At 46.9% G+C, this 144179-nt stretch overlaps 1 protein-coding gene across 1 annotated transcript; it reads right to left on the bottom strand.

The window, feature by feature from the left end:
• Positions 1-53139: 53139 nt before the first annotated feature.
• LOC141027210 (uncharacterized) lies at positions 53140-53727 on the bottom strand. The gene has a single exon (XM_073504191.1). The coding sequence runs from the start codon at positions 53725-53727 to the stop codon at positions 53140-53142; it is 588 nt and encodes a 195-aa protein (XP_073360292.1).
• Positions 53728-144179: the final 90452 nt, after the last annotated feature.

Consider the following 144179-nt stretch of genomic DNA (forward strand, 5'->3'; position numbering starts at 1 on the left):
CTCACTGAATCGTTTTATCAGCCGACTAGGAGACAAGGCTCTCCCTTTGTACCGACTCATGAAGAAGTCCACTCACTTCGAGTGGAATGACCAAGCCGACCAAGCCTTCCATGAGTTGAAGAAAATGCTGACCACTCCGCCTGTCCTGGCAGCGCCGACTGAAAAGGAGCCCATGCTCCTCTACATCGCCGCGACTAGCCGAGTCGTCAGCACTATTGTTGTGGTCCAGCGCCCCGAAGAAGGCCGAGCCGAGCTAGTCCAGAGGCCGGTGTACTACCTAAGCGAAGTGCTATCCAGCTCAAAGCAGAATTACCCGCACTACCAGAAGATGTGCTATGGGGTATACTTCGCTGCCAAGAAACTGAAGCCCTACTTCCAAGAGCACCCCATCACGGTCGTGTGCACCGCCCCGCTCGCCGAGATCATAGGCAGCCGGGATGCATCCGGCCGGGTGGCTAAATGGGCCATTGCACTGGCGCCCTACACAATCTTCTACCAACCCCGCACCGCCATCAAGTCCCAAGCGTTGGCCGACTTCCTTGTCGACTGGGCCGAGACCCAGTACCTACCGCCGGCTCCCGACTCTACCCATTGGCGGATGCACTTTGACGGGTCCAAGATGCGCACCAGCTTGGGAGCCGGCATCGTCCTCACCTCTCCCAAAGGCGACAAGCTCAAGTACACACTGCAGATCCACTTCGCCGCCTCCAACAACGTGGCCGAGTACGAGGCGCTCGTACACGGGCTCCGGCTAGCCAAAGAGCTCGGCATACGCCGGATCCTGTGTTACGGCGACTCAGACTTGGTGGTCCAGCAGTCGTCTGGCGACTGGGACGCCAAGGACGCGAACATGGCGAGCTATCGATTCCTCGTCCAGCAGATCAGCGGATACTCTGAAGGGTGCGAGTTCCTCCACGTGCCAAGGGTCGACAACGACCAAGCAGATGCCCTAGCACGAATCGGCTCCACCCGACAAGCCATACCGATTGGAATCTCCCTCCAGCGCCTCCTCAAGCCGTCCATCAAGTCGTCTCCAGAGTCGGACTCTATCTTCGTACCACCTGCGCCAGACACAGCCGGATCTGACTGGAGGAACCCCGCAGGCGGCACGGGGACTTCGACAACTGGCCCGGGGACTGCCGTAGTCGCACCCGGCCCGGGGACTTCAGAGCCCGGCCCGGGGACTGCAGCAGTCGGCCCGGGGACTGCAACGACACAAGAAGCGATGGCCGACTCCAATTCCGCGCCACCCAACCCACCCACCCGAGTCATGGTGGCTACACTAACAGAAGAAGAAGTCACAACTCCGTCATGGGCACAGCCCATCCTCAAGTTCCTAGTCAGCAGAGAGCTGCCGGCTGATGAGATCTCAGCAAGACTAGTGCAACGACGAGCCGCAGCATATGCAATAATCAACAGAGAGCTTGTGAAGCGCAGCGTCACTGGAGTCTTCCAGCGTTGTATTGAGCCAGAAAAAGGAGTGGCAATCCTCAAAGACATCCACCAAGGCGAATGCGGCCACCACGCAGCCTCAAGATCACTTGTGGCCAAGGCTTTCCGCCATGGTTTCTTCTGGCCGACTGCCTTGGAGGATGCTAAAGAAATAGTCAAGAGCTGCAGAGGATGCCAAGTTTTTAGTTCCTAGCAACATCTGCCGGCTTCTGCACTCAAGACCATTCCCCTCACCTGGCCCTTTGCCGTCTGGGGACTGGACATGGTGGGCCCTTTCAAGACAGCCCGCGGTGGCTTGACGCATCTACTTGTCGCTGTGGACAAGTTCACAAACTGGATCGAAGCAAAGCCGATCAAGAAGCTGAACGGGCCGACTGCCGTGACATTCATCACCGACATCACTACTCGGTACGGCGTGCCGCACAGCATCATCACCGGCAATGGCACGAACTTCGCCAAAGGAGCACTGGCACGTTTCTGCGCGACGCAGGGCATCCGACTGGACCTAGCGTCCGTTGCCCACCCGCAGTCAAACGGCCAGGTCGAGCGAGCAGATGGACTTATCCTCTCCGGCATCAAGCCCCGACTGGTTGTACCACTGGAGCGATCAGCCGGGTGCTGGCTCGATGAGCTGCCGGCTGTCCTCTGGAGTCTGCGCACTACACCCAACAAGTCAACTGGCTTCACTCCATTTTTCCTCGTGTACGGTGCCGAGGCTGTCATCCCAACAGACATCGAGTTCGACTCGCCTCGGATCACCATGTACACAGAGGAGGAGGCCAAGGAAGCAAGAGAAGACGGCGTTGACCTACGGGAAGAAGGCCGGCTGTTAGCACTCAGCTGGTCCGCCATCTACCAGCAAGGGTTGCGCCGCTACTACAACCGCAAGGTCAAGCCAAGATCCTTCCAAGAGGGCGACCTTGTGCTCCGGCTGATCCAGCGAACAGCCGGCCAGCACAAGCTCTCGGCCCCTTGGGAAGGCCCCTTCATCATCAGCAAGGCACTAGGCAACGACTCCTACTACCTGATCGACGCGCAAAAACCAAGAGCACGCAAGAGAGACGACTCCGGCAAGGAGTTGGGGCGACCATGGAACGCAAACCTCCTGAGACGATTTTACAGTTGAAAGCAGTATGTATCATGCTACCCTTTTGTATTAAGTACAAACCAACAGGCCCCCCGAACAGTACTCGGGGACTGCCTTTGTTTATCTATGAATTACGAGTGTCATATCCATGAATGTATTATTACATTTGATTTCTTGTCTGGCACCGGGTTCGACTAGTCGGCCCGGGGACTGGCCGCCTTAAGCTATATTAAAAAGTTCTACCTAAAGTCAGAAAAGTAGTGTGCCGGCTCCCGAAGTCATCTCTTGTTGAAAGTCGCAGCTCGAAGAACCGACTGTCCGACTAGCATGAGGCAAGGCAGAAAGGATGCCCACACAAAAACGGCTAAGGAACAACGAACTTATATAGCAAAAAGACGGCCTCCAAACACGCTCGCTGGCTGTCAGAACAGCCAGCTGGCCGGCTTCCTAAACACTTAGCTTTAGTCCAGCAAAGCTAGAGTACTTCCCCCCTCAATTGGCCAAGCACTCCTCCAGCTGCAGATTGCAGAGCAACTGTCCGACTGGGGAGGCGGAAACCAAGGGAGGGCGGCAAAGGAAACAGCAGAAGGATAAAAAGCAAAGTACGAGGAAAAGCCAAATGCATGCATAAGTTATATATACATATAAAGCCCCCAACAGGCTGGCAACAGACATAAGTTCGAATACACCCAGTGGGTGGAATTGTGCAGACTTAACCAAACATTGTTCCAAAAGTAACAAGACAGGAAAACAAAAGATGGCAGACTAGGGCGTGGCGCGGAAGCCGAGCTGGTCGATGGAGACGGCCCCGCCGGCTGAAGGAGTGGCCGCCTAGCGAGTCTCGGCTTGGTCACCACCAGTGGCAGGCGACGCACTCGCACGCGACGTAGTGCTGGAGGCGCGGTCAAGCTGAGGCTGGTCGGCTGCTCCACCAGCCGGCTCGGCGTCTTCACCCTCCTCCTCCTCCTCTTCGCCCTCGTCGCTGGAGTCGATCTCCTCCGCCGAGTCTTCACCGTCCGCCGGGTTCAGCCCGAACCACTCCTCCGGCTGGGCGACACCGTTGTCATCCACCTCGGGGGCGAAGACGCTGGTGTTGGTGTAGTCGGCGATCGCCGAAGCCCGCCGGATGATAGCCGGCCGCGCCGGCTCCAGCTCCGTGTCGGCTTGCTGCCGCCAGGTAGCCAGCTTATCCAGGCTTAGGCCGGGATACCAGGCCTTGACGAACTCCAGCGCCCGCCTAGCACCGGAGCGAGCCGCCGAGGCCTTCCAGGCTTCGAAGCGGCCGACTGCCACCTCCAGCCAGCGGCAGTCCGACTGGGGTGCGAGGAACCACTTGGCCGGGCCAGAGGGCGGCCAAGACTTGCGCCCCGGCACGCTGAAGCCGGAGGAGCAGTCAGTGAGCCGGCCGGATGCGGGCCTGGATCGCCAAGAGCTGCTCCTCCAGCGAACGGCCGGCGGTTGGCGAAATCTCGAAGCCAGCCTGCCTCCGCGCCTGGCGGCGGGCCTCGATGGTCTGGTTGGCGGCGGTAAAATAGCCAGGGAAATATTCTGGGCAAGAAGGAAGAAGAGAAGAAGAAAAGAGCACCAAGTCAGAAAACGAGCCAAAAGTGGCAGATGGCAAGAAAGGACGAAGAGGTAGGCGGCTTACCATCAACCAGATCTTCGATCTGACCATAGCCAGAGATCAGAGTTTGCCTGGCCTCAGCCCAGCCAGCCGCCTCCGTCTTGTACTCGGCCTGGAGGGCGGCTTCGCGGTCCTGCACCGCCTTCAGAGCCGCCTTGTGGCCTTCCTCCTGGTCGGCCAACTTCTTGGCCAGGCGGTCGCGTCCCTGCACCAAGGCGGCGAGCTCGGCATCCTTGGCACGAAGGGCAGTCTGAGACTCCCCCAGCTGTGCCCTCAGACTGGCGTTGGCCGCTGCAGAGACGGCAGAAAAAGAAAGAACAGTAAGAGGAAGTCGTTAAGGAAGATCCGACCCGACTGCTCAGCAGTCGGCCCGAATCTCGGGGACTACACCCAGTGGGTGCGCTGACGCGCCCCCACATGAGATAAAGAACAAAGCACGTACCTCGGCTCTCAGTAAGGTCGGTGGTCTTCTGGGTCAGCTCCCGAGCCTGGGAGTTGAAGGCGGCCGCACGAAGATTGTGGTAGTCCTGCAAGATAGACAGAAGATCGAAGTAAGAACAAGAATAGCAAAGACAAATCCACTAAGAAGTTCCAAGCCGCCTGCTCAGCAGCCGACTCGGAACTCGGGGACTACACCCAGTGGGTGCGCTGACGCGCCCCCACGGAAGAAATCAAGATCAAGAAGAAATCAAAATCAAGAAGAAGCAAGATGGGAAGACTAACCCGGATGGCGGCCCGCGTCGCAAGGAACTCGTCGGTGAACTGCCTCAGCGCCATAGCCTGGCCCTGGAGCCGGGTCCGGACGTCCTGCGCGGCCACGTTCATCACGGCCGTCCCTCCGCCTGGCGTCCACCCCGAGGTAGCGCTGGCCGCCTCCGCATCTTGGGCCGACGAGCTGGAGCCCACGGCCAGCTGCGGCTCCGACGCGGCCTTCTGTGGCTTCGACACAGCTTTCCCCGCACGACGACTCGGGGGCATCCGGACCGCCATCTCAGTCCTCGCGACCGGTTCGCCCCCCGCCGACTGCGCAGGCGGCGGATCAGGCCTGCCGCCTTGAGCCGCCCCAGTTGGCAGGGTCGGCACCGGCGCCCTCTCCAGGACGATGACGTCGTCGTCCCTCTCAAGCCCTGGCTGGTCGCCGCTGGCCCCTTCTGGCGAGGGCTCCATGTCCCCAGGCGCTACGACGCGCAGTGGGGTGACCATCAAGACCTCCCCCGCCGCCGCTGCAGCTGCAGCCTCCGCTTGGGCCCTGGCTGCGGCGTCGGCGAGCGCCTTCGCCGCCTCCTCCTCCCGCGCCGCCTGGGCGGCGGCCGCCCTCCGTGCCTCCGCCTCTCGCGCCTCCCGTTCCTCCCGCGCCTCCCGCGCGTTCCGTTCTGTCGCTTCTTGAAGGTCGGCACGGGGGTCCACGCGGCGAGTGGTGCTCCCAGACCCCCTCGGCGACTCGACGACGGAAGCGGCAGCCGCCCGCTCAAGCGACAACGGAGCTTTGGTCGTTTGGAGAAAAAGACAAGGGTTCAGGAACCACCAGAGAAAAGAAAGAAAAAGAGTATACAAAAGAATTCAAACTTACGCCGACACGGTCTGCGGTTGCTTCACCGTCTTGCGAAAGCGAGCCGCCTTCGCGGCCGCCTCCTCCCGCCTGGTCGCTGCCGCCCCGCCCCATGGCTTCTTCGTCCGACTGCCGAACAGACCCTGGGCGGTGCGACGCTTCTGCCCTCCGCCCCGAGCAGGCGGTGCAGCGGAGGAACCCGCGCCGCGTCCGGATGCCGGCCGGTGGCGCGGGGCGACTTCGGCCTCATCGTCGTCCGGCCAGTCGTCGAAGGTGACTCCGAGCCCGGAGCCGCCTGCTTCGCCGCCGGCTTGGCCTCCACCCGGCTCGATGTTGTCGTCCAGAGCGGCCGGCCCCAAGTCGGGGTCCTCCAGATCATGTTCCGTCCGGTCGGGGACGAATCGACGCTCCGCGTCTGACCCGCCGGCCGGCCGAAGAAGAGGGCTCTGTCGAAAAACAAGCCGACTAAGTTAGAGTCGGCCAAGAGGAACTCGGCAACAAAGGTAAGAGAAAAAGAAGAGATAAGGAGAACATACCGTGGGCGGTGGATTGGCTCGGCTGTATGGCTCCTTGCCGAACTGCCACTCTTCGGAGAGTTTGCAGTTCGCGAGGTAGTTCACCATATAGGCGACCTCCTCGCGCGGCATGTCCTTGGTGCACATCCGGCTTGGATCGAGCTGGCCGCTCATCTGACAGATCAGATGAGGACGGCTCTGGAGCAGAAGTACCCGGCGCGTGACGAAGGCGGCCAGCAGGTCGGGCCCCATCAAGCCCTCCGACTGGGTCAGCACTCGCACTCGGGCGACGGCTGCGGACCCGGCCGGCGTCAGAGTCACGGCCCGGAAGGACCACTAGGGCTGCCGGCCCGCCGGTGGGCCGGCTACGTAAGCCGGCAGGTTGATGTAGTCGCCCCGTGGGGCGATGTTCCGCACGTAGAAGTACGACTTTTGCCAATTCTTCACCGACTGGATCAGCGTGATGACGGGGAAGGGGTTGTCGGCGACCGACCTCCGCGACGCGATGAAGGCGCCAGTCTCAGCCGGCACGCCCTGCATGCGCGTGCCCAGCTTGGACTGGAAGAACTCCCCCCAGAGCTCGAGGGTAGGGAGGACGCCGAGTTAGCCTTCGCACAGGGTGACGAAGGTTGACAGCAGCACCACCGCGTTTGGGGTGAGGTGGTGCGGCTGGAGCTGGTAGAAATCGAGCCAGGAGCGGAAGAAGGCGCTCACTGGCAGGCCGATGCCGCGCAAGAAGTGCGAGCGGAAGACCACCCGCTCGCCCTCCCGCGGCTCCGGCGTAATTTCCCTCACCGGTGCGAGACGGACCTCCACCTTGTCCGCGCCGGGCAGCCGCCGCGTCTGGCGGAGGAACTCGATGTGATCTTCGTGGACATTGGAGCCGTCCCAATCCCCGCCATATTGCTCCGTGGCGGGAGGCATGGTGAAAACAAGTGCGGCGGCGGAGGAGCGAGTAGTGGAAGAGCGTGGCGGCGAGGCGCTGTCGCAAGAAACGGCAAGAAGAAGAAGACGGTGGAAGGAGGAGGAGCGTGCGAGAGCCTGCCGCTCTCCCTCTCTCCCTACTTATAGCCTCGCGAGGTGAGGCCGGGGAGGCCGGACGTGGGGGGAGACGTGGGATTAACTGCACCCACTCCCCCCACGCCTCGCGATTATTACGCCCTAAAGGCGAGCCGAAACTACCGCAAGGAGATGTGCGGACGGTTTTCGGATGCAGAGAATCCGCGCCTGGGCCCGGGCGTGGACGTGGCGGGCCCCCGCCCTGCGGCGACGTCCCGTCGTGCGCGTGGGCTGGCAGGCTTTTCGGCCAAGAGGGGCCACGTGGTTCGCAGACGGCAAGAGGCCGGCCCGCGGCCCGGTGCACGCACTGGCGAGCTCCCGCCCTCTGACTCCGGAGTTTTCGATCAAGGCGGCGCGCCTGACCATAGCCGGCTCCCAATTGCCGACTTGTCAAGATAGGAAGCTGACCGAGCTTCTCGACTCCTACTCAACCTCGAAGCCCAACCAGCTTCGGGGACTACTGTCGGAGTAAATGGCCATGGGTAGCCTAACCGACTGCCCCTGGTTCTTCTGAAAAAATTATCAGGCCTTTGGGCCTCCAAGCACTCCAAGCATTGGACCACCTCCCCTGGCCGGCTACCCCCGAAGCCGACTCGCGGGAGGCGGCCCAGCCTCAGCAACCTCCCCCCCCCCCCCAGGATATCCGCGGGGTGGCCGACTCCAGGAAGCCGGCCTCGAAGAGCGCCGACTCCAAGAAGCCGGCCAAGACCACAACCACCAAAGCTACACCCACATGACGGTGACAAGACGGGGTGTGGCCACAGTGCGGCCCACTACCCCCGAAGCCCGAGGCAGGCATGGCCACAGGAGGCCGTACGGGACGGCCGTCTCCCGTTCGGCTCAGCACTGTAGCCATGCTACCCTCAACATCATCCACGACAGACTCCCGTACGGCCCACGGGCGGCGGGTCCCCTCGGCCAGAGAGAAGCGCGGAGGCGGCCCGGCCTCCCCTAGTCGGCCAAGGGCATAGCCGGCCCCCAGAAGCCGGCTACCCCCTCCCTCGAAGCATGCGCCCCTTTAAGGAGACAAGACGAGGTAAGGCAACAGTGAGAGCCCCCAAGGCGGCCCACTGTAGCCACGCTTACCTCGACGGAGCCCCCGTCATCAGGGCGAGGCAACAGTAAGCAGCCGCCGAAAATACCCTAGGCGGTGGGGCCGGCCTGTCGGCCAAGAGGCCGGCAGCCGGCGGGACCCACCAGTCGGCGGGCCCCAACAGCCGGTGAGCATAGACACTGACGGTTGGGACCAGTGCCCAGCCGGATTACAATTGTACCCCTGGGGGGTAGGCCTATATAAACCCCCGAGGCACCCATGTAAAGGGTTAGCTTCTGAACACAGCACACACACCATAGAGATAGAGAGAAGCAAGAGCTAGCCTTGTTCTTCTTCTCCCTTGAACCCAACAGCTCTAGGAGCGATTGTAGCTACCTTTTCTTGATCTAGTGATCATGCGGAGACCCCGCAGAGCAGGACTAGGGGTGTTATCTCCTCGGAGAGCCCCGAACCTGGGTAAGATCCACCGGCGTGCATGTTTTCGCCTCATCCCGTTTCCAGGCATCGGCGATGTCTTATTGGCACCCACAATGATAAGCCATCCGTTGGCATATGTCGCACCAACCACCCGACAGATCATTTCCAACAAAACATTCTAGTAAAGTTTTTCTCACACAACAAATAACAAAGCTATGAAATGAACTTCAGCTCAACCACTCGTCGGTGCTGGAAACGCTTGCTTTGAACCAGAAGTGATTCTCTGGGAAGGGCCAGCTACTGTCAATCTCGAGACCAATGCAGGACTGATCATCCAGGCTGAAGCGGCCTATGTCAGGACCCATATTGGGACAGCAGGGAAGCATAGCAATGTCCGAGGTATAGATACAGTTGCTTCTCATAAATGGCAGTAACGTTGTGTCAACAACAGCTAGATCGCCTTCCACCATCATTGGATAGTTTTGTCCAAGGAAGAGCGAGTTTCCTCCAAGACTTTCAATACTGAACCAGCGAGAAGGTCTTGGCGCTAGTACACTAGTATCCGTCCTGAATACCCTACAACGGATGTTGGAATAGGTCCGGAGAGTGCGACCATGCGAGACAACACCTGCTTCCTTAGTAACATCAGCAGTGCCCTGTATACAGACAAGAAGAAGAGGTGATCCATCGGAATAAGTTGCCAGGCGCCACCGAGTATATTGGTCCAGCTCGTGATCATCAGCATCGTCATCTCCTCCTTGGTTATAAAAATTTAAAAGTATAGGTGGTGGAATGTTCATAGGACCTTGGAAACACAAGAAGGTTAATTAATTAGTAAAGGGAAACTAGCTAACCCGCATGCATGTGGATGAAACAATTATAATTACGGTGGAAGACAAACGTACCGAAAGCATGATGATTCCATGCAAAAACAGTGCCACGAGTGGTGGCAGCAAACACAAGACCCTCGTATTGAATTGCATCACAGTACTCATCCTTGTACAGAAATTGATTTTTGAGCAATATCCATCGAGGCGTGGAAGTAAGGAAGGCAACAAGCTTGTCAAAGATAGCAATAACTTCATAGTTCAAGTAATCCCAATAGTGGCTGGGAACTCGACAAATTGCTATCTTCTGTAGACGACAATCACCACGATCGTATTTGAACTCACGTAGAATACCGGTGTACTCAACCTCTAGGCAGTCGTCTGAGATTTTTGGAAGTGGAACCCGGTGACGAGTGTACACATTCACAAGTTCCCACTCGCAGTTGTACCCAATGTAAACAACTAAATCTCCATTTGCGCCTGCCCAAGCCTTGCCCTCGAGCGATGGCATCTTAACATCATACGTATCATTATCAAGCGGCATCAACTTGCATAAGGCGAGGCTTCCCTCGTCCCCGCGCCAGTCAGCAGGGTCATGGCAAAGAAGATAGGGGAGATCGAAAGGCTCTTGGACCCTTGGGTTCCTTGTAATGATGTTATTAGTTGAGTCGAGAATGGTCTTGAACAAACCTGCCATGCTAGCCAAGGTGATGACGTCGCACCGATCAATGAGTTCCTCCACCACGTCATCATTCAGACCGGGGCAAGAATAATGGGGTCGTTTCCTGCCTGTTCCCTCCATGGAGAAGATGATCAAACAATGGCAGAAGGAAGGGTGAGGGCGAATGGAGGAGGGAGGAAGAGCGTGCGATAGTAGTTCCAAATCGAGAGGGAAAGGCGAAGAGGCGGTGGACGGTTGCCACGGTACACGAAGAGGCGCCTGGGGGGCGAACGGTTGCCACAGAGGTCACACACTGACGACAAGGGCTGAGTGAACCGCATGCGTATATCGCACACACCTTGATCTGGTTGTCCGTTTCTTTTGTGTTGCCTAATCACAAACAGTTCATCCGAGTGAACCATATGTTGTATATCGCACACACCTTCATCTGGCTGACCGTTTCTTTTGTGTTGCCTAATCACAAACAGTTCATCCGAGTGAACCGTATGCTGTGTATCGCACACGCCTTCATCTAGCTGCCCGTTTCTTTTGTTCCTCCTCATCGCAAACAGTTAAGTGAACTGAACCGTATGCCCTTCATCGCACACGCAACTAATACCTGAACTGTGTTTGATGCATCTGTCATTGCAAATGTTTTATACATTTCTGACAATTTTCATACAGCATCATTTTCGATTATTGCATCGCACACAGTTTCTCGAAGGGTCCCTGATCGTAGTGTCGCGGTAGCAGCATCCTGCAGTAGTGAGTGATCCGGACATAGCACTCCATGCCAAAAAACAAAACCGCATCCTTGGCCCTCAAGGCACTATCCGAGGCCCTTGCGGCCGAAGAGCTAACCAGCCTGCGTTCCACAATGGACAAAGACGATGTGATCCTCGATAAGAGGCCCAAATCCACCTCTTTCAAACCAGTAGATGAAACAGTCAAATTTCAAGTGCACCCGACGGATCCTAACAAAACGGAATCCACTGGAGCACAGCCGGATCCGACGGTCGACACCGCCCTACGAGCGTTCTTGCGCGAAAATTGGGACATCTTTGCTTGGCACCCTTCGGACATGCCCGAGATCCCACGCAGACTGGCCGAACATAGCCTCAATATAATAAAGGGGTTCAAACAAGTCAAGCAAACGCTGCGGAGATTTTCCGAACCCAAACGACAAGCTATGGGGGAGGAGCTAGCCAAACTACTCGAGGCCGGGTTCATCAGAGAAATAAAGCACCCGGATTAGCTAGCCAACCTGGTCATGGTGCTGAAGAAGGACAAGTCCTGGCGCCTTTTTGTCGATTTCAAAGACCTCAATAAGGCTTGCCCTAAGGACCCCTTCCCACTACCCCGCATTGACCAAATTATTGACGCAACCGCAGGACACGACTCATTGTGTTTCCTCGACGCCTACTCCGGATACCATCAAATTAAGATGAAGGAGTCCGACCAGGCCGCAACGGCATTTATTACCCCGTATGGGCCTTTTTGCTTCAACACTATACCCTTTGGGCTAAAAAACGCTGGTGCCACTTACCAACACATGATTCAAACATGTTTGGAAAAACAAATCAGCAAGACAGTGGAGGCATACATGGACAATGTGCTCATTAAGACTAAACATGTCGAATCATTGGTGGACGATCTACGCCTCACATTTGACAACCTCCGGACATATGACATACGGCTTAATCCGGAAAAATGTGTTTTCGGCGTTCCAGCCAGGAAACTGCTTGGGTTCATTGCTTCCAATAGAGGAATCGAAGCGAACCCAGCCAAAATCCGAGCCCTGTCACAATTGGCAAAGCCAATAGACTTAAAGCAGGTCCAAAAACTAGCTGGGTGCGTGGCAGCCTTAAGCCGCTTCATCTCCAGATTGGGAGAAAAGGCATTACCACTCTATCGACTACTCCGACGCACCGATCACTTCGAATGGACGGATGCGGCTACAGCCGGATTCGAAGAAATAAAAACATTGTTAGCAGGTAACCCAATCCTAGCCGCCCCAGGGGTTGGCGGGCCTATGTTGCTCTACATATCCGCGACTCACCAAGTTGTGAGCGTTGTGCTCATCGTCGAGCGAGAGGAAGAGGGGCATAAATTCCCCATCGAGAAACCAGTATACTACGTATCGGCGGTCCTTACACCATGCAAATACCGATACCCTCACTATCAAAAGATAGCTTACGCGATCTTTATGGCATCCCGAAAGCTACGGCATTATTTTCAAGAGTGCTCGATCATGGTGGCATTCGAAGTGCCACTCAATGACATCATAAATAATCGGGATGCCACTGGTCGCATAGCAAAATGGGTCATCGAGCTCTTTCCATTTGAAATAACATACAAGCCGCGCCGAGCTATTAAATCTCAGGTGCTGGCCGACTTTGTCGCCGAGTGGACAAAAGCCGAGCTCCCTAAAGAGTATAGTACATACTCCAATTGGATCATGTACTTTGACGGCTCTAAAATGTTAGCTGGACTGGGGTCTGGTGTCATCTTGACATCCCCTACGGGGGATACAGTCCGCTACGTGTTGCAAATCATGTATACGGACTCCAACAATGCAGCCGAATATGAGGCACTTCTACATGGTCTCTGAATGGCTGTCTCCATGGGCATACAATGCCTAGAGGTGCGTGGGGATTCAAACCTCGCAATATCCCAAATAAATGGAGAATTCGATGCAAAAGACACAAAAATGGCGGCATACCGAAACGTTGTACTCAACATATCGGCTCGGTTCGAGGCGCTCGAGTTCCATCATGTTGCTCGAGACAGTAATCAGGCAGCGGACATCCTCGCTCGAATGGGTGCTAAACGCGATCTTGTCCCACCTAACACCTTCGTGGAAAGGCTCTTTAAGCCATCCGTGGTATGGCAAGATGAGAGCGGAAATACTAGTCCGGGACCCATCATACCTCAGAAGCCGAACACAATTCAGATATCATCGGGGGCTCAGGCACCGAAATAACACCCTCCGCCCATGTAATCATGGCCGTTATTGCTCCATGGACCGAACCCTTCCTAGCGTAGTTCGATGCTCTAAAGCCTATAAAATTCACGAAGGTGAACTATACAAGAAAAGTACCATTGGAGTCCTTCAAAGGTGCATCTCCGAAGAGGAGGGACGACAGCTCTTGGCTGAAATACATGCTGGTCTAGGTGGCCATCACGCTGCAGCTCGGGCCCTCATAAGCAAGGCCTTCCGCACAGGTTTCTTTTGGCCAACGACCCGAGCAAACGCACATGCCAGCTGTGTGGGATGTCAGCTTTTTGCCAATCAAAGTCATATGCCGCCCAGTGCCTTAAGAACAATCCCCATCACTTGGCCTTTTGCGGTCTGGGGGCTAGATATGGTCGGACCCCTTAAAGAGGGAAGCCACAAGAAGAAATATTTACTGGTTATGGTGGATAAATTCACTAACTGGATAGAGGCCAAACCAGTAAAAACGGCTGAAGCAGGGCCGGTGATTGACTTTATATCCAGCGTGGTACACCGTTATGGTGTCCCGCATAGCATCATCACTGATAACGACTCCAATTTCACAGCCGATGAGGTGAAGAATTGGTGCGCTAACATGGGCATTAAGCTTGATTATGCATCCGTATACCACGCTCAAACAAATGGTCAGGTCGAACGGGCTAATGGCCTGATAATGAGCGGCATCAAACCCAGACTGGTGCGATCCCTATGGGAGTCAGATAAGCACTGGGTTGAGGAACTCGATTCTGTGCTCTGGGGGCTGCGGACTACACCCAATCGTACGACCGGATACACACCTTTTTTCATGGTGTACGGCGCAGAGGCTGTCTTGCCATGTGACCTTATTCATGACTCACCTCGAGTGCGCATGTACGAAGAGAGAGAAGCGGAGCTCGATCGGCAGGACGACCTAGACGGCCTTGAGGAAGAGCGTGATATTGCAGGAGCCCATTCCTCATTTTATCAACAACAGGCTCATAGATACCAAAGCAGAGAAGTGCGGGCCAAGACTTATAACGTCCGCGAACTCGTTTTACGCCTCCCAGAGAAGAAAAAGGACAAGCTCAAACCAAAATGGGAGGGGCCCTTCATTATAGATGAAGTTCTCACAGGAGGAGCCTATCGCCTTCGTAATGCATCGGATAATCGCCTAGAGCCAAATCCATGGAACGCTGCTCGGCTTAGAAGATTCTACGCATAAGTTCGGCCATGTTTCTTTTTCGTTCCCTTTTTCTCCTCTTAATTTGTTTTTGTTTTTATACAATTCCTAGGATCTGTTCGGATAGACCGAACTCTTAAGGGCACACATCTTTAAATGTATGCACCCCACCATGACTGGGGGCTTCTTTAAACGAAGCTTATTATTATTCAGAGCCTGGAGCTCACATTCTCTATGTCGTTTGTTTATATACCCCCTTTTCCCATTATATGCACCTCTATGACTTAAGTTTTTGCCAAGCTGGGTTACCTTGCTCATGTGTTTATGCCCTACGTTCCCGATTATTCGGCTAGGGCATACAGGGAGCACCTCTGCGATTGTTACAACCGGGTAATCCGGACCTGTACCTCAGACGGGTGAAGCCGAAAGCAAGTGTTCTTAAGAGAATAATTGGTCGGCAATCAAACGACAAATTGTTACATTCTTGTAACTCTTCAAAAGAAAATGCGGAACAGTTTCCCCATAATTCGGATCAAAGCTTAGGCATGCAAAATTAAAAGCATGCCAACCCAAGGAGAGGAACCCTTAACGGAACTATTCTCCTTGGAAGATGTTTCTTACACATGTAATATAACATACCTCCCGAACTAAATTTTTTTCTGTTCGAGCACAATGACTGGGTTGCCTGGTTTCCGGACATAGTGAATATTGCTTACATTCCACAATAGTATCCGGAAACACTCCACCATCTTGGTTTGGAGGTTAAACCCGAAAGCCTACGATGACAATTTTTTCCACATGTTCGGCTGAAGATACAAGATGATCATAAAGTACATTGATACATTGAATCATTTGCCTACTCCTTATCTATTCCATCTATAAGACTGTCTAACCTACAGTCTTCTTGCGAGTATTTTGCAGCTATCATTACTTGGTCATACACCAAGTTCAACGGAATTTCTTTCCCTGGTCCCTCTGGTCCCACTCAGGCCATATGATTCGGATCTAACTTGGTAAAGCGTGTTTTGACCATCGCCCAGGCTTCTCGTGCGCCTTCACGGCAGGCGGACATCTTCCATAGCTCAAAGCAGCGTCGGGCACCTTTGAACAGGCTCACCAAACCCTCCATACTTTCTGGAGGGGTATCGGATGGCCATAAGGCCTTGGCCATATTCTTCATGGCTTTCCGGGCCCGCTCATGCACCACGGACAGCTCCTTAAGCACGTCTCCTCGAAATCCGGATACTTCTTTTTCCGGTCGACCAGTTAATAGACCTGCAGCAACAGAGTTACGACATTCCGAATTGTGGACTAATATGAGTCTCTCTGATGGTTTGAATGTCATACCGAACATGCCGCCCTTTAACTTTTCATTCTCTTTTCGAGCGGCCGATAACTGGGCCTTTAAGCTCTCTATCTCTTTGGATTGTTTGTCTTTCGCCTCCTCATGTTTCTTCTTCTCAGAAGTGATCATTGCGGACTTTTTCATTTATGCAAGCTCGGCGGTAACGGCATTAAGCTGCGACTGGTTTGTTTTCAGCTCTTGGGATACCGCAGCATTCTCCTCCTTGAGAACCTGCAGGTCATATCGATCCTTAAATCGGTTGGCCTCACCGCTTCAAGTCTTGGGGGCTACTGGCATATGTCTATTAAAATTGCACAAACTCTTACCTGTATATCCTTTGGGAATAAATGAGTAACTCCGGCAAGTCTGTCTCGAGCGGCTCGGATATATGCATCCACCGAGCTGAGTGCAGTAAATTCCTGGTCAGAGAAGGCTGGAGCACGCATGTCCTCTTTCAGTCGACGGTGATTCATTACACTCTCCACGTCGGAATTCATGACAGATACGTCATCCGAATCCTCATGAGTGTGTGGAACTATGTCGGTGTACAAAAAGAGGGGTGCGTTTTTGTACCCCTATACCTATGCACGGGCAGTTGGAGCCGCGCCTACGGTCACGCCAAGCAGAACAGGGGAGGTGAGCCAAGGTAAGACCAAAGCCCAAGATAATAAGAGCAACGCCAAGGCCAAGACCACAAAGAGCAGAGGGACGAAGCGGGTTCCCCCGGCAAGACCCTTGCCGGGGCAGCCTCAGCAGCCCCGGCAAGATCCTTGCCGGGACAGCTCGCCCCGCACCAACAGAGCGGGCCACCCTTGAGCCCACGGTCTCCAACATCACGTTGGGCCAGGGCTCGGGAGGCACCTCCGTGGTGGCATGCAGATCTTTGTGAAGACATATTCAAGATCAAATGAGGATTAGAAGACGATGATCCTCGGCAAGATCCTTGCCGAGGAAGGCCACCAGACCCCCGGCAAGGCCCTTGCCGGGGACGATAGCGCGCCATGGCAAGACCCTTGCCGGGCCATCCGGCAAGGCCCTCACCAAGGACGCCAGCAGGGCCACCGCCAGGCCCACGCCAACCAAGCTTCCACCGCCATTCACATGCAGCTACCAGCCCAACCAGCTGGGCGGGCACCTGCGTGGCAACATGCAGTTCCCAGGCCAACTCATCGAGCGCCTGTGTGGCGGCATGCAGATCTTCGTGAAGGCTCCGCCACTGCGCCACCTCAGCTGCCTGCCTGCCTACATGGCACCACGCGCCTCACTGGCCAGGGCGCGTGTCAAAGCGACGAGGAGCGGCGACGAACGGGACAGGCCTCGCCCCCGTCCCCAATAAAGCAAGGGGACACCTAAGCTACACATTAAATGCGTCTTGTCCTGTAATACGAGCGATAAGCTCAGGGCACTGTACGCCTTTCCACCTCCTGTGTGTCACTGTGGCAGCCCCTTCCGACTATAAAAGCGGGCCCATGGCATACTGGAGAAGGATTTTGGCTCTTTCGAACCACGCACTGACCACAGCTCAAGAACTCTCTGAAATACACCCACCAAAGCAGGACTAGGGTTTTACGCATCCTTGCGGCCCGAACCTGGGTAAACGATCCTTGTGCTATCTACTAGCCCTGCTCTTCTCGCAACCCCGCGCCCCGGCAACCGTAGTAGGGATTCTTGTGATCCCATAGGTGTCGTTCCACACCGACATCTTTGGTGCGCCAGGTAGGGGGCGCAATTGTGAGAATCTGGTCTAGTAGTTAGCCCAGCCGTTCTTCATCGCCCTTGGCTCCTGAGAGGAAGGCGGCTGGAGGAACGACGCCGGCTTGGCAATAGAAAAGCTAAGTCATTCAGAGCTTTGAGTTATTTCCTCCTACACATAAGGTTATCGTCCTCGGAGATCTCGCCTATGTATGAGAAACCTGCACGCAAAGGGGCCCTCCCGCAATTGGCAACGCCCTTGTTCTATTTCGAGTCCGCTCAACAGCTCAAAGCGGCCGTGTCGAGAGTGGCGGGGTAGCCTTCCGCACTTGGCAATGCTCCCGACTCTGACTTGAGTCAAGCTCGACAGTTCGGGCGGCGGCGCTAAGGGCGGCAAGGTGGTTCACCCGGCAGGCCAATGGGGATCCATCCCCAAGATGCCGCCTTGGGTTTACTCGCCGGGGAGCCTACCCAGTAACGTAGGGAGGACATACAAAGGAAAATCGAACAGGAAAATAACATGCATAATACTGAAAGTGCTGCAGAGTTATATTACATTGAATTGTTGCTGCGGTTCTAACTAGAGATAGCGATTGTCTTGGTTGTGAACCTATAGCGGCGATAAAGAACGGGATGCCTAATCCCGGCACTGGCCCTCCATCCTCTGAATTTCGCCGACTCGGCTGATGATGGTCTTGATGCGCTCCCTGAGCGGCGCGAGGTCGGCACCCTCCGGCAAGCTCTCCAGCGCGGCGCCGAAGTCGAGGTCGGGGTACCAGTGCGCCACCTTGGTGAGAACCTTGGTCATGGCACCCTGGCAAAGCCTCCGGGACTCGTCGGCCAGTGAGGCCGCCCGGTTGGCGTGGAGCCGCTCCAGTGCGCCCACGACCTTCTCAAAGAACATGGTCAGGCTGCAATTGGCGCTCACGCTCCGCTCCGGGACATACCTCACATCCGGCATCCCCATGATGGCCAGCTGCGCGGCGGCCTGGTTGGCGACGGTGGCGACGCGATCGAGCCAACGGTTCTTGCCCTCCACGTGATCCGCGAAGTTGAGTCCCTCGTTCTTCCGCAACTGCTTCTTGGCCTCCAGCTCCTTGGCCAGGGTCCCCTCTCGGGTTTTGGCCTCCGACAGCACCTTCTCGAGACCCTCCAGCTTCAGCTTGAGGTCTTTGATGGAGTTGTTGGCCTCGGAGAGCTCCCCAGCCTTGCTGACGACCGCACCCTGCGCCTCTGTCAGGGCACTGTTAAGCGTGTCCTTCTCCTGGGACAGCTTTAGGGCCTGCTCCTTCAGCCCATCGCGTTCCGCCTCCAACTCCTCCACCTTGCCGGCGTCAACCTAGGCCTGGGCATTGAGTGCCTCTTTGTGCCTCTGCTCCAGCTCACTGGTCCGCTACAAGACAAGCTTCTCCACCTCTGCATCCTTGCCGCGAAGCATGGCGGCAAGCTTCTCCTCGCGTGCAGCGAGGTCCTCCTCCTAGGAGTTCAGCGCGGCTTCGTGCTGGGTCCGGGCGGCTTCGGCGGCCGCGGCCAAGTTCCTCGCCGTCTCTTGAGCTTTCTCGACGTCGGCGAGCTTCATGGTGAGCTCCACGTCGTGCTTGGCCAGCTCGCCCTGGGCAGCCTTGAGCTCCTTGTGGGCCTCGCGGAACCAGTCCTGCGGCTCGGCAACGCGCTTCTGGAGGTCCGCCTCCACCTTCTCCACCATCGCCGTCCTAGACTTAGCCTTGTCCAGGCGGGCGCGGTGGAGCGCCTGGAGCTTCCGGAAGCTGGCGCCCATGGCGTGGAGGAGCCGCTCTTCCTGCGAACCGTCGCCGCCAACGATCGGCTCGTCGATGACTTCAAGCACGGCAGCGGCAAGCACTTCGTCATCGAACACCTCTCCCTCAACGGGTGTCCTGGTGCTCGACGCGCCTGGAAGGTGGACGAACAAGTCGTCGCTCACCCTCAGGTACTTGCCGGAGCCGGAAGCAGCAGAAGAGGAAGGCCGGTCATCAGCCACCTCCTCCTCCTCCTCCTCAGCAGCGGCCCCGCCGGCCTCTCCGGCAAGCCCCTTGCCGGTCTCCTTAGCGGCAGCCTTGCTGGCCTCTGCGGTAGGCCCCTCGGCGGCGTCCTCGGCAGCACCCTTGGCGGCCTCCTCGGCGGCGATCTTCTCAGCGTCCGCCTTGGCGGCCTTGGCGACGTCCTCGATGACGGCGTCCACGTCCTCTGGGTTCACCGAGGAGGAATCTGGACGCGGAAGAAGGGGGTGAGGGAAGGCCAAGACCAAGAGCCAGAAAGAAAAATAAGCAGGGACGAACGGCGAACGACTTACCTGTGCCAGTACCCGGCTGGGAAACGGAAGTCCCCTCCGCGCCAACATTTGGCGTCGAGGCAAGGCCGCCGGCGCCCAAGTTCTCCTCCTCTTCCTCCATGTGCGTGGGCCCGGTGCCTGGCTCCCTTGCCGGGGACGCCCCTCGGGGCGGCGTGGTCGATGGGGGCGGCGTGTTGGGAGTAGCCCTCTGTGGCTCCTCCTGCTGCTACTCTCCTCCTGCATACCTGGCAAGGTCAGCACCAAAGAGTCGTGCCCCTGACACATGTCGACGGGGGAAGAGTGATGAACTTACGCTGGGGGCTATGTCGGGGGGTGCTGTCCGGGCTGCTCAACACCACCAGTGGCGCCCTTGAAGTACCAACTAGGGGCTGGCCACCTGCCGGGACCTTGGCCCTCTTCACTCTCTGGGCCAGTGTCTCCACGTCCCTGCAAAGATGAAGACAAGTCAAGACGAGCAACACAGATTGAGGAGGCAGAGATAATGAAAAGGAACCAGATACTTACTCATTGTCCGCCTCCTCCTCTGCTGTTTTCCTCTTTCTCCTCGGGCTGAGGGATCCATAATCGAAAGTAACCTCCGTATCAACACCCGCCGGAGGAGGAGAAGGAGGTGGTGTCTGGACACGCGTGGACGAAGAAGGGGCGGCTGTCTTCTTCTTCACCGCGGCCTTCGCCGGCTTCTTTGCCGCCGCGGCCCTCGTGTGGCGCCCGGACCCTTCCAAAGTCAGCTGTGGCTGCGCAGCCCTACCGGGTCGGACCGGCTCACCGGAACTGGCCCGCCGCAGGACTCGCCCTCTCCCCATAGCCCGCGTCGGGCCTGCGGTCTCGGCCTCCTCATCTGACGACTCGCCGGTCACATCTTCAACCAGAGGAGCCTCAGTGCCGGCGCTGCTGGCTCCCTCGGCGGCCGCCGCCCACCGGGCGAGCTCCTCCTCCTCCGCGGCCGTCGCGGCCTTGTCCTCCACACCGCCGGCGCTGCCAGCCTCCTTGGCAAGCTATGCCTCCCTCGCCCTGGTGGCGATGTAGTCCAGCTCTGCCTGGGTGGTGTCCTGGACAAGCAGCCGCTCTGCGTCGGCGTTGACGTACCCCTCGTGCAGAGTGTCAAACAACTGCTGCACCTCGGCGTCCTCCGGCTCCTTCCAACTCGGGTTAGGGCCATGCGCGTTGCAGTCCGGCATCATGGCAATGATATCGGACCGGCACGAGTTATTGCACAACGGGACCACCCCCGTCGGCAGCTTGAACAGAGGCCCCTTGAGGACCTTGTCGGCCTTCGCGGCGGCCCTCGCGACCTTGCCGGTCCGCTCGACCTCGCCGTCGCGGCCCATGTCAAGCTGGAAGAGCCGCTGGCAGAAATGGGTGTGCCCCATCACTATGAAACTGTGGTCGAGGCCGAGACGAAGCCGCATGATGTCGGCGGGGTTCGTGAAGAGCTAGGCTGGCCTCCCCTTCTTATGCAGTAGAGCGATCCGGCGGCGGATGAAGTCCGCCCCGATCATCTCAAGGGTGAGGCCGGCCTCGGTGAGCTGGAGGATCCTGGTGGTGGCGACCGTGAGCTTCTCGTCGTTAGCATCGACGTCGCTCCAATCGCTTCTGCGGACCGGCGGCGCCCGGCGAACTTCGCAGAACGCCGGCGGGTCCTTCTCCTCGATCCAGCACCACCGGCCCTGCCATTCTTCCCACCTCTCCTTCATGGCGCCCTCGGGATACGCCCCCTTGGATCTTTAGACCCAGGCAATGCAACCGGAGATGGCGCCCCCTGGTTGAATCCGAGGGGAGAAGTAATAGCGGAAGAGCGCCGTGTTGGGGTGCACCCCGGCGAAGCCCTCGCAGAGATGCGCGAAAAGGGCCTTGCACGCCACCGCATTTGGAGTAAAATGTAGGAGGCGGAAGCCAAAGGTATGCATGACGTCGCTGAAGAAATCGTAGAAGGCAGGACAGAGCCCGCAGGAAAAATAATCGACGAAGAAGGGGTACCGATTTGGGGCAGCCTCGATGCAGTCGGCGCGGATGATGCGCGTGGCTGGATGCCCCGAATCCCCCCCCCCCCGTCTTCACTCCCCACAAGGGCCTGAAGGAGTCCCGAAGCTCAAACACGTCAACTGTCGAGGGGTAGAAGGCGGACTGCGTCCGCTGCACCGCCAGCGCACTCTCCGGCGGCTCCGCGACTCCGGCGTCCTTGGCCACTCCCTTGCCCTTGGTGGATTTTGGCGCCATGGCGGCTGGGGGAGGAGGGCAGGACAGAGTGCGGCGGAAGCGCAACGACGGCGAGCAGGAACGAAGCTTGGAGAAGAAGAGGAAGGCAGGCGGAGGTTTCCGAGATTGGGGTTGCGCGAAGGGTAAAAGGAACAGTGCGCCCGCTGTTATCCCTTTTTATGGGAAGCCGCGGGGCGCGCTACCCATTTACTGTGATGTGACGCATGCGTGTGGAAACCGCCCCACGCATGCCGTCCACGTCATGCACACCCCTCCATGCCGCGCTGCGCGCGCGGGTCGTGGGAAGCGCCACGCGCGAAAAGTTTTACTGCGGCAAAAACCGCCCCGCCTGCCCGCGCACCGTTTTGGGCCTGGCCCAACAACGTGTCGCGCTTATGTGTGGCCCAGGCCCGGGGGCTCCTGTCGGTGTACAAAAAGAGGGGTGCATTTTTGTACCCCTATACCTGTGCACGGGCAGTCGGAGCCGCGCCTACGGTCACGCCAAGCAGAACAGGGGAGGTGAGCCAAGGTAAGACCAAAGCCCAAGATAATAAGATCAACGCCAAGGCCAAGACCACAAAGAGCAAAGGGCCGAAGCAGGTTCCCCTGGCAAGACCCTTGCCGGGGCAGCCTCAGCAGCCCCGGCAAGATCCTTGCCAGGACAGCTCACCCCGCACCAACAGAGCGGGCCACCCTTGAGCCCACGGTCTCCAACACCACGTTGGGCCAGGGCTCGGGAGGCACCTCCGTGGTGGCATGCAGATCTTTGTGAAGACATATTCAAGATCAGATGAGGATTAGAAGACGACGATCCTCGGCGAGATCCTTGCCGAGGAAGGCCACCAGACCCCCGGCAAGGCCCTTGCCGGGGACGACAGCGCGCCACGGCAAGACCCTTGCCAGGCCACACGGCAAGACCCTTGCCGGGCCATCCGGCAAGGCCCTCACCAAGGACGCCAGCAGGGCCACCGCCAGGCCCACGGCAACCAAGCTTCCACCGCCGTTCACATGCAGCTGCCAGCCCAACCAGCTGGGCGGGCACCTGCGTGGCAACATGCAGCTCCCAGGCCAACTCATCGAGCGCCTGCGTGGCGGCATGCAGATTTTCGTGAAGGCTCCGCCACTGCGCCACCTCAGCTGCCTGCCTGCCTACATGGCACCACGCACCTCACTGGCCACGGCGCGTGTCAAAGCGAGGAGGAGCGGCGACGGACGGGACGGGCCCTGCCCCCGTCCCCAATAAAGCAAGGGGACACCTAAGCTACGCATTAAATGCGTCTTGTCCTGTAATACGAGCGATAAGCTCAGGGCACTGTACGTCTTTCCACCTCCTATGTGTCACTGTGGCAGCCCCTTCTGACTATAAAAGGAGGCCCATGGCATACTAGAGAAGGATTTCGGCTCTTTCAAACCACGCACTGACCACAGCTAGTTCGAGCGCTCAAGAACTCTCTGAAATACACCCACCAAAGCAGGACTAGGGTTTTACGCATCCTCGCGGCCCGAACCTGGGTAAACGATCCTTGTGCTGTCTACTAGCCCTGCTCTTCTCGCAACTCCTCGCCCCGGCAACCGTAGTAGGGATTCTTGTGATCCCATAGGTGCCATTCCACACCGAAAAACTGGCATTGCATCAGCCCTCATCCTAGTTGACGAGTCCGGCGCCGGATTGGCTGACATTCAGCTAGCAGGGCGTTTTCCCACTGTCTGTCGTGTGCTCCTCATGAATCAAAGATAGAAGGCAACTTTAACAATCTGAACTCATGCCCAGGCACATATCAAATGGATTTACCTCTTTGAAGACTGTGGGGGCTCTACGGCGCTCCCGGTCTCCTATCGTTTCGAACGATTACCCCGCATAGGGGCCGCGCTCAAGGGGATGCGGCGTGCTGAGCATCGATCCTATGAAGTACGGCTTAGTATAATGTATAAAGGCACAAGTAGGGACTTCTTTTTGAGAAAGCTCCTTGAATACTTACGATGGAGAAGGAATAGGGGCGGGGGTAGTCGGCTGTAATAGCCACTTCCGAGCCGTCAAGGCTCGCCTGATAAAATACCCCATCATCGAACTCTATGTATATATCCGGATCCTCACAGAAGCCAGGGTCTTCGTCGCGGTTGTGATCTTCTGGCTGTGGGGCATGACAGTGAACGTCCTCGATCATCTTCCTCCATGATTGTTTTATGACAACAAAGAACAACTTGATTAGCATGCCGTGACAATAGTAAAACAACACAGGTAGTCGAAATCTTACCCATTCAATGGGGTTGTACATGGAATAACCTTCCCGGCAGTTTAAGCGGAGGAAGTCTTCTTTTTCACCATTGTACAGATCCGCCAAGATCATGGCCAGTTTGGCCGGAGTATCCGGACCCTTGCGTCTGTAACGAGATGCGTTGTCTTCTCTGTTGTAGCACCATAAGGGAGTTACTCTGGACTGGAGAGGCTGGACACATCTCTTTATTGCAATGGCCATAAGTATCCGGACCCTTGCGTCTGTAACGAGATGCGTTGTCTTCTACATTGTAGCACCATAAGGGAGTTACTCTAGACTGGAGAGGCTGGACACATCTCTTTATTGCAATGGCCATAACTTTGACTATCGAGAGCTCGGTATGGGCCAATAATCTGACCTTGTTGACCAACCTTTTTATTTTCGCACTATCTTCCTCCTTGGGACTTGGGGGACACCAGTTGAGGCGTTTCTTTAGAGGAGCGCTAGAAAATTCAGGGAGGCCGCGTCGAACTGGATCCGGCAGTGGGACATCATCTATATAAAACCATTCTGAAGACCACTGAGGATATATCTCTTTGGGAGTTCCAACGGGATAGCCTGATCCGGCTATACGCCATACTTCGGCGCCGCCCACTTCAAATATAGAACCTCCTCGATGGCAGGGGATGAGCAAAAGAACTTTCTTCATAGCTCGAAATGGGCCTCGCAGCCCACGAACAGTTCGCAGAGGGCAACGAAACCTGAGATGTGTAGAATCGAACCTGGGGTGAGATTGTGCAGCTGGATGCCGTAAAATTCCAATAGATCCCTGAGAAAGGGATGAATCGAAATCCTAAGCCCCCACAAAAGGAATGGAACAAAGCACACCCTCTCCTCCTTATTGGGGTTGGGGAAATTTTCAACCAGCACATCGTTGCCAATTGAGGCCAATCCCGCTCGTACAGAAACTAGATCTGTGAGGGGGAGATATCCCTGCGTCTGGAGTCGACTCAACTGAAGATGAGGCACTGAGAAGCTCTGCCGATCACCCTCTTGAGGGCCATGGGGGCGCGAAGAAGAGCCTGGGGGCGCTGGCCATGTTTTGTAGCTTTTTCGTGTCTAATCTTGGCGTTTTTCTGCATGATGTGGATGGCACTTGGGGGATCTGACCTCTTTATATAGGCACTGTCCCTGTGTGGCTGGGCGTTTAATTTTTGATAAAAAAATATGGACCGTTTGCATTCGCCCGGCGCATGGAATCGAGGCGAAATGGAAGGAGTCATAAAAGCGGAATAAGGAAGCCAGGGCCGAACTATTGTTTCGCCCAATATGTAGTGAAGAACCAACCTTGCAAAAGCCGAAGACATAAGCCGAGTACTGCATCGTCATTTTGAAGGCCAGTTCCGGGGCTACTGAGGGAGTCCTGGATTAGGGGGTCCTCGGGTGTCCGGGCTATTTGATATGCGCTAGACTAATGGGCCATGAAGACACAAGGCAGAAGACCTTCCCCCGTGTCCGGGTAGAACTCTCCTATGCGTGGACGGCAAGATTAGTGTCCGGATATGTAATTTCCTTCCTCCACAAACCGACTCTGTACAACCCTAGACCCCTCCGGTGTGTATATAAACCGGAGGGTTTAGTCCATAGAGGCTATCATAATTCTCATAGGCTAGACATCTAGGGTTTAGCCATTATGATCTCGAGGTAGATCAACTCTTGTAACCCCTATACACATCAAGTGCAATCAAGCAGGACGTAGGGTTTTACAGCCATTAAGAGGGCCCGAACCTGGGTAAACACCGTGTCCCCCTTGTCCTTTGTTACCCTTGATCGTCAGACACACAGTTTGGGACGCCCTACCCGAGATCGGTTGGTTTTGACACCGACAACGGTGAAGGCAGCTGCGGACGCGGCCTTAGTGGCCGCTACTGAAGACATGGATGCGACACAGCCTAATCTGTTGGTCGTGGCCACCGAGAAAAACAACTTGTCGCCGTTGCTCGACTCCGTTATGCCATCCCAGTGGAAGGGCATCCCGGATTTGAGATTTTCGCAAGATGTCCCCGAAGCGAACATGATGGTCGACTCGCTAGAGGTCGAAATGCAACGGGTGTCCTCCGGCAATGCCATTTCTGGGCATGCCTACTTCATGTTTGACGGAATGCTCGACCAAGACTCGGTATAATTTTTGTCCCTTTAACATTTGTATTCATAGATTCCTTTGTTGCACATATCTTCTAATCGTATTATTAGGACGGTAGTTAATTGTGATGCCTATTATAGGAAGAAATATTGAATGACATGATAAATAATGGTCAAGAGTCTTTTGCAATTTACCATGGAGGGTACCAATTCCTCGGCGTTTGAAGTTGGTGATAATCCACAAGTGTAGGGGATCATTTGTAGCCTTTTTTGATAAATAAGAGTGTCGAACCCAACGAGGAGCTAAAGGTAGAACAAATATTCCCTCAAGTTCTATCGACCACCGATACAACTCTACGCACACTTGACGTTTGCTTTACCTAAAACAAGTATGAAACTATTTTGCAAGAATAAAACTAGGAGTACTTTGCGAGAATAAAACTATGAATAAATTTCAAGGTAATAAAAGTGGATAGCTTTTGTCAACAAGAAAGTCATTTGTCCCTAGGCAATCGATAACTAGACCGGTAATCATTCTTGCAATTTTATATGAGGGAGAGGCATGAGCTAACATACTTTCTCTACTTGGATCATATGCACTTATGATTGGAACTCTAGCAAGCATCCGCAACTACTAAAGATCATTAAGGTCGTGAAAACCAACCATAGCATTAAGTATAGAGTCCTCTTTACTCCCATACGCCATAACCCACTTACTCGGGTATGTGCTTCTGTCACTCACACCAACCACCATAAGTAAATCATGAACATATTGCAACATCCTACAGCGGGGACCCCTCCATTTGCGCGAGACGAAGGGCACCGTAGGAAAACACCATAAATAAAATATACAATCATACCAACCAAGATCACGATTAACCCACAGGACAAAACGGATCTACTCAAACATCATAGGATAACCATAGATCATTGGGAAATAATATATGGAGTTGAGCACCAAGTTTAACTAGAGGTTACAGCAGGGAGAAGAGGTGTTACACCGCTGCATAGAGGGGGAGAAAGTTGGTGTTGACGGTAGCAAGATTGTTGATGTAGATCGCCGCCATAATCCTTGCCCCGGCGGTGTTCCGGCGCCACCGGGAGAGAGGGGGAGAGATCCTACTACTTCTTCTTCTTCTTCTTCCTTGGCCTCCCCCCTAGATGGGCGGAGAGTCCCTCCTAAGGTCCATGGCCTCCATGGCGGCGCTGGGGCGGCAGCCCCCTCTGAGATTGGATCTATTCCTCTGTTCTCTTCAGTTTCGTGTTCCTATTTTCTGGCCCTTCACCGTTTCTTAAATTCTCGGAGATCCGTAACTCCGATTGCGCTGAAATTTTTAAATGATTTTTTCCATAAATGTCTTTCTTGCGCCCGAAGAAGGGCCCCAACCGACTTACGAGGAGGGCATAAGACACCTGGGCGCGCTAGGGGGTGCCCGGTGAGCCCTGGTGGGTTGTGGTCACTGCGGGCCCCCATTTACATTGATTCCAGTCCCCCATATATTCCAAAATAATCCTCCGTAATTTTTTATCGTATTTGGACTTCGTTTGATATGGATTTTATGCGAAACAAAAAACATGCAATAAACAGGAACTGGCACTGGGCACTGGATCAATATGTTAGTCCAAATAAATCATATAAAATGTTGCCAAAAGTGTATAAAAGTTGTCTAATATTGGCATGAAACAATCAAAAATTATAGATACGATGGAGACGTATCAGCATCCCCAAGCTTAATTCATGCTCGTCCTCGAGTAGGTAAATGATAAAAAAGATAATTTTTGATGTGGAATGCTACCTAGCATAAACTTGATCGTATATCTAATCATGGCATGAATATTAAGACACAAATGATTCAAAGCAATAGTCTATAATTTGACATAAAGACATCAATACTCAGGCATCCCAACAAACAATCGTGTCTTTCAAAATATCAATGCTAAAGAAAGCTATCACTACAAAGTCATATAGTCCTTTCATGCTCTGTCTTCTTAACACAAAGTATTTATCATGCACAACCCCGATGACAAGCCGAGCAATTGGTTCATACTTTTTAAAGCGCTTAAGCTTTTTCAACTCCCATGCAATACATGTGCGCAAGCCATGGATATAGCACTACGGTGGAATAGAGTATGATGATAGGGATAAATACAGAGAAGACAAAAAGGTAAGAAAGTCTCACATCGATGCGGCTAACCAATAGGCTATGGAGATGCCCATCAATTGATATCAACGTGAGGAGTAGGGATTGCCATGCAACGGATGCACTAAGAGCTATAAGTGTATGAAAGGTCAATATGAAAACTAAGTGGGTGTGCATCTAATCCTATAACGAAAAATTCCCACTATTATATGAAAGTGCAACATAGAAGACTCTCCATATGAAAAACATGGTGCTACTTTGAAGCACAAGTGTGGAACTAGCATGCCCCTTCTCTCTTTTTCTTTTCTTTTTTTTCCTTTTTCTTTTTTCGTTTTCTTCTTTTTTTCTTTTTTGTCTCTCATTGTCTAGAGTCTCATCCCGACTTGTGGGGGAATCATAGTCTCCATCATCCTTTCCTCACTGGGGAAATGCTCTAAAAATCAATAATGATGATCATCACACTTCTATTTACTTACAACTCAATATTACAACTCGATACCTATAACAAAAATATGACTCTATATGAATGCATCTGGCAGTGTACCAGTATGTACAATGATCTAGCGTAATATGTATAGAAAATGATGAACAGTGGTTGAGCCACAAGTACTATGTCAGCTATATGATCATGCAAAGCAATATGACAATGAATGCTCAGGTCATCAAAACAGAAGCTGTTGAGAATACAGACCTTAGAGTCACCCGCCAGGAGGGACCGGGTTACTCGTACGGTTGTTATCAGAAGCCGGGAGCTAAGTTTCAAGACGATGGGCCAGAGATGGGCTGAGACCCGGATATGGCTTAAGGCCCGTAGTTACAATCATTGTTATAGTAAACTTGTAGCGTAAGGCATGCATAGTTTAGAGTCCGAGCCGGACACTCTTATGAGCCGGCCGGGACTTTAAGGGCTGCTGGGTGTTAGCCTCCCTATATAAAGGGACGACCCGGTAGCGGTTTAAGGGCGACAACAATCTCATCGAGAGCCGGGCATAGCAGTTTAGCTCCCTGGTGATCGTAACCCTAATCAATACCACCTCAAACTGGACGTAGGCTTTTACCTTCACCGTAAGGGGCCGAACCAGTATAAACCCTCGTGTTCCTTGTCCCGCATTAACCCCTTCAAGCTTCCTAGCTGCGATGGCTCCACGACTAAGTCCTAGCTCGAGGACATCTGCCGTGACAATTCCACGACAGTTGGCGCCCACCGTGGGGCCAGCGCACGGTGGATTTGAGTTCTTGAAGGGCAGCTTCGAAGGGCTCAAGGGATATGCTGTGGGCCGGATGACCAAGAGTCGTCGCGGCAAGCTCTACATCGACGATGCGGACTGGGGCCCCGACGCCGGCTCAATTGAGTACGGATACCGGGTCCCCTTTGGTGGAATTCATGTCTTCATTGGCAAGATTGGTGAGCCGGGCCCCGAGCCGGATCTCTGCGCCGATCTCATTGAAACGGCTCAGCGCGCACAACCCGCCCGGGCCCGGCCTGCCTTAAGGCGCTCTTTTGTGGGATGCATCCATGGAGGGCCCTCTGATCCATCTGGGTCTGGTGATGAGGCGGCCGCCGGCTCTGACGGCGAGTCGGTCACCGATGAATCAAACTCGTTGTACCAACTTCAAGATGGCAGGCTCATGGGTTGTTCCGATGGCGACAGTATTCCGGAACTTTTTGAGCCGCCAAGTCAGGTGGGAGTTTTTATGGCTGGTGCGCAGCCTGTTCAGAACCCCGCTGCTGGATCGGGAAACCCGGTGCCTTCTCCGGCTCAGGTGCTGATGGATCTCACGGACAAGATGACGGCCCTGTTAACCGCCACGGTTGACCCGGCGAACCAAGCTCAGCATGATGCGGAGGTGGCACAGTTAAAATTGGATTTGATAAAAGCTAAAGAGGATCTTGCAGCGGAAGGGAACAGGCTGGCTGCGGAGCGGGCGGCGCTCGACGCCCGGACTCAGCTGATTCAGGCGCAGTCCTTCCAGCTCACGATGGATCAGAACGCGGCCAACGAGGTCATGAGAAGGAGGCACCAGAAGGCCCAGTCTCGACTCCCACCGGTTTACGATCCGCGCAATCTCTTCAACACGCCGGGTGCAGGGTCTAGTAACCCGCCAGGGGTCAACGCGCCCAGGTCTGGACCCCTTATTCAGCCACGAGTGATGGGGCCTCCCCAGGTGCCCCTGCCTCGCCTCAGTATGCGCCAATACCCCCGGGTCATTATGATAACCCGCTGGAGAACATGGTAGCTGCGGCAGCACGACTGGCAGCTCTCCCCGTTGACGGCGACTCTCCGGCGGCCATCGAAACCCGCCGGGTCAGGGAACTCCTGCAGACGGCACTAGCACAGCAAGAGGCGTACTCCTACAGCCGGGACAGGATCCACTCGACCCCTCATCCAGGCCAGAGCCCGAGTTACAGCCGGCACATGGTCTCAGCAACCGGCTCATGTAATGTCCGACGCCATGACCCGCCCCCTGGCCATGGCCCGGCTCATAATGGAGCCTTTTACGCAGCAGGCCAAGCGCGGCAAGAGGCGGAGCAGGTGCCTCAATTGACGGCTTACCAGACCCCCCCCCCCCCGGCTTATCCAACGGCGTCCATTGATGTGGGTATTTCTACCAGGACCGGTGGTGTCCCTTGTTTGGTGCCGGCCATCCGTAATGAACGTCTACCTAAGGACTTCAAGGGCCCTAGGAAGGTGCCTAACTATACAGCGGACTTACAGCCTGCAGCCTGGATTGAGAGCTATGAGATGGCTATGGAATTGCTGGAGGTCAGTGAGGCGGCCATGGCCAAATATTTCACCATGATGTTAGATGGAACTGCCCGCACGTGGTTGAAAGGGTTACCACCGAACTCCATTGGGTCTTGGGCTGAGCTGAAAGCCCGGTTCATTCAAAACTTCAAAGATACCTGCAGGCAGTCTATGTCAATTGTGGATCTGACTAACTGTAAGCAGCAGGAGGGTGAATCCACGAACCATTGGGTTCGCCGGGTCAAGGAGATCATACATTCATCAGATAAGATGGATGCCGGCTCTGCAGTCTTAATGTTGGAACAGAACTGTCGCTTTGTGCCCCTTAAGATGAAACTCGGGCGGCTTAAACGCGACTGCACTGATATGGGTACCCTAATGGCGGTTCTTGTCAAGTACGCCGATTCTGATGGTACCAAGGATCCCCCTTCAGACGATGAAAGGACAGGGAAGGGAAAGAAGAACGGCCATGGCAAGGGTCCTCAGTTTAACCCGGGGAACCAAGGAGGAGGCAAGCGTAAGGCCGATGGCAGCCTAGAGTTTGTAGCCAACGCCAACTCCCAAGGTAATAACCAGCGACGCAAGGGGAGGCCCCCTCCCCGAGGCGGCGGGTCAGGTCCAACGTTGGAGCAGCTGTTGAATGAACCTTGTCCAAGGCATGGCTCCAGAGAGAAGCCAGCGACTCATCTGTGGAAGGATTGCGCGATCATGAAGGCCTTTAAGAGCTACAATGGCCCGGGCGGCGGCTCAGGCGCCGGCGGCTTTCATGGACCGGGCGGTGGCTCAAATCCCGGTCCTCAGAACGGTCAAGGGGGCTTCAATCAACAGTCTGGTCAGGGTCATCAACAGCAACAGGGGGGTTATCAGACCAACCCGAAGCAGCTTAGCGGTGGACAGTATCATGTGTTCACCACTAGTTTGTGCAAACGAGATCAAAAGCTTCACAAGAGGGCTGTGAATGCTGTTGAGCCGGCGGTTCCGCGATACTTGAGGTGGTCGGAGCAGCCTATAGTGTGGAGTAGGGAGGATCACCCTCCACGGGTGGATAACCCGGGCCACTTGGCCTTAGTGGTGGCTCCTCAGGTGGGAGGTTATAAGTTCACAAAGGTACTCATGGATGGAGGCAGCAGCATCAACATCCTCTATTATGAGACTTTTCGCCGTATGGGGCTGGTTGATAAGAATCTCAGCCAGTCAAACACTATCTTCCACGGTGTGGTACCTGGTAAGTCGGCTTATCCAGTCGGCAAGATTGAGTTAGAAGTGGCTTTTGGTGATGAGAACAATTACAGGGTGGAGAAATTGACCTTTGAGGTGGTCAAGATAAGAAGTCCATACCATGCTATATTTGGACGGCCGGCTTACGCCAAGTTCATGGCACGGCCGTGTTATGTGTACTTACAGCTCAAGATGCCGGGTCACAATGGGACCATTACGATTCACGGTAGCCGGAAAGTGGCTCTCGAGTGTGAGGAAGGTGATGCAGCTTATGCAGAGTCTGTTTGTGCAACAGAGGAGTTGAAGTTTTACAAAGACAATGTTGACCCAACAGACATGACCTCTCTAAAGAAGCCAACTACGGAGACTGAGCCGGCGATGAAATTTAAGTCGGCTGATGAAACTAAGCTTGTTGATTTTGTTCCAGGAGATTCATCTCAGCAGTTTAGTATCAGTGCCAATCTGGATCCAAAATAGGAAAGCGCGCTCATCGAGTTCATCCGTGAGAATAGGGACATCTTTGCGTGGAAGCCTTTTGACATGCCAGGTGTACCTAGAGAACTCGTTGAGCATACTCTCAATGTTGATCCAAAATTTAAGCCGGTCAGACAGTTCCTTCGACGGTTTAATGAGGAGAGGCGGAAAGCCATTGGTGAAGAAGTGGCCCGGCTCTTGGCGGCCGGGTTTATTGTTGAAGTTTTTCACCCAGAATGGTTGGCTAACCCGGTGCTCGTACTCAAGAAGAACGGCACCTGGCGGATGTGTGTGGACTACACGGATTTGAACAAGGCGTGTCCGGCTGATCCTTTTGCTCTCCCCCGTATCGATCAAATCATTGATGCTACGGCAGGTTGTGCACGCTTAAGTTTCTTGGATGCTTATTCTGGGTATCATCAGATTAAGATGGCAGTTAAGGACCAGGAGAAGACGGCGTTCATCACTCCCTCTGGAGCCTTCTGCTATGTGTCTATGCCCTTTGGACTCAAGTGTGCACAGGCGACTTACCAGCGTTGTGTACATTATTGTCTTCATAAACAGATCGGGCGCAATGTTCACGCTTACGTGGACGATATTGTGGTTAAATCCATCAAGGAGGAAACCATGATAGATGACTTAAGGGAAACCTTCGATAATCTTCGGGTCTACAAGATGATGCTTAACCCGGCCAAGTGTGTTTTTGGTGTTCCTGCAGGCAAACTATTGGGCTTCTTGGTTTCTAACAGAGGCATTGAGGCTAACCCGGAGAAGATCAAGGCCATCACCTCCCTAGCTAAGCCGGCATGTATAAATGACGTTCAGCGTTTGGCGGGTCGCATCGCTGCTTTAAGCCGGTTTATAAGCCGTTTGGGTGAGAAGGCTATGCCCTTATATCAGTTGATGAAGAAAACTGATAACTTTGTCTGGAATGATGCAGCTAATACCGCTTTTGAGGATTTGAAAAAGCAGCTGGCAGAGCCCCCAGTCCTTGCTGCTCCGGTTGATAAGGAACCCTTGCTACTGTATGTGGCGGCAAACGCGCGAGCCGTCAGCGTGGCTATTGTGGTGGAGCGCAAGGAGGCGGGTAAGGAGCATCCGGTTCAGCGGCCGGTTTATTATGTCAGCGAGGTGCTCATTGAGTCCAAACAGTGGTACCCGCATTGGCAGAAGCTCGTATATGGTGTGTTCATGGCGAGCCGGAAGCTTAAGCATTATTTTCAGGGTCATCCCATCACTGTGGTCAGTTCTGCACCTCTTGGCGATATTATTCAAAACAGAGAGGCCACAGGGAGAATTGCTAAGTGGGCTATAGAACTTGGACCTCATGGCCTCAAATATGTGCCACGCACTGCTGTTAAATCTCAGGCTTTGGTGGATTTCATCAACGATTGGACAGAGTCACAAGTGCCTCAGCAAAAGCCGAATAACACTTATTGGACCATTCACTTTGATGGGTCCAGACAGCTGGAGGGCTCGGGGGCTGGTGTTGTATTGGCTTCCCCTAAAGGTGACAAGTTCCATTATGTGCTACGGTTGATGTTTCCTTGCACTAACAATGCGGCTGAATACGAGGCTTTGCTCCACGGTCTTCGGGTGGCTAAGGAGATGAGCTTAAGCCGGGTAAGGTGCTTTGGTGATTCAGACTTGGTGGCTCAACAAGTATCAGGCACCTGGGATTCTAAGGATCCTCTCATGGCGGCTTATCGCCGCGAGGTTGATGCCATTGCTGGGCACTTTCAGGGATACCAAGTGGAGCACATTGATCGCAGGAAGAACGAGGCGGCTGATGCTTTAAGCCGGCTAGGCTCTCAGCGAAAACCGGTGCCGCCTAACACTTTCTTGGATGTCCTGTATAACCCTTCGGTTAGGTTGCCTACAGAGGAGGACTTGGCTATCCCTGACCCGGAGGCACGGCTGGTGGCGGCTCTTCATGTCATGCCAGACTGGACAATGCCATACCTGGCTTATATAACCCGGGGAGAGTTGCCTGAGGATGAAACTCTGGCCAGGCAAATAACCCGGCGGGCTAAGTCAATGATCGTCATCGATGGCGAGTTACATCATCGCAGTGTTTCAGGGGCATTTCAACGTTGTATCTCCCCTGAGGAAGGCCAAGAGATCTTGCGGGAGATACATGAAGGGGATTGTGGTCATCATGCCGGCTCAAAATCTCTTGTAGCCAAGGCTTTCCGTCATGGTTTTTATTGGCTGACGGCTCACGCTGATGCAGAGGACTTGGTCAGTAAATGTGATGGTTGCCAAAGGTTCTCACGACGGGCTCACGTGCCGGCTCTGGAGTTGAGGATGATCCCAATCACTTGGCCCTTTGCGGTCTGGGGGCTTGATATGGTTGGGCCTTTTAAACGGTCCAAGGATAAGAAGACCTACCTCCTGGTGGCAGTTGACAAATTCACAAAGTGGGTGGAAGCTGAGCCAGTTAGCAAGTGCGATGCAGCCACGGCGGTTCAATTTATGAAAAAGGTGATTTTCCGGTTCGGTTTTCCGCATAGCATCATAACTGACAATGGCACCAATCTATCCAAAGGCGCTATGGAAGAGTTTTGTCAACGAGAGCATATCCGACTTGATGTTTCCTCAGTGGCTCATCCCCAATCCAATGGAGAGAGCTAACCAGGAGATTCTGAAGGGCATCAAGCCCCGGCTTTTGGTCCCTTTGCAACGGACGCCGGGTTGTTGGGTGGAGGAGTTGCCTTCCGTCTTATGGAGCATCAACACTACTCCTAACAGGTCTATAGGCTTCACGCTTTTCTTCATGGTTTATGGAGCAGAAGCAGTCCTCCCCAGTGACATCCGTCACGATTCACCTCGCGTGGTGGCTTATGTTGAGACGGATAATGAACAGGCGCGCCAAGATGCTTTGGACTCGTTGGACGAACAGCGTGATGTGGCAGCAGCCCGTTCAGCGATTTACCAACAAGACCTGCGCCGTTATCATAGCCGCCGGGTCAAATCCCGGGTCTTCCAGGAAGGCGACCTTGTGCTCCGGCTCATCCAGGATCAAACAGACACACACAAGTTATCCCCACCTTGGGAAGGGCCCTTTGTGGTCAGCAAGAACTTGCACAACGGGTCATATTACCTCATTGATATTCGGGAGCATAAAGATTCGCATAAATCTGAGGAGGAGACCCGTCGGCCGTGGAACATAGCTCAGCTTCGGCCTTACTACACTTGAGCTACCGGCTCTCGTGGTGTACATATTTATCTCATACAACGGTGTTTGGATAATTTGATAAAGAAAATTCAGCATGGTGCTTCAGATGTTCTTATTGAAAATCGGAGTACCACATACATGCTTCGAGATAGCATTGACATGATCTTCACGCAAAGGTCAGACTCTAGATACACAAAGGACTTATTAGGAACAACTTATAGAATAAGTCTTACAATTTCCTCATGGAAGAATGGTTAACCTTGCTAAAGAGGAAACTATAATAATAGGTCCTCCGGCCAGGTGTGCTAGGCATGACATCACCTTACTGGGTCATAAATAGACCAATGTTGTAACTCTTGGAAATATGTTCCAACCATCATATTTGACCGAGATTCAGATCTGATTGGTGTCAGGATAACTCAGACTCAGGATGCCTGAGAAGAAAGGTGCAACACAAATTGTCGGAACGACATCGAAGATTCTCGGGAGATGAACTATGGAAGCGAGTTCCGAACAAGGGTTCATCATTCAATCAAGGAGAGGTGAGGAGGTGACTGATTGACTCAGCGACAATCCATTGAGATTTCCAAAAGATGGATTTCCACAACTATGTGAACAACGAGATAACACTAATTAGATCGAATGACTTAATGATGTATGCTCGAGGAAAACATACACAGTTAAACATTGGTTGAAATGTGCACCCGAAATATGGGCTAGGTAGCACGATCAATGTTCGAATGGTGATTCATTAAGCCATAGACGTAGAATGAAACTATAGACCAATAACTTCAAAGCAATAGGGTTGCTAGAAGTTTAGAATTTACACATCACAGACCATTTGTCGGCATTTCGTTTAGAAACAACACGGGGACGAAGAAAGAATGGTGATGGCGAGAAGTATCACTGTACCAAGAATTCTTAAGAGGTGGAGTAATGCTCACGACATTCTTGACATCAAAGATGGTAATACTCCACGGTAGAACATAACATAAGTTGGATAGCAGGGAAATCAAGATACAACACAAAATATGAACAAGTTTGTGTTGGGGGGAGGCAAGAATGTTGTCGATGATAACACAATTCATCGAGGGGCAAGGATGGTATTTCTCATCCTGAATTTCAACACACAACTTGGAAGAAGTCAAATTGTTGACAATGATCACGACAAATTTGTCGAGAGGTTTTCAAGAAGATGTAATTGATCGACGATGACATCAAGTCAAAGGAATGATGAAAGCGAAAGGGTATTGGAACCACGGTTAGGACACAAACTCGAAATCAAGTTTGCTGTTCAAGGAGAAGTGATATGACGAGGAAGATTGACGCAAGATTAGCTCACTGTCGAAATTTGTGCGCTGGGAAGGTCCAGGTAGCACAGTTAAAATTCAGCACGATAATGATGTAGCCAATCAGGCTACGAATGACGTGATCGGGTACAAACTCATAAGTAAAGAAGATTACTAAGAGTTGTTTAATCGCAGTGCGGACTCGATTCAGTTATCGGTGGTTTTGAGTGTTTAGAAACTCGAAGCCCGTGAAAAATTGGAATCAATGAGAATGTAGCACTTGATGGAGAACTCATAATAAGTTATGCAGTTCCGTGATAATCTCGAGATACCAGGAGGGTAATACTCGACGACAAACCAAAGTAGAGGTTGGACTGGGGTATTGCTCTGCAGAAGACAAGTGCTTAACTTGTACGAGAAATGGTATTTAAAGGAGAACATGGTCGGAACCACGATTGCAAAAGGCCAGATCCCAGATATAAGATGAACTTATACCAAGGGAATAATTAATTTAAGAGAAGCTTTAATGATAAGAGCTACATCGTGTCCATGGGCATGAACGCAAAGTTCAAGGTCGACTCCCACCTCTTCAATGCATAACCTTTCATTCACTTCTCACGTTTGATGAAGTTGAAGTGTTGAAAATTTTATCTGGCAAAATACCAGAAGAGTATGACTCATGAAATCTTTCGAGTTCACACATATTATGGAAGGCATAGGTTCAACCCATCGGGGCATCGTGGAAACATATACCACAAGCTTCAATAGTAAATATCACCAGCTCGAAAGCAGAGCATGGTTGGCCAAATCAAGGAATAGGATTTACCAAAGGCATTATGTATCAGGGAAAGAACTTCCAAAGTGATTGAATATGAAGGACGTTGTCGGATAAAATCCAACAAGGTTCTGATGGTCCATAAAGGATCTGAGGTGAGTATCGGCACACAACCCGAGGAAGAATCAATGCAAAGACCTTGGATTATAGAAACAACTAAGTAACTTAGAGCTCAATTGCAAAGGAATTATGATTTACAAAGCGAAGGATCAGAAACAGACACTCTGATCAAGGATGGATAAGTTCAATAGACATAGGGGCACAATCGACGGCAATTTGATTGGCGAGAACCAGCTCACATTTCAAATGACGTCTAAGCCAGAAGGATGAATTCTAGGATCTGATTGAGGATTGCGAGCATTCGCAACAAATTGAATCTACGGACTCAAAATTATAATGACAAGAGATGCCAATAAGATTACGAGACTTAAGATTAATCATAATGCAAGTAAGCAAGAATTTCAAGAGCAGAAAGGCTCCTGAGGATTTTCGGAAGATCGAATGGTATTTTGAACACTTTTGTGAAATACTTGAATCAACTGGGGATGAGCGGATACTCGGTAAGTGCGAGAATTATCCGTAGGGGTATTCAGGTGACAAAGAACAGCAAGGCAGTATTTTTTCTCAAGGATTCTCGGAACAACAGAGAAAATTTCGGGGTATCTTGTAATAACAAGATCAACTGGGAAACATTGTATGAATGGCGAGTATACGCGGTTATCCATAGGAGTTTATCGATGAAAGGTAATTGCAAAAGCGATGAACACAAGTTCTCGGGTTATCAGCGGAGAGTATCTTCAGGGTCTTCACGTGCAGCAGACGATCATCAGTAATAAGGGGCTCTCCGGGTGAAAGTGATAACGAGATCCTAATGTTAGATTTAGGAAAATTCACTTAACCCGAATAGAAGAGAGGTCAGAGTCCCAGAGTATAGACAAGGAGTAAAAGATCCTAATACCACCCAATGGCGATGTGGGCCCGTAAGACACACAACCATGTTAGTAAAAGTTTTTGCAATGTCTAGACTCGACTTCGGCCAAGGAGTTGGAAAGGGGGATTCCTACAGGCAGTCGGCTCTGATACCAACTTGTGACGCCCCCGATTTGACCGTACACTAATCATGCACGCAAATATGTACGAACAAGATCAGGGACTCACGGGAAGATATCACAACACAACTCTAAAACATAAATAAGTCATACAAGCATCATAATACAAGCCAGGGGCCTCGAGGGCTCGAATACAAGTGCTCGATCATAGACGAGTCAGCGGAAGCAACAATATCTGAGTACAGACATAAGTTAAACAAGTTTGCCTTAAGAAGGCTAGCACAAAAGTAGCAACGATCGAAGAGGCCAGGCCTCCTGCCTGGGACCTCCTAACTACTCCTCGAAGCCGAACTCCATGTAGAATCATCCTCGGGATCTCTAGCTCCTGGACTCCAGCATCTGGTTGCGACAACCAGGTATAGAAAGGGGAAAAGAGGGAGAAAAGCAACCGTGAGTACTCATCCAAAGTACTCGCAAGCAAGGAGTTACACTACATATGCATGGGTATATGTGTAAAGGACCATATCGGTGGATTGAACTGCAGAATGCCAGAATAAGGGGGGGATAGCTAGTCCTGTCGAAGACTACGCTTCTGGCCACCTCCATCTTGCAGCATGTAGAAGAGAGTAAATGGTAAGTTCACCAAGTAGCATCGCATAGCATAATCCTACCCGGCAATCCCCTCCTCGTCGCCCTGTTAGAGAGCGATCACCGGGTTGTATCTGGCACTTGGAAGGGTGTGTTTTATTAAGTATCCAGTTCTAGTTGTCATAAGGTCAAGGTACAACTCCGGGTCGTCCTTTTACAGAGGGACACGGCAATTCGAATAGATAAACTTCCCTGCAGGGGTGCACCACATAACCCAACACGCTCGATCCCATTTGGCCGGACACACTTTTCTGAGTCATGCCCGGCCGTGGAAGATCAACACGTCGCAGCCCCACCTAGGCTCAACAGAGAGGTCAGCATGCCGGTCTAAACCCTGTGCGCGTAGGGGTCTGGGCCCATCGCCCATTGCACACCTGCATGTTGCATACGCGGCCGAAAGCAGACCTAGCCCCCTTAATACAAGCGCGAGCTTACGGTCCAATGCGGCGCGCGCCACTCAGTCGCTGACGTCAAGAAGAGCTTCGGCTGATACCATGACGTCGAGTGCCCATAACTGTTCCCGCGTAGTTGGTTAGTGCGTATAGACCAAATGGCCAGACTCAGATCAAATACCAAGATCTTGTTAAGCGTGTTAAGTATCCGCGAACACCGACCAGGGCCAGGCCCACCTCTCTCCTAAGTGGTCTCAACCTGCCCTGTCGCTCCGCCACAAAGTAACAGTCGGGGGCCGTCAGGAACCCAGGCCCACCTCTACCGGGATGGAGCCACCTGTCCTTTCAGCCCCCTCATCAGAATCACTTGCGGGTACTCAACGAGCCGACCCGACTTTAGTCACCACATGTGTCATGTATATAAAGTATATAGTATATACCCGTGATCACCTCCCGAAGTGATCACGGCCCAGTAGTATAGCATGGCAGACGGACAAGAGTGTAGGGCCACTGATGGAACACTAGCATCCTATACTAAGCAGTAGGATGGCAGGTAAGGGTAACAACTGTAGCAACAATGACAGAATATGCAGCAGAATAGGATTAACGAAAGCATTAACATGCTACACTACTCTAATGCAAGCAGTAGAGAGAAGAATAGGCGATATCTGGTGATCAAGGGGGGGGCTTGCCTGGTTGCTCTGGCAAGTAGGAGGGGTCGTCAACTCCGTAGTCGAACTAGGGGTCGCCGGTAGTCTCGGGGTCTACCGGAAAGAAGTAACGGAGGGGGAACACAATAAATAACAGAGCAATCAAAGCAACACAAAGCGTGACATGACAATACGCGGTGCTAGGTGTGCCCTAACGCGGTAGTAGGTGATACCGACGAAGGGGGGGAACAACCGGGAAAGTATTCCCGATGTTTCGCATTTTTGGACAGATGAAACGGAGGGGGAAAGTTGCGAGTTCGATATGTTAGGGATGTGTGGCGGACGAACGGGCTGCGTATCCGGATTCGTCTCGTCGTTCTGAGCAACTTTCATGTAGAAAGTATTTTCATCCGAGATACGGATTATTTTATATGATTTTCTAAAGATTTAAACATTTTAGGATTTATTTAATCATTTTAAATCAACATTATCCAGAATAGTAAAAGATGACGTCAGCATGACATCATGCTGACGTCAGCAGTCAACTGTGCAGTTGACTGGGTCAACTACGTGTGGGTCCCGCATGTCATACACTGCTTAGTTTAATTAGGGTTTAGCTAATTAATTACTGTTTAATTAAATTAACTAATTAATTAGATTAATTTAAACATGATTAATTAACTTAATTAATTTAGTTAATTAATTAATTAATTAAATTTATTTTTATTATTTATTTTTTTCTTTTTTTCGTTCTGGGGGTGGGGCCCCCTAGTCATTGGCGCCATAGCGGGCATGCGAGTGCGGGCGAAGCCGCAGCCCACCTGGTAGCAAGGCAAGGCCGGAGCGGGGCCTGCTCGGGGCCGGCCGGCGCGGGCGCGGCCGAGCCGTGGTCAGTGGCAGGAGGCAGGGGAGGCCAGTGCGGGGGAGGCGAGGCAACGGCGGGTCGGCGGCGCGAGGCGCGCTGCGGCGCCGGCAAATGGCGAGCGGCACGGCCTCAGCTCGAGGAGCCAGCGGGGCGCGGGCGGAGCGAGGGCGGGGGGTGCGACGCAGCAGGGCTAGGCGGGGCAGCGCGGTGGAGCACACGCGCGGGACGAGCGGGCGGCAGAGGAGCAGCATCAGGGGCGCCGGGGCGCGACGGCGGGCGCGGGCGAGCGCGGCCTCGCGGGGAGGAGGCCGCGGCCGTGTGCGCGAGCGGGGGGGAGGAGGAGAGGGAGGCCGTGGCCTCACTGTGCGGAGCAGAGGTCGGGGCAATGGGCTTGACGGAGGTCGGGGACGACGATGACGTTGGGGAGGAACTCCGGCGAGGCGACGTTCCGGGCAGTGAGGGCGCGGTCGGTGGCGAAGCTGTGGCCAGCACGAGGCCATTGGAGGCAGCGGCGCGGGGCACGGACGGGGCGCCGAGGCCCAGGATGACGACGTCGAGGTGGCGGGGCGCCGGTTCGGTGTCGGGGGGTCGTCGGTCGTCGGCGAGCATCGGGGCGGCGGCGGGATTTGCTGCCCCGATCCAGAAGGGGTCGGGGGAAGAGGAGGGGCGAGAGAGAGACGTGGGGAGTGGGGGGGTTAGGGTTTCGGTCGCCCAGGGGTTATGGGGAGTGGGGGCCGGCCTAGTGGCCTGGATGGCCAGTTGGGCCATTCGGCCCAGGGAGAGGGGGGGTCTTTTCTTCTTTCTTTTAATTTTGTTTTATTTTCTGTTTTGCCTTTATCCTTTTATTTATATTAACTTTTCTGTTTTAGTTTTGTTTCCTACTAATTTTAGTTTTAGTAAAATATACTCGTAGCATCTAAATTAGTATTTCAACTTAGTCCATAGCCACAAATTGTCTAGTCCTCAAATAATTTAGTTTGACATTTTATTAATTACAAAAGGTATTTAATTAATTGTTTTTACTGCTGTTTTATTCATCTTATAGTATTTAAGAATTTTATAAAGGTGTGGTTTCTCCACCATAATTACCTATGCAATATTTGGTTCACTCCGAAAATTTTAGTTTTAATATTTGAAAACTTTTATTGTTTGCTTTTATTTAAATTTTGAATTTGTTTCAGTTCTGAACTATCGAGAGTTTATCAACAGTAACCGTGGTGACATGGCATCATTAGCGGGGGATCACTGTAGCTTAATTATCCGGGCGTCACAACTTGTATGTTGGATATGTTGAGTGGAAACTTATTGTTGGTATGCTTGTTGAAATTATTTTCAAATGTGTGTGTATATATATATATATCTGTGTAATTCTTTCAAATTGAATGAATTTAAGAAAAAACAGAAAAAAAAACAGGGGCTATACAGGCACTTTGCCATCTGCTGGCAGACGGCAAAGTGCTTTGCCGTCAGCCAGCAGACGACAAAGCTACCACGTTGCAGCTACCTGTGCAACCTGGGGTGCAGTGGGCTGGCCTATTTGGCAGCTTTGTCATCAACTGGCAAACGGCAAAGACCTTTGTATCTTTGTCGTCTGCCAGCAGACGGCATAGCATGCCATGTGGCAGCTACCTGGGCTGGCTTATATGGGCACTTTGCCTTCTGCTGGCAGACGGCAAAGATGCAAAGATGTTTGCCGTCTGCCAGCAGACGGCAAAGCACGCCGTTAACCCCTTAACGGACCTAAGCTGCCACGTGTGCCATCTAGGCTCTTTGCTGTCTACCAGCAGACAGCGAAGGCATTTGCATCTTTGCCGTCTGCCAGCAGACGACAAAGAGGCCTTTGTCGTAGGTTATTCAGCCGGACCTGTTGTCGTGTGTTGGCTGACGACAAAGGCCTTTGTCGTCCGCCAGGTATGCCTTTGCCGTCAGCCAGCGCGGACGGCAAAGTGCCTGATTCCTGTAGTGCTATATCCTATCACAATTCTATGGACCCAAGTCAAAGGGGGTTCAACAAGATTTCAAACATACGCAAATAATGAAGTTATAACAACAATTTGTGAAAATAGGATAGTCTGTAAAGATATGAACATTCACCATACTTATGTAACTCTAAAAATTCTGAAAATTAGGAAAAAAATAAAAAAATTGTATATCAATACTGTGCAAAACGTTTCAGAACCTTTTGACATTCCGGTACAAAAGGTAAATTCACACACTACAACCAAAGTTTCTTTTTTTACACCACACATACCAACAAGCAATCTAATCATCCTAAATGCAAATCTTGGCACATTGTTTTTATAATAAAATGGATTTGTACAATGGGATAGTTAGTTTTGTGAGAATATTCAAGAAAAATTCTACATTGTTTCCATGAGCATGAACACAAGTGTTCAAGGTCGACCCTCACTTCTCCAATGCATCACCTTTGAATCGCTTTTCTTTTTGAAAAAAGTTTTAAGGTTCCCCTCTATATTTTTGTTGTTGTTAAACTTTATAAAAACACTCAATAGAAATAAATGTCTCTAAAACTTCCGGGTTGTCTCCCTGGCAGCACTTTCTTTGAAGCCATTAATCTAGGCATAAAGTGCTCAAGTAATGGATCCACCCGGATCCCAAGGTATATCAAAGCCAATTTTAATTAACAATGATTTATAATTTCGTAGTGAGCACAAAGCAACATATATCATGCAATGACGAAGTCTAACTCTCTTCCTATGCATCGGCATGTCATACAAGAACAATTCATGCACATCAAGTAAAGGTCAATACATAGCATCAGCAGTTTCTTGTAATTTTTTCGTGTTGGAAACGTAGAGAGGCGGAGATGTAGTTCCTCTCTCATATAATTGCAAGTAGGAGCAGCAAGCACATGCATATTATATTCATCAAAATCATCATGTGTAGTGGTAGAACACAACCCATCAATGTAATCCTCGGTAAGTGCAAACTTCTCCAATATAGTGTAGTTTGAAGAATTCAAAAGGATAATAGGATTATCATGTGTGGGTGCAATAGCAACAATTTCATGCTTAACATAAGGAACTATAGCAAGTTCATCTCTATAAGCATAATTCATATTGGCATCAAGGCCACAAGCATAGCAAGCATCAAGTTCATGAAAAAGGGATATTTCAAATGAATCAACGGGATCATAGCAATCATCATAACAATCATCCTTCGGTAAGAACGAAGGAAAATTAAACAATGTATGAGTTGAAGAGTTACTCTCATTAGAAGGTGGGCCTGGGTGATCAATCCGCTCTTCCTCATTTTGTTCTTCGCTCTCCTCCTCATCTTTTTCATCCAATAAGCCCACAGTTTCATCATTTTCTTCTTCCATAGAATCCTGCAAAATATTAGTATCTTCTTGGACAACGGAGACATTCTCAAGAAATACATCAATATCAAAAATGTATTTATAATTATCATAGAAATATTTAAGGATAGCAAAATTTTCAGGTCTATAAACTGAATCATCAAAATCTTCAAACTTTTCAAACAAAGATACAATTTCATAAGCACCCTTAAAAGCAACAAATTCTTATATTCGTTCCACATCATAGTAATCATATCTACCATTAGCATAATAAGCCAAGGTTTCATAATCATTAAATTTGCATGAAAAGGGAAGGTGTGGAGCGTTCGTCCTAGAGAAACAAGTATAATCATATCTCAAGCATAAATTCCAAGCATACCAATGCAACATATCAATTTGATCCCATAATAATTTCTCTTTTTGTGTCAAGCGATAATCCCTAAAGTATTCACGTTGATCCAATGTGTCTCCCATTATCATGTTGGATGGGGTTTTCTCAGGATTATTAAAGTAGTGCTTAATATTTTTCACATAACGAGCATCGAGGGTTTTAGGAGGCCCCCCCATCTGCATGAGTAGCAAGTACCACTAATTTGTTTTGGTGTTTTGTGTTCCATATCCATAACTAAAGATAGAGAACAACTTAGAACATAAAATAAAATCTACTTAGTGATAAAGCAAACAAGCACACATGAGAATATTCACCCCACGCTATTGCTCCCCGACAACGGTGCCAGAAAAAGGTCTTGATAACCCACAAGTGTAGGGGGTCGTTTGTAGCCTTCTTCGATAAATAAGAGTGTCGAACCCAATGAGGAGCTAAAGGTAGAACAAATATTCCCTCAAGTTCTCTCGACCACCGATACAACTCTACGCACACTTGATGTTTGCTTTACCTAAACAAGTATGAACCTATTTTGCAAGAATAAAACTACGAGTACTTTGCGATAATAAAAATGCGTATAAATTGCAAGGTAATAAAAGTGGATAGATTTTGTCAACAAGAAAGCAATTTGTCCCTAGGCAATCGATAACTAGACCGGTAATCATTCTTGCAATTCTATATGAGGGAGAGGCATGAGCTTAGATACTTTCTCTACTTGGATCATATGCACTTATGATTGGAACTCTAGCAAGCATCCGCAACTACTAAAGATCATTAAGTTCGTGAAACCCAACCATAGCATTAAGTATCAAGTCCTCTTTACTCCCATATGCCATAACCCAATTACTCGGGTATGTGCTTCTGTCACTCACGCCACCCACCATAAGCGAATCATGAACATATTGCAACACCCTATAGTGGGTAGCCCTCCGTTTGCGTGAGACGGAGGGCACCGTAGGACAGCACCATAAATAAAATATACAATCTTACCAACCAAGATCACTATTAAACCAGAGGACAAAACGGATCTACTCAAACATCATAGGATAACCATAGATCATTGTTAAATAATATATGGAGTTGAGCACCATATTTATGTAGAGGTTACAATGGGGAGATGAGGTGTTATACCGCTGCATAGAGGGGGAGAAAGTTGGTGTTGACGGTAGCGATTGTTGATGTAGATCGCTGTCACGATCCTTGCCCCGACGGTGTTCCGGCGCCACCGGGAGAGAGGGGGAGAGAGCCCCCCTCCTTCTTCTTCTTCCTTGGCCTCCCCCAAGATGGGAGGAGAGTTCCCTCTCTGGTCCATGGCCTCCATGGCGGCGGAGGGGCGGGAGCCCTTCCAAGATTGGATCTATCCCTCTGATCTCTTCTGTTTTGTGTTCCTATTTTCTGGCCCTTCACCATTTCTTAAATTCCCGGATATCCGTAACTCCGATTGCGTTGAAATTTTTACACGATTTTTTCCATAAATTATCTTTCTTGCGCCCGAAGAAGGGCCCCAACCGACTTACGAGGAGGGCATAAGACACCTGGGCGCGCCAGGGGGTGCCCAGTGCGCACTAGTGGGTTGTGGTCATTGTGGGCCCCCGTTTACGTTGACTCCAAGTCCCAAAAATCACATATATTCCAAAATAATTCTCCGTAAATTTTTATCGTGTTTGGACTTTGTTTGATATGGATTTTCTGCGAAACAAAAAACATGCAACAAACAGGAACTGGCACTGGGCACTGGATCAATATGTTAGTCCAAATAAATCATATAAAATGTTGCCAAAAGTGTATAAAAGTTGTATAATATTGGAATGAAACAATCAAAAATTATAGATACGACGGAGACGTATCAGTTGGGCAAACATCACAAGTTGTGAAGCCTAGAGGTCCAGCATTCACACAATTTGAGGATGTTTTGTCATGTGAAATTGGTGCAACACAAGCATGGATCCGATTTGTGGAACCAAGAAAAAAGGCGAGAAATATTGGGATTTTTTTGGAAACTTTACCATGAGCAAAAGACTATGTTAAACCACACCCAATGTGCACCAACTGTGTCTCGTGCTCTCTTCAACATAGATGGTCGTCCATCCAAGAGGCCGTTAGCCAATTTATTGGTTATCTTAAACAAGTTATAGCTCGGAACCAAAGCAACATCGGAGTTCAAACCCATGTAACTTTGACGGTGGCTTTGTACCATCAAGTGAAGAAGAAACAATTCACTTTTCACATTGTTGGTTGAAATTTAATGGGAAACCCAAGTGGCGGACCGTCCTCGAGGAAATTGAAAACAACAAGAAGAAGATAGAGAGAACGATGGGTAGAGCTCGGCTTAATCAATTGGACTGGATGAGCAAGGAGAAGAAGAAAATGGTGCGACAGACTTACAACCAACCATGCCAAAAAACGGCAAGTGATGGGGACTAGTGGGAGAAGGAGAGGGTGGCGCATGAAGGTGCACATGAAAAATGTCCGCGACTTGGACATGCATTTTTTATGCTAAGGAGGTGAAGAAAGAGGAGAGGCATAAGATGTTCATTGATGTGCAAAGGGAGAAGATGGAGTTCAACCGGGAGAGCTTGATCATGGAGAAGAATAAAGTGGAATTAGAGAGGCAAGACAAGGTTGCCAAGTAGGAGCTTGAGCAAATGGTGACAATGTGTGGCCTTGAACTCGAGAAAGAGAGGTTGCGGCTTGCAAGAGAGACGAAGGAGTCTAGGATCATGTTGCGGGACACCAACCTCTTGGATGAGGAAGGGAATAAGTGGTTGCTCCGCATGAAGGAGAGGATGAATGATCGCGATGACTAAACTCGTTGATTCATTCATGTATCAGTTATATATGTATGAACTATTCAATTTTTTTGGCATGCACTGAATTTATTCGGGCTACACTATCCTTGTATCGTTCAATGTATGATGAATTTGCTCGTCGTGCATGGATTTGAGTATTGAGATTTGGAGAGTGTGGATGCCGAGAGGGCCAAATGGGGTGCCATCCGAGGACCTATAGGAGTTCAGATTAGAGCATCTATAACAGGGCACCCCGAACCGGCCACAAACGCCAGGGCGGATGGCCCGGTCACGAAAATTCGACCTAGACAGGCTGCCTCAAACGCCCGGGCTGACCGGAACCCCTCGTATCCAGCCCAAATATGGGGAGGATATGGGTGTGCCTGAGCGCGCTCGGTCTACCACGTTGGAGTGATGATGAGGTCCCACGCGGAATCGCCCGGAAACCCGGTGGTCCGACAGACGTCATCTCTGGTGACGGGTGTGAACACCACGTGGCCCCGCTTTGGTTTGCCGCCCGAGGCCAAATCCGACTAATTAAACTGGACGGCGTCCCCCAATCCTAGCCCATCCACCTCCTTCCTCTCTGCGCCGCTAGTCCGAGCCCATCCATCTCCTCTTTCCCGCTCAGCCGCTCTTCCCACGCTCTCCGGCTTCGCCATGGTCCGGCAGAAGATAACCACGTACGCTATGCTCACGCCGGAGCGCCAGTACTAGATCGAGCAGGAGATCCGGGTGAGGCGCGCTGCGCGTGCCGCCAGTATCACTGCCAAGCTGCCTCCGGAGCCGGAGGAGGAGGAGGAGCAGGTGGACGAGGAGGAGGGAGAGGAACAGCAGCCGGCTTCGATGAAGGTGGCGAATTTAGAGGAGGATGAGGCGGAGCAGCCGGAGCAGGAGCTGGCACAGGCTCCGGGCTTCAACATGGAGGACATGGAGGCGGAGTTCGCCGTCGCCCAAGCGACTGAGATGGCAGAGCAGCAGGCCATCATGAAGTCCATCCAAGATGACGCCTATGTGGAGGCCAACCGACAAATAATCTGACAGGAACGGCGACGACGAATGCGCTCTTCGATGAGGTCGAAGCAGAGATGGATGCAGAGGTCGACACAGAGGAGCCGCAAGAGCCGAAGCTGCGGCTACCGCCCATGTACCTGAAGCCGGGCACGGAGTGGACATCTTCAACAAGGACTAGGGTAGTTGATCTACGTAGTACGTGGATTTTATCCTTTGCATGCTTTTGTATGGATTTAAGATTTCTACTATGAGCTATCCAGATGCAGATGAATAAATTTGAGGACTGGTCGATCACTGCCTGCGGACGCGTCCGGACGCATCTACTAGCGTTTGAGGGGCCGGATTTGCCTAGTCCGGCTGTAGATGCTCTTGGTTACTTACGGTTGTAAATGCTCTAAGGCCTAACGTAAAAAACCAGATAAACAAATCCATAGGCTTGTGAAGGACCCTACATATCAGTCCTGCCATAAGAGCATCTACAGCCGGACCCCCTATACTCTCCCTAGACGTCCAAAACGCCTGCCCTTCAGTCCGGTCAAAAATAGTTGATCCAACCGGACACCTTATTTTCTTCCTAAACGTCCGTACTGACCGGCGTATCTCAAACCCGTCCCAAATCCGGGAGCAATTTGAGGCTGCACAGGCACCCCATGCAATCCCACGTGCAACCACACACTCCTTCCCCTCTCTCTCTCATCTCGTTGTCGATCAAAACTGACCGCCACGTCCTAGCCACGTTCTTGCCGGCCGCCTGCGTCCTACCCGCCGCGCGCCGCTTGCGCGCGCGGCCGTCCTTGTCCTAGCCGCTAGCGTTTCAGTCGGCTATCCGTGTCCTAGACCAGTGGCGTATCCACGTTACAGCTATGGGGCAACTGTAACGACCAAACCTCGAAGGATTTGAGTCTCTGTGCTTACCGTGCTAGTCCCTGGATCGAACTCGCTAGCACACACAGTATAGATGAATACCAGAATAGCAAGTGCATCATTTATTACAACGTATGATCCAGAGTATATAAAATAAAACAATCTGCATAGCACATGGCTAGCTTTATTCACCAAACAGCGGAAAGTAGTAGAAAAATAACGATGAGTCCCATCATAGCCCACTGGCGATGTTGAGTGCAGACTCGTGACCCTAACAGTACCTTACTCTTCGTCTGAATATGCTGCAACATGTGACGTTGCAGCCATATAGGTCAATACTGTGAATGTATTGACAAGTTACACAGGAGTTATAATAAAGCAGACCTACATGTATATGCATAGTATAACAAAAGGAAGGCTTGAGGGTGTATTTTGTAGAAAGCTGGTTTTGTCCTCATAACTACCTAATAGTCAAATTTTTATTTAGTTCTTTCATTACTACAATTAAATGCACAAGGTTGAGTTGGAAAAATCAACTCCAACCTACCCTTTATTAAGTTGCCCACAAATATTATTAAGTGTCACATCTGTCAAGATCATCCAACAACTGTAATGGCGTAGTGGCTCAAATTTGCCCATAACCGGGGGCACGTCTAATCATGATTAGTTTTTAATACTCTGCAGAGTTTAGTACGCTTTACCCACTGGACCCAATCCGAAGATTGAGACGAATTCTTTCAGAAGAGGTTCCCTTAACCACCTGACGGCCACATCCCACCTACATATGCTACATCTGTCGACACAGACTAGGCAAGGGTTCCAACAACTGATCAACTAAGCCAGTGGCCGCACATGGAAGCTACTAGTCACTAAGTCTGTCTGATCTTTTTGAACCTAGGCGGCATTCCACTTAGGGTGCACTCTCATGAGCGCATGGCCTTAGAAAAGGTGCAAGACCCCATGATGCCTTCCCTCAACACCAAGCAATACCACTTCTGCCCAGAGGTGAGTTAAATCTTGAGTTACTACTCAATTTGTTAAATATATAATCCTCACATAAGATCAATGAATACTCGAACCAATCCCCGTCTACATAGCATAGCAACTATAACTACCATGATCAGCAATGACGGGAAGATAGCTCAACAGCATAGCAAAATAATATAGTAATCCTATACATGCATATATTCATAGTGTGGTATATACTACATGCATAGAAAACAATAGGTAAAGGATGATCAACATGTAACTTGCCTTGGTTCTGGTGCAGAAAGTCACACTCCTGACAATAGCTCGCGTCGCACTCCGGACAATCTACACGTTTCACACAATTCAACAAATCAATCACCGGAACACGAATAGAACCAAAACAAAACCAACAGCAAGAAAACCATTTCAAAAAACCCAACAACAGTAGCTTAACAGCACCTAAATTGCACTACGGTCACAATGCAAAAAACAAACACTCAAATCCGGCAAACGGTTTCAAAGTTACGGCCTCCGGAAGGTTTAATTTGAATTTGAACGAATTCAAATTTGAAAAGTGAAAACATGTGCAAAGTTGGTACTGTGACAAAGTGCCGATTTTTGTGAGATCATAGGAAAAAGAATTATCTAAATTGGGCATATAGACTAAAAGATATAGCTAGCTGAAAATTAGGTGAAAATATGAAAAAGACAAAAAAACATAAACCTCCTGGTCTGTTTACTGTAGCGACTGGCCACGTGTCACCACACGATTGGCCGGGGTTTGCTGTGCGCGCGTGCTCACCCGCAGAACAGAGGAAAACGGCGGAGGCATGTCGGGCGGCGGCGGCTCTCCGGCGAAGGTGAGGTGATGGATGGGTGCGGCGTCGAACGACGGAGGCGATGGTGGTTTCCGACGGCAGCGAGGCTCCCTCTGTAGGCGACGGCGACTAGGTGAATGCGGCGTGCTCCGGCGCTGGCGGACGTCGGCGGCGGCGGCGTTCGGCTGCGTCTCTGGTGACAAAACAACGTCAAAACAGTGTAGAGATGAGTGAAGGGTCGAGGGGAGTAAACTGGGTGGTCTGAGGCGTCCTTACGGCGGTGGGAACGACTAGCGAACGGCGGCGGCGGTGGAGCTCCGCAGCAAGATGCATTTCGCCCTCACTCGATCCTGCGGCAACAAGAGAGATCGGGGAGGGGATGCGGGCTCGCGTGCGGTGTCCCTAGGTTGCACGGGCTTGACCAGGGGCGCGGGGTCGAGTCAGGCTCGGCCTTGGCGTGCACGCGCGGCGGTGTCTGGTTCGGGGTAGGGGACGAACAAGGCGCGGGGTCCACCCGTCAGTGAGAGAGGGGGCAGCGGGTCAGATGCGGCTCGGGCGATGCGGTGCGGCGGCGCGGACCACTTCGCGAGGAAGTGGGCTGCGGGCGAGGAACTGGGCCGCAGCGGTGGACTGGGCCGGCTGGCTGGCTGGCTGCGGCTGGCTCTTTTTTTTAACAGAAGCAGCAGCAGTAAAAATACTAAAATAAAAAATAAAAACAACATAATAAAATCTAAATAAAATATAGTCACACACAAAAATAGCCCTACTAATATAAACTACAGGAACACTAGTTCCTACTCTAATGCACTTTTAGAAATTCATTTTGATGCAAAAGGCCACACAAACAGCAACAAAACAGTCAAATAAAATATTTTGAAGATTACGAAAATACCAGAACATAACAGATAAACTGGAATTAATATTCTGCATATTATGAACATTTTTAAAAACAGGGGAGAAGTCATGTTATCTCCACTCCAATAAATTGCCTTTTGTTGCATGATGATTTGAATATTTCAGAAAAGCAAATAATGCAATAAAAATATGATATGCATATGAATGATCTATTAACATCCTAATTTAGGAAAATTGGGATGTTACAAACCTACCCCCTTAATATGAATCTCGCCCTCGAGAGTCGGGCTGGCTAGCAAATAGGTGTGGGTGATCCTGCCTGAGATCTTCCTCTCGTTCTCAGGTAGCTTCCTCCTCGGTGTGATGATCCCACTGAACCTTGCATAACTTAATTGTCTTGGTGCGAGTAACTCTCTCTGCTGTCTCCAGAATCTTAACAGGCTTCTCCTCATATGTCAAATCACTCTCCAACTGAATTGCCTCAAGTGGCACTGTGTCCCTCAATGGAACATCCATCATCTCTGCATGACACTTCTTCAACTGAGATACATCAAACACATTATGAACTCCAGACAAAGATTCTGGCAACTCCAGCTGATAAGCTACCTCTCCTCTACGCTCCAAGATCTTGTAAGGCCCCACAAAATGTGGAGCTAACTTACCCTTAATTCCAAACCTCTTAATTCCACGAAGTGGTGAAACTCGAAGGTATGCACGGTGTCCTACCTCATATGTCACCTCCTTACGTTTTGCATCTGCATAACTCTTCTGCCTGGACTGTGCTATCTTCAATCTGTCACGAATCAACTTGACTTTCTCCTCAGCATCTCTGATCAAGTCTGGTCCAAAGAACTGACGCTCGCCGACCTCATCCCACATCAATGGTGTCTTGCACTTTCTACCATACAATACCTCAAATGGTGCCATCTTCAGACTAGCCTGATAACTGTTATTATATGAGAACTCTGCATAAGGTAAAGTATCATCCCAATTGGACCCATAGTCCAAAGCACAAGCTCTCAACATATTCTCCAAAATCTGATTTACCCTCTCTGTCTGACCATCTGTCTGTGGATGGAAAGTTGTACTGAACTCCAGCCTAGTGCCCAAGGATTCATGCAACTGACGCCAAAATTTGGATGTGAACTGAGTACCTCTATCAGACACTACCTTCCTTGGAACTCCATGCAGACAAACAATTTTAGACATATAAATTTTTGCTAGCTGAGCACTGGTATAAGTAGTCCTTACCGGGATGAAGTGAGCGACTTTAGTCAAACGATCGACAACTACCCAAATAGAATCATAACCTGACCGAGTCCTGGGTAGACCTGTAATGAAGTCCATACCAATCTCATCCCACTTCCAATCAGGTATAGGCAATGGCTGTAACAAACCTGCTAGTCTTTGATGTTCTGCTTTAACCCTCTCGCACACATTACATGTCGCAATATATCCAACAATTTCCCTCTTCAGGCTAGGCCACCAAAATCTTTCCCTCAAATCCAAATACATCTTAGTATTACCTGGGTGAATAGAATAAGGTGAATCATGCGCCTCCTGAAGAATTAACTTCCTGATATCTGCATCTTGAGGTACACAAATACGCTTCTCAAACCATATGGCTCCATGTTCATCCTCATGGAAACCTTCTGCCTTACTTTTAACCATATTCTCTTTTATCTCAGCAATCTCCTTATCACCCTTTTAAGCTTCTCTGATCCTGTCAACCTGAGATTCCTGAACTGTTCACATAACTCCGGTGGCATATCATCAATATTAATTGCATTAGCATGGCTCCTACGACTCAATGCATCAGCAACAACATTAGCCTTACCAGGATGATACTGCACATTCAAATCATAATCCTTAATAAGCTCCAACCATCTCCTCTGCCCGAGGTTCAAGTCCTTCCGAGTAAAAATATACTTCAAGCTCTTATGATCAGTAAATATATCACAATGATTACCAATAAGATATGGCCTCCAAGTTTTCAATGCATGCACAACTGCAGCTATCTCCAAATCATGTGTAGGATAATTATGTTCATGATTCTTAAGCTGGCGCGAAGTATAAGAAACAACTTTACCTTCCTGCATCAAAACACTCCCAAGTCCTTGACGAGAAGCATCACAATATACCTGGAAGTCCTTATGTATATCCGGCAGAGTTAAAACCGGTGCTGTAACCAAACGCTGCTTCAATTCCTGAAAGCTAGCTTCACATTCATCAGTCCAAACAAATTTCTTCTCCTTCTTCAACAATTCAGTCATAGGCTTTGCAATCTTGGAAAAGTTCTTAATAAACCTCCTGTAATAACCTGCAAGGCCCAAAAAGCTGTGAATCTCCCCAACTGTCGTGGGTGTCTCCCACTCTGTAACTGCAGCAACCTTAGATGGATCAACTACAACTCCATTACCTGACACAACATGTGCAAGGAAAGCTACCTCATCCAGCCAAAACTCACATTTGCTGAACTTGGCGTACAACTGATGTTCCCTCAATTTCTCCAATACCAAACGCAGATGCACCTCATGCTCTTGCTTATTCTTGGAGAACACCAATATATCATCAATGAAAACAACCAGAAATTTATCCAAGAACTCCATAAACACCTTGTTCATCATATTCATGAAGTATGCAGGAGCGTTAGTCAATCCAAATGACATAATAGTATATTCATACAACCCATACCTCATAGTAAAAGCGGTCTTTGGAATATCTTGCTCACGAATCTTTAATTGATGATAACCAGAACGAAGGTCAATCTTAGAAAACACAGTAGCTCCCTCTAACTGGTCAAATAGATCATTTATCATAGGCAAAGGATACTTATTCTTAATGGTTACCTCATTCAAAGAGCGATAATCAACACACATCCTCAAGGTCCATCCTTCTTCTCCACAAACAAAACTAGAGCTCCCCAAGGTGATGAACTTGGGCGGATAAATCCTTGTGCCTGTAATTCTCTTATCTGCTTCTTCAACTCCTCCAACTCTTGAGGAGGCATTCTATACGGTCTCTTTGCAATAGGTCCAGTGCCTGGGATTAAATCAATAAGAAACTCAATATCTCTATCTGGTGGCATACCTGACAACTCCTCTTTGACCCCACGGATTTATCATCTTGGCACCGCCACTATCTTAGCCGCTCGCGTGCCCGCCGACCGTTCGCCGCGTCTGGCCGCCGTGTCCTGGCCGCCATGTGCGTGCCGGCCGCGCCCCTGGCCGCCACTGCCCGTGTCCTAGCCGGCCGCCGTGTGTGTGCAAGCCCGCGTCCTGGCCAGCCGCCGTGTGCTGAGCGCGCCAGCCCGCGTCTTGGCCGGCCGCCATGTGCGTGCGCGCAGCCGACGCCCCTGGCTGCCGCATGCTAGCTAGCTGCGAGCCTCTGCTGGCCAAGCCCGTGCGTGCTAGCTAGCTAGCCACTGGCTGCTTGTGTGCATAGTCGCGCGCTGGCTAGCCGCTGCATGCGCTACCGCCTGCGGGCCCCTAGCCGCTGCATGCCGATGCAAGCGCAGCCGCCCTCGAGCCACTGGACGTTGCGTGTGCGCTCAAGCCTGCGCTGGAGCTCATTTACCTGCGGAGGTCAACGCCGGAGCTCGCACGTTCGTGAAGGTCAACACCGGAGCTCGTCACCACCGCGGATACGTGCTCTGGCGAGGCCGCACGCAGTGTGCTTGTTGAAATGCCTTGAAGTAAGGGAGAATTTTTTTAGGTGCATAGATATTTGACACAAAATATGAGGGGTCAAAACGGACACGCCCGGTCACTGCCCGGGCGTGTCCGCGGACGTTTGAGGGACGAGATTTGCTCATTATGGTTGTAGATACTCTAACCGCCCGCTTCTGTTTGTCCATGCTAATCTATTCTATGATCCCCTTTCCTCTTACTTGTGATCTACTTCCTCTGTCATATAGTGTGAAAAAACGTCCTACATTATGGGACAGAGGGAGTAACGGTGTGACCCTGCTACCGCGAGCTAATTAACTGATGTGGGTCAGATCAGAAACTATATGCTGCCACAGCTTTGGATTGTTTCAGGCACTGTAAATAAAGCATGAGTCTGGAAGGGGTATAGCCTCAGATAAAGTAGTGGCTTCCAAGAGCGCCATGTACCAGCTGTGACGATTAGCTCAAACAGTGCACAATGTGGCATAGTGAACATATATATTAGTTAGTGAACATATTAGGGATTTGGTATTACAATGCATATGGACGTGTGTGAAAGGGGCGCAATGCTACTATACAATATACAATGGAGGTGATCTCTTGTCTTTGTTAAAATTAAGACTTGCCATGCAAATGCAGCACACCCTAGCTAGATAAAAAGATCGGTTTTGCCGATCTTCATTAGTAAATAGTAATGCTCCAGCAGTGAAAGATCAGTTGACTTCTAGTCTCTGAGAAATCGTGTCTTGAGTTTTATTTTCGCGTGGACATATCTTGTGTTGTTCCTTCAGCAAACTCCTTATTTATTTCATAGTTTCATCTCTTTTATGAATGTGATGATTGCTTCATATTAAACAGGGCGAGATGCTATTTCAAAAAGAATTAGTACCGCTCCATCATTAATCCGTACTATAGCATATTTCACAAATGAAACTCAATGGTAACTGAGTAATTCCTTTGTGTGTACTTACGCATAAGACTTTGACTCATGTGTCGCCCCCACGAACAGCCCTAAAGGGCCTACGCCTACTACTGACAGGTGCTACACCTGGTGGCTCCTATAGTGGCGACAAGTCATGTCTGTTGCTGCTAGATCGAAGGTGGTGCGAGAGTTACAGTAGGCGAGGCGGTATGAGACGTTATTGTCTTCCGATATCTCCTCCAGAGGTATCTGTCTATCGAGGCGTCGATAGCCGAACAAAAGATGATGGTAGAGATGACTTCAACGACGAGTATGCGTACTTCTGTGGAAACACAAGATCTCTGATCAGGCATTGTAAACGCACATTTGCATCATGTCCTTTCTGAAGGTGATGGATTGAATCTCGACTTCGTGGATGAAAATCCCAAGACTAGCTTATGGTTGGACTGAGCACCATCAGTGCACATGCGGCCTTTTCGTCTTGATGGCTTAGCGCAGAAGTTGTGTTATTTTCGTTTGTTTCGGTCTTTTACCATAGGGTTAGTGGTTGCCTTGTGAAGCCACTGTTGCGAGGCACATGGCCTCAGGTTTATATTTTGGGTAGAATTTGTTCGGCTGCTATTTATTTTTGAGTAATATATGGTTGTGTGCATCTTGGAATGAAGAGGCCAACCGTTTTTTTAACGATTTTGCCAAACCTTAACAAGCTGACAAATATTGTAGTTAAGTCCCAATCAGATTCGCTTAAAAAAGTCTCAATCGGGTTCTCAACCGTCCGAGCAATGTACGCAGAGATTCGTGTTGGTGTACTTTTGTTGTTGTAGTTGTTATTGTTGTTGTTGTTGTTGTTGTTCACGCTCGAGGGACAAGCGTTGTACGGGGTCATGGCGTGAGCAGCCACATTCCGTGGAGTTTTCTCTATGCCAGGCCGGTTAGGATTGTGTGTTGTGCATTTCGTTTTTGCATGGTGTGCGTTTTTTCCACGCTGGCCTTTTCTTTTCTTTTGTTTTTTATCTAGGCTAAGTGTCGAGTATAAGACGGGAGAAATACATGGCAGCAGTATCTCACTTATGAGGAGATGGTAGCTCTCCTTGCCTGAAGGGCGCTGCAGGCGCTCGTTAACCAGCTGGCGCTTGCATTGTCGCGGGAATGGGCCGGCCCATGAGCGTGCTCGCTCGCTCACTCGGGGAAAACGAATACGGTCGCTGAGTTCGATCGCTAGCTTAGCTGGATCCACCTCTCGCTAGCAGCCAGTTTTTTCTCTAAAAAACCACCCAGTTTTCCTATTTATTACGAACTAAAAATGTGAAATAAAAACTGGTTTACAATGTAAAGAAAAAGTTCGACCATTTAAAAAAAACATCTCTTTAAAAAAGGTTTCTACATTTTTGAAAAAAGCTCATCGATTCTGGAAAATGGTTCATTGATTCTGAAAAAAGTTTGTCTATTTTGAGAAAAGTTCGCCGATTTAAAAAAAAACTTTATCGATTTAAAAAAAGTTCATCGAAATTGAAAATAGTTCGCCAAAATTGAAAAAAAAGTTCATAGAAATCAAAAAAATCATGGATTTTGAAAAAAAAAGTTCATCAATTTGAAAAAAAGTGCAACAACTTCAAAAAAGTTCATTGATTTGAAAAACAAATCATGTATTTAAGGACAATTCATCGATCATGGAAAAAGAAGAAAAAAACAGAAACCAAAAAAGGACAAAAGAAAAAAAGGGATCGAATAAAAGACGAATAGGTTAAAAGGTTAACACGACTCCGCTTGTTGGCAGGGTGTTTACACCAGCCAGCTGTTGAGGAGGAGGTCATAGGTTTGAATCATTTACGGCACAGTCATTTTTTCCTTTTTAACAAAAAGAGGAGTAGAGCAAACTGGGCCGAGCCCAACCAGCCACGCCTGCTAGCGCCCGTTTGCAAACGGGCGGTTAACCGCCAAATAGGATTCTCCGTGCCGCAGCGCCCACGCGTGTGGACCCGCGAAGTAGGGTGTTTCCTGGTCGTGCCTTCGTTGGCTCGATCTAATCAATGCTACATTTGTTTCGGTTTTCCTTTTTTCTACTTTTATTTCTTGAATGGTTTTTTTTCTTTGTTATGCTTCAGGTTTTTTATTTCTTCCTCGGGTTTTCTCAATTTTCTTTTGTTTCTTTTTATTTTTTGCACTTGTTTTTCTCTGGGTTTTTTTTTCTTTTGTTTCTTTCTCAGTTTTTTTAACACAAGTCTACAATTTTTGTATACATCAGGTACACTTTTTAATACATGTTTAACAACTTTCGAATCCATGATTTTTTTTAAATATATGTTTTGATGCCTATTTTCCTTTCCATACACATTATACGTTTTGGGTATAGATCCAAAAATGATTTGTACATTTAACATTGTTCAAACCCATGATTATTATTTTTGCAAATTATATTTTGAAGCCAACTTCTTCATACTCATTGTATATTTTTTTATACATCAGGAACATTTTTATACACATAATTCACATTTTTAAATACATTATTTCTATTTCATAAATATTTATATATCTTCCTTTTGACATACCGCTTCTACATTTTTGTATACATCCAGAATATTGTTTTATACTAAATGTTTAACATTTTTTAGAAACATGATCAATTTTTTCCATATTTATGTCTTCGTGTCTATCATTTTCATACAGATTGTACATTTTTCATATATATTAGAAATGAATTTTTTATACATGCTAAAAAATTTGTAAATATTTAAGTAACCTTTTTTAATTTTGTATTTTCATGTGTAACTGTTTTTCATACACGGTGTACATTTTTTTGTACTTCAAAAACATTTTTTATACATGTTTAAGATTTTCAAATACATGATTTCTTTCCATATTTCTGTTTTGATGTCTAATTTTTTTGTACATGTTGTATATATTTCATATACATTAGAAACATTGTTCTGGACACATTAGAGTTTTTCTTTTAAATGCATGAGTAACATTTTTCACAATATTAGGTAAAGTTATTTTGCTAATAGACTCTTTAAGTGTCTTCGATTTACTATAACTTTAGTACAAATTTGTACTAAATCAAAGACACTTATTTTGAAACAGAAGGAGCACATATTTAAAATATTTCCAAATATAAACAAAAGTTGGAAAAAAGAAGCAAAAACAAAAAAAGAGAAATGTGAAATAATCGAAAGAAACAATTAGCGCTCCAGGCCTCGCGTGCTGGGCTGACCCATTGGTGCAGGCGCTTCAGGAGAGCGGTCATACTACCTCGCTATAAGCGAGGGGCGAATGCCATTTCTCACATTCACCGGTAACGGGTCGGCCACTCGCGCACACTAAAACCGAAAATAGTGGAAAAAGCGAGCGTCGCGGGTGGGATTCAAACCATGGTTGCGAAGATAGTTTTCACCGGTGATAGCCACCAGACTTGGGTCTGGAATATGATCACATAACAAGGCGGGCTGCAGTTGAGGCATAGTTAGCCCGGGTTTTGACAACTAAAAAAAAAAGATAGCCCGAGTTTCATTGTTTTTGTTTTTTTTTCTGCTTTTTCTTTTTTGACAGGGTTTTCTTCGTTTTTCCTTCATTTTTTGTTTGGTTTTCTTTTTTCTTCTCCATTTTTGGTTGATTTTACTTTTTTCTTCCACATTTTTTGTTTTTCTTTATTAATTCTTATGTTTGTTGTCATTTTCACTCTACATTTTCGTATATGTCAAAACATTTTTTTAATAAGTGATCAACATTTTTGTATACACGTTAAACATAGTCCGAACGGTTATTCAATAATTTTCAAATAATTTTTCAGTGTTTTAATAATTATTTCAGTTTTTTTGAAATATTTATTATATTTCAAATACTTGTTCAACATTTTGAAATAGTTATTTAACATTTTTTTTCAAATAATTATTCAATATTTTTTTTGAAATACTTGCTAAACATTTTTCAAATACTCGTTCAATATTTTTAATACTTATTCAACATTTTTTAATACTTATTCAACATTTTCAAATACTCGTTCAACATTTTTCATTTACACATTCAACATTTTTTAATACTTATTCAACATTTTCAAATACTTGTTCAACATTTTTCAAATAGTCATTCAACATTTTTAATACTTATTCAAAAAAATCAAATACTTGTTCAATGTTTTTATACTTATTCAACATTTTTATACTCGTTCAACAAGTTCAATACTTATTAAACATTTTTTTGCAAATAGTTGTTGAACATATTTTGAAAATTGTTTTGAAGAGTTTTTTTGTAATATATATGTAGAATATTTTAAAGTATAAAAATAGTACAAAATTAAAGCTAAAACATAAGAACCGAAAACAGAAAAATAAAACAAAAAGAACAGGCCGCGACCTCCCGCATGGCTGGGCCGGCCCATCTGGGGCTTTCTCGGACGCGAGGGTTCGCCTTGTCTCGCGTAACGCGAGGAATAGGCATGCCCGAAGCGGGCATAGTCTTCGTGAAGCAATACTCTAGGGTACCCTACAACGAGCTGCATCGGACACGCGCACGGTGCTCGTGCTTACGAGCAGTTGCCACATAGAGCTCCTAAATTAGCGCCATAAGCACCCAAAATATTCTCCGGCTCTCACGCGCGCCCCTAGCAAGTTTTTGCCCATTAAGTAGCGACCACTGTTGTTTCGCTCAAATCGCTCAGTATTGACCGCTCGTCGCTATACACTGGGTTGAAAGCTAGTTTTTTTTTCTTGTAATCATGTGTAAAAAGTTCACAAATTAAGAAAAATGTTCACCAATTTTTAAAAAAAATCAAGAATTTGAAAAAAAAAAACATATTTAAGAATAATAATACCAATTCCAAAAATATTCACTAATTTTTTTAGAGAAGTGCCCAAATTTGAAAGAAGTACATGAATCTAAAATGTGTTCATGAATTTCAAACTATTCGTCATTTTGAAAGAAAATCATGAATCAAAAACGTGTTCGCAAATTTATAAAAAAAGTTCTGAAATTTCAGAAAGTGTTTGTGAATTTGAGAAAACATTCGCAAACTTAAAAAATGAACGATTTTAAAAATGGTTCATAAATTGGAAAAATCTTCCCAAATTTGAATATGTCCATGAATTTGAAATATATTAAAATAAAGAAGAAAAACATCTAAAATAAATAAATAAAGCATCCAAAAGATTCCCAAAATCAGATGCCCTAGTGGCTACGAAATTGGGCACTCTTGCAGCCTACACAAACGCATGGTGCGAAAGAACGAGAAGAAGAAAATTTTAAATGGGCCGAGAACATGGTAGAAGAGGGGTGTGCGCCAAGTTAGAAAAACAATTAGAAACGATGCCATGAGCGTTGAATAGGAAATGGCACTGCCACCTGTCGGTGCTAAAATCGGCGGATCTCGGGTAGGGTGTCCCGAACTGGTGGTCTCGGCTAGATGGTAACGGGAAGTAGAGAAATACACGATGTTTACCCAGATTCAGACCCTCTTGAAGAGGTAAAACGCTATGTCCTGGTTGCATTGTATTGATTGTGGATGTGCTAAAAGTATAGGACGATCTACCTCAAAATCGTGTGCATGAGTTCTAACTTTCTGAATCTAATGATCTAAGTTGTAATGTAATAATTATTGACTAGCCTGGCCTCGGTTTATATAATGTACCAGATTTCTAGGGTAACAGGAGTCCTCGTCTTGTGGTCTTGTAGAAACCTCCTTGTGTACATCATGTGCTGCCCAAAGTGGCCCATTAGTGAACAGCCATGGGAGTCCTCGGCCCGACCCACCTAGTCGGGAGATGAGGTGGTGAGTACCCCTAGTCCAGGAATCCATCAATAGCCCCTTGAACCAGTCTTCTAGTTGGGGACGCTCCTCCGTTCTTCTGAGTTGTTCTTCATCTTCGGTCCAAGGGCTTGAAAGCTGGTTCAACAAATCTTCCCATCTGCGACTTTGAGGATCGCTGAGGTGCATCTGAAGAGTTCACACGTCGAGCATCCGACAAGTTCACACGTCGGGCATCCGAGGAGCCCTTTAAGTTCTCTGTCTTTATCAATGCCTTGTTATTTGTACGCCACACATTGGTTCGAAGTTTTTCCCATGCAGCGTTGTCCTCTTGCAGCCGAGCTCCAACAACGGATTGCATCTGAGGTGTCTTTTTGCAGTTGAGCTCCAACATTGGTCTGCATCTGAGGTGTCATAGATTACCTCGGTCTTGAAAAAGTTGAAGGAGTTCAGCCGAGTTTAATGCCCAAAAAGTCCTCTGTGGAACCAACTACTCACATTCGAGTTTTATGCCGGACTCCTTCCAAGGTGGTGCACCACCTCGGTCTTGGGCTAACTTTTTGTGGAATTTGTTCCAATTGGTGCAATTTATTCTCTGCAGAGATATATAGCTAGTAGCCCTCATGGTGCGTGTCGGCTCAAAGTCTGTTATGCACCTGAAGGATAGCATAAACCACTGATCCCAGTAGCCCCTGAGACTCAGGTCGATTCGCTAAATCGACTTAAGAATCCAGTCCTTGCTCGGGAGCAACGTGGTCGGACTGGTTTGACATCGGCGTGAAGGTGAAGATTACCTCGGAAAAGGCTTAAAATTTGTGGGCATGTGTGTGAGATCAAAACACAATACCCCATGAAAAAATTCCTCCAAAAAGGATGTTCGATATATTATTCATGAAAAAAGATGAACTTAGGTTGGATTCATTTTCGTGTAGAAAATAGATCCACTCCTCGGACTAGTCCAGGAGTTTGGACAATTGAATCGAGATGAAATTTTGAGGGGTTGTTGATATGGGAATTCCATAGTCGATGAACGGTTGGAAGTTCCAAAGCATGTCTGAGCTGACTGCTGGAATCCTCGCCATAAACTCGTCCAGATTTTCGTCCAGACTCGACAGGGCTCTGATATATCAGCGATCGCCAGAGATTCCTCCATCGAAACATGATGAAATTTTACAGGGTTGTTCATCACTCAATTCCTAAAAATTCCACCGAAACAACCTTCAAAGCGATGTTCAAGAAGGCGGCGACAACAAACACGAATCCATTGTCTAGAAAATTCTACACTGTCACACGAGGGTAATGTTGACGTTGAGCCCCCGAGCTCCATGGATGGTTTTTTCCATGATCTCGGTTGAGATCGGAGTTGATGTTGATGAAGACACCCATCCGTTCTTGATGATTCGACATAGGGTGTAGTCCTCGGCCCAACCGAGGCGGCCAGTCGAGCCAGTGACGAAGATGCCGATATCGATGATGAAGTTTCGCTCCAATGCGTAGATCTTGCTGAAACTAATCTGGATTCCCATCGCACCACGACGACTACCAGCAGGGACCTGTATGGGCCACCAATGTCAGTGCTAAAACCGGCAGATCTCTAGTACAGGTTCCAGAGCCGATGGTCTCGGCTAGATGACAACAAGTAGGAAAAGACACGATGTTTACCCAAGTTCGGTCCCTCTGGAAGAGGTAAAACCCTACGTCCTGCTTGTATTGTATTGATTGTGGATGGGTACAAAGTACACGATGATCTACCTCGAGATTATGTGAATGAGTTCTAACTTTCTGGATTTAATGATATAAGTTGTAATGTAATGATCTATTGACTAGCCTAACCTTGGTTTATATAATGTACCAAAGGCCTAGGATAACAGGAGTCCTCATCTTGTGCGCCAAGTCTGGTAGAAACCTCCTTGTATACGTGATGGGTTGCCTGAAGTGGCCCATTAGTGAACCGTCATGGGGGTCCTCGGCCCAACCCACCTGGTCGGGAGACGACGTGGTGAGTACCCCTACTCCAGGACTCCATCACCACCTGCTAGCGAGGGAGCCAAGTGTAACGAATATCCAACGATGCTTGAACAACGTTTGGGGGGTTTCCTTGTTTTCTAGTTTTCTCTAGATTTTTTGGTTTTCTAGGTTTACTTAATTTTCCTCGTCCTTTTGAAGTATTCTCCGTTCTTCTATTTCTTTGTTCTTTTTAGATTTTTTATGTAGTGTACTCTCGTGTGGTGCAAAGTTGTGCTTCATGCGGGAGCACAGCTATACTCACCCCTCGTGGGTCATATGGGAAGCGCAAGTGTACTTTTGTGGGAGCATAGTTTGTGCTTCACCCCTGTGGAAGACCATGTTAATTCACTCTGGAGAATATGTTAGTTCATTTGGAAACACATATTAGTATGAAATGTTAGTATTGGTTGGGAGCATGCATATTAGTGCTAGTTGGAAGCACATGTTAGCTCACCTTGGAAGCACAATTTAGTGTATTTGGAGCACACATGTTAGTACTAGTCTGAAGCACAAGTTGGAGAGCATAGGTTAGTACTAGATGAAAGCCTGGGTTTGTTTAAGTTGGAAGCACAAATTTATCAGGAAAAAAAGTTCGTTGAAACTAGCACATGGGATATACTTTCGAAGATCTCGATGCAAACGGTTCTTAATTTGGACACAAAGTTTGGGTGATATTCATTTCTTATAAATGGATCTAAAAACACAAACAAAATCATCCATCCTTTCCTACGCACAGAAAGAAATCCCACCAAAACTTATAAGTTGCCACAAGTGAGGCACTGATACGTCTCCAACATATCTATAATTTATGAAGTATTCATGCCATGTTTACAATAATTTTATATGGTTTTGGTATCATTTCATAAGAACTAACCCGGACTAACGTTGTTTTCAGCAGAACTACCATGGTGTCGTTTTTTGTGCAGAGATAAAAGTTCTCGGAATGGTATGAAAATTTACGGTGATTTTTATGGACCAAAAGAGACCCCCGAAGCACCGGAGTTGGGCCAGGAAGTGACCAAGTGTTGGGGAACATAGTAATTTAAAAAAAATTCCTACGGTCACGCAAGATCTATCTAGGAGATGCATAGCAACGAGAGGGGAGAGTGTGTCCACGTACCCTCATAGACCGAAAGCGGAAGCGTTATGTTAACGCGGTTGGTGTAGTCAAACGTCTTCACGATCCAACCAATCCAAGTACCGAACGTATGGCACCTCCGTGTTCAGCACACGTTCAGCTCGATGATGTCCCTCGAGCTCTTGATCCAGTAGAGGGTCGAGGGAGAGTTCCGTCAGCACGACGGCGTGGCGATGGTGTTGGTGATGTGATCCACGCAGGGCTTCGCCTAAGCACTACGACGCTATGAACGGAGGAGTAAACTGTGGAGGGGGGACACCGCACATGGCTAAGACAAATCTTGGTGTGCCTTTGGGGTGCCCCCCGCCCCGTATATAAAGGGGGGGAGGAGGAGGCCGGCGGCCTAGGAGGGGCACGCCAAGGGGGGAGTCCTACTTGGACTCCTAGTCCAAGTAGGATTCGCCGCCCCCTCCTTCCTTCCAACGGAGGGGGAAAGGGGAAAGAGGTGGAGAGGGAGAAGGAGAAGGGGGGCCGCGCCCCCCACCCCTTGTCCAATTCGGATTGGGCTTGGGGGGGGGGGGCGCCACCTCCTGTGGCTGCCTCCTCCTCTCCACTATGGCCCATGAGGCCCATTAACTTTCCCGGGGGGTTCCGGTAACCTCCCGGTACTTCGAAAAATCCCCGATCTTCTTCGGAACCATTCCGGTGTCTGTATATAACACTACTAGGCAAAAGCTTATTGGCAGACGCTTACTAGTAGCGCGGGTTTATACCCCTCGCTACTGCTAATTACTAGTAGCGCGGTTTTTTACCCCTGCTACTACTAAGTTGATAGTAGTAGCGCGGGTTTTTACCCCTCGCTGCTACTAAGCAGTCTCTACCGTGCCCCCCGGGACATGCCATAGTAGTAGCGAGGGGTATGAACCCGCGCTACTACTAAGTTGATAGTAGTATCGCGGGTTTATACCCCTCGATACTACTAAGTAAAAGATAGGTGAAATCCCCATATCCTCGGCCGAATCCCTCCTCTCTCCCTCCTCTCTCCCACACTCTCCCATTCCCCTTCTCCTCCCACCCATGATTCCCATCCTCACCCACCGCCGCCGCCGATCTCACATCTCGGCGCCTTCCCCAAGTTCGGTGACCTCCTCTTCCATCGCAGCCCCCTCCCCGGCCCCTCCTTCGTCCTTCTCCGCTGCTGGAAGGAGAGGGAAACCAGCAGAGCATCATCCATGGCGGCGGCCAGATCCACCATGGATGCAGCCACTTGCACCTCCTCGCCGGGACAAGGCCTCCTGAGGACATGCGAGCACCATGGTCACGGGTCCTATGACAAGCAGTAGCAGGTCACCGAGCTTCATCTAGGTTTCGAGTGTCGGCTCCAACTTCGGCGGCCACTAGTGAGTTCCTCCTCCTACTCCTCTCTATCTCTCTCTTCCTCATTCAAATAATTTTCTCTTCTTTTGTAGTAGCATTAGATGAGAGGTGCCGGAACGAGTTGGGTGGGGAGCCACCATCAGCATGGACAACTTCATCCCCTCCAGGACCAGCAGCAGCCATGGTTGGAGAGAAAGATGACGCCCAGTAGCAGCAACCATGGATGGAATTTATTTTTTTAATTCACAATTAGTTAGTAGTAGCGCGGGGCACTGACCCGCGCTACAGCTAAGTAGTAGTATTGCGGGCGTCAACCACGCTACTACTATCAGAAGTAGCAGTAGCGAGGGTTATACACGCGCTACTGCTACAAGTTAGTTGTGGTGCCGTATCAGTAGAACGGGCGCCCGCGCTACTGATACACCCAAAACCCGCACTACTGCTAGGCTTTTCCCTAGTAGTGTAACGTTCCAATATATGAATCTTTACCTCTCGACCATTTTGAGACTCCTCGTCATGTCCATGATCACATCTGGGACTCTAAACAAACTTCGGTCACCGAAACACATAACTCATAATACAAATTGTTATTGAATGTTAAGCGTGCGGACCCCACAGGTTCGAGAACTATGTAGACATGACCGAGACACATCTCTGGTCAATAACCAATAGCGGAACCTGGATGCTCATATTGGATCCTACATATTCTACGAAGATCTTTATCGGTCAAACCGCATAACAACATACGTCATTCCCTTTGTCATCGGTATGTTACTTGCCCGAGATTCGATCATCGATATCATCATACCTAGTTCAATCTCATTACCGGCAAGTCTCTTTTCTCGTTCTGTAATGCATCATCCCGTAACTAACTCATTATTCATGTTGCTTGTAGGGCTTATAGTGATGTGCATTACCGAGAGGGCCCAGAGATACCTCTCTGATACACCGAGTGACAAATCCTAATCTTTATCTATACCAACTCAACAAACACCTTTGGAGACACATGTAGAGCATTTTTATAATCACACAGTTACGTTGTGGCGTTTGATAGCACACAAAGTGTTCCTCCGGCATTCGGGAGTTGCATAATCTCATAGTTAGGGGAATATGTATAAGTCTTGAAGAAAGCAATAGAAATAGAACTAAACTTTCAGAATGCTAAGCTAATGGATGGGTCTTGTCCATCACATCATTCTCCAATGATGTGATCCCGTTGATCAAATTACAACACATGTCTATGGTCAGGAAACTTAACCATCTTTGATTAACGAGCTAGTCAAGTAGAGGCATACTAGGGACACTCTGTTTGTTTATGTATTCACACATGTACTAAGTTTCCGGTTAATACAATTCTAGCATGAATAATAAACATTTATCATGATATAAGGAAATATAAATAACAACTTTATTATTGCCTCTAGGGCATATTTCCTTCAGTCTCCCACTTGCACTAGAGTCAATGATCTAGATTACATAGTAATGATTCTAACACCCATGGAGTCTTGGTGCTGATCATGTTTTGCTCATGGAAGAGGCTTAGTCAACGGGTCTGCAACATTCAGATCCGTATGTATTTTGCAAATCTCTATGTCTCCCTCCTTGACTTGATCGCGGATGGAATTGAAGCGTCTCTTGATGTGTTTGGTTCTCTTGTGAAATCTGGATTCCTTCGCCAAGGCAATTATTCCAGTATTATCACAAAAGATTTTCATTGGACCCGATGCACTAGGTATTACACCTAGATCGGATATGAACTCCTTCATTCAGACTCCTTCATTTGCTGCTTCCGAAGCAGCTATGTGCTCCGCTTCACATGTAGATCCTGCCACGACGCTTTGCTTGGAACTGCACCAACTGACAGCTCCACCATTCAATATAAATATGTATCCGGTTGGTGACTTAGAGTCATCTGGATCAGTGTCAAAGCTTGCATCGACGTAACCATTTACGACAAGCTCTTTGCCACCTCCATAAACGAGAAACATATCCTTAGTCCTTTTTAGGTATTTCAGGATGTTCTTGACCGCTGTCCACTGATCCACTCCTGGATTACTTTGGTACCTCCCTGCTAAACTTATAGCAAGGCACACATCAGGTCTGGTACACAACATTGCATACATGATAGAACCTATGGCTGAGGCATAGGGAATGACTTTCATTTCTCTCTATCTTCTGCAGTGGTCGGGCATTGAGTCTGACTCAACTTCACACCTTGTAACACATGCAAGAACCCTTTCTTTGACTGATCCATTTTGAACTTCTTCAAAACTTTATCAAAGTATGTGCTTTGTGAAAGTCCAATTAAGCGTCTTGATATATCTCTATAGATCTTGATGCCCAATATATAAGCAGCTTCACCGAGGTCTTTCATTGAAAAATTCTTATTCAAGTATCCTTTTATGCTATCCAGAAATTCTATATCATTTCTAATTAGCAATATGTCATCCACATATAATATTAGAAATGCTACAGAGCTCCCACTCACTTTCTTGTAAATACAGGCTTCTCCAAAAGTCTGTATAAAACCATATGCTTTGATCACCTCATCAAAGCGTATATTCCAACTCCGAGATGCTTGCACCAATCCATAGATGGATCGCTGGAGCTTGCACACTTTGTTAGCACCTTTAGGATCGACAAAACCTTCTGGTTGCATCATATACAACTCTTCTTTATGAAATCCATTAAGGAATGCAGTTTTGACATCCTTTGCCAAATATCATAATCATAAAATTTGGTAATTGCTAACCATGATTTGGACAGACTTAAGCATCGCTACGGGTGAGAAAGTCTCATCGTAGTCAACTCCTTGAACTTGTCGAAAACCTTTTGTGACAAGTCGAGTTTTGTAGACAGTAACATTACCATCAGCGTCAGTCTTCTTATTGAAGATCCATTTATTCTCTATGGCTTGCCGATCATCGGGCAAGTGAACCAAAGTCCACACTTTGTTCTCATACATGGATCCCATCTCAGATTTCATGGCCTCAAGCCATTTCGCGGAATTTGGGCTCATCATCGCTTCCTCATAGTTCATAGGTTCATCATGGTCAAGTAACATGACCTCCAGAACAGGATTACCGTACCACTCTGGTGCGGACCGTACTCTGATTGACCTACGAGGTCCGGTAGTAACTTGATCTGAAGTTTCATGATCATCATCATTAGCTTCCTCACTAATTGGTGTAGGAATCACTGGAACTGATTTATGTGATGAACTACTTTCCAATTCGGGAGAAGGTACAATTACCTCATCAAGTTCTACTTTCCTCCCACTCACTTCTTTCGAGAGAAACTCCTTCTCTAGAAAGGATCCATTCTTAGCAATGAATATCTTGCCTTCGGATGTGTGATAGAAGGTGTGCCCAACAGTCTCCTTTAGGTATCCTATGAAGACACATTTCTTCGATTTGGGTTCGAGCTTATCAGGTTGAACCTTTTTCACATAAGCATCGCAGCCCCAAACTTTAAGAAATGACAGCTTAGGTTTCTTGCCAAACCACAGTTCATATGGTGTCGTCTCAACGGATTTCGATGGTGCCCTATTTAATGTGAATGCAGCCGTCTCTAAAGCATAACCCCAAAACGATAGTGGTAAATCGGTAGGAGACATCATAGATCGCACCATATCTAATAAAGTACGGTTATGACGTTCGTACACACCATTACGCTGTGGTGTTCCAGGTGGCATGAGTTACGAAACTATTCCACATTGTTTCAAATGAAGACCAAACTCATAACTCAAATATTCACCTCCACGATCAGATCGTAGAAATTTTATTTTCTTGTTACGATGATTTTCTACTTCACTCTGAAATTCTTTGAACTTTCAAATGTTTTAGACTTATGTTTCATTAAGTAGATATACCCATATCTGCTCAAATCATCTGTGAAGGTGAGAAAATAACGATACCCACCGCGAGTCTCAACACTCATCGGACTGCATACATCAGTATGTATTATTTCCAACAAGTCAGTTGCTCGCTCCATTGTTCTGGAGAACGGAGTCTTAGTCATCTTGCCCATGAGGCATGGTTCAGAAGCATCAAGTGATTCATAATCAAGTGATTCCAAAAGTCCATCAGCATGGAGTTTCTTCATGCGCTTTACACCAATATGACCTAAACGGCAGTGCCACAAATAAGTTGCACTATCATTATTAACTTTGCATCTTTTGGCTTCAGTATTATGAATATGTGTATCATTACAATCGAGATTCAACAAAAATATACCACTCATTAAGGGTGCATGACCATAAAAGATATTACTCATATAAATAGAACAACAATTATTCTCTGATTTAAATGAATAACCGTCTCGCATCAAACAAGATCCAGATATAATGTTTATGCTCAACGCTGGCACCAAATAACAATTATTCAGGTATAAAACTAATCCCGACGGTAGATGCAGAGGTAGCGTGCCGACGGCGATCACATCGACTTTGGAACCATTTCCTACGCGCATCGTCACCTCGTCCTTAGCCAATCTTCATTTAATCCATAGCCCCTGTTCCGAGTTGCAAATATGAGCAACAGAACCAGTATCAAATACCCAGGCGCTACTACGAGCATTAGTAAGGTACACATCAATAACATGTATATAAAATATACCTTTCACTTTGCCATCCTTCTTATCCGCCAAATACTTGGGGCAGTTCCGCTTCCAGTGACCAGTCCCTTTGCAGTAGAACCACCCAGTTTCAGGCTTAGGTCCAAACTTGGGCTTCTTCCCTTGAGTAGCAACTTGCTTGCTATTCTTCTTGAAGTTCCCCTTCTTCCCTTTTCCCTTTTTCTTGAAACTAGTGGTCTTGTTAACCATAAACACTTGATGCTCCTTCTTGATTTCTACCTCCGCAGCCTTTAGCATCGCGAAGAGCTCGGGAATTGTCTTATCCATCCCTTGCATATTATAGTTCATCACGAAGCCTTTATAGCTTGGTGGCAGTTATTGAAGAACTCTGTCAATGACACTATCATTAGGAAGATTAAATCCCAGCTGAGTCAAGTGGTTATGATACCCAGACATTTTGAGTATATGTTCACTGACAGAACTATTCTCCTCCATTCTGCAGCTATAGAACTTGTTGGAGACTTCATATCTCTCAACTCGGGCATTTGATTGAAATATTAACTTCAAGTCCTGGAACATCTCGTATGCTCCATGACGTTCAAAACGTCTTTGAAGTCCCGATTTTAAGCCGTAAAGCACGACACACTGAACTATCGGGTAGTCATCAGCTTTGCTCTGCCAGACGTTCGTAACGTCCGGAGTTGCTCCTGCAGCGGGTCTTGCACCTAGCGGTGCTTCTAGGATGTAATTCTTCTGTGCAGCAATGAGGATAATCCTCAAGTTACGGACCCAGTCCGTGTAGTTGCTACCATCGTATTTCAACTTAGCTTTCTCTAGGAATGCATTAAAATTCAAGGGAACGGTAGCACGGGCCATTGATCTACAACAACATAGACATGCAAAAACTATCAGGTACTAAGTTCATGATAAATTAAAGTTCAATTAATCATATTACTTAAGAACTCCCACTTAGATAGACATCTCTCTAGTCATCTAACTGATCACACGATCCATATCAACTAAACCATGTCTGATCATCACGTGAGATGGAGTAGTTTTCAATGGTGAACATCTCTATGTTGATCATATCTACTATATGATTCACGTTCGACCTTTCGGTCTCAGTGTTCTGAGGCCATATCTGCATATGCTAGGCTCGTCAAGTTGAACCCGAGTATTCTGCACGTGCAAAACTGGCTTGCACCCGTTGTATGTGAACGTAGAGCTTATCACACCGGATCATCACGTGGTGTCTCGGCGCGACGAACTGTAGCAACGGTGCATACTGAGGGAAAACACTTATACCTTGAAATTTAGTGAGGGATCATCTTATAATGATACACCGTACTAAGCAAAATAAGATGCATAAAAGATAAACATCACATGCAATCAAAATATGTGACATGATATGGCCATCATCTTGTGCCTTTGATCTCCATCTCGAAAGCACCGTCATGATCTCCATCGTCACCGGCTTGACACCTTAATCTCCATCGTAGCGTCATTGTCGTCTCTCCAACTATTGCTTGTACGACTATCGCTACCGCTTAGTGATAAAGTAAAGCAATTACATGGCGATTGCATTTCATACAATAAAATGACAACCATAAGGGTCCTGCCAGTTACCGATAACTTTTACAAAACATGATCATCTCATAAAACAATTTATATCTCATCACTTCTTGACCATATCACATCACAACATGCCCTATAGAAACAAGTTAGACGTCCTCTACTTTGTTGTTGCAAGTTTTACGTGGCTGCCATGGGCTTCAAGCAAGAACCGTTCTTACCTATGCATCAAAACCACAACGATTTTTCGTCAAGTATGCTGTTTTAACCTTCAACAAGGACTGGTCGTAGTCAAACTCGATTCAACTAAAGTTGGAGAAACAGACACCCGCCAGCCACCTGTGTGCGAAGCACGTCGGTAGAACCAGTCTCATGAACGCGGTCATGTAATGTCGGTCTGGGCTGCTTCATCCAACAATACCGTCGAATCAAAGTAAGACGTTGGTGGTAAGTAGTATGACTATTATCGCCCACAACTCATTGTGTTCTACTCGTGCATATCATCTACGCATAGACCTGCCTCGGATGCCACTGTTGGGGAACGTAGTAATTTAAAAAATTTCCTACGATCACGCAAGATCTATCTAGGAGATGCATAGCAACGAGAGGGGAGATTGTGTCCACGTGCCCTCGTAGACCGAAAGCGGAAGCGTTATGTTAACCCAGTTGATGTAGTCGAACGTCTTCACAATCCAACCGATCCAAGGATCGAACTTACGTCACCTCCGTGTTCAGCACACGTTCAGCTCGATGACGTCGCTCGAGCTCTTGATCCAGTAGAGGGTCGAGGGAGAGTTCCGTCAGCACGATGGCGTGGCGACGGTGTGTGTGATGTGATCCGCGCAAGGCTTCCCCTAAGCACTACGACGCTATGACCGGAGGAGTAAACTGTGGAGGGGGCCACCGCACACGGCTAAGACAAATCTTGGTGTGCCTTTGGGGTGCCCACCGCCCCCGTATATAAAGGGGGAGGAGGAGGCCGGCGGCCTAGGAGGGGCGCGCCAAGGGGGGAGTCCTACTTGGACTCCTAGTCCAAGTATTATTCATCCCCCTCCTTCCTTCCAACGGAGGGGGAAAGGGGAAAGAGGTGGAGAGGAAGAAGGAAAAGGGGGGCTGCGCCCCCACCCCTTGTCCAATTCGGATTGGGCTTGGGGGAGCACCTCATGTGGCTGCCTCCTCCTCTCCACTATGGCCCATGAGGCCCATTAACTTTCCCGGGGGGTTCCGGTAACCTCCCGGTACTCCGAAAAATCGTCGATCTTCTCGGAACCATTCCGGTGTCCGTATATAACTGTCCAATATATGAATCTTTACCTCTCGACCATTTCGAGACTCCTCGTCATGTCCGTGATCTCATCCGGGACTCCGAACAAACTTTGGTCACCAAAACCCATAACTCATAATACAAATCGTTATCAAATGTTAAGCGTGCGGACCCTACGGGTTCGAGAACTATGTAGACATGACCGAGACACATCTCCGGTCAATAACCAATAGCAGAACCTGGATGCTCATATTGGCTCCTACATATTCTATGAAGATCTTTATCGGTCAAACCGCGTAACAACTTACGTCATTCCCTTTGTCATCGGTATGTTACTTGCCCGAGATTCAATCGCCGATATCATCATACCTAGTTCATTCTCGTTACCAGCAAGTCTCTTTTCTCGTTTTGTAATGCATCATCCCGTAACTAACTCATTAGTCACATTGCTTGCAAGGCTTATAGTGATGTGCATTACCGAGAGGGCCCATACCTCTCCGATACATGGAGTGACAAATCCTAATCTTGATCTATGCCAACTCAACAAACACCTTCGGAGACACCTGTAGAGCATCTTTATAATCACCCAGTTATGTTGTGATGTTTGATAGCACACAAAGTGTTCCTCCGTTATTCGGGAGTTGCATAATCTCATAGTCAGGGGAATATGTATAAGTCATGAAGAAAGCAATAGCAATAAAACTAAACGATCAAAATGCTAAGCTAACGGATGGGTCTTGTCCATCACATCATTCTCTAATGATGTGATCCCGTTGATCAAATGACAACACATGTCTATGGTCAGGAAACTTAACCATCTTTGATTACGAGCTAGTCAAGTAGACGCATACTAGGGACACTATGTTTGTTTATGTATTCACACATGTACTATTTTTCGGTTAATACAATTCTAGCATGAATAATAAACATTTATCATGATATAAGGAAATATAAATAACAACTTTATTATTGCCTCTAGGGCATATTTCCTTCGCCGAGGTGGCCACAAGCCGCCAGGGCGCGCCCTGGGGGGTAGGGCGCGCCCCTACGGCTTGTGGGCACCTCGCGCACCCCTTGACGTGAGTCCGATGCCAAAAATTCTTATAAATACCCAAACCTTTGAAAAGAAACTTAGATCAAAAGTTCCGCCGCCGCAAGCCTCTGTAGCCATGAAAAATCAATCTAGGCCCTCTCCGGCACCCTGCCGGAGGGGGCCATCATCACTGCAGGCCATGGAGGAGGAAGCCGGAGGGGGCCATCATCACCATGGAGGCCAAGGACCAGAGGGAGAACCTCTCCCCATCTAGGGGGGGAGGCCATGGAGGAGGAAGCACAAGGGGGAGACCCTCTCCCGACCCCCTCTCTCTCGATGGCGCCGGAGTGCCCCCGGGGAAATCATCACCGCGGTGATCGTCTTCATCAACATCACTACCTTCATCACCTTCCTCATCTATTTTACGCGGTCCACTCTCCCACACACCGCTATAATCCCCTACTTGAACATGGTGCTTTATGCCACATATTATGATCCAATTATGTGTTGCCATCCTATGATGTTTTAAGTAGATTTCTTTTGTCTTTTGGGTTGTTTGATGATCTAGATTGGTTTGAGCTGTATGTTTTATTTTTGTGCTGTCCTATGGTGCCTTCCGTGTCGCGCACACGTGAAGGATTCCCGCTGTAGGGTGTTGCAATATGTTCATGATTCGCTTATAGTGGGTTGCTAGAGTGACAGAAGCTTAAACCCGAGTAAGGGGGTTGTTGCGTATGGGATAAAGGGGACCTGATACTTTAATGCTATGGTTGGGTTTTACCTTCATGATCTTTAGTAGTTGCGGATGCTTGCTAGAGTTCCAATCATAAGTGCAAATGATCCGAGTAGAGAAATTATGTTAGCTTATGCTTCTCACTCATATAAAATTGCAATAATGATTACTGATCTTGTTAACAATTACCTAGGATAATTCCGCACACCGATCCATCATTATTCCACACTCGCTATTTGTGATATATTGTGATATATTCTAACTTTATGATAACAACACCTATTTTTATATTTTAGTTCTCCTGTATCATGTAAAGCTATCCTCTTCATACCCACAACGTAGTTTTATTTCTCGTTTCTAGATGGAAGGAACGTTCAGTGTACGTAGATTTGTATGAGTGGCAGATAGGACTTGAGAGAATATTGATCTTACCTTTAGCTCCTTGTGGGTTCGAACTCAATACTTATCTCTTCCACCTTTGGGAATTGCTATGATGATTCCTTGCACTTGGGGACTATCAAGCTCTTTTCTGGCGCCGTTGCCGGGGAGCAATAGCGTGGGGTTGATATTCTCGTGTGTGCTTGTTTGCTTTCTTCACTGATAACCCACAAGTATAGGGGATCACAACAGTTTTGGAGGGTAGAGTATTCAACCCAAATTTATAGATTCGACACAAGGGGAGCCAAAGAATATTTGAAGGTATTAGCAGCTGAGTTGTCAATTCAACCACACCTGGAGATTAATTATCCGCAACAAGTAATCAGTAGCAAAGTAATATGATAGTTTTGATAGTAGTGACAGCAGCAACGGTAACAGTGATAGCAATATTTTTGTAGCAAGTGTAACAGTGATGATAGCAGTAGTAACTTAGCAGAAACAATATAAGATAAATTCGTAGGCATTGGAACGGTGACTTGTTGGATGATATTCATCATGTGACAGTTATAACCTAGGGCGATACGGCACTAGCTCCAGTTCATCGATATAATGTAGGCATGTATTCCGTAAATAGTCATACGTGCTTTATTAAAAGAACTTGCATGACATCTTTTGTCATACCCTCCCGTGGCAGCGGGGTCCACATTGGAAACTAAGGGATATTAAGGCCTCTTTTTAATAAAGAACCGGAACAAAGCATTAACACATAGTGAATACAAGAACTCCTCAAACTACGGTCATCACTGGGAGTGGGCCCGGTTGTTGTCACTCCGGGGTTGCCGGATCATAACACGTAGTAGGTGACTATAACTTGCAAGATCGGATCTAAAACACGGATATAATGATGATAACATAAATGGTTCAGATCTGAGTTCATGGCACCCGGGCCCACAGTGACAGGCATTAAGCATAGCAAAGTCATAGCAACATCAATCTAAGAACATTGTGGATACTAGGGATCAAGCCCTAACAAAACTAACTCGATTACATGATAAATCTCATCCAACTCCTCACCGACCAGAGAGCCTACGAAGGAATTACTCACTCCCGGTGGGGAGCATCATGGAATTGGCGATGAAGAAGGGTTGGTGATGACGAAGAACGAACATCCCCCTCTCCGGAGCCCCAAACGGACTCCAGATCTGCCCTCCCGAGGAAGAACAAGGCTTGGCGGCGGCTGTGTCTCGTGGACCGTAGATAATTCTTTCTCCCTGATTTTTTTCTGGAAAAATAGAATTTATAGCGTCGGTTTCAGGGTTTGCGGGGCCACCAGGTGGGGACAACCCACCTGGGCGCGCCAGGAGAGGGGGGCGCACCCTGGTGGGTTGTGCCCACCCAGGTGCCCCTCTCCGGTAGGTCTTGGCTCCAGAAATTCTTATATATTATATAAAAATTCCTCGCGAAGTTTCATTCCATTCCGAGATCTTTTATTTCTGCACAAAAACAACACCATGGTAGTTCTGCTAAAAACAGTGTCAGTCCGGGGTTAGTTTCACTCAAATCATGCAAATTAGAGTCCAAAACAAGAGGAAAAGCGTTAGGAAAAGTAGATACGTCGGAGACGTATCAACTCCCCCAAGCTTAAACCTTTGCTTGTCCTCAAGCAATTCAGTTGATAAACTAAAAGTGAAAAAGAAAAACTTTTACGAACTCTTTTGCTCTTGTTTGCATAAATAAGCTTAAACAACACCCACGTTTTCAGCCAACATTATTACTAACCATGTCGACAATAGCTCTCAAAGATTATAATGACTCATATCAATGACATAATTAGCTAGCGAGCAATAATAAGATATCTCAAACAGCAACACATTGTCAAAACAACCATGATATAATATGGCAATAGTGGTATCTCATTAGCCCTTTCTGAGACCGCAAAACATAAATGCAGAGCACCTCCAAAGTTCAAGCAACGACTAAACATTGTAATTCATGGTAGAAAAGATCCAGTCATGTTGCACCCAACATTTGCTACACACAATGCATAAATCATGACAACTGTGCTCCCTCAGTTTGTGGCGCTTGTTTTAGAAGGTGATGACACAACTTAAAAGTAAATAGATAGTCCCTTCGCAGAGGGAAGCAGTGATTTGCAGAGGTGCTAGAGCTCAAAATTTTAAAACAGAGATAAATGATATTTTGAGACATGGACCCTTTTCATTTACTTCACGACCATCAGTTATCAACATCTTCCATGCTAAGAACGCTAGTGGTGGTTCCCAAGCGATAAAAGTAAAGGTTTTGACTCCATTGGGAGTTTTTGTTTGATTATTTAAGAGATTAACTCTTTTTCATGTTTGCAGTTTGGGACTAGGCATCCCTATTACCGCCCTTTTCTCGTGCGATGGCGAGTGAATAAACACTCGATCTGATAATAACCCGCTTAGCATGGAAGATACCGACCACCTCCTGTCGTTCCATGAACGATCCAGGCACACAAAAGGATAATTTTTAGAAGCTTTTAGAGGTGGCACATGCAAATTTACTTAGGACAGCAGGGTAATACTGTATATTGATAGGTATGGTGGACTCATCTTGAATAACTCTGGGTTCAAGGTTTTTTCATGTACAAGCAGATTCCCACTTAGTACAGGCGAAGGCTAGCAATTAGATTGAGAAGCGGCCAGCTAGAGAGCAACAACGATCATAACCATGCATTATGCATAAGTAACATTGGACACTAGCATGAGTAGGATATGAACATCATGAACATAAATATCATAGAGGCTATGTTGGTTTTGATTCAGCTACATGCATGAACATGTGCCAAGTCAAGCCACTCAAACATTCAGAGGAGGATACCATATCATCATACTACATCACAATCATTTTAACGCTATGTAGATATCCTAGATAAATCATTATCAACTCCCAGCTACTTATGCATGGCATGAGATACTATAATCTCTAATTGTCATTGCAAACATGTTTAATCATAATGGGTTGAATCATGGATACTAGGTTAAACATATTTATACAAAAGGAACAAGTCATGTTCATACCAGTTTCTCTCTGCCACGGCCAGTTCATCGAATGTCGTCATTATTGCCTTTCACTTGCACGACCGAACGATATGAACATAATAATAGTGCAAGAGTGCCGTGGACTAAGCTGGAATCTGCAAACATTTTATTCAACGGGAGAAGATAAGGTAAAATGTGCTCTTTATTAGTTCAACAGTTATTCATATGGGAGCCACTCAACATTTTCATCGTGGTCTTCTCCTCAGTACAACTCGAATAAAAAGAAAAGAAATTAAGAGAAACACACTGAAATATTTTCGGAGTTTTTGGTTTTCTTGAACACGCAAATAAAAGGGAAAAACAAAAATGAGAAAAACTATTTACACGGGAAAGCTCCCAACAAGCAAAAGAAGAACAAGGAAATCTTTTTGGATTTTCTTTTTAATACTACTACTAAGCATGCATAGAAAGTAAACTAGCTACAACTAATTTTTTTTGGTTTTTCTAAAGTTTTTCAAACACACAAGAAGAAAGCAAGAAAATAAATCTAAGCAATGGATGATACAATGAAAAAGTGTGAACACCGACAAATGGAATGATATGCGTGAACATGAATATAATCTCGGTGAGGAACACATACTCCCCCAAGCTTAGGCTTTTGGCCTAACTTGGTAGTAGATGAGTAGCCTGAATGGTAGTAGGGATCCTAAGGAGCAGGCATCCACTCATCCCACTGCTGAGGCTCCTCCTGTGCTGCCTCCGCAGCAGCCTGAGCGTTTCGATAGGCGATGATGTCCTCAAGCATAATCCAGTATCTGCCCCTGGTAGCAGAATCAAACAAAATAGGTGCAGGCAAGGGAATAATATCACGAGTTTTAACGCTAAAGACCAGTTTATAAGGAATGGGAATGTTAGGATAATCTTGTGCAAGAAAATGATGGTGTTCCATGGCTGCACGGTCTAAGTAAAGCTTGGTCAGGGGGTAATCATGAGGGCGTATCTCAACATTGAAGCGAGCCGCCAAACGAGTAGCAAAAATCCCACCTTGTATTTCACCCTGGGATTTATTAAGATGGAGGCGACGAGCCACAATAGCTCCCAAGCTATGAGTGTTATCGCCCTCTAGTGCCCGGCGTAAAACAGCAAAGTCTGGTGCACTGAGCGCACCTACTTTCTTTCTAGCAAGCAGACACTTAGCAACAAATAAAGAAAAATAATGTACGGCAGGAAAGTGTATGCTACCAGCCGTGGTGGCTGACACCCCTCTCTCATATCCCACTGTCAAAGTGCGATAAAAGGCCTCAAACCCAGCCGGCCTAGGCTCGGCTAAGCTCCCATCAAAAGGGATCATGCATATGTCACAAAATTCGGTAAGTGGTATCTGATGGTTTTTAGCATATAAATCAAAGCTCACTTCAGGAGGATTATTTCTAGGCAGGAAAGTAAAACTCTTAACAAAGATGTTTGTGAGGATTTGGTGCTAGTCACACTCATCTGCGATGAAGTCGGTGAGGCCTACATTGGCAACATATTGTGTGAACTCCTGAAGAATTCCAGCCTCTTCCAGGAACGGGGTGTGCGGCCATTCGCACGGCCGTACCTCCGCCAACCTCCGAGGGTGGAGATCACTGTCAGAAGACTCCCCAATAACACCCTTGGAGTTCTTCTTAGAGCCCAACTTCCTGAAGATATTCATGTTCGCGTATAATTTTCTAAAAATAAAAAAAATTGGGTGACAAAAATTTGTCAACAAAACTTTATAAAATTGATAGCAACTACTCATAGGGATACATAAAGGCCATAGCAAGCATTCAAACTACCTAGAACACTAAGAATTCAACATGCAAGCTCATCTACAGCAGCACCAAGAGTAGCTAATTATTCAAAATATAAACCACTAAAACAACAACTAATTGGACAAACGGTGGAGTCAAATACCAAGCAACAATCCCCCGAAACAGTTTCAAAAACGAAGCTTCGAGCAAAGAGATCGAAATCCACGGGTTTGAGAGCAAGAACATGGGAGAGAGAGCAATGGAGATTTTTTTCTGGAGGTAAGTGATGATGTGGGCTAAAGAGATAAGTGAGGGGGCCCACGTGGGGACCACAACCCACCAGGGCGCGCCTGGGGGTCCTGGCGCGCCCAGGTGGGTTGTGCCCACCTGGTGCACCTCCCTATGATATTATTTGCACCAAAAATTCAGAAATATTCAGAAAAAAATCATATTAAATTTTCAGAGAATTCTGAGAACTTTTATTTTTGGGTCATTGTTTATTGCACGGAAAATTCAGAAAACAGACAAAACATGGCATTTTATTTTATTTAACTAATAAAAACAAAAAACTAAAAGTAGGGACAGAAGGTAGTGCTTACTAAATTCATCAACTTCATATCACTCAAAAATGATTCATTAATAAGGTTGATCAGGTCTTATTAACAACCACTTTCGATTAGCATGAAACCGAAGAACTTACGTAAATCACTAAGTTACCTCAATGGGGATATGAATGTCCCCAACAATAAGCATTTCATATTTCTTTTTGACAGTAGGTAGAGGTATTTGAAAACTTCCAATAGTGATTGTCGGAGATTTTTCAATAACGTTAATACCATTCACTTGGAATTGTTTCTTTGGAAAGTGCACCATATGCTCATTACCATTGATATGAAAAGTGACCTTGCTATTATTGCAATCAATAACAGCCCCTTCAGTATTCAAGAAGGGTCTACCAAGGATAATCGACATGTTGTCGTCCTCAGGCACTCTCAAGTATAACAAAGTCGGTCAAAATAGTAACATTAGCAACAACAACGAGCACATCCTCATAGATACCGATAGGTATGTCAGTTGATTTGTCAGCCATTTGCAAAGATATTTCAGTAGGTGTGAGTTTATTCAAATCAAGTCTTTTATATAAAGAGAAAAGCATAACACTAACACCAGCTCCTAAATCACACAAAGCAGTTTTCACATAATTCTTTTTGATAGAGGAAGGTATAGTTGGTATTCCCGGATCTCCAAGTTTTTTAGGTACTCCATCTTTGAAAGTATAATTAGCAAGCATAGTGGAGATTTCAGCTTCCGGTATTTCTCTCTTATTTGTGATGATGTCTTTCATATACTTTGCATAAGGAGGCATTTTAAGGATATCAGTCAAGCGAGTACGCAAAAAGACTGACCTCAGCATTTCAGCAAAGTGTTCAAATTCTTCATCATCTTTCTTTTTAGTTCACTTGGGTGGAAAAGGCATAGGTCTTTGAACCCACGGTTCTCTTTCTTTACCGTGTTTTCTAGCAATGAAGTCTCTTTTATCATATCTTTTATTCTTAGGTTGTGGGTTATCGAGATCAACATGTGATTCTATCTCAACATCATTATCTGGTTCTTTTTCATTATTTGGTTGAGTGTCTTCATGAACCTCATCATTATCTTTTTCATTATCACTAGGTGCGTGTTCATTACCAGATTGAGTTTCAGCATCAGAGATAGAAGTTTCATTTTCATTATCAGGAGGTTTTTCTATTTCGGGTTCACTAGAAGTGTGCAAAGTCCTATCATTTTTCTTTTTCTTTTTATTTCTAGAAGGACTAGGTGCACTAGTGTTATTTCTTTGTGAATCTTGTTCTATTCTTTTTTGGTGTCCCTCAGGATGAAGTGGTTCCTGAGTCATTTTACCTCCTCTAGTTGCAACTCTAACAGCAAAGTCATGTATTTTATTATTCATTTCATCAAGGAATTCTCTTTGAGATTTAGCAACTTGTTCTAACTGAGTTTGAACCATAGAAGCATGTTTTCCAACACCTCTAACATCATTTGAAATTCTAAACTCAAGCGAGCAATCATATCAGAATTATATTTCAATTGTTTCATAACATTTGCATTGAAGTGATCTTGTTTTCTAATGTAGTTTTCAAACTCATAAAGGCATTGACTAGGATGCATATTGTGAGGATTGTCATTATCATTGAATTTCATTAGAGAATTTACCTCTACCACCTTAGGCAGTGGTGGTGTATTAAGCCCATGTATTTCTTCAATAGGAGGTGAATTTTTAACATCCTCAGCTTTAATACCTTTTTCCTTCATAGATTTCTTTGCCTCTTGCATATCTTCATGACTGAGATATAATATACCCCTCTTCTTTGGAGTGGGTTTAGGCGGTGGTTCAGGAAGAGTCCAATCATCATAATTTTTCAATATATTATTCAATAATTCTTCAGCTTGTCCAACAGTTCGTTCCCTGAAAACGCAACCAGCACAACTATCTAGGAAGTCCCTAGAACCATCGGTTAGTCCATTATAGAAGATATCAAGTATTTAATTTTTCTTAAGACGATGATTAGGCAAAGCATTAAGTAACTGGAAAAGCCTCCCCAAGCTTGTGGGAGACTCAATTCTTTAGTTTGCACAAAGTTAAATATTTCCTATAAGGCAGCTTGTTTCTTATGAGCAGGAAAATATTTTCCAGAGAAGTAATAAATCATATCCTTGGGACTACGCACACAACCAGGAGCAATAGTATTGTACCAAGCTTTAGCATCACCATTTAATGAGAAAGGAAATAATTTGAGAATAAAGTAGTAGCGAGTCTTCTCATCATGAGTAAAAAGGGAGGCTATGTCATTCAACTTAGTAAGATGTGCCACAACAGTTTTAGATTCATAACCATGGAAAGGATCAGATTCAACCAAAGTAATTAACTCTGGGTCGACAGAGAATTCATAATCCTTATCATCAATAAAGATAGGTGAAGTAGCAAACTTAGGATCACATTTCATTCTACCATTCAGAGATTTTTCTTTATACTTGCACAATAATTTCTCTAGATCATCTCTATCCTTATAAGCAAGAATATCTCTAGTTGTCTCCTAATTCATAACATAACCTTCCGGTACCTTAGGTAATTCATATCTAGGAAGGTTAGAACTAGCTGGTGTTTCAGGAGTTTCAGTTTCAAGCTCATCATCAGATTCAACAACATGTTGTATTACTCTAGCAATTTGTGCATTAAGAAAATCACCAAGTGGCACATCATCATTGTCAAGCAAGGTACTAGCATCATCATAAGCATTATCCAAAGCAGAAGTAGCATCATCAATAACTTGCGACATATTATAATTGATAGCATGTGGTGGTGTTGCAAGTTTACTCATAACAGAAGGTGAATCTAAAGCAGAACTGGATGGCAGTTCCTTACCTCCCCTCGTGTTTGAGGGAAATATCTTAGTCTTTGGATCCTTTAGATTCTTCATAGTGATAATTTGATAATAATCCCAAGTGACTCAACAAATATAGCTATGCTCCCCGGCAACGACGCCAGAAAAAGTTCTTGATAACCCACAAGTATAGGGGATTGCAACAGTTTTCGAGGGTAGAGTATTCAACCCAAATTTATAGATTCGACACAAGGGAGCCAAAGAATATTTGAAGGTAGTAGCAGCTAAGTTGTCAATTCAACCACACCTGGAGATTAATTATCTGCAGCAAGTAATCAGTAGCAAAGTAATATGATAGTTTTGATAGTAGTGACAGCAGCAATGGTAACAATAACAGTGATAGCAATATTTTTGTAGCAAGTGTAACAGTGATGATAGCAGTAGTAACTTAGCAGAAACAATATAAGATAAATTTGTAGGCATTAGATCGGTGACTTGTTGGATGATATTCATCATGTGACAGTTATAACCTAGGGCGATACGGCACTAGCTCCAGTTCATCGATATAATGTAGGCATGTATTCCGTAAATAGTCATACGTGCTTTATTAAAAGAACTTGCATGACATCTTTTGTCCTACCCTCCCGTGGCAGCGGGGTCCATATTGGAAACTAGGGGATATTAACACTACAAAAAAATACACTTCCGTGATGATACGTGTTTGTCACAGTAGGTCGCGTTTTTTGTCATGCATGTACATCCATGACAAATTTATGACAGAATCAAGATAGTCATACCTGTGCTGTGTAGAAGTGTTCCATGACATTACCAAAATTATCATCATGGAAGTGTCCACTTCCATGACGATAAATCGCGCGTCACAGAAGTGCTTTCGTCAAGGGTGACCGACACGTGGCATCCACCGTAACGGAACGCCGTTAAGCAACCGGGTCGGGTTTTGGATCCGATAACCCGTTAACAGCCCCGACCAATGGGGATTTTCCACGTGTAAAATCATCATTGGCTAGAGGAAACACGTGTTGGCTCATCGTTGGGACAGATGTCATCCACTCACTGGACAGAAGGCGCCTATGATACGTCGACACGTGGCATGGCCCAACAGTGGCCCATTCCTGTGAAAAGGCCGGCCCGTTTGACTTGGTCAAAAGCTGGCGGGCCGGCCCATGGAAAGCCTGTTAACGGCCTGTTCGCATATAGCCCATTTACAACCCGCTAACCCAAGGCCTGTTACGCCCTATCCGAATTAGGCCCAGTAGCGTCATCTGGGCCATCCAATATGATTCCAGCCCGTTTTCACTTCTGGCCCATGTATAGCCCATGACGTCTTTCGGCCCATATGAGGCCCTTTGTAACTCTTGGCCCATTAGCGGCCCGTGCTGAAACTGGCCCGTAATGAATAGTGTATTACTTTACACCCATTAACGGCCCGTGGTGAAACTGGCCCGTAATGAACAGTGTATCACTTTATACCCATTAACGGCCCGTTATTCCGTTGGGCCATTTCCAGCCCAAGTTAACTTTCGGCCTTCTGAGGGCCCATTTATTCTTGGGCTTATTTGCAGCATTCGGTTACTTATGGCCCGTTACTGTCATTTTCTGCTTGTGGGCCAAATTCAGCTCGTCGTTACAGTCGGCCCGTTTGTGGACCGTTAGTCTGTTGGGCCATTTTCATAGCATCACCAAATACGGCCTATTAACGATGGCCCGTTATGGTCGGCCCATGAACGGACGATTCCAACTCTAGCCCATTTACGGCCATAATGTTGTCTGTTTGGCCCATGTTTGGCCAATCGATCATACGACCCGTATAAGGCCCATTGATGATACGGCCCGTAGAAGACCCATTGTTTCTACGGCCCGTAGAAGGCCCATTGTTTCTACGGCCCGTAGAAGGCCCACTGTTTCTACGGCCAGTAGGAGGCCCAGTGTCACTACAGTAAATATTAGCCCATGGTTATTGTGGCCTAGTTTTAAAAAATAGGTTATTGCAGCCACTAGCTAACCGCGGAAAAAGAACTGCAATGACTACAAGCAAACAAATAAACAAGACAACAAGGAAATAAATAAACAAGCAACTAACTCTAGGCTATCACGGCTATTACACATATTACATCCACTGGGCATCAAAGTTCGCCACCAGTGCAAATATAGGGAACAAAGCAGCATATCATATACACTGGTTGTCAAAGTTGGCGACCAGCGCAAATAAACGCCGCAGCAAAACAAATCCAGAACTGAAACCACTTCAGAAGATCTCAAGAAACAATATCCTGGGTACCCATAATGCTGGCAAGATGCTTAGCAAGCTTATTAACTTTCTCTTGTTTGGCGCTTAAATCCTCCAGCGCTTGCTGTTGCACCAGAAAATATGCATCTGAATTCTGCAGGGACTTCCTCAGTCCTTCAGCTTCCTGTCGTAGCACATCTGATCGATGTCTTTCAACTTGAAGTTGAGACTCAAGAAGACGAACTGATTCAGGCAGCGAGTTCGAAGAGCTTGTGCCAGCAGTAGTGGCTAGTAACTCGAACACTACATCAAGACAGGACTTTTGGGTTCCCTCACTATCGTCAAGATAGTTTTTATCAGCTTTCTTGGAGACCAACAGGGATGTCTCACTATCTTGAACCTTCTCTGCATTACTTCCTTTACCATTGGATAACGCGGTACTGTTCTCCAATATTTTGTCCGCATTCTAAAGGAGAAACAAGCAGACACATCACATGTTTACCATTTTGTATATGAAACTCATTTTGGTAAATGAGTTCAGTAGTAAAGTGGACAGAATAACAGCATGAAACAAACATATATCTATGTACCATGGTCACTTTATGGTCTATATCATTCTAGTTTTTGTTGCCAAATCAAGATAGAGACACAGTTCAAATAATATTTGTTCAAGACAAAGCAGAATAGACAGAATATAAGTGTGGGTAACTATAGAGCAATAACAACACTTGTAATGTGCATGACATGAGAACATAACTGTTTATTCAATTGAAACTGAAATCAACATAGAGCAGGTTACAATAGCAAACCAGTTAAAGAAACAGGTTTAAAACATACCTGTTGCGCCATTGGAATTTCAATTCCATCCTTCAAATTTGAAAATAGTTTGTATGAGTAAATACAGTAATGCAAGAGCAAAGGAGTATGAACCATAGCTACAGAACCTGACCTGAGAACAAATCTTCTTCTCCTTTAAGCGTTGAGTTGGGATTCGGAGTGGTGGTCCTCGTGCTTTGGGCACTGCAGTTCCCTTACTAATTGCTCGTGTTTGGGTGCTCTGTGGTGGAGACGGTGCTGTGTCAACTGGAACTGGGTTACTATCTGCCGGGGTTGTGGTTAGAAGGGGTGTAGCTGGTTCTCTGTCCAACTGGGTAGGGGTACAATCTGCGAGAGTCTGGGTTATGTGTGGTGGATCTAGTCCTTGGGCAAGTACAACCGTGGTTCTATCTGCATCAACTGGTAGCACTATCTTTTCTGAAGACCGTGTTGTTACTCCCTTAGATACTGCCATCACGCTCTCCAATTCAAATGGCTGATAAACAAGAAAAGTAATTGAAAGTATAGACATTGTATGATAGACAGGTGCAATGGATAGTGGGGAATAAAAGAGGGCATGAAATAATTCATATTTATGTTGTCTAACCAAACAGGATAGCATGACACAATTTCACATATATGATGGCTAACTAAACAGGATAGCATTCACATTATGATGGCTAACTAAAAAAGATGGAAAGACATAGTTCAAAATATGAGACTATGTAAACAGGATGACATGACATAACTATATAATGTGTTTATTATTGGCATGCCATAATTCACATACATTCACAGATAGAATGCCATAATTCAAAATATGATGACTGTAAACACTAAACAGGATGAGATGATATAACTATATGATGTCTTTATTAAATGGGTTGCCATGCCATAATTCAGATAGATGATGTGTATGTACTATGTAAACATGATGGCATGATATAATAAATATATGATTTATATAGTAAGCAAGTAAGCAGATGGCAATCCATATATGATGTAAAAACTAAGCAATGCAAGACAACATGCATGACATGGGTAATATAACCCTGCCAAGTTTTAGCATAGACCTCAGGGGGGAAATAGGACTGGTCATCATTCTCTGAATCCCCCTCTAAGGAGCTCTCTGCAACCAGCAAGATGTCTGCTTCAGCAGGTAGCATTGTCTGCTCTGAATACCTTGTTTTCACTCCAGATACTTCCATCACCGCTTCAAATGGCTGATGCACAGGAAGAGTAGTTGAATATACAAACGTTGTCGACAAATGGAACACGTAATACAAAAAAATGATAGCATGATATAATTCACATACATGATGATTGGCTAAACAGCATGGCATTGCATAATTCACATATATAATGCCTTTGCAACAAGATAGCATTGTATAATTCACATATATAATGTCTTGCAACAAGATGGCAATGCATAATTCACATATATGGTAATTAGACACTGAACAGGTGGCATTCACACAAAGCATGTCTAAACTAATCAAATGATATAGCAATGCGAGACACCATACGCACGATATGAGCAACATAACCCTGCCAAGTTAGAGCATACACCTCCGGGGGGAATAGGACTGGTCATCTGTCTCTGAATCCTCCTCTGAGGAGCTATCCGTAACCAGCGAGATATGTGCTTCGTCAGATAGCATAGTCTGCTCTGAAGACCTTGTTTTCACTCCAGAATTTGCCATCACCGTGTCAAATGGCTGATGCACACGATGAGCAGTTGAATGTACTAACATTGTTGACAAATGTAATATGTAACGAAAAAAAGGATGGCCTGATATAATTTACATATAAGATCACTGGCTAAGCAGGATGGCATTGCAAAATTCACATATATGATGCCTGGCTAAACAAGATGGCGTTGCATAATTCACATAAATAATGAATAAACTAAACAGATGGCATTCACACAAAGGATGTCTAAACTAAGCAGATGACATATTTGATGTATAAAGTAAGCAATGCAAGACACCATATGCATGATATAACCAACATCAGCATGCCAAGTTAGAGCGAAGACCTCAGGGGGTAAATAGGAGTTGTCTTCTCCTTCTGAATCCCCCTCAAAATAGATATCTTCCTCTCGATTACAATCCGAAATGCGTGGAGGGGGCTGCCTTTGCGCCTACCATGGAGCGACATCTGCATGAAATTTTATTGCCACGCAAGGCTCGTCTCTTTTGCTCTACATGTTCAGTTCCATTGTTTACAATAACTGTCATGCATAGGAATAAAACATAGTGAGATTATGTAAGGAGTGCATGCAGAAATCCAGAGTGATGGTAGCAACCTGTGGATAGACCCAAAACCAATAATAGCAGGCAGATAATGGCTTCAGTTAAAAAATACAGATAATGGCTTCTTTACTGTTTGTTTCCCACCCAACATGAAACTCATAGTAGACACCGGAGATTAACCAGATAGTAGATAGATACTATTGATAGCGGCCCCGATATGTACCCGACAACCATTTAAAAACTCAAGTTTGACCATTAGTTTGGAGCTGACTCAAGAGTCTAATCGGTGAACAGGACGATAAAGTAGCATGTAATATTAAACGATGCATAACGTAAGCAGACACGAAAGAGTGCGACCTCTCTTGCGGACCCATGTAGTCCTCGAGGTCATCTGCTCGGTTGATGATGGTAATGCAGTTTTCATGGCTGCCAGCGGCGGGGAAGAAGATCTGAGGCGGCAAAAGACAGTCTGGAGGCCGGATCCCTGATGTGCTGGACCCTTCTGTCGTTGGAGCAGCTGAGCTGGGGTGGACGACGGCGCAGCAGGAGCGGGACAAACCACGCAAGGTTTTCTTTGACAACTATCTGTAAGAGAAGTAATTCTGTAGGGGCTCGTTTGAATTGGAGGATTCCAACAATGCAGGGATAGGAAATAGACAGGAATAGGATAGGAATGCACGTGCAAAACAGAGAATTTAAAAACACAGGATTTCTGCCAATCTGGGTGTTTGATTCACAACAATTGGAAGATCACAGGATGCAAAGAAGCATGGTGAGATTAAGTCAAACCATAAGAAAATGTACGGTTATAATGCTATTATGCTACTATCTCTTAGTCTTGTGCTTCATGAATAGGAATTTGAAAAGGAGGACAAGTGAAAATTAAAATTCCTACGTTTTTTCTTTCAAGGAGACACTAAAGGAACAAATCTGTGTGCTCAGTGGACAATATATATAACATGTAGAGTAAAAAAGAGATGCAACAAGTGTACAACCTCTTTGGCGAAGCCATGTCGATCTCAGCGTGATTGGGTTGGCCGGTGAGGATGCTCCGGCTGACTTTGCTGTCAGAGGAGGGGAAGAAGATCTTAGGCATCTGGAGATGGAGCCCGAGGTACTGCTCCGCTATGATGGAGGGTTTCGTCGTTGGAGCAGCTCCGGTGAGTTGTACGACGCCGAGGCTGAAGCAGGACAAGAGAGACAACGAACAACGTTAACCTGAGTGGAATTCTAATAGCATCTCCAATACATGACGTAAAATACATAACCACAAAGTGCTAGATGTAAAATACATCAGCCGCTCATCTCTGAACTTAACTGTCGAAACTGAACTTAACTGTCGAAACTGAACTTAACTGTCGAAACTGAACTTAACTGTCGAAACTGAATTTTGCTGTCGAAACTGAATTTTGCTGTCGAAACTGAACGCACTAGCAAGGTGAGGCTACACGTCGGTCGACTGACTTTTTCATCTCTGGTCAGTCGATTTTGCAGCCGTTGGATACGAAATCAAGGGCCTGCGGTTCATCTTCAACCTCCACCCCCCTGAGCCGCCAGCCACCACCGGCCAAACAGCAGCCCCCCGCCGCCCGCGGCCGGCGGTGCGCCGCCCCGCCCGCCCCGAAAACACTCCCCACCGCCGGTCCGCCCCCGCCACGGCAATCCCTCTAGGCCCCCCCCCCGTGCCAAGCTTTTTCTCCGGCGATCCCCACGCCACCGCCCCGCCAACGCCCCGCCACCGCCGGCGACCACCGCCCCCATCCTGAACCCTAAGATAGATAGTGGGGTACCTCTCCGGCGAGCCCCCCTCCCCGCTGCGGCTGGTTCTTCTTTCACCCCGGCGAGCCCCCCCCCACCCCCTGAAAATCGACTGACCCAAAAGTCGATTCAGTCGACTGAAGTGTAGCTAAATCAGAGCAGCATCGCAAGCAAGAGCAAGAGCGAGAGCAGCAGCGCAAGCAAGAGCAATAGCAAGAGCAGACCAGGCAGGGGACCGAGAGCAAGAGCAGAGCAGCAACGCGAGCGAGAGCTAAAGCAGCAGCAGTTCCTACTGATGTGGACATCGCCGCTGAGGGAGCGACGTCGTGGAGGAAGTGGCCGGCGACGCCACCGTGGATGGAGCCGCGCCGTGTCGGCTCGGGACCGAGCGCCGGCAGCACCATGAGATCGAATCAAGAAGAAAATGCGGCGATTAGTGTACAACCTCTTTGGTGGAGCCGATTAGGCCGCAGCTTCATCCGAGGAAACGGTGATGATGATGCTCTTCCGGTGGTGCAGGTGAAGACGGCGGTGTGGGAATGGAGGTGGCGCGAAAGACGAGGGGAACGTCAGGGCAGCTCCTTGGAGGTGGAGGACGGGGTGGCTGAACCGGCGGGACGATGAGATCGATGACGGATCCTCATCCGGTACGGTGGATGAGGGACGTCGAGGTGTTACCGTGGACGACGTCGTCGGGGAAGAGGCTCCGGCTGGGTGGCGGACGGAGCAGGGTGTGGGGTTTCGTCGCGGGTTTTCGCGGCCTCGGTGTACAAATGGGTGGGCGGATGGGATGGCAGTGGGGAACCATGGCTTAGAGACGCGCTTGTCCGAAATGTGGGGGTAAGTTACAAAAGTACCCCCACCGATTTGAGGCGGTTCTTTCGGTTCAGGGGTACCACGGGCATTTCACGTGTCGGGATTTCACAGGAGGTGGGAGTTTTCGCGCGCGTTGTAATTTAGGAATAGCAAGGCGTGGGTTGAGATGGAGGGAGTTGTCGGAGCACAACGAGACAAAGATACATCTTAAATATTTCGGGCTAACAAGGCGCGGGTTGAAATTTCCGGACAAGCCTAACATGTACTGTACCAAATCAATGCGCACTACAAATGTCATTCAAAACTTTGAATTCATGTTATGTTCAATTAAAATATTTCGCTACATGTATAATGCATGCAACCTACTACTCAAATGAACGTTTTAGTGCGTTCCAAACGTATATACTACCGCTTCAATATGAACTAAATTTGAATTCGTTTCTCTATTTGAATAAGATCTACAGTAATGATTGTTGTGAAGTCAAAGCATTTGAATTCGTTTCTCTGTTTTAATAAGATCTACAATCATCATTATTGTCAAGTTAAACCATCGTTTGTGTATTATCTTCACAGCATACCACATGATTAGTCTCGAGTTACATATGAACTATGTGTACTATATGAACTCGAACTAGATTTTTTGAATCCACTTTATTTTGATTTCAAATCACATTACATTTCTAGCTCTAGCTAGATCTTCATAATCTAAACCATGTCTCATATGTATAATGTGTTTATCACATTATGTATGGTGCCCCGCCCCCTACGCCTACAAGTATTTAGATGTGAGTTGCAAACACCACACATTACCACAAACTCAAATAAAATGTGATAATGTTCGATATATAGTATAGTTTAGATTGTTCGATATTTAGTTGTAAGCTGCAAACGCCACACATTATCACAAATTCAAATAAAATGTGAGATTGTTTGATGTATAGTATGGTTTAGATTGTTCGGCATTTAGCTGTGAGTTGCAAACGCCATGCATTATCACATTATGGTATAACATGTGCACAACACGTGTATCACCGCTATATTCATGCATGCAATGTTTAAAACACTATGATCTCCTATTCAAATATATGAATCCGCTTTCATATCAAATTATGATCTTTGTTAGTCTCTTACACCCACACAATCCTCTAACCTTTGTAGCTACCACTAACTTTCTCTCGTGCATGCACACGCCCTCCTCGCCCTCCCCCTCCCTCGGCATTCTATCCACCGGGCACATTCATTTTTTTCTTTAGGTCGTTCTCCCAGAGTCTCCACAACTCCTTTCCGACACACACCGATCGATAAACCTCTCCAGCGATGGCTGCCTACAACATACACACACACCTTCAATCTCCTCCTTTATGTGTCCTTGCCTCGTGTCTCTCATACGGTCAGACACACGTGTAAAATCTCGCCCCTCTTTTCATCGATCTCACAACCGCACACTCCTCCCCCTATCTAGCTAGTAGTTGGGCCTCTCGCACCACCTCCTAGCTCCATTCTCTCTGTCTATCCGTCTCGCTGGGCCTTATTTGCCTCTAACAAATGGACGTACACCGACTGATCTCTCGCTATACATATAGCTAGCTAGGTCCTTATAACTCGTTTTTACCCACACGTCAATCAATCTACCTCATTAGTTGTGTCTCTCCCTTCCTCCGATAAACAACAATTGATCTACCGATCTAGTTAGGTTTGCTTACCAAACACATGGTTCCCCTTCATCATCCATGGATGCGTCCGGACAGATCTATCATGCACAGGCACACACAGAAACACATCCCCACTCTTATTGATAACATTGCAGTTCCACCCTCAGTTTGTCTAGTAGGCCTCTCCCACCATCTTCGAGAAGCAACTCCATCACCCATCCAGCACTCTACCCCTCTCCCTCCCTCTCCCTCCCTCTCCCTCCCTCTCTCTCTCCTCTCTCTCTCTGTCCCATCATATTTCCCGTCCTTTAGTTATGTATGGATGTCGACCGATCTCCCTCAAGACATAGCTGGGTCTCTCCTTCTCAACACATATACGAGTCGTTCTACCTCTATAGTTAGGCCTCTGCCTACCCCTCCCCCACCCCCTCCCCCCCACACACACCGATACATCAAGCGCTCTAGTCATGTCTCCCTTCCACACACAAACTTGACATGTGCCCTCTAACGTTCTGGTAGGCCAGTCGCCCTATATCTTTGACTTGCACACACACACAATTTCGATGGCTCTCTTCATCGATCTCGCACCCACCCACTTGATCCTCTCTTGGACTCTATCGATAGCTATGACCGCTCCCTCTCTTCTCGTGGATTGCCCGACCCTCTATGTATGATATGGATAGGCCTCCATTTCACACACATTGCATGCAAAATTTTGTTTGAGATGTCATCGACACATATTCCCACAAATAATTCACGAAATCAACCCCCCACCCCACCCCCACCCCAAAACAAAAAACACTCACGAACGCGGTTTGTATCTCTCATACACACCCACGTAAGTGGGGGCGTGCACGGAGAGAAGAGGTGCATGCACGGCGCACGTACTCCCGTCTCTTTCCCAACCACACCCGTGCGGGTACACGGTGGAGCTCATTTCTGTACGAAAAAGGCAACCCACGTGGTAATTTGGCACGTGTACTGGTTGTCCACTTGGTGGAGGGAGGATCATCTACCACGGGTGAACAAACAAATTGCGACTTCACGTGTAATGTTAAAAAAAGAGGCAAACCATGTGGGGCCTACCTTAGAGGCAAGGCTCTATACACTGGAGTACTTTTGATGTGTCCTGTCAACTCGCAGAATGAGGAGAAGCTTGCTTAGTACGCCGTCTCCCCCGCCCACGGGCGCGGTGGCTCGCAGGATGAGGTGAAGCTTGCTCCGCCTTACGCCCACTCCCTCGCCCATGCGCGCGGTGGCTCGCAGGACGAGGAGAAAAATTTACTACTCCCTCCGTTTACTCCTCGTCCCTACTACCTTGGTTATAGAGATTATATCATATTGTTTGGAATATATATGTCCTTTAGTAGATTTCAATATGAACTACTAGTACATACTCCAAACACTGATGTATATAGACGTATTTTAGAGTGTAGATTCACTCATTTTGCTCCGTATGTAGCACTCTCCCTCGCCACGTGGTGGACGTGCAACAATTCATTCGGTCTCATATAGCCAGAACGATATATACTGCACTACCATTATTGCTCGACTTCCCGAAGAGGCGAAGAGCCAATCGCAAGGTTAATATTTTGGAGATGCCAAGCGCAAGGTTATAGGAGAACGAGTAGTAGGTGCCGCGTCATTTATAAATAAAGTTTTTTTTCTTCAGTGGCACGTACGCAATATGATAGGTTCATATGGAGAGAAAAGGAAACCGCTCCACTATATACATAGTCAGGACAGGCCAGCCTACACGGTTGCTTGCTGGGGTTGCTCTCTTCACACTCTCTCGCACAAAACGTCTGCTTGGGGAAGGGGTGGATGCTTAGTGTAGATGCGGTGGCCGTCGCCGACGGCGAAAACCCACTGTCGGCACGTCCCGATCAGGGGTCCCCGCCGTTCTCTCTCACAAAGCCGGTGAGGTTGCCTTCGTCCCTTGCTCACTGCCGCGACGTGGGCAGTTGTCGCCTCCCGCCGCCCTCCTCAAGGTTGAGCTACGTCCCTCAGGTACAACTCCCTTGACAGCCGGCTTGCACCACTGCTCCAGCTGCCCACATCACTCCCTGTGGATATCTCTCTACTTCTTTGCCCCACACATACCTCTACTGGCTTCTACATATTGTATTTGTGATGAGTTTATGTCTCATCAACTAGTCCCAGTAATCTTATTCTAATCACGATTCTTCAATTTCTTTGCCACAGGGATGCTCATCTCGATTTTGGTGAAACTGCACAAAATGATCCGATGGTCACAAGGTTGCAAACTTCATTTATTAGGAAGCTCGAACGTTGCCAGCAAATTGAAGCCTGGTCAGGGTTCACGGTTCAAGGGCTAGGGACTGCATGGATCTTTTTTTCTTTAGCTGCCTCTGTTCCAAAATAAGTGTCAACTTTAGTAGTAGTACAACTTTGTACTAAAGTTTGCACAAAGTTGAGACACTTATTTTGGAACGGAGGGAGTACATATTTGCTATGATCTGTCAATCATTGAGATGCAATAGCATGCATGTTAGTCTCCTTTGTATTTGATGAAATGTTGCAACGGGCAACCTTGGACGCAAGATACATGTAACAGAAGCTGGAAGCTTCATAGCATTGTACAAATTTATCTCGCTGATAAATTACAGTACGTACTATACTAGTACTTCCTCCGTTCCTAAATATAAGTCTTTGTAGAGATTTCACCATGAACCACATGTGGATGTATATAGATGCATTTTAAGTGTAGATTCATTCATTTTGTTCCGTATGTAGTGGAATCTCTACAAAGACTTATCTACTAGTAATAGCTAGCCCCCACTACTAGGAATTCTCTATCCTCTCCTTGAGCCACATCATCAAAATTGATGTAGCCGTTAGATGAAGTAAATCAGTCCATAATAGCCGTCTGATCTAGACGTTGAGAGGCTCCACACTAAGCCACATGCAAGCATGCAGAAATACCGTGGCACATGCATGTGAGTGGGTTTTAAATCACATCAACATGTCTGCATGCAAGCATGCACCGGTAGCATGCATGTAAGTGAGCTTTTAAGTCCCATTAACATGTCAAAAAGAAAAATATAATCCCATTATGCAGTAGGAGTTGGCTGATCTTTTTCCCTTACGTGGGATGATCTAAATGATGATGGGAGTTTATTTAGTTTGGCTACCACATTTGTCATGCGGTTATAGAGTTTTTTTTAGTTCTATGAAATCGATAATTTTGCGCAGAGAGATATACCGCTGTTCCGCGGCAACGCGCGGGGACTCATCTAGTAATATTTAGGAACGAAGGGAGTACTACGTAAAGAGTTAGGTGTCGCACGGTGATAGTGTGAGGTGGGCCATGTAATCACTGAGCCTGCGTGTTTTCACTGCTCTTGCACGCCTCCGCTGTAAGAATGGAGAAAATTGTAATCTAGTAGTAGTACCTCCTTTCGCCGAAAGCATGGGAAATCCAACAGTCCTACCACCTCAGTAATAAAGACCAATGAGCCGTCAAATCACATAGATCCAGTAGTAAGTTGGACGGACGAAGCAACCATCACTCTTGCGCCAGTGAGAGGTCGCGTCCGCTCTGCCCGGGCATGAATGCGGCACCGATTCGAGCGGCGCTGACCATTTTGGGCGGGAAGCGCGCGCGGGCGATGGAGGGGCTTTGGGTGGGCCAGGCTAGTCAGGAGCGGGCGTGGCAGTTGTCCGCATGTCCCTACCGGACACGCCCGGAAACGAGAGGATTCACCGACTCTCGCGGCTAAAATCGTACACTACACAACATCTCTCTGTAGGAGTAGGTCGATCTGTCGCTCTCTCTAACACACACATGCTGTTAAACACACACACACACACACACACACACACACACACACGCACGCACCTTGGTCCCGTTGCACCTTCTAACGTGACTTATTACACCTAGACGGAGGGAGTAGTAAGTATACGAGATACGCTGGCACACTGACTTAAGTCGAATACAAGTGCCCAAAATTTGTGTGCATGTTATAATAAGGATTCACTTAAAATAGTACATGAGCGAACAGAGGGATCAATTGGACAGTGTTCCCGAGCAGTAGCGAGATGTGTGAGGTAAGATACACCGTTGGCGCTTTTAATTTTTCTTATTAATTTGTTTGTTTCACCCTGTGACTGGTGGGACCCAACGTACTACGTGCAGAGAGGTAAGGTGACTAAGGCTGCATTATTTCTGCACCACTGTGGATAGTCTTACCACCAAAGCCACATGACACGATTATGATTGAAATCCCAATGACTCCCACACACACAAAAAACACGGCATGCTTGTCACACGAATGCAGGAATGTATAAAAGGTTATTTCCCTCTCGTTGAACATAACAGGAGGGTTGTGTAGCTGGTTAGCCTGTTCGCTCATCAAACTTGAGGTCTCGGGTTCGATAACTACACTTGAGCATAATTTGTGCCAGGAGGATTCTTTGACTAGTCAAAATGTTTTCTAGGGTTTGCACGCTTCACACTCTCTCTCCAGTATATATATACACGCTGGAGCCTCAGCGCTTGCAGTTGCTCTCTTCACACTCTCTCTCCCTCTCCCGCTGGAGCCTCATCGCTTGTAGTTGCTCTCTTCACACTCTCTTGCCCTCTCCAGATCTAAACAAGACTTCGTTGGCCTGTCTCTCCCCTCACTGCTGCTTAAAGAGCCGACAGGATCCGTCCGCCGGGAAGGGAAGGAGGCTTAACGCTGTCGCTGTCGGCGAGGGACTACCGGCGCAGCTGTTCACTTTCCACCCAGCGGCGGCGCGGGAGGGCCTCCGACCCCTTCTTCTTCGCCGCCGTCCCACCGCCCACCGAGCCACGCCCCAAGAACCTTAAGGTATAACTTACTTACTCCACATGCATTGCTCTAGCTGCATGTATACCATGAATCTAGGACGTGGTTCAAAGAGGAAAGGAGTGGGGGAAAGTAGTGGGAAAAGTTGTATATAGCATGAATCTAGGACGTGGTTCAAAGAGGAAATGAAGGGGAAAGTTGTATAGCATGAATCTAGGACATGGTTCAAAGAGGAAAGGAATGGGGGAAAGTAGTGGGGAAAGTTGTATCGCATAAATCTAGGACGTGGTTCAAAGAGGAAAGGAACGGGCGAAAGTACTAGTTCAAAAAGGAAAGGAAGGGACAAGGCTGTAGAGTTTGAGCAGGACTAGATTTGTTGCGCTCACATAGGGAAAGGTGTCTAAAGATAACAAAACTGGGACCAACACAAATATGCTCCTTGGTTGTTTGTTCTTTGTTGCAACAAATTGTGCATGACCACAGTACATCGGTAGATGCACATGGTGCTGGTGCGTCCACTGTCCCGTGCAACTCATTAGTTGTTGTTAATCTAAGGCCATGTTTGGTTAAAAACTCCCTAGTCCCTACCTGCTTGGTTCCAGGGACTAAACATGGACTAGAGGTTATTAAATGACATGCTAAAAGACCATGTTACACCTAGTAATGAACTAATAGAGACAAGGTGCGATGCGTGGCAGGGGCAACTGTTGGAAAAAGTCCCAAAAAGACTCCCTCGGGGTCTTCTTTCTTTAGTCCCAAATGCCCACTTTTAGTCCCTAAAAGTCCCTCCTGTTTGGTTTAGATGGGACTGACACGGAGTTTTTTTAGTCCCTACACCAAAATGTCCCTGTAAACAAACACCCTCTAATAATGCCGCTGGAAAATTGATGCAATGCCACAGTTAAAAGCAAATTACATGTTTAATGAATTTTATTGTTAATATAATCTCTATGTTAATATTAATCAATGCCACCGTTTGAGAAATGCTACTGTCTTGCTTTCTTTCCCATTTAGATAAGGTAGATGCTTCTTTTTGTTGGCTTCTGTGTCATCCACCGTTATTGACCACTAATTGTTTCTTTTGCACCTCTGTGTAAACATGGTTATCTACTTCACCTCGTTGCCATTGTGACCTTTTGTTGCATGCACAAAATACTTTTGTTTTAAGAGTGTTTTGTGCAGTTCAACCAAAATGTCACACCGACAACGTTGCTTGATTGCTTGATCTTAGTGGAACTGCACAAGAGGAGATCTTACTTCCTATCCGTTAAGGCGAATTTGGTTCAGATCTTTGTGACGCCCGGATAATTAAGCTACAGTGACCTTCTACTAATGATGCCAAGTCACCATGATTACTGTTGCTAATCTTGCTTTAGTTCAAAACGATTCAAATTCGAATTTGAGTTAATGGAAAACATCAAAAGTTTTCAAAAGTTAAAACTAAAATGTTCGGTTTGCGGAAAATAATCCATAAATTATTTTGGTGAAGTAACCACACTTTTACAAAATGTTTCAATATTCCGAAATAAATAAAACAGTAGCAGAAACAGATAATTAAATGCCTTTTTCAATTTATAAAAAAATTAAGCTAATTTATTTAATTGCCCAAACTAATGGGGCAGTGACATATTTGTGAAACTAAACTAGGAACTATGTTTGTATTTTATCTAAACTATAGCAAAGTGAAACTAAAATAATACAGAAAAGAATAAATAAAAACAAAATAAAATAAAACAACAGGTAGAAACCCCCTGGGCCACTTGGCCCAAATGGCCGAAGTTGCCAGGCCGGCCCACCTAACCCCCCCCCCCCATTCCTCTTCCTCTGTTCACCCCACCCCCATGGACACAGAGCGCCCGTCCACGGCGCCGATGGCCACGAGGCGGCCATCCGGTGCACCCCGGCACCTACTAGGTCGACGACAACCCCTCCTAGACGCCCCGAAACCCTAGAGCCCTCCTGCCTTTTCCCCCTCGCTTTCTCCCTTGTCAGATCCGCCACACTGAACCACCCGTCGACACGGTGAAGCTCGCCGGCGTGGCTACCCTCCTCCCCGGCTCCTGGTTTCGGTCCCTCTGCTCCACCGTCATCCTCTACGTTGCCTGAGGCCGCCCGTGGGAACTAGGACCCCCCCTGCATCGAGCCCTGCATCATCTCCGTCGTCCTTGGCCCCGTCGATCGTCGCCATCGATTCCGGCAAGGTCGAGCCATCCCCGAGGCCGCTGAGCTGCTCTACGCATCCACTGTGAGCTCCCTCTCGAAACCCCTCTCTGCCCCGTTTGATTTGGTGCCCGTAGCCACCGACGCCATTGGAGCCGAAGCTCCTCGCCGCCGGGCATGTCGCAGCCGTGGCCAAAGCCACTACCTCTCGCGTCCGAGCACGACGTTGTGCTCCTCGCCTTCCCCGTCTTCCAACGCGACCCCTACCTCCTCTCCCCGTGCCCTGCATCGCCGATGGCCAAGCGCCCGTGAAGCCGCCGACGTTCCACATTGTCGCTGGCATCGAACCCGGCCATCTCGCGGCCAGCCAACACCACCGCTGGATGCGCGCGAACCTCACGAAGCCGTAGGTGCATAGCGTTCGAAACGAGCCACCGTAGATGAATTCCGACACCTCCCATGCGCGCCGCCGTCATTGTGGTTGCCGGCGATTAGCCGCCGGCGCTGACGTGGCACCACTAACCCAGCCACTAACCCCTCTCTCTGTGCCGCTGACCGCTGGGCCCCACGCGCTGAGTATTTATTTGTTAATTAAACTACCTAATTAGCAATAGGTGGAAGGCGAAGAAGGCCCCCTTCCGGCGGGGCCCGAGCCATCAGTGAGATACCACTCTGGAAGAGCTCGGATTCTAACCTTGTGTCAGACCCGCGGGCCAAGGGACAGTCTCAGGTAGACAGTTTCTATGGGGCGTAGGCCTCCCAAAAGGTAACGGAGGCGTGCAAAGGTTTCCTCGGGCTAGACGGACAACCTAAACAGTCACTGCCAGTCAGGCCCCACGCCCTTTAATTAACCATCCTTTTTATTAACCCATAGATTAGGACCACTGTCACTGACAGGTTGGGCCCTGTCACCGTTCCAGTGGATAGGGCCGGCCTAGTCACCCTGCTGAGTCAGCAGCTTGGCCCACCAGTCAGCCTCTGCTGACTGGGCAGTTGACCCAGTCAACTGGGCCCACTGTCAGCCACGTATGCACCTCTCTGAGTACACTCTGTGTACCCATAGCACTTTATTCTTTCATTTTGAAATAAAATTAATTTCAAAAATTTCAGAAAATGAATTAAAACTTTGAAAGTTAATATAAAATAATCCGTAGCTCAGATAAATAAACTTTGTACATGAAAGTTGCTCAGAACAACGATACAAATCCGAATACGTAGCCCGTTCATCCGCCACACATCCCTAGCATAGCAAACACACAACTTTTCCCCTCCGGATCATCTGTCCGAAAATGTCAAACACCGGGAATAATTTCCTGGATGTTTCCCCCCTTCGCCAGTAGCACCTACTACTACGTTAGGTCACCTCTAGCACCTCGTAATGCCATGTTACACTTTATGATGCTTGATTGCTCTGTTATCTATTGTGTTCCCCCTCCGTTACTTCTTTCCGGTAGACCCCGAGACTGCCGGCGACCCCCAGTTCGACTACGGTGTTGACGACCCTTCCTTCTTGCCAGAGCAACCAGGCAAGCCCCCCCTTGATCATCAGATATCGCCTATTCTTCTCTATACTGCTTGCATTAGAAGAGTGTAGCATGTTACTGCTTTCGGTTAGTCCTATTCTGCTGCATAGCCTGTCATTGTTGCTACAGTTGTTACCCTTACCTGCTATCCTACTGCTTAGTATAGGATGCTAGTGTTCCATCAGTGGCCCTACACTCTTGTCCATCTGCCATGCTATACTATCGGGCCGTGCTCACTAGGGTGATCACGGGTATATACTATATACTTTATATACATGACAAATGTGGTGACTAAAGTCGGGTCAGCTCGTTGAGTACCCGCAAGTGATTCTGATGAGGGGGCTGAAAGGACAGGTGGCTCCATCCCGGTAGAGGTGGGCCTGGGTTCCCGACAGCCCCCCTACTGTTACTTTGTGGCGGAGCGACAGGGCAGGTTGAGACCACCTAGGAGAGAGGTGGGCCTGGCCCTGGTCGGCGTTCGCGGATACTTCAATTAACACGCTTAACGAGATCTTGGTATTTGATCTGAGTCTGGCCATTTGGTCTATACGCACTAACCAACTACGTGGGAAAGTTATGGGCACTCGACGTCGTGGTATCAGCCGAAGCCTTCGTGACGTCAGCGACTGAGCGGCGTGCGCCGCATTGGACCGTAAGCTCGCGCTTGTAGTAAGGGGGCTAGGTCTGCTTCCGGCCGCGTACGCAACGTGCAGGTGTGCAATGGGCGATGGGCCCAGACCCTACGCGCATAGGATTTAGACCGGCGTGCTGACCTCTCCGTTGTGCCTAGGTAGGGCTGCGACGTGTTGATCTTCTGCGGTCGGGCATGACCCAGAAAAGTGTGTCCGGCCAAATGGGATCGAGCGTGTTGGGTTATGTGGTGCACCCCTGCAGGGAAGTTTATCTATTCGAATAGCCGTGTCCCTCGGTAAAAGGACGACCCGGAGTTGTACCTTGACCTTATGACAACTAGAACCGGATACTTAATAAAACACACCCTTCCAAGTGCCAGATATAACCCGGTGATCGCTCTCTAACAGGGCGACGAGGAGGGGATCGCCAGGTAGGATTACGCCATATGATGCTACTTGGTGAACTTACCATCTACTCTCTTCTACATGCTGCAAGATGAAGGCTGCGAGAAGCGCAGTCTTCGAGAGGATTAGCTATCCCCCTCTTATTCTGGCATTCTGCAGTTCAGTCCACCGATATGGCCGTTTACACATATACCCATGCATATGTAGTGTAGATCCTTGCTTGCGAGTACTTTGGATGAGTAATCATGGTTGCTTTTCTCCTTCTTTTCCCCCTTTCCATTCTACCTGGTTGTCGCAACCAGATGCTGGAGCCCAGGAGCTTGACGCCATCGTCGACGACGACTCCTACTGCACCGGAGGTGCCTACTACTTCGTGCAGGCCGCTGACGACGACCAAGAGTAGTTTAGGAGGATCCCAGGCAGGAGGCTTGCGCCTCTTTCGATCTGTATCTCAGTTTGTGCTAGCCTTCTTAAGGCAAACTTGTTTAACTTATGTCTGTACTCAGATATTGTTGCTTCCGCTGACTCATCTTATGATCGAGCACTTGTATTCGAGCCCTCGAGGCCCCTGGCTTGTAATATGATGCTTGTATGACTTATTTTATTTGTAGAGTTGTGTTGTGATATCTTCCTGTGAGTCCCTGATCTTGATCGTACACGTTTGCGTGTATGATTAGTGTACGATTGAATCGGGGGCGTCACAAGTTGGTATCAGAGCCAACTGCCTGTAGGAATCCCCCTTCCATACTCCTTGGCCGAAGTCGAGTCTAGACATTGCAAAACTTTTAATAACATGGCTGTGTGGCTTACGGGCCCACATCGCCATTGGGTGGTATTAGGATCTTTTATTCCTCGACCTATACTCTGGGACTCTGATCTCTCTTCTATTCGGGTTAAAATGAATTTACTAACTCTGACTCTAGGTTCTCGTAACTACTTCCTCCCGGAGAGCCCTTATCCCAGATGATGCCTGCTACACCAGAAGATTCCGAAGATACTCTCTGATGTTCTCTCGAGACTCTGTATCCATCGCTTTTGTAGTCCCCTACCCTCGATACATCCCTATGGGTAGATACGTACACTTGTCCTTCTTACTTTCATTCCCAGCTACTCTTGTTATTACAAGATGCATTGAATTATTCTTCGACTTTTAAGAATCTCTTGAGCCACTGCCTTACAGATCTTTGCCGGATGAATACCCCTACAGATAGTTCCTCGCACTTATCGAGTATCCGCTCATTCCCAGTTGTTCATGTGTTTCACAATAGACTTCGAAATACCATTCGATCTTCCGAAAATCCTGAGCAGCCTATTGCTCTTGAAATTCATGCTTGCTTGCATTATGGTTAATCCCATAAAGTCTCATAATCTTATTGGCATCCCTTGTCTTTATAATTTTAAGTCTGTTGATTCTATAGGTTGAGGACGCTCGCATTCCTCAGCCGAATCCTAGAATTCATCCTTCCGGCTCAGTGTCAGTTTGAACATGAGCTGGTTCTCGACCAATCAAATTACCGTCGATTGTATCCCTAAGTCTACTCAAACTTGTCCATCCTTAATCAGAGCGTATGCTTCTGAGCCCTTAATTTGAAAATCAGAATTCCTTTGCATTTGAGCTCTGAATTAGTCAGTTGTTTCTATAATCCAATGCCTTGCATTGTTACTTCTTCTGGTTGTGTGCCGATGCTCACGTCAGCTCCCTTATGGACCGACATATCCTTTGTTGGATGTTATCCGTCAGCGTCCTTCTTATTTCAGTAACCTTGTGAGTCTTTCCTCGGATACATGATGCCTTTGGTAAATTGTATCCTCTGTTTTGTTAACCATGCTCTACTTTCGAGCTTGTGATATTTACTCTTGAAACTTGTGGTCTATGTTTCTAAGAAGCCCTTATGGGTTGAACATATGCCTTCTCTAAACCGTGTGAACCCGAAAGTTTTCACGAGTCATACCATTCTGGTGTTTTTACCAGATAATTTTCTGCTCTACAACTTCTTCGAAAACGAGAAGTAAATGATAGGTTAGGCATTGAAGAAGTGGGAGTCAACCTTGAACCCTTGTGTTCATGCCCATGGAACCGATGTGGAACTATCATGGAAGCTTCTTGCAAAATTATTTAATCAATTGAATAACTCTTCCGGTGTCGATATTTGGATCCCTGATAGCTATGGTTCCGACCATGCTAACTTTATTTAATATATTTCTGAAAGGAAACCATCCCAGTGCCTCATCTATTTTGACTAGGTTAAAGTATTTGATATCGCAATTCAACGATCTAGTTCGGTTACTATTCTGCTCTACCTTCGAGTATACCCTCTGGTATCTCGAGAATATCACGGAACTGCGTAACTTCTTATGACTTCTCCATCAACTAATATTCTCACCGATTGCAATTCCCCCCGGGGTTCTGAGTTATTAGTCACTCGAGAACACTGATAAGTGAATCGATTCCGCACTTTGACTCAATAACTCCAAGTAATTTTCATTGCTTACGAGTTTAATGATCCTTCAAATCATTCCTAGTCTGATCGGCTATACCATTATTGTGCTAAATTTTAAACCGTGCCACCTGGTCCTTACTCCCAGAGCACAGATTTCAACGATGAGCTAAGCTTACGTCGATCTTCCTCGTCTTATCGTTCACCTTGAACAGCAAGCTTGATTCCGAGTTGATGTCGTACCCATGGTTCCAAAAACCTTTCGCTTCATCATTCCTTTGACTTGATGTCGGCGCTGATTGAATTACATCTTCATGAAATCTCTCGACAAATGTGTCATGATCATCATCAACATTCTGAGCTCTTCCAGGATATCAATTGAATTCATGATGGGAAACACCATCCTTGCCCCTCGATGATTTGTGTTATCATCGGCAACATTCTTGCCTTCCCCCCAACACAAACTTGTTCATGATTGTATTGTACCTTGATTTCCTTGCTATCTAGCTTAGGTTATGTTCCACCTTGTAGTATTACTGTCTTCTATATCGAGAATGTTGTGAGAGTTTCGACACCTCTTAAGAATTCTTGATACAGTCATGCTTCTCGCCATCACCATTATTTTCTTGGCCCCCGTGTTGAGTGAAATTTGTTGTGAGAATTTAATATCTCTAGCAACACTATTGTTTTGAAGTGAATGGCCGATAGCTCCGTTATCGAATCACCATTCTAACATTGATCATGTTACCTATGCCCATATTTCGGGCGGACCTTTCGACCAATGATTAATTGCGTATGTTTTCCTCGAGCATACATCATTATATCACTTGATCTGATAAATGTTATCTCCTTGATCACATGATTGTGGAAATCCATCTTTTTGGAAATCTCGAGGAATTGTCATTGAGTCCATCAGCCACCCCTCATCCTCTCCTTGGTTTCATGATGAGCTCTTGTTTCAGAACTCGCTCCCATAGTTCATTTCCCAAGAATCTTACAATGTCTTCTCGTCAATTTTTGTTGCACCTTGTCTTCTCTCGCATCCTAAGTCGGAGGTATTCTGACACCAAACGGATCTGAACCTCAGTCAGATATGATGGTTGGAACATAATTCCAAGAGTTATAACATTGGTCTTTATATCACCCGGTAAGGTGATGTCATGCCTAGCACACCTGGCCGAAGGACCTATTGTTATAGTTTCCTTTTTGGCAAGGTTAATCATTCTTCCGTGAGGAAATTGTAAGACTTATTCTATAAGTTGATCCTGATGGATCCTTTGTGTATCCAAGATCTGACCTTTGCTTGAAGACCATGTCAGTGCTATCTCGAAGCATGTCTATGGTACTCCGATTTTCAATAAGAACATTTGAAGCACCATACTAAATGTTTCTTGTTGAAATTACCCAAACACCGTTGTATGGGTAATGTCATGAAATTTCTCTCCTCTTATCTAAAGGGTTTTCTACTTTATATCTTGTCTTGGATATCATCCTCTGCTTGACTTTGGGAAGGGTATACCCCTGGTACATGTGTCAAACACATTTTCCTTTCCATTGTTCTATTTGATCTGATGATCACATTTTCCTTTCCATTGATTTGTTTAACCTTCCTTGTGATCCATATGATCTAAGCAGTAATATTCTTCTGCTTATGTAAACACCTTGGTGTACAACCGTGTCAGTAAGACCCTGTTGCATTTGTCGATAGCATTCCGGTAACCACCGATGGACGAGAACTTTGCCTATTGGTTTGCCTCGTTCAACGAGCAGGAAAATGGTTCTCTTCATCCCTCGCCCTTGGTACCGATGTTGTTGCCGACATAACTGATAGGCAATCCTCTAACATGCCTTGCTTACATGATCGTGCAAGACGTTATCGCCCTTCCTACTTTTAACCCACATATTGGGCCCATAACCCATAGTTCCACAGGATCGAAACCTGACTCTCCTGTACACCCTATTGCCAAAGATATTCCTCGCGCTTGACTTGATATGTAATTCGCGAGCCACCTTCCTAGTGATCTACTCTGGTATCAGACTCAATACTTATTCTCGTGCTCTAAAACCCTTTCACCTTCTAATTGGGCATTGAACGATTGCCTATCCGCTTGAAACTTCTCATGACACCTTCTTACCTTGCTCTCGATATTTTCTAAAGGTTTTTAATTCGAGAGTTACTTTCCCCCACCTTCCCCGATGTTATCAACAAGTTAGTCAACCTTGCAGAGGTCTGTTCTCCTAGCCCCTTTATTCTTTCATAAGTACGATGGAGTTCCCAAAGAAAGGATGCTGACTTCATCATGATGACCTGAAGCATAGAAATGAAGACATCAATGTAATGGATCGAGCTCTTCGAGAAGAGCAACCAAAACCGAGAAGATCCGTTAGAATTTCGTAACCAGATCTTTCCCCCTTACTCCACCTCTTAAATGTCGGGACGAGATTTCTTGTAGTGGAGGAGAATTGTGACGCCCGGATAATTAAGCTACAGTGACCTTCTACTAATGATGCCAAGTCACCATGATTACTGTTGCTAATCTCGCTTTAGTTCAAAACGATTCAAATTCGAATTTGAGTTAATGGCAAACATCAAAAGTTTTCAAAAGTTAAAACTAAAATGTTCGGTTTGCGGAAAATAATCCATAAATTATTTTGGTGAAGTAACCACACTTTTAAAAAATGTTTAAATATTCTAAAATAAATAAAACAGTAGCAGAAACAGATAATTAAATGCCTTTTTCAATTTATAAAAAAATTAAGCTAATTTATTTAATTGCCCAAACTAATGGGGCAGTGACATATTTGTGAAACTAAATTAGGAACTAGGTTTGTATTTTATCTAAACTATAGCAAAGTGAAACTAAAATAATACAGAAAAGAATAAATAAAAACAAAACAAAATAAAACAACAGGTAGAAACCCCCTGGGCCACTTGGCCCAAATGGCCGAAGTTGCCAGGCCGGCCCACCTACCCCCCCCCCTCGTCCCTCTTCCTCTGTTCACCCCACCCCCGTGAACACAGAGCGCTCGTCCACGGCGCCGATGGCCACGAGGCGGCCATCCGGTGCACCCCCAGCGCCTGCTAGGTCGACGACAACCCCTCCCAGACGCCCCGAAACCCTAGAGCCCTCCTGCCTTTTCCCCCTCGCTTTCTCCCTCATCAGATCCACCACACTGAACCACCCGTCGACACAGCGAAGCTCACCGGCGTGGCTACCCTCCTCCCCGGCACCTGGTTTCGGTCCCTCTGCTCCGCCGTCATCCTCTATGTTGTGTGAGGCCGTTCGTGGGAACTAGGACCCCCCTGCATCGAGCCCTGCATCATCTCCGTCGTCCTCGGCCCCGTCGATCGTCGCCATTAATTCCGGCAAGGCCGAGCCATCCCCAAGGCCGCTGAGCTGCTCTACGCATCCACTGTGAGCTCCCTCTCGAAACCCCTCTCTGCCCCGTTCGATTTGGTGCCCGTAGCCACCGACGCCATCGGAGCCGAAGCTCCTCGCCGCCGGGCATGTCGCAGCCGTGGCCAAAGCCACTGCCTCTCGCGTCCGAGCACGACGTTGTGCTCCTCGCCTTCCCCGTCTTCCAGCGCGACCCCTACCTCCTCTCCCCGTGCCCTGCATCACCGATGGCCAAGCGCGCCCGAAGCCGCCGTCGCTCCACCTTGTCGCTGGCATCGAACCCAGCCATCTCGCGGCCAGCCAACACCACCGCTGGATGCGCGCGAACCTCACGAAGCCGTAGGTGCATAGCGTTCGAAACGAGCCACCATAGACGAATTCCGACACCTCCCGTGCGCGCCGCCGTCGTTGTGGTTGCCGGTGATTAGCCGCCGGCGCGCTGATGTGGCACCACTAACCCAGCCACTAACCCCTCTCTCTGTGCCGCTGACCGCTGGGCCCCACGTGGCGAGTATTTATTTGTTAATTAAACTACCTAATTAGCTAACCTAAACAGTCACTGCCAGTCAGGCCCCACGCCCTTTAATTAACCGTCCTTTTTATTAACCCATAGATTAGGACCACTGTCACTGACAGGTTGGGCCCTGTCACTATTCTAGTGGATAGGGCCGGCCTAGTCACCCTGCTGAGTCAGCAGCTTGGCCCACCAGTCAGCCTCTGCTGACTGGGCAGTTGACCCAGTCAACTGGGCCCACTGTCAGCCACGTATGCACCTCTCTGAGTACACTCTGTGTACCCATAGCACTTTATTCTTTTATTTCGAAATAAAATTAATTTCAGAAATTTCAGAAAATGAATTAAAACTTTGAAAGTTAATATAAAATAATCCGTAGCTCAGATGAAAAAAACTTTGTACATGAAAGTTTCTCAGAACAACGAGACGAATCCGAATACGTAGCCCGTTCATCCGCCACACATCTTTAGCATAGCAAACACGCAACTTTTCCCCTCCGGTTCATCTGTCTGAAAACGTCAAACACCGGGAATACTTTCCCGGATGTTTCCCCCCTTCGCCCGTAGCACCTACTACTACGTTAGGTCACCTCTAGCACCTCGTAATGCCATGTTACACTTTATGATGCTTGATTGCTCTATTATTTATTGTGTTCCCCCTCCGTTACTTCTTTCCGGTAGACCCCGAGACTGCCGGCGACCCCTAGTTCGACTACGATGTTGACGACCCTTCCTTCTTGCCAGAGCAACCAGGCAAGCCCCCCTTGATCACCAGATATCACCTATTCTTCTCTATACTGCTTGCATTAGAAGAGTGTAGCATGTTACTGCTTTCAGTTAATCCTATTCTGCTGCATAGCCTGTCATTGTTGCTACAGTTGTTACCCTTACCTGCTATCCTACTGCTTAGTATAGGATGCTAGTGTTCCATCAGTGGCCCTACACTCTTGTCCGTCTGCCATGCTATACTATCGGGCCATGATCACTAGGGAGGTGATCAGTGATCACGGGTATATACTATATACTTTATATACATGACACATGTTGTGACTAAAGTCGGGTCAGCTCGTTGAGTACCCGCAAGTGATTCTGATGAGGGGGCTGAAAGGACATGTGGCTCCATCCCGGTAGAGGTGGGCCTGGGTTCCCGACGGCCCCCGACTGTTACTTTGTGGCGGAGCGACAGGGCAGGTTGAGACCACCTAGGAGAGAGGTGGGCCTGGACCTGTTCGGCGTTCGCGGATACTTCAATTAACACGCTTAACGAGATCTTGGTATTTGATCTGAGTCTGGCCATTTGGTCTATACGCACTAACCAACTACGTGGGAAAGTTATGGGCACTCGACGTCGTGGTATCAGCCGAAGCCTTCGTGACGTCAGCGACTGAGCGGCGCGCGCCGCATTGGACCGTAAGCTCGTGCTTGTATTAAGGGGGCTAGGTCTGCTTCCGACGTACGCAATGTGGAGGTGTGCAATGGGCGATGGTCCCAGACCCCTGCGCGCATAGGATTTAGACCGGCGTGCTGACCTCTCCGTTGTGCCTAGGTAGGGCTGCGACGTGTTGATCTTCTGCGGTCGGGCATGACCGAGAAAAGTGTGTCCGGCCAAAAAGGATCGAGCATGTTGGGTTATGTGGTGCACCCCTGCAGGGAAGTTTATCTATTCGAATAGCCGTGTCCCTCGGTAAAAGGACGACCCAGAGTTGTACCTTGACCTTATGACAACTAGAACCGGATACTTAATAAAACACACCCTTCCAAGTGCCAGATATAACCCAGTGATCGCTCTCTAACAGAGCGACGAGGAGGGGATCGCAGGGTAGGATTACGCTATACGATGCTACTTGGTGAACTTACCATCTACTCTCTTCTACATGCTGCAAGATGGAGGCTGCCAGAAGCGTAGTCTTCGAGAGGATTAGCTATCCCCCTCTTATTCTGGCATTCTGCAGTTCAGTCCATCGATATGGCCCTTTACACATATACCCATGCATATGTAGTGTAGATCCTTGCTTGCGAGTACTTTGGATGAGTACTCACGGTTGCTTTTCTCCTTCTTTTCCCCCTTTCCATTCTATCTGGTTGTCGCAACCAGATGCTGGAGCCCAGGAGCTTGACGCCATCGTCGACGACGACTCCTACTACACCGGAGGTGCCTACTACTTCGTGCAGGCCGCTGACGACGACCAAGAGTAGTTTAGGAGGATCCCAGGCAGGAGGCATGCGCCTCTTTCGATCTGTATCTCAGTTTGTGCTAGCCTTCTTAAGGCAAACTTGTTTAACTTATGTCTGTACTCAGATATTGTTGCTTCCGCTGACTCGTCTATGATCGAGCACTTGTATTCGAGCCCTCGAGGCCCCTGGCTTGTAATATGATGCTTGTATGACTTATTTTATTTGTAGATTTGTGTTGTGATATCTTCCTGTGAGTCCTTGATCTTGATCATACACGTTTGCGTGTATGATTAGTGTACGATTGAATTGGGGGTGTCACAATCTTCTTCTTGTGAGTTGTTTGAATTCCGCATCATGAGAGGTCAGTACTAGCCTTCTTTCACATGATTCTGCAGTGTGCTTTCATATGTTGTGCTACTTGTACGATAATGTTGCTTGATTTTAGTGAACTGCACAAATGGAGACAAGACTTCCAATCTGTATGTGCACCGTAATATCCCATTGAGGTAAGATAAGGATATTTCACAACTGCTGGCCTGTATTTTGCCACTTTCATCAGAAAATTAAGTTTAGTACTATACTTGTGCTCCCTAATTGACATGCCAAACCTTACATTGAAGGCGAAGCTTGTCTGTTATTGAACCAAGTGATGAAGGGGAAGAACACGCGGAAGAAAAACAAAAATCAACTCCCGGTGCGGTAATGAAGCACTAGAACTGTGATGACACAAGTAATGATATAGTTTTGCATCTTAATTTATTGCTATGGCTGGAACGAGCAATTGTTTTGCCACTGATTTGATGCCACTCTTAATGTAATATGTAATTATCTCTACTTGTGCAAACAGGGATCTTCTTTGAAGATACCATATATTTTAGTGGAACTACACAAGAAGATGTTGGAAACATTAAACTAATCGAGGAGTATATAGTAAGCATGGCCACCACCGTAGATAGCAACAGATGGTTCCGGAGAAGTGCTTCATCTGTATGCTCTACACAATAAGCCTCCTGACAAAGGTTGGTACTCGCCCACTGATTTCATCCATATAATTGAGCTTTGTCATCTCTATTGGTGTTGTGCTACTGTTTAGATACTGTCATGAAAAAGTGGTATTGTCCTTGAGAAGTGCTTCATCTGTGTTGTTTTAAATATTTCCTTTCCTTTTTTCGAGCAAACAGGGATGCTAGCATTTAGTAGTCCTCTTGTCTTTGCACAACAGGATCATCTTCCTCTGAAGAAGAATATGGAGTACGTGAAGTGACTAGTTCCGATTATGCCAGGATGAAGAAGCCCTGTCTATCTTCTCATCAGAAGGAGCAGTTGAAGGATGGTTACATTACTCCCCACAAGACCAAACTAACTTCAGCTCAGAAGGACTGACAAATCTCCATTTTTTTTGCTGTGATGCGCGAGTACAATGTTGTTCTAGGATTCTTTCTGGTGAGTTCAATTTTTCTAAAAGTTTACTCTACATGGACCATGTATGTGCCTGTTGAAACTGTCAATTCATAGTACAGTTTGCTTTATACTAATCACTTTTTTGTATTTGTGCAAACAGGGGTGCTCAGCTTGATTTCAATGGGAACTGCACAAAATGTTCATGAATACATCGAATCATTCATTTCCACCACAAGAAAGGAGGTGCCGATAAGTTCAAGGCGTTGCAACATATAAGGGCGAAATCATATAAGCTACGCGCGAATTTGGTTGATTTTGGTGGAACTGCACAAAAAGAACAGCTTGTTTATTTAGCACGAGGTGCCATGTCAATGTCCGAACTGATGGCAAACCATGCCCATTCCACAATCGTAGGCATTTGATATTTTGGAATGGGACAACCTTGTCAAATTTTGCTCATTGATTTTAGCAAGACATGCGTTTGATATTTTCGAATGGGACGCCCTTTGTTGTCAGCAGCGTCGATCAATTTTTTCTTTATTCTTTAGTTGTGAAGTAAATATTGCCTCTGACATGTGAGTCGCTGAGATGCATAATCATCGATTGTTTTGAATGTTCTCTATGAATCGTCAGGCCTGTGTGTTTGATTGCAATGTACAGAAACACTAAAAAGCTGCTCAAACTCTTTGTACTCCTTTTGTTCCTTTTTACTTCGCACATTGTGAAAGTGCATACTTTTTTGTATAAGATTGGTCAAAGTAGAGATACTTTGACTGCAGACAAAACTTGTATGCACGACTAGAAAGGACCGGAGGGAGTACATGTGAAACTGCTGCAAACGAGGTGATCACCCTGGGAATAATGCTAGTACGTATTGTTTTGCATGTTCATCCAATGCCAGTGATACAAGAATTCGAACTAATCGAAATAAATTCATTCATACACGGTCGGATTTCATATAAACATGCTGGATTTCATTACATTTCATACATTCTTCAACTAAAAAGGGGTGCGCTGGAGGTATAATTAATTAACCGAAGCTACCCACCTGTGTCCCGCTGAGCTGAACAAAAGCTTCAGTGACTTAACTGCAGGCGCAGTTGCGCAACTGACATGTGGCCTGTTGGGCCCACGTGTCAGTCAGCCAACTGCACCAGCAGTTAAGTAGAAGCAGCGTTCTTCTCCAGCGCAGCTCTCCGACTCCACGTCGCCGCCAAGAAGCTAACCGGCCGTCAATGGTCAACCCGCCTAGCTTGGCTTCAACCGGAGGGTAGCAGCGGTGGCCTTACTTGGACCCGAGCGGCGGCGACCTACCGTGTTCTACTCTTCCTCGTTTTCTGTGTGGCGCGGCCTCGTTGGCAGCGGGGCGGGGCCTCGATGGAGCCGGCGATGTCCTCTGTCTCGTTGCCGGCGGGCGGCGCCTCAGCGGAGCGGTGGAAATCCTCCCCCACGTTGCCGGCAGGGTGGGGCCTTGGCTGAGCCGGCGATGTCCTCTACCTCGTTGTTGGCGGGGCAGGGCCTCGGCGGAGCCGGCGATGTCCTCTGCCTCGTTGTTGGCGCCGCGGGGCCTCGGCGGAGCAGGGCCTCGTCGACGCCAGCGGAGCGGGGACTCATCGGAGCCGGCATTGTCCTCTGCCTCGTCCTCGGTCTCGCCAAACAGCGGCTCGCCCGTTTCATCGCCCTCTTTGCTAGCCTATTTGTAGGCGGCCGCAGCCTCCGCCACCCGCATGCGGTACTGCCAGCGCTCGAGGCGGCCCTTGCGGGCGGAGCGGTACGAGTCGAGCAGCGCCTCCTGCTCCGCCCACTCCACGGCGATCTGCTCCTCCGCCTGCAGGTGCTCCTGGAGGAGATGGTGGTTGTAGGCGGCGTCGGCCTGCGCCTCCCGGAACTGCTCCTCACGCATCTGCCTCACCCTGTCCATATATTGGGCACGGGCCTCGCCGATGGTCATGGTGCAATGCACCGGCGAGGATGGCGCGGAGGAGGGGGTTGGCGCCGGATCGTCGACTACCATGTTCTCCATTGGGACGCCGTCGTCCTCCGGCTGCCTGCCGGCCAGCCGGTCGGCAGCAATGGCTGCCATCACCTTGTGGTCCGTCGTCCGCCCGTCCCGAAGAGCACTGGAGCGCGAGGAAGCCATGGTGGGCAGTAGTGGTGTGGACAGGAGAAAGGGAACGGATGCGGATGACTGCGGCTATGGCCGACGCAGCAGTTTATATAGCAATGGTGGACGGGCGGAGGGACGGACGTGTGGCGCCGGAGTAGTCGCCTCGGCAACCGCGTATCATTAATGTGGGCGGTAGATGGACGGACGGACGGCACTTGTGTCGTTTGAAGGCGGAGCAATCGCCTGCACCGGGAAGCGGGGCGGGCGGCGCTGACTGTTTCGGGCGAAAAGCGCGCGCGGGCGAGGAGATGACTTTACTTGGAGAGGATGACAATGGGGACCCACCAGGTCCATAGCCTCATGTACGCAAGTGCCTCCTTATTATATATATATATACATATATAACTATAATTTATTTTGCTTCCTCCTGGTTTCCTAACATCACGGTCCCACACCATTGTCAACCTATGTAGTAGTCAATAAACGAGAGAATTGCACAAGAAGCGGCCGACAGCTGGGACCAAGCAGCTCGAGCAGTATTTGTGTTTTTGAGGTGTGAGCACTGCAGAGTTTTTCAATGCTTAGCCCAGATATTAATTTTTCTCCTCTGAACAACAACGAAAACATCACTGCAGGTATTAACTGGGCAGGCTGTGGCCCGTCTAGCCCAGGCCAGATATCCAGCCCAGATATTAATTTTTTTCAAGCTGAAAATGGCTAGCCCAGCTATACTTTTTTTAGGAATACCCAGGCAAGGTCAAGTTGTTATTCTCCGCCCCGCTGGGCTACAAAATCTTTCCTAGGAGGGATGCATTAGGCTTAACAAGAAAATGGGCTTTAAGAAATAATAAATGGGATGTAATTATAAAAACAGGGGCAGTAACTATAAAAAATGCACCAAACACGTGATTACTTTATAAAATATTATTTTCGGATATTGAAAATTTTAATTTCATTAATTGTTGCGAGCGCAATGTTTCGTTGGATTTTTACGTAATGTAAATTTATATTGAAATTGTATTTAATCTGACTAGAAATTTCAGGATAAAAATATTTCGGATCCCATCAAAATGTGTGAAATTTTATTGAATTCTGTTTTGAACGGTTGGTTGAAATGGGCTATACTTTTAACAAACTGTAAATGGGTTGTAGTAAATTCCATTAGAATTCAAAAATGGGCTACAAATTCTTACAAATCTCAAATGGGCTATAAGTTCTCTGCCACACACTTCTGGCCTTACTAAGTTGACGCGTCCCCTAAAAAAAAGAGTTGACGCGTATGCAAGGCTTTGTCAACTTATAGTCAACACACGGTTCTAGCAGCAGTGGCCGTTGGATGTCCATCCAACGGATGCCGTGCTTCTTCTTCAATCTCGGATATTCTAGCTTCACCCGCCAAAAAAATGATTCGTCCCCCTGACATCTGGGGCGCACCATTTCGGAAGCTGACCTGTGGGCCTACTAAGTTGACGTACCAAGGGCTTTGTCAACTTAGTCAATATAAACGATTCTAGCTACAGTGACAGTACGATGTCCATCCAACAGCCGTCGTGCTTCTTCAACCTCTGGTCTTCTTGCTCCAGCCGCCCAAAGCAGCGCCGATCGTGCCGCCTGCTCCTGCCTCCCGTGGCCGGCTGTGCTACCGCGGAGGCCTCACCGCCCCCTACTACTCCCACCGCTGGCCAGGCCATCCCTCCACTCACCCACACCCCCTGTTATTCTGCGGCGACGGCAGCGCAGCCGAACCAGTGAACCCTCGTACTCCTCTCCGCGTGTGCATCCACTGCCGAGTCTTCCCTGGCTCCGCGTCGTCCCCTTCCTAGGCCTCGCCGTCGTCCACCGCCCTGGTGCTCTCGGCGCGGCGTGGTCAACGTGGTCAAGGAACGACTTCCATCGGACGTGGACTGTACGTGGAGATGCTGACAGCTGGGTCCGCGGCAGCCGCAAGGAAGTGCCTCCTTATTACGCGCAAAATAATTATTCCTCCACCTGACAGCGGGGACCCACCGGACGGGCCACCGTATTTCGCGAAAAAAATGATTCGCCCCCTGACTGCTGGGACCCACGAGCTACATCTTCGCACGCAAGGAAGTGCGTCCGAAAAAAACGATTCGCCCCCCTGACTGCTGGGACCTACCAGCTACATCTTCGCACGCAAGGAAGTGCGTAAAAAAATGATTCGCCCCCCGACTGCTGGGACCCACCAGCTACACCTTCGCACGCAAGGAAGTGCGTCCGGGCAAAAAAAACGATTCGCCCCCTGACTGCTGGGACCCAGCAGCTACACCTTCGCACGCAAGGAAGTGCGTCCGGGCAAAAAAAACAAAACGATTCGCCCCCCTGACTGCTGGGACCCACCAGCTACATCTTCGCAGGCAAGGAAGTGCCTGACAGTCGGGACCCACCTGGTCGAAGCGTACGTAGCGTTGTCATTCTGGTCGCGAACGTGTACGTACATACTGGTCGATGTAGAGGCGCGCACGTGTCGTAGTAGAGGCGCGCACGTAGCATGTACACGTACGTACAGCGGCCAGGGTGCAGGAAAGAAAATACGGCCACGTATGTGTACATACGGGCAGGGTCTCGAACGCCTACTCGCACATACGTACGGCCAGGGCTCGTGTACATGGCTGGGTCAGAACGGAGAAACAGCGTCGTCGTCGTGTTCATGGGAGGCAACGGAATGCGTCGTGTTCATGGGGAGGCAACGGAATGCGTCGTGTTCATCGGGAGGCAACGGAATGCGTCGTGTTCATCGGGAGGCAACGGAACGCGTGGGAGCCAACCGGCTGGGTCGGAACGGAATGCGTGGTCGTGTTCATCGCGAGGGCTTAGACGGAACAGGCGATGGAAACGAGGCCTGGCGTACCGCAGAACGGAGGAAACGGACCTCCTACGTTCAGAACGGGGTCCTGTTGATCGGGAGGGGTGTGGCGTACCGCAAAACAGAGGAAACGGACCTCCTACGGTCGAAACGGGGGTCCTGTTGATCAGAAGGGGTGTGGCGTACCGCAAAACAGACGAGACGGACCTCCTATGGTCGAAACGGGGGTCCTGTTGATCAGGAGGGGTGTGGCGTACCGCAAAACGGACGAAACGGACCTCCTATGGTCAAAACGGGGGTCCTGTTGATCAGGAGGGGTGTGGCGTCCCGCAAAACGGACGAAACGGACCTCCTACGGTCGAAACGGGGGTCCTGTTCATCGGAGGCTTCTGTTGAGCTCCTGAGCTATACTTCCCTTGCCCATACTTCCTCTTACGGCTCTCAATTTGCTGCTACTTCCCTTCAATCATAAGAGCCTTATCTACCAACTCCTGGTAGTTGTTGAATGTTGCCACCATCAACTGCATGCTCATCTCATCATTCAGTCCTTCCATAAACTTCTCCTGCTTCGCGGCATCTGTGGCCACATCATCAGGGGCGTAACAAGATAACTTGCTAAACTCATCCACGTACTGAGCCACAGTACGGTTCCCCTGGCGTAAGTTGCGAAACTCACACTTCTTCATATTCATAGCTCCAGTTGAGACATGGGCTGTGCGGAAAGCTTGCTGAAACTGATCCCAAGTGACGTTGGCTATGGGGAAAGTGGTCGTATAATTCTCCCACCATGAGGCCGCTGGTCCATCCAAGTGATGTGCGGCAAAGCACACCTTCTCAGCATCTGTGCATCCTGCGGTGGTCAACTCCCTTCCAATACGGTGTAGCCAATCATCAGCAACTATAGGCTCGGTGCTACTGGAAAACACCGGCGGCTGCAACCTCAAAAAGCGAGCTAAGTTGTCAACTGGAGGCGGGTTGTTGTTGTTGTTGCCCTGGTTCTGGGCTAGTAATTGCATCAAGGCATTCTGCTGCTGGATCAACTGAGTGAGCTCCGGCGGGGAGGTAAATCCGGTGTCACGTCTCGGAGGCATCTGATGGGTTTAGAGGGAGATTAGAATAGAAAAGGGGTCTAGTGAGAAAGCACTACCCATATGCACATGAGACAAACACAAACATTTCACTCAATCAATCAAGCAAGGGCATACAAACGGTCTAGAACTATCGTAAAAGTGCTCAACTACTACTATATACATGGGGGGAATATTACTATCATTGGGTGGTCGTCTAGAAATTTTGATCGGTGGAAGACTCCATGATGTCTGCTCCAGCTTCGTCTTCAAAGTCATCATCACTGGGGTCGGAGTCGGTGTCGTCGATGATGATGTACTTCTCCGGGCAAGTGCGATCATCGTCCTCTTCTCCCGGCGCGGGATCTCCCATGAATACTCCAATCTTCTTTATCAGGTCGTCATTCTTCTCCAATAGTGTTGCAATTTCCTCCTCATATCCATCGCGTGTAGACTTGAGTTCTTCTTCCAGCTCGATGATCCTTGTCTTCGCCTTCTTCAAATCTATCATGTCTGCGCACATCTGATTCTCTTGGCGTCGAATGTGCTGGTTTAACTCCTGGATGAAAGCTGCAATGGATCTGTCCTTCTTGGTGCTGATCATCTCCCATTGCTCATCTTGGCGCCCACATATTTGGTAGATAGTGTCCTTAAGATCCTTGTTGTAGACTTCTCCAATGCGTCCCATGGTAATGTGGGCTGCCATGCTCTTGCCTAGACTCCAGCTGGGTGCTTCAAAAGAAAATTCTATGGGCTTGGTGGTTGGCGAGAACGTCCTTCCTGGAACTTGAACTTGAATCATCCAGCGCTCCTCTTCTGGTAAATTGGTGTTGTACGTCCCGGTGAAGCTTGGTATTCCGATGTTCAAGTACCTAGTGACTTCCTTCAGGTGGCATCCAAAGGGTGTGTCTTCATCCGGTTGTGCAAACTTGTTCTTCAAATCCGCCATCCTAAGGAGTAGAAAATGGAGAGGAGTCGGAAATGAGAAGAGAAGAGTGACCTATGGCTTTTAGCTTAGTGGTCGTGTCCTACACTCAGCGTGTGTTCTGATACCATCTTGTAGCGACCCGACCTCAAACGGTCAAGTCTCTGTGCTTCAGTGTCATCCCTGGATCGGTAATGCTGACACACAAAGTACTCGAAGGATTTATAACAGAGTAGCAATCACACACTTATTACATCGAATGTCTCAAAAGAGAACTTATTACAATAAATATGGCTTAAGGCCATCTAATACAATAACAGCGGAAGGCTTGGAAGATAAAGTGAGTCCATCAACTCCAACGGCATAGCTGAGCTGCACGGCAACGACCTAACGAACCTTACCCCTCGTCTGAAAAGTATGCAACATAATACGTTGTAGCCCGAAAACGGGTCAGCACATGGAATATGTTGGCAATATAACACAGTAGAGCAAGAACAGAATAATGCTATCATTACATGCATATTTGGCTGGTGGAAAGCTCTATGGTTATAGTTTTTGCGAAAAGCCAATTTTTCCCTACAACAAAGGAATAGATTTTATTTAACTATCATGGTAGTTGAAACAACATTGAGAAGGTTCCTCCAACTCAATCCCAATTAAAGTAATTATCAACCCAACAATATTAATTTAGAGTGATGAGATACTTAGGATACTCCAAGTACTAGATACTCAAGATTGTCCATAACCGGGGACACGGCTAACCATGATTAGATTATACACTCTGCAGAGGTTTGCGCACTTTTCCCCACAAGACTCGATCTCCTCTGTTGGATTTCTCACACTACAAGGTGTTTGAGAAACGGATGACCGAGACATAGCCTTTTAGAAACATTAACTCTTTACTCCGGGAAGACCATACCAAACCTACATCCCTCTACCTGCTGATCCACCTCTTCAAGAGCTCACGCAACTTACTCAACTATGCTAGAGCCCATAATAGCTTGTGGCTGCACACGGAAGTTTCTAGCATGAAAATATCTCAGTTCCCTTTGAGCCTAGGTGGCGGACCTTAGGATGATCACACGGGTACTCCGGGATATCCTAGGACAACACTGGATTCTCCAGGTGCCCGACAAGCAATCCACCCAGATGTGTATTAAAGTTGCCACCTTAAGTTGAACCATTAATTAACAATCTCACATCTGTCATGGATACACTCAAACCCAATCCACGTCTACGAGCATAGCATAGCAATATAAGCAATACGTAGAAGTAACTCCCAAGGTTTGAATATAACAGGGCAATAGGTTCTACCTCATCAACTACTTCCCAACCCACATGTTAAACATATCCTAATCATGCAATGTTTGAGGATTGGAACTAATGCATAAAAACTGGGTATGAAAGAAGTATGGTCAATGTGTTACTTGCCTTGCTGACGATCCGCAAAACCTAGGGACTCATAGTAGCACGCTTCGCACTCCGGGAATTCTATCGCAAACAAACAATAGCATACATAAGCAATCAAGCAAAGACGCACGGGCAAAACTAAAGTAAGAAGAATTGACCAAAACGTTCAACTTAAGAACTCCGGTTTGCAAAAAGAATCAAATCAAACGGAGCAACGAAACTCAAACTGCAAAAGAAACAAGATCCGTTTACTAATCTGAACTAAAGTCAAATTTTACAGTACCAAAATCTTGTTCAAGTTGGTTAAACAGAAAGAGGGTTTCGAGACGAAGATCAAGGCGCTTGAATCGCCTGATTCCGATAAACGAGCAAAAAGATAAACTAAATCGAAAATCGGATCAGAAATCACGATCAAAAATAATCACGGAAAATCCGAGAAAAAGAAAAACTGACGAACAGGCTAACGAACGAACGTTCGCTGTCTGCGGTTAAACGGTGAAAACCGTTCGTTAAAACTAACGTAAAACGGGCGTTCGCTAAATAATTAAACCGAGAATAAACCGAACCGGATCTATATAAAAAACGGATCTAGGGTTTCGAAAAAAAACCAAAACGGTTTTCTCACGAAAACCGAGGCGGCTACCTCGGGTCCGGCGAGGTCCGACGACTCCGGCGCAGCAGGCGGCGGCGCGGCGCGGGGCGGTGGCGGCAGCGGCGGACGGCGGCGGTAGCGCGGGCGGCGGCGGCGGCGGGATTAGGGTTAGGGCGCGGGGCGGCTGGGCTGGCTCGGGGCTCGGGGTCTCGGGCTTTAAAGGCCGGCCCGAGGAGTCCTGACCAGTTACGGCCCGGAATCGGTTCACTTTTTTTTTAAATAATTCTGACGTGCAGAAAAAGAAAGAAAAGAAATACTAAACGGACTCCAAAAATCCCAAAATAAATTTTGCCCATCCTCTAAAAATAGGCCGGACAACGTGAACATTTATTTGGGCCTAAATGCAATATTGAAAAACGCATATTTTTTCTAATTCAAAAAAATAGCGAAAACTCCGAATAAAATCCAATATTTGATTTTAATATTTTTCCTCCAATATTTCATTTATTTTGGAGAAGTCATATTATCTCCTCTCATATATTTGAATACGAAATATTTTTCGGAGAGAAAAATAATTAAAACAAATAATCCTCTTTTCAATATTTGATAAAATTCTAATATGAAAACAGGGAAATCCCCAACTCTCTCCGAGGGTCCTTGAGTTGCTTAGGATTTCGAGGATCGCGAAACGAAATGCAGCAAAAAATATGATATGCATGAATGATCTATGTATAACATTCCAAATTGGAAATTTGGGATGTTACATATTCTTTTGGGATTGAGTTGGGGTTACCTTCTCAATATTTTCAACAAACTTTGTAGTTAAATAAATATATTCCTTTGTTGTTGGGAAAAATTAGCTTTATGCGAAACTAAACTTAGAGCCTCCACTAGCCAAATATGCACGTAGTGATAGCCATGATTCATCATTGCTCTAGAGTGTGAAATTGCCAGTACATTCAATGTACTGACCTACATGGCTGCAACGTCTCATGTTGCAGGAATCTTACAACGAGTAAGTGATATGTTAGGGTTACAATTTCTACACTCAACTTTGCTGTTGGTGTTGATGGGAATCCACAACCTTGTTGTTACTTCCGCTATATGGATTGAGGTAATAGTATTTACGTTACTTTATACATGTGATTTACCTCTGTTATAAATCCTCGAGTACTGTGTGTGTCAGCATACCGATCCAGGGATGACACTTAAGCACAGAGACTTGATCCATTCGGGTCGGGTCGCTACAAGTAATGACTTCACATATAAAAAGTATATGTGGTAAAATTTATTGAAAGTTAGCAAACACAACATTGGTCACTTGAACAATTCATGAAAGAATATTGAAGGAAGTGAGATTTCACATATAAATATACTATCTTGGACATCTTCTATGATTGTGAGCCCCATTAATTATTTTCAAACTTGAGAAAATTAGCTGAAGTTGGACAAGGAAGACAACGTAATGAGTTATGTTTGGGTATATTTGTATAGAAGTTATATTGTTATGATTCCTCCAACATGTGGTGCTTGCTTAGGATCTTTTGCTAGCCAAAAAATTGTACTAAGTAGAGATACTACTTGTGCATCCAAAACCCTTAAACCCCGTTTCATGCCATGAGTGTCCACCATATCTACCTATGGATTGAATAAGATCCTTCAAGTAAGTTTTCATCGGTGCAAAAAGCAATAAAAATTGCTCCTAAATATGTATGCTCTTTTATTGTAAGGGAAAATAAGCGTTGTACGAACCTGTGGTGGTAAAGAAATAAAAGCGGCAGACTACATAATAAAGGTTGCTATCACAAAGGGCAATACAATGTGACGTTCCTTTGCATTAAGGGTTTGCACATCCAAAATTAAAAAGCGCATGACAACCTTTATTTCCCTCTGCGAAGGGCCTATCTTTTACTTCCATGTATTTACTTTTATGCAAGAGTCAATAATATTCCTTCTTATTTCAACCTCAATTATTCTTTAGTTGGCAAGCATCATATGGTGGGAAAGATCCAAGCATATATGGCCATTCAAATATATTTGATCATGAATTATTATTGTTGACAATTATCTATATGGTAAATAAGTTGGGAGGCGAAACATTAAAACCCTATCTTTCTCTGTGTTCGATGGATGCTATTTGTTCTAAAATATGCTTTGAGTGTTAGCAATCATGGAAGACTATATGACACTTGAGTATGTGGAATTTGCTAAATCAAAGTTCTTACATAGACCCTTCCTGAAAATAAGATGAATTGCAATTGTTTGGTGACCGAGAACATGGTTTGTTAGTTTTCAAGAAACTTTATGGTGTATACTTTAACATGTGAATAGCTGGTTACTTGATCATGAGAAGTTTTATGAGATGAGCTACTGTTTATGATATATAATGATGCTAGAAAAAGTGTTTGGAACCACCATTGATCAAATTTATGCACTACGCTAGCATTCACACTTCATAAATTATTTCTTTTATCATTTACCTACTTGAGGACGAGCAGGAATTAAGCTTGGGGATGCTGATATGTCTCCAACGTATCTATACTTTATGAAGTATTCATGCCACGTTTACAACAATTTTATATGGTTTTGCTATGATTTGATTAGAACTAACCCGGACTGACGTTGTTTTCAGCAGAACTACCGTGGTGTCGCTTTTCGTGTAGAAATATAAGTTCTCAGAATGGGCTGAAAATTTACGGTGATTTTTTATGGACCAAAAGAGACCCCCGAAGCACCGAAGCTAGCCAGGAAGTGACCGAGGTGGCCACAAGCTGCCAGGGCGCGCTCCTACGGCCTGTGGGCACCTCGGGCACCCCCTTGACGTGAGACCGACGCCAAAAATTCTTATAAATAGCCAAACCTCCGAAAAGAACCCTAGATCAGGAGTTCTGCCGCCACAAGCCTCTGTAGCCACGAAATATCAATCTAGGCCCTCTCTGGCACCCTGCCGGAGGGGGCCATCATCACCGGAGGCCATGGAGGAAGAAGCCAGAGGGGGCCATCATCACCATGGAGGCCAAGGACCAGAGGGAGAACCTTTCCCCATCTAGGGGAGAGGCCATGGAGGAGGAAGCACAAGGGGGAGACTCTCTCTCGGCCCCCTCTCTCTCGGTGGCGTCGGAGTGCCGTCGGGGGAATCATCGCCGCGGTGATCGTCTTCATCAACATCACCATCTTCATCACCTTCCTCATCTCTTTTATGCGGTCCACTCTCCCGCACCCCACCGTAATCCCCTACTTGAACATGGTTCTTTATGCCACATATTATGATCCAATGATGTGTTGCCATCCTATGATGTTTTAAGTAGATTTCTTTTGTCTTTTGGGTTGATTGATGATCTAGATTGGTTTGAGTTGTATGTTTTATTTTGGTGTTGTCCTATTGTGTCTTCTGTGCCGCGCACACGTGAAGGATTCCCGCTGTAGGGTGTTGCAATACGTTCATGATTCTCTTATAGTGGGTTGCTAGAGTGACAGAAGCTTAAACCCGAGTAAGGGGGTTGTTGCGTATGGGATAAAGGGGACTCGATACTTTAATGCTATGGTTGGGTTTTACCTTAATGATCTTTAGTAGTTGCGGATGCTTGCTCGAGTTCCAATCATAAGTGCATATGATCCGAGTAGAGAAAGTATGTTAGCTTATGCCTCTCCCTCATATAAAATTGCAATAATGATTATCGATCTTGTTAACAATTGTATAGGATAATTCTGCACACCGATCAATCATTGTTCCACACTTGCTACTTGTAATATATTCTGATATATTCTAACTTTATGATAACAACACCTATTTTTATATTTTAGTTCTCTGATATCATGCAAAGCTATCCTCTTCATACCCATAACATAGTTCTATTTCTCGTTTCTAGATGGAAGCAAATGTTCGGTGTACGTAGAGTCGTATGAGTGGCAGATAGGACTTGGGAGAATATTGATCTTACCTTTAGCTCCTTGTGGGTTCAACACTCCATACTTATCACTTCCACCTTTGGGAATTGCTATGTCGATTCCTTGCACTTGGGGATTATCAGGCACATGTGGTGCCCCATTTTTCACCACCAGAGGGGATGGTGTAACATTTGCAAGAGGTACCCCCTTAGTTTGTTGTTTTCATGGACTATAGATTCTTAAAATCAAGTATCGATATGCCTAGTTCTTTTCCTTTACTTATGCACGGCAAAAATGTGTCGAGTTCATACAATGAGAAATCCTAAGTACATTTTTGTTAGGCGACACCTAGACTTGGGGGCTGGAATAAACATTCGATCATTAGTTTAAGCATTCTTTTTCTCCTTCTTTCCTTTTTTACTTTCTTTTTTAGTATTATTATTTTCCTCTTGTCCGCATGGGCATATATCATAGATAGATTTTCTGTTACTAAGGTGGCTGACAAGTAGTTTGTTTCAATCACTTGCGAGATTGTCAGATTGAATGCATCAAGATTCTTGAGCCTCGCAGGGGACTATCGCTTTTTTCCTGCATCGCATGTGACAACAAATGATGGTCCTATTTTTTTCCTGGAAAGCATCTAGAGTTGTTTGGGTTGACTGTGGGTTCATTCTCTTGTCTGCTTCATCCCGATGATTGTTTCTCGTCTTTCTTGGTCTTCCCCAGCGCAACGTATGGGTTTCTAAATCATGTTTTTTCACTATTTTATCAATTGTTTACCTTTTTTGCCTCGTATAAACAAAGTTGCATCAACACATGCCCCACACGCAACTATAGTTGCATAGTCACAAAAAGAGTGGCATTTTCTCTAAGTTTTTTCTTTCTTTTTTTGTATTTTGGGCCTTTTCCGCAGACTTGCCTAGTGCGCAGCTTCAGTTGCACCCACTAACATCTGAACTTGGCATGCAACTGAAGTTTTAACTAGGGTTGGAACTACATTTTTCAAGTCGAGGGTTGCACCAACAAATTTTCATGTTAGGTTGTAACTCCACCAGGTCACAACTTGAAAGTGCAACTAATACCCAGGTGATTTTGGTAATTCATAACAACATATATCTCATTGAAATAATATCCATTCAAGTTAAAGATTTCGGGATGTTCAATGATTGGCATGGCAAGGAATAGTGATTGTGGACCCCCTCCAAATGCTAAGGACATGGATTGGCAAAAGCTCAAGACTCTAAATTTTTGGTAAGTGATCCAAGATCACATTGAGTCCATAGAAAAGCCAATACTATTAAAAGGGGATGAGGTTTTTTTATGATCTATTTGCTCAAGTGCTTAGTGATATTGCTCCAAAACCCTCAACCACCTTCTCTATCCAAATATGTCCAAAACCCTACATTTCACCTTAGCCTCACCAAAATTTCTCCATCCGGACCCACCGAGTTCATCTGGACAATGCTGATACGTCTCCAACGTATCTGTAATTTTTTATTGTTCCATGCTATTATATTATCAATCGTGTATTTTTTATATGCATTATTATGCTCGTTTATATCATTTTTGGGACTAACTTATTAACCTAGTGCCCAGTGCCAGTTGCTATTTTTTCCTTGTTTTTGTCTTTACAAAAAATCAATACCAAACGGAGTCCAAATGGAATGAAACTTTTTGACGATTTTTCTTGCAACACAAGACACCCAGGAAGCTTCGGGAGGATGCCAAAAGGGCCACGTGGTGGCGATAAGCTCAGGAGGCGCACGCCCCCTGATACGTCTCCAACGTATCTATAATTTTTGATTGTTCCATGCTATTATGTTATCTATTTTGGGTGTTTTATATGCATTATTATGCTATTTTATATCATTTTTGGGCCTAACTTATTAACCCAGAGCCCAGTGCCAGTTTCTATTTTTTCCTTGTTTTTGAGTTTTACAGAAAAGGAATATCAAACGGAGTCCAAACGACATGAAACTTTACGATGATTTTTCTTGGACCAGAAGACACATATAGGACTTGGAGAGGAATTCAGAAGAGTCCCGAGGGCTCCACAAGCCCTCAGGACGCGCCCTAGGGGGCGCCCCCTGGCTTGTGGGCTCCACGGGACTCCTCCGACCCTAATCTTTAGCCTATAAATTCCCAAATATTCCCAAACCAACAGAGGCGTCCACCAAAATACTTTTCCGCTGCCGCAAGCCTCTGTTTCCACGAGATCCCATCTTGGGGCCTTTTCCCGCATCCTGCCAGAGGGGGATTCGATCACGGAGGGCATCTACATCAACTCTATTGCCCTTCTGATGAAGCATGAGTAGTTTACCACAGACCTACGGGTCCATAGCTAGATGGCTTCTTTCTCTCTTTGATTCTCAATACCATGTTCTCCTCGATGTTCTTGGAGACCTATCCGATGTAATCTTCTTTTGCACTGTGTTTGTCAAGATCCGATGAATTGTGGATTTATGATCAGCTTATCTATGAATATTATTTGAATCTTCTCTAAATTATTATGTGCATGATTTGATATCTTTGCATTTCTCTTCGAATTATCGATTTGGTTTGGCCAATTAAATTGGTTTTTCTTGCAATGGGAGAGGTCCTTAGTTTCTGGTTCAATCTTGCAATGTCCTCATACAGTGACAAAGTAGGGGTAGCGAGGCACGTATTTGTATTGTTGCCATCAAGGGTAAAAAGATGGGGTTTTCATCATATTGCTTGAGTTTATCCCTCTACATCATGTCATCTTACTTAAGGCGTTACTCCGTTCTTATGAACTTAATACTCTACATGCATGCTGGATAGCGGTCGATGTGTGGAGTAATAGTAGTAGATGCAGGCAGGATTCGGTCTACTTGACACTGACATGATGCCTATATGCATAATCATTGCCTTGGATATCATCATAACGTTGCGCTTTTCTATCAATTGCTCGACAGTAATTTGTTCACCCATCGTATTATTTTCCTTCAAGAGAGAAGCCTCTAGTTAAACCTTTGGACCCCTGGTCTATTTTCCATCATATATTTTCAGATCTATAAACCAAAACACCCAAAAATACCTTGCTGCAATTTACTTAATTTTATTTTATTTTACATTTTAGTAATCTTTTATATCTATCTCTATCAGATCTCACCTTTGCAAGTGACCGTGAAGGGATTGACAACCCCTTTATCGTGTTGGGTGCAAGTGTTTGATTGTTTGTGCAGGTGCATAGATTGGAGACTTGCGTGTATCTCCTACTGGATTGATACCTTGGTTCTTAACTGAGGGAAATATAATACTTATCTCTACTTTGCTGCATCACCCTTTCCTCTTCAAGGGGAAAACCAACGCAAGCTCAAGAAGTAGCACCCCCTAGCTTGTGCCCCCCCCCCTGGATCCTCTAACCCTAGTGAAGATGCCGCATCCCATCTAAATACTTTCGTTGAGTTATGCGATATGAAAAATGTAACATCCCAAAATTCTAAATTTGGAATGTTATATTAAATAAATAGTTTTCACTGTTTGTTTGATTGTGGTGTGGTTGCTTGTGTGAAATGGAGTGAAATTTGAAACTTTTTGAAAGTCAAATGAGAGGGAATAAAAGGACTTTCCCAAACATTCATTTTTGCATTTTTTTTATCTCCATGAATTCAAATTTGTTTCATCATAAAACCCTAGAGAGAAGATGACATGACTTCTTCCATTTAAAATGAAAAGGGTTTTTGAAAATATTTGAATTTCATTTGGACATATTTCAAATTCAGAAACTTTATGCAACTCAATGATTTTCATGAGAGAAGATAAAATGACTTCTTCAAATAATATGAAATATGAGTTGTAAGTTTAAAAGAAATAAATTGAAAGTCCCTTTGAAGTATTTTTGAAAATCATTTTCAATTTGGAGTTATTTGGCTTTTATTCAAATTATTTTTCTCCAAAAATAAAATATATGGAAAATAGGGTAAAATGATTCCATATAGTAGAAAATTGGAGAGAAATAAATTTGAAACTATTTTGGTATTTTCAAAAATATTTTTTTGGTTTTTAAATGAACCAGAAGCACTCTTTGCTTTATTTTAATTTTTGTGGAATTTATTTGACGCAAGAAAAATATTCATGTTGTAGAAAATCTTTTTCCGAAAATTTTGATATATAATATGCTATATATGCTTTTAATATTTTGCTATTTATTTATTTTTTCATTGTCTGAGTTTTTTATAAAAAATAGGTTAGGATCGACCGCACCGAGCCGGCCCAGTTCGCCAACCGCGGGCCAGCCGGCCCAGTTCAAGCGCCCCGACCGTCCTAGACTCGGGACGGAGTCCCGAGCTCCGCCGGCCGCCGCCGTGCCGCCTTCCACCTCTCCACCGTGTCGGCCCTCCTCCAAGCAAGCCGCCGCCTCTCCATTGCCCCTCCTCCAAGTTTCGCCCCCCCCCTTATAAGCTGCGCCCCGGGGCCCCTGGACCCCATTTGCCGCCGCCCGATCCCCCTAGCCAGCGCGTCACCACCGCAGATCGCCGCGACCCCGCTGTCGCGCCGCCGCCTGCTCGCCTCGCCGCTGCCGCGCACCGCCACCTCGCCTCCCCTCGGAGCCCCGATCCGCCGCTCGCCTACGCCGCCCCGCGCCGAGTCCGCTGCCGAAGCCACCCTCGTCGCCGGAGTTGCCGCAGCCGGCGGAAACCACCGCCGCCGCCGTCGAACCGTCGGTTTTCCCAGACCGGTATAAACCGACCGCCCGACCCGTTTTTCCGGTTTTTTTTCTTTCTAATCGGTTTATTTAGTTAGCTTAGTTTAATTAGTGGACGTGCGTCCGTTAGTATTCGGTAGCGAATAAATTTCGTTCGTTAGCCTCTTTTAGCGAACGTTCGTTCGTTAGATTTTTCTTTTTCTGTTTTAATTTCGGTGAGGGACCTAGATGCAGTTAGTTTTCTTACAAATTAGCCCCTGATCTTCAAACGATCACAAATTTTTAACCGTTTATCCAAATTCAACGAAGCCAACACCCACTTCTTCGTTATGATCCCCTATATCCAGATAACCAACTTAAACATATTTTTGAAAGTTTAAAAATTTGATTTCAAATAGATTTGAATTTGAATTTATTTTGTTCATAATTTGAGTTTTATAACTCCGATTTCATTGATTCTTTTTGCAAATTGAAACTCTTGACCTAAACTTTCTGATAAGACCAAATCCACCCAATTTTGGTACTGTCAGAAACTGTTGTCTGTTGCAAGAGTTGTTTGCTTGTTTTTGAAGTTTTCCAAGATCTTTTCTTTGATTCTTTTGGATGAGTGCTTATGTATGCAATTGCTTGCTTACGATAGATTGACCGGAGAGTGACGAGTAGAACTATCAGGAGTTATGAGTGTGAATCATCTTCATCAATAGTACAAGGCAAGTAACGCTTTGATCATACCCCTTTATTACCCAGTTTTTATGCATTAGTTTTAATCCTCAAACACTGCATGGTTAGGACTTGATAACATGTGGATATCGGGAAGTAGTTGATGAGGTAGAACCTATTGTCTTTTATTTCAAACCCTGGATGTTTCTACGCTATGCCTATACTGCTATGCTATGCTCGTAGACGTGGATTGGTATGAGTGTATTCATGAAAGATGTGAGAGATTATTGTTAACTGAGGTTTAACTTAAGGTGGCTACTTTAATACACATCTGGGTGGATTGGTTGAGACACCCTGGAGCAACTAGTGGTTTGCCCGGGCACCTGGAGAACCCAGTGTTTTCCCAAGGGGATCCCGGAGTACCCGTGTGATCACCCTATGGAATGCCACCCAGGCTCAAAGGGATCATAAGATTGTTCATGCTAGAAACTTCTGTGTGTAGCCACAAGCCATTATGGGCTCTGGCATAGTTGAGTAAGTTGTGGGAATCCTTTCCATGATGGGCTAGCAGATGTAGGGGATTGTAGGTGTACCGGCCTATCTATCGGTTAAGGGGACCTCTTCGGAAAGACTGTGTCTCGGTCATCCATTTCTCAAACATCATGAAGTGCGAGAAATACAACGGAGGAGATCGAGTCTTGTGGGGAAAAGTGCGCAAACCTCTGCAGAGTGTACAAACTAATCATGATTAGTCGTGTCCCCGGTTATGGACATCTTGAGTATCTGGTTCTTGAATTATTGATTTGATCTCATCACATTAATTAATTAATTTGTTGGGTTGTTAATATTATTTTGGGGTTGAGTTGGGGTTACCTTCTCAATAATTTTAACAAGCTTTGTAGTTAAATAAAATATATTCCTTTGTTGTAGGAAAAAATTGGCTTTATGCAAAAATAAACTTAGAGCTTTCCACCAGCCAAATATGCATGTAGTGATAGCTATTATTCATCATTATCCTATGGTGTGACTTTGCCAATACATTCAATGTACTGACCTACATGGCTGCAGCGTCTCATGTTGCAGGAATCTTACGACGAGTAAGTGATACGTTAGGGTTACGATTTCTACAGTCAACTTTGCCGTTGGTGTTGATGGGAATCCACAACCTTGTTGTTACTTCCGCTATATGGATTGAGGTAATAGTATTTACGTTACTTTATATATGTGATTTACCTCTGTTATAAATCCTCGAGTACTGTGTGTGTCAGCATACCGATCCAGGGATGACACTTAAGCACAGAGACTTGACCGTCTGAGGTCGTGTCGTACACAAATTGACCGTCTGAGGTCGGGTCACTACACAAATTGATAAAAGTGGGATTGGGGAGGTCAAAACTTTAAGTAGCGATGAACCCACTATTTTGGATTTCAAGAATTTTAATTATGATAATTGTTCTTTGATAGATTGTATTTCCTTGTTGCAATCCATGTTGAATTCTCCTCATGCTTATAATCAAAATAAAGCTTTTACTAAACATATCGTTGATGCTATGATGAAACCTTTTGAAGAAAAACTTGAGTTGGAAGTTTCTATTCCTAGAAAGCTTTATGATGAGTGGGAACCTACTATAAATATTAAGATTAAAGATTATGAGTGCCATGCTTTGTGTGATTTGGGTGCTAGCGTTTCCACGATTCCGAAAACTTTATGTGATGTGCTAGGTTTCCGTGAATTTGATGATTGTTCTTTAAATTTACATCTTGTGGATTCCTCTATTAAAAAACCTATGGGAAGGATTAATGATGTTCTTATTGTTGCAAATAAGAATTATGTGCCCATAGATTTCATTGTGCTTGATATAGATTGCAATCCTACATGTCCTATTATTCTTGGTAGACCTTTCCTTAGAATGATTGGTGCAATTATTGGTATGAAAGAAGGAAACATTAGATTTCAATTTCCGTTAAGGAAGGGCATGGAACAATTTCCAAGAAAGAAAATTAAGTTGCCATATGAATCTATTATGAGGGCTACTTATGTATTGCATACCAAAGATGGCAATACCTAGATCTATGTTTTATGCCTAGCTAGGGGCGTTAAACAATAGCGTTTGTTGGGAGGCAACCCAATTTTATTTTTATGTTATTGGTTATTGGTTCTGTTTTTCAATAAATATACATTATTACCTCTTTAGTAATTGTGTTTTGGTGTTTTAATTAGTGTTTGAGCCAAGTAAGACCTTTGGGATGGCTTACGGTGATAGTTGATTTGATCTTGCTGAAAAACAAAAACTTTTGCGCCCAGTAAAACAATTTTAGAAAATCACAGAAGTGTGCTTTTGATCTAAATTTTCTACACAAGATTTATATACAAATTTCCCAGGTTGACCTAATTTTTCAGAATTTTTTGAGTTACGTAAGTATACGAAGTTTACAGATTACTACAGACTGTTCTGTTTTTGACAGATTCTGTTTTCTATGTGTTGTTTGCTTATTTTGATGAATCTATGGGTAGTATCAGGGGGTATGAACCATGGAAAAGTTTTAATACAATATATATTACACCAATATAAATAAATAATGAGTTCACAACAGTACCAAAAAGTTGTGATTCATTTTCTTATACTAACGGATCTCATGAGTTTTCTTGTTCAGTTTTCTGTTGTGAAGTTTTCAAGTTTTGGTTAAAGATTTGATGGATAATGGAATAAGGAGTGGCAAGAGCCTAAGCTTGGATATTCCCAAGGAACCCCAAGGTAATATTCAAGGACAACCAAGCATCTAAGCTTGGGGTTGTCCCGGATGGCATCCCCTCTTTCGTCTTCAATCCATTGGTAAATTTACTTGAGGCTATATTTTTATTCACCACATGATATATGTTTTGCTTGGAGTGTATTGTATGATATGAGTCTTTGCTTTTTAGTTTGTCACAATCATCCTTGCTGTGCACGCCTTTTTGAGAGAGTCACGGATGAATCGCGAGTTTATTAGAATACTCCATGTTCTTCACTTATATATTTTGAGCTAGGCAATTGCTCTAGTGCTTCACTTATATATTTTTAGAGCACGGTGGTGGCTTTATTTTATAGAAATTTTTGAACTCTCATGCTTCACTTATATTATTTTGAGAGTCTCTCTAAACAGCATGGTAATTTGCTTGGGTTATGAATTTAGTCCTAATATGATGGGCATCCAAGAGGGATATAATAAAAACTTTCATATAAAGAGCGTTGAATACTATGTGAAGTTTGATTCCTTATGATTGTTTTGAGATATAAAGATGGTGATATTAGAGTCATGCTAGTGAGTAATTGTGGATTGATAGATACTTGTGTTAAAGTTTGTGATTCCCGTAGCATGCACGTATGGTGAACCGTTATGTGATGAAGTCGGAGCATGATTTATTTTTTGATTGTCTTCCTTATGAGTGGCGGTCGGGGACAAGCGATGGTCTTTTCCTACCAATCTATCCCCCTAGGAGCATGCGAGTAGTACTTTGTTTTTATGTCTAATAGATTTTTGCAATAAGTATGTGAGTTCTTTACGACTAATGTTGAGTCCATGAATTATACGCACTCTCACCCTTCCACCATTGCTAGCCTATCTAGTACCACACAACTTTTGCCAGTGCATTACACCCACCATATACCTTCCTCAAAACAGCCACCATACCTACCTATTATGGCATTTCCATAGCCATTTCGAGATATATTGCCATGCAACTTCCACCGTTCCGTTTTATTATGAGACGCTCCATCATTGTCATATTGCTTTGCATGATCGTAAGATAGCTAGCATGATGTGTCATTTGCTACACTAGATCATTGCACATCCCGGTACACCGCCAGAGGCATTCATATAGAGTCATATTTTGTTCTAAGTATCGATCTATAATTCTTGAGTTGTAAGTAAATAAAAGTGTGATGATCTTCATTATTAGAGCATTGTCCCATGTGAGGAAAGGATGATGGAAGCTATGATTCCCTCACAAGTTGGGATGAGTCTCTGGACTTTATAAAAAATAAAAGAGGCCAAAGAAGCCCACAAAAAAATAAAAGAGGCCAAAGAAGCCCACCAAAAAAAGAGAGATAAAAGAGAGAAGGGACAATGTTACTATCCTTTTTCCACACTTGTACTTCAAAGTAGCACCATGATCTTCATGATAGAGAGTCTCCTATGTTGTCACTTTCATATACTAGTGCGATTTTTTCATTATATAACTTGGCTTGTATATTCCAAGGATGGGCTTCCTCAAATTGCCCTATGTCTTCGTGAGCAAGCGAGTTGGATGCGCACCCAGTTAGTTTCCTTTTGAGATTTCATACACTTATAGCTATTGTGCATCCGTTCCATGGCAATCCCTACTCACTCACATTGATATCTATTGATGGGCATCTCCACAGCCCGTTGATATGCCTAGTTGATGTGAGACTATCTCCTTCTTTTTGTCTTCTCCACAACCACCATATTCGATTCCACCTATAGTGCCATATCCATGGTTCACGCTCATGTATTGCGTGAAAGTTGAAAAAGTTTGAGAACATCAAAAGTATGAAACAATTGCTTGGCTTGTCATCGGGGTTGTGCATGATAAAATACTTCGTGTGATGAAGATGGAGCATAGCCAGACTATATGATTTTGTAGGGATAACTTTCTTTGGCCATGTTATTTTTGAGAAGACATGATTGCTTTATTAGTATGCTTGAAGTATTATTGTTTTTATGTCAATATCAAACTTTTGTGTTGAAACTTATGGATCTGAATATTCATGTCACAATAAATAAAATAAAATTGATAAATATGTTAGGTAGCATTCCACATCAAAAATTCTGTTTTTATCATTTACCTACTTGAGGAAGAGTAGGAATTAATCTTGGGGTTGCTTGATACGTCTCCAACATACCTATGATTTTTATTGTTCCATGCTATTATATTATCTGTTTTGGATGTTTTACATGCATTGTTATGCTATTTTATATTATTTTGGGACTAACTTATTAACCCAGAGCCCAGAGCCAGTTTCTGTTTTTTCCTTGTTTTTGAGTTTTATAGAAAAGGAATATCAAACAGAGTCCAAATGGAATGAAACTTTACGATGACTTTTCTTGGACCAGAAGACACACGTAGGACTTGGAGAGGAAGTCAGAAGAGTCATGAGGGCTCCACAAGCCCTCAGGGCACGCCCTAGGGAGGCGCCCCTGGCTTGTGGGCTCCACGGGACTCCTCAAACCCTAATCTTTGGCCTATAAATTCCCAAATATTCCCAAACCAATAGAGGCGTCCACCAAAATACTTTTCCACCGCCGCAAGCCTCTGTTTCCGTGAGATCCCATCTTGGGGCCTTTTCCGGCATCCTGCCGGAGGGGGACTCGATCACGGAGGGCATCTGCATCAACTCTATTGCCCTTCCGATGAAGCATCAGTAGTTTACCACAGACCTACAGGTCCATAGCTAGTAGCGAGATGGCTTCTTCTCTCTCTTTGATTCTCAATACCATGTTCTCCTCGATGTTCTTGGAGATCTATCCGATGTAATCTTCTTTTGCGGTGTCACTACTAGGGAAAACCCTAGCAGTAGCGCGGGTATTTTGCCTATCAGTAGCGTGGGACGACGCGCTACTGATAAGGCGCTATAGATAACGTGTAGCAGTAGCGCCTGTCGTCCCACGCTACTTCTATACATGGATAGCAGTAGCACGCTTTAGTGAAGAGCGCTGCTGCTAATATCTGTAGCGCTTTTTAGAAGGAAGCACTACTGGTAAGGCAGCGCTACTGCTAACTTTGTTCCCCTCGCTACTGCTTGTTTTATTATTATTTTTTCTGCATATTTGTTTTGTATTTGAATAGGCTTTATACAATAATCTTTAGCATATCATACACATACAAATGTAATCATAGCATATACATACAACTAGTCTCATCAAATCATGTCATCATCCAACACAAAGTGGTCTCTCGTCATCATCTCGAAAATAGCGATACAAGTCTCGATTACTTGTAACTACATCGTCATCCATCTAAACAATGATATACGCAAGAAGAGCTATCACTTTGAGTGAGAGCGGAACTATGCAGTACATGAGTTCGTATCCCTCTCTCACATTAGCGTGAACCTAAACTAACTACCGCCTGTCGCTCGGAAACCGGAAACCGGTACACCTAGGCCTGACACTCCGGCCACTCGTCGTATATATACTCCTGGCGTAGCACTTCTTTGCCATCGATGATCTATGCACCTGCATCATCACATGAGTCAATGATATGCAACATATATAGTTGAGTAACAGAAAGAGATAGACTTGGCAAAAATAGAAGCAACATATCATAAGCATAAATAACAAAGTTGATCGTACCCAAAATGCCCTAACTAGAGTGATCGTCGCTAGTCGAGGAGGACGGTTTAATTACATCACAAATAAAGTTTCATCGTGCATAACTCAAAGTTTCGTCATACAGAAAGTATGGACTAAATGGACACATTGTCATATATCGACAATCACTCCAACATGTCGTGCCATCCATCCAAGTCAGGGAGATAGTCCCCGAGCCTAGTGAAAGGCTTCAGGTCGAGACGCTGAGAGGCTACCCGTGTTCGGACATCTTCCCGCGACATTTGTCCTTCTTCGCAGAACATCCCTGTTTTTTCGACAACCTCCTTCATGATGATTTGGGAAAGTTCACGCTGGATGTGATAGAACTCAGCTCGAAGTCGATGATCCTCGATATCTCCTACGTTCTTTGCCCATTGCAGAATATGGGCATCGCCGGATGTAGGTGACATGCGAAGGTTCTGGTGATCCCGTCTGTACTCCAGCATGTGGTGTAGGACATAGAATCTCTCGGTTGCTGGATGCAACAGAAGTCGGTCTTATGGCCGAAGGCGGGCCTGCCGCCCCTTCTCTTCTTGTCCTTGACCTCTCCACCCCGTGCGTCGTAGTAAAGCATAGAACTGTCGAGGACATCCTTGATGTGGATGTAATCCTTTTTGTTAATGTTCTTCGACGAGTCCAAGTAAAGAGCATGGGAGTATCGAGGGTAGAGGATGATGAGGACGGCGCGCCCGCCGCTACGCAAAATAAGTACACCTCAAATTAATTAGCCTCCACCGTGCAAATGACTGATTGAAATCGAAGGAAGGATATCCACGCGGATGACTTACAGGGGATGATAAGGCACGAGAATCGCCTCCTTGTCCTTATTGGCGAGCATGAAATTGACGATGTATTCCCTCACGTATTCACGGTGCTTTGCGCAGACTCCCAAGAAGCCCTCGTCCATGAAGTACGGGTCAGCGACACAGATATGAGGTATCTGCTCAACCCCGATGATGTAGTTCATGTGCAAGGCATAAAGGCGGACAAACATAAAATCCAGCTTCTTCACGTGAAACATGTCGAATATGTAATCGAATCGAAGGAAGAACTACTCGCGGGGAATGTGTCGACGTACGACAAATGCCGCGGAACGTTAACCATGTAGAGTGGGTATCTTGGATCTTTCGAGGTGATGAGGCCTTTCTCTATCCGCAGCACATCGTTATGAAGTCTCATTAGATCGCCGAATCTGCCCCCTAGCGTTGCTGCAGGTAGGATTGGTTGACCGGGGATATGCCATTTATCCGCACCGGGGATATCTATACGGTCTTGAACCCGAGGCTGCTGAGGCGGTTGGATCATAGAATCAGCTTTTTTGCCTTTCCTCGGTCTTTTCCTAGACTTCTTTACTATCGGAAGGTCGTCCATAATACGTTCAGCCTCCGGAGACGGCAATTCGGGCACCGACTCATGACGCTCAAACCCTAAGTAGGCGCCAGTATAGACATAATGTTGAGTGCCATCGTCATCCTCATCTATGGCGACGTCACCAGCGACTAATGGACCCTTTTCCTCACCCCCTCCGCTATCACCCAGCACGACAGCCGACGCTAATTGGGTAGGTGAGGTGTTGATGTTCATACCTAACTGCGTGCTCGTGGGTGTGCTCCCGGCCGCCTCCAGACGAAGCAGACTCTTTGGCCACAACAGGACCCACCCATTGCAACAATCACCAAGCCGCCGCGGGGTCTCGTCGTTATCCCCCACTAGTACCAGAGGAGGCAAATTCTCGTGGCCCGGTTTGACACTGGCCACGGAAACCTTGAAGACGTTCGGGGGGATCGGCCGGCTGTGGAACAATGGTTCCTTCGGCTTCATTATCGTCACCTTCCCCACGTCTACCTTCTGGTCGCCGATGGTGTACAATATGGTGCACGGGGTTTCGTCGGCCTACAAAGAAAAGTCTGCGATGTGAGATATTATGAAAGGCAACGAAAATGGGAGACAGATACCGTGAGGGCGTCGAGCTCAGCCAAAGACGAAGCACCGCCGAGCACGTCCGGTGCCGGAGCCGGTGCGCGAGCAGGTGCAGCTGCAGGTGCTGGTGCAACGCTAGTCGAGCTGCTCCCCAAGAAGTCAGCAAGGGGAAAGTCCGCTGCATTTTTTCTGGATTTTGCCTGGTCCAATTGAAAACTGCCGGAACCAAGGAAGTAGACATATCTACAACCACCTGTTTTGCGGCAGCTACCGCTGTTGCGACTGTCTGAGATGATTTCTTCTCAACCGCAATCGCAACCTTCTTGTCGATGTTTTCTTCAGTTAAACTCCGTCTTTCCTTTCTCTCCTTCGTGGTCTCACGGTAGTACTTCTTCCACGTGGCGCCGTCTCCGACACCGTGCACGCGTCCATACGATGGTCGAGTCTCCACCGGGATTCGTTTCAATATGTTCAACGCCCGGTTGAATGGAGTGTCCCACTTGGGCCTCGCCAACGCCTCAGATGGCGAGTCGCTTTCGGCCGCAATCCTGTGCTTCTCTCTCTACAAAAGGCACAAGGATCGTTTACAAATATGACTAACATGTAGTCGAATTGATCAAAAACAAAAATTACCAGCAGTCTCATGAACTCCGTCGTGACCGCGTTCGTCTCAAAAACCTTCTTGACTGGGTCCCAACGGTGTCGGGCCCTAAGGATGTCACGCTCCTGCGGGATGGTGAACTCTGCCAAGGGGTCTGGGATGCCCAGACTCACGGCTTCCGCATCCTCCTTGGCCCATATGGACCTCTTCCCGCCATAACCATGGCTTCCGAGGTGGTGGCACACAATGTTCCTCTGTTGAAGCCCCTTCATGTACTTTGACTTTTTTTGGCAGCTTCGGCCTCGCAAGTCACCTTGAATATTTCAAAGTGCTCTGCCGTGATTGTCAGATTATCCTTTACAATCTCGGAGTAGGGTTCCTTTTTGTCGATGATCCTTGCTTTCACCCTTGTTTTTTAGGCGGCCAACGCGTCGCTAAAGTTGGTCATGGCGTGTTTGTTTATCTTCTTCATTGTCGGGTCCTTATCTGGATCTTTATAATCCTTTTCATTCCGGCCCAGGAACAAGAATATCTGGTGTAGCTTCTTTAGGAGGGAGGGCCTCATATTATCTATCTTTGTAGTTTCTCATCGTTGATGGTGGCGGTTGTCCGTATGATGCAGCCTATTTGATTGCCGTAGCGCGTGCGTGCTTCGTCTGGCGCGTTTGGCTCAAAATTGTCGTTGTCCACCTCCGTGACCACCAGTCTAGTAGTCCAGAGCTTGTTAGGAAGTCGTTGCCTCTTTGCTTTCGGTTCTACACCGGCTCCGCTAGTCTCGGCGTTGGTCTCAGTCTGAGCATCGGTCTCGATGCCAGTCTCAGCGCCGGTCTCAGTCTCAGCATCGGTCTGCGTGTCGGTCTCAGTCCCCGATGCCATCGGTGGGCCCAGCAACAACATCGGTTGATCATCGGCAAGGCTCCAAAATTCGTCTGCCGCCAGGTAGACGTCGTCGCAATCACCAGAACCCTGTCCTTCATCGTTGCTAGCCATGTTTCCTACGATTAAATCTAGTCAATTAATTCTAGACCTAATAAAATGAATAATGACATAAAAAGGCCTATGTTTTGCAGGAACGTTGACTCCTTCCCGGTGTGGCAAATCCCGGGCACTCGATATGTCCTAGTTTGTAGCACGAGTCATGCAGAAATTCACCAAAATTTTCGGCATGACCTTTGCTAAAAAGTGGACAAATTGAGAACCTGAAATTTGCCGGAACGGAAATGAATCAACATTCCGGCAAAACATAGGCCACTCAGCTTCATTCCCTGGAAACAACAAAAGGCCACTTGGGCACAATCGAACCACTTCAATGAAAAGATATAACATGACCACTTCAATGAAAAGATATAATCAACAATAAAAGTCTAGGAAGGGATCATCTTTAAAATAAAACTTGCCTAAATTCTTTTCCTAGAAAAATAGTGGTCGAAAATAAATTTTTCCTCTAACCTAGCGAACCTAGTTAACCTAGCTTGTTAACCTAACGAACCAAATTAACCTAGCTAGTTAGTTAACCTAGCTTGTTAACCTAGTTTACCTAGATAATTAACCTAATTAAACTAGTTAACCTAGCTAGTTCTCTGTCAAAGCCCTAAATACATTTTTTTCTTAACCTAGATAATTAACCAAATTAAACTAGTTCTCTGTGAAAGCCCTAACTACATTTTTGCACTAACCTAGAAAATTAACCTAATTAAACTAGTTAACCTAGCTAGTTAGTATGTCCAATGTTTGTGCTATGCATCAGAGAGAGAGGCAGACAGAGAGGAGGGGTGCTTACAGACGATGGCTCCGGTGGTGGCGAGGGAGGCAGGGGCGTCTCCGGTGACGGCGAGGGAGGCAGTTCTGGAGAGGGAGGCAGGGGCGTCGAGGGTGGCTCCGGTGGCGCCGAGGGCGGCTCCGATGGCGTTGATGAGGCCGCGCGGCTCCGGTGGCGTTGGGGGCGGCTCTGGTGCCGTCGACGGCGCGCGACTCTGGTGGCTCCGGGGGCGTCGACGTCGGCAGGAGACGGCAGCGAAGTGGGGCAATGGCGAATTGGGGACACGGCGGCGAAGTGGGGGCGAGGGATTTGGGGGAGAAGTGGTGGCCGGGTGGAGGGAAAACCGCTGGTTAAGTGAAACATAGCGGTAACGCGTTAAAGGAAACGCGCTATAGCTAAGTTAGCTATAGCGCGTTTCACAAAACACGCTACTGCTAAGCCTGTCTCCTTTTTTCCCTTTCTCATCTATTTTTCTTTACATTTTATTTTTTCCTTTCTCCTTTTTCTATTTCTTTCATTTTCATTTACTTTTCTATTTGTTGTTCGATTTATTTTCTTTTCGTTAGCAGTAGCGCCTATCTGTGTAAACGCGCTGCTACAATAGACATAGCAGTAGCGCGGTTTAAATAAGAACGCTACTACTATGTGTAGCTTGTCGGCTTAGTCGTGAGAATTTTAGTTGTAGCGCGTTTATGGTTAGGCGTGCTACTGCTATGTTTGTATCTGTAGCGCCCTTATCGTGCACGCGCTACTGCTACTTAGCACTAGCGCCCTTTTTTTAACAAGCGCTACTGCTAAAGTTCTGTGTATAAGGTTTTCCCTAGTAGTGTGTGTTTGTCGAGATCCGATGAATTGTGGATTTATGATCAACTTATCTATGAATACTATTTGAATCTTCTCTGAATTCTTATATGCATGATTTGATATCTTTGTATTTCTCTTCGAATTATCGGTTTGGTTTGGCCAACTAGATTGGTTTTTCTTGCAATGGGAGAGGTGCTTAGTTTTGGGTTCAATCTTGCGGTGTCCTCACCAAGTGACAAAGTAGGGGTAGTGAGGCACATATTTGTATTGTTG

This window comes from Aegilops tauschii, chromosome 7 (assembly GCF_002575655.3).
Source record: "Aegilops tauschii subsp. strangulata cultivar AL8/78 chromosome 7, Aet v6.0, whole genome shotgun sequence".
In the NCBI taxonomy this organism is placed as follows: domain Eukaryota; kingdom Viridiplantae; phylum Streptophyta; class Magnoliopsida; order Poales; family Poaceae; genus Aegilops; species Aegilops tauschii.

Bases quoted from the DNA above. Each gene is read 5' to 3' on its own strand.
- LOC141027210 (XM_073504191.1), bottom strand. From the start codon at position 53,727: ATGGCACCATTTGAGGTATTGTATGGTAGAAAGTGCAAGACACCATTG.